Source organism: Lagenorhynchus albirostris, chromosome 9, assembly GCF_949774975.1.
Source record: "Lagenorhynchus albirostris chromosome 9, mLagAlb1.1, whole genome shotgun sequence".
In the NCBI taxonomy this organism is placed as follows: Eukaryota; Metazoa; Chordata; class Mammalia; order Artiodactyla; family Delphinidae; genus Lagenorhynchus; species Lagenorhynchus albirostris.
The window spans coordinates 80,790,391-80,934,569 of NC_083103.1; the positions used below are offsets into that span (position 1 = coordinate 80,790,391).

Below are 144,179 nucleotides of genomic sequence, written 5' to 3' on the forward strand. Positions count from 1 at the left end.
TGTATTCCTTTGTGTGTGTGTTTGTGTGTATGTGTGTGTGTGTGTGTGTGTGTGTGTATCTTTCACACATTTTTGGGTTTTGGTTACTTTGAGGTTTACATATAGCAATCTATGTACATACTTGATTGTTTTAAGTTGCTTATTTCCTAATTTCAAATACATTTTAACCATCCTTTACTCATACTTTCTTCCTCTCACAAATACAGTTTTTGATGTCATATTTTACATCTAATTGGTTTCACATCTGCTTATTGTGAATATAGCTGATTTTAGTACTTATTCTGGTTTTTTTAAACATCTTTATTGGAGTATAATTTCTTTACAATGGTGTGTTAGTTTATACTTTATAACAAAGTGAATCAGTTATACATATACATATGTTCCCAAAACTCTTCCCTCTTGCATCTTCCTCCCTCCCACCCTCCCTTTTGCACAACTCTAGGTGGTAACAAAGCATCGAGCTGATCTTCATGTGCCATGCGGCTGCTTCCCACGAGCTATCTATTTTATGTTTGGTAGTGTATACATGTCCATGCCACTCTCTTACTTTGTCACAGCTTACAACTCCCACTCCCCATATCCTCAAGTCCATTCTCTAGTAGGTCTGTGTCTTTATTCCCATCTTACCCCTAGGTTCTTCATGAACTTTTTTTTTCCCCTTAGATTCCATATATTTGTGTTAGCATATGGTATTTGTCTTTCTCTTTCTGACATACTTAACCCTGTATGACATACTCTAGGTCCATCCACCTCACTAAAAATAACTCAATTTCATTTCTAAAATGGCTAGGTAATATTCCATTGTATATATGTGCCACATCGTTTTTATCCATTCATCCGATGATGGACACTTAGGTTGCTTCCATCTCCTGGCTATTGAAAATAGAGCTGCAATGAACATTTTGGTATATGACTCTTTTTGAATTATGGTATTCTCAAGGTATAGGGCCAGTAGTGGGATTCGTGGGTCTTACGGTAGTTCTATTTGTAGTTTTTAAAGGAAACTCCATACTGCTTTCCGTAGTGGCTATATCAATTTACATTCCCACCAACAGTGCAAGAGTGTTCCCTTTTCTCCACACCCTCTCCAGGATTTATTGTGTCTAGATATTTTGATGATGGCCATTGTGAACAGTCTGAGATGATATCTCATTGTAGTTTTGATTTGCATTTCTCTAATGATTAATGATGTTGAACATTCTTTCATGTGTTTGTTGGTAATCTGTATATCTTCTTTGGAGAAATGTCTACTTAGGTCTTCTGCCTATTGTTGGATTGTTTTGCTTGTTTTTTTGTTATTGAGCTGCATGAGCTGCTTGTAAATTTTGGAGATTAATCCTTTGTCAGTTGCTTCATTTGAAAATATTTTCTCCCATTCTGAGGGTTGTCTTTTGGTCTTGTCTATGGTTTCCTTTGCTGTGCTAAAGCTTTGAAGTTTCATTAGGTCCCACTTGCTTATTTTTGTTTTTATTTCCATTTCTCTAGGAGGTGGGTCAAAAAGGACGTTGCTGTGATTTATGTCATAGAGTGTTCTGCCTATGTTTTCCTCTAAGAGTTTGATAGTTTCTGGCCTTACATTTCGATCTTTAATCCATTTTGAGTTTTTTTTTTGTGTGTGTGTATGGTGTTAGGCAGTGTTCTAATCTCATACTTTTACATGTAGCTGTCCAGTTTTCCAAGCACCACTTACTGAAGAGGCTGTCTTTTCTCCACTGTATATTCTTGCCTCCTTTATCAAAGATAAGGTGACCATATGTGTGTGGGCTTATCTCTGGGCTTTCTATCCTCTTCCACTGATCTATATTTCTGTTTTTGTGCCAGTACCATACTCTCTTGATTACTGTTGATTTGGAGTATAGTCTGAAATCGGGGGCCTGATTCCTCCAGCTCCATTTTTCTTTCTCAAGATTGCTTTGACTATTTGGGGGTCTTTTGTGTTTCCATACAAATTGTGAAAATTTTTGTTTTAGTTCTGTGAAAAATGCCAGTGGTAGTTTCATAAGAATTGCATTGAATCTGTAAATGGCTTTGCGTAGTAGAGTCATTTTCAAAATGTTGATACTAGCAATCCAAGAACATGGTATATCTCTCCAACGATTTGTATCATATTTAATTTCTTTCATCAGTGTCTTATAATTTTCTGGATACAGGTCTTTTTTCTCCTTAGGTAGGTTTATTCCTAGATATTTTATTCTTTTTGTTGCAATGGTAAATGTGAGTGTTTTCTTAATTTGATTTTCAGATTTTTCATCATTAGGGTATAGGAATGCCAGAGATATCTGTGCATTAATTTTGTATCCTGGTACTTTACCAAATTCATTGATTAGCTCTAGTAGTTTTCTGGTAGCATCTTTGGGATCCTCTATGTATAGTATCATGCTATCTGCAAACACTGACAGATTTACTTCTTTTCTGATTTCGATTCTTTTTATTTCTTTTTCTTCTCTGGTTGCTGTGGCTAAAACTTTCAAAACTATGCTGAATAACAGTGGTGAGAATGGGCAACCTTGTCTTGTTCCCGACCTTAGTGGAAATGGTTTCATTTGTTCACCATTGAGAACAATGTTGGCTGTGGGTTTGTCACATATGGCCTTTCTTACGTTGAGGAAAGTTACCTCTATGCCTACTTCAGCAAGTTTTTTATGATAAATGGGTGTTGAATTTTATCAAAAGATTTCTCTGCATCTATTGAGATGATCATATGTTTTTTCTCCTTCAAGTTGTTAATATGGTGTATCACGTTGATTGATTTTCGTATATTGAAGAATCCTTGCATTCTTGGAATAAACCCCACTTGATCATGGTGTATCATCCTTTTAATGTGCTGTTAGATTCTGTTTGTTAGTATTTTGTTGAGGATTTTTGCATCTATGTTCATCAGTGATATTGGCCTGTAGTTTTCTTTCTTTGTGACATCTTTGTCTGGTTTTGGTATCAGAGTGATGGTGGCCTTGTAGAATAAGTTTGGGAGTGTTCCTCCCTCTGCTATATTTTGGAAGAGTTTGAGAAGGATAGGTGTTAGCTCTTCTGTAAATGTTTCATAGAATTTGCCTGAGAAGCCATCTAGTCCTGGGCTTTTGTTTGTTGGAAGATTTTAAATCACAGTCTCAATGTCAGTGGTTGTGATTAGTCACTTCATATTTTCTATTTCTTCCTGGTTCCGTCTTGACAGGTTGGGCATTTCTAAGAGTTTGTCCATTTCTTCGAGGTTGTTTATTTTATTGCCATAGAGTTACTTGTAGTAATCTCTCACGATCCTTTGTATTTCTGCAGTGTCAGCTGTTACTTCTCTTTTTTCATTTCTAATTCTATTGATTTAAGTCTTCTCCCTTTTTTTATTGATGAGTCTGCCTAATGGTTTATCAATTTTATTTATCCTGTCAAAGAACCAGCTTTTAGTTTTATTGATCTTTGCTATCATTTCCTTCATTTCTTTTTCATTTATTTCTGATCTGATCTTTATGATTTCTTTCCTTCTGCTAACTTTGGATTTTTTTTGTTCTTCTTTCTGTAATTGCTTTAGGTGCAAGGTTAGATTGTTTATTTGAGATGTTTCCTCTTTCTTAAGATAGGTTTGTATTGCTATAAAATTCCCTCTTAGAACTGCTTTTACTGCATCCCATAGGTTTTGGGCTGTCATGTCTCCATTGTCATTTGTTTCTAGGTATTTTTTGATTTCCTCTTTGATTTCTTCAGTGATCACTTCATTATTAAGTAGTGTATTGTTTTGCTTCCCTGTGTTTGTATTTTTTACAGATCTTTTCCTGTAATTGCTATCTAGTCTCATAACGTTGTGGTTGGAAAATACACTTGATACAATTTCAATTTTCTAAAATTTACCAATGCTTGATTCGTAACCCAATATATGATCTATCCTGGAGAATGTCCCATGAGCACTGGAGAAAAATGTGTATTCTGTGGTTTTTGGATGGAATGTCCTAAAAATATCAATTAAGTCCATCTTGTTTAATGTATCATTTAAAGCTTGTGTTCCCTTATTTATTTTCATTTTGGATGATCTGTCCATTGGTGAAAGTGGGGTGTTAAAGTCCCCTATTATGAATGTGTTACTGTTGATTTCCCCTTTTATGGCTGTTAATATTTGCCTTATGTATTGAGGTGCTCCTATGTTGGGTGCATAAATATTTACAATTGTTAAATCTTCTTCTTGGATCAATCCCTAGATCATTATGTAGTATCCTTCTTTGTCTCTTGTAATAGTCTTTATTTTAAAGTCTATTTTGTCTGATATGAGAATTGCTACTCCAGCTTTCTTTAGATTTCCATTTGCATGGAATATCTTTTTCTATCCCCTCACTTTGAGACTCTATGTGTCCCTAGGTCTGAATTGGTCTCTTGTAGACAGCATATATATGGGTCTTGTTTTTGTAACCATTCAGCCAGTCTGTGTCTTTTGGTGGGAGCATTTAATCCATTTACATTTGATGTAATTATTGATATGTATGTTCCTATTCCCATTTTCTTAATTGTTTTGGGTTTATTATTGTAGGTCTTTTCCTTCTCTTGTGTTTATTGCCTAGAGAATTTCCTTTAGCATTTGTTGTAAAGCTGGTTTGGTGGTGCTGAACTCTCTCAGCTTTTGCTTGTCTGTAAAGGTTTTAATTTCTCCATCAAATCTGAATGAGATCCTTGCTGGGTAGAGTAATCTTGGTTGTAGGTTTTTCTCCTTCATCACTTTAAATATGTCCTATCAGTATCTTCTGGCTTGCAGAGTTTCTGCTGAAAGATCATCTGTTAACCTTATGGGGATTCCCTTGTGTGTTATTTTTTGTTTTTGCCTTGCTGTTTTTAATATATTTTCTTTGTATTTAATTTTTGACAGTTTGATTAATAGGTGTCTTGGCGTGTTTCTCCTTGGATTTAACCTGTATGGAACTCTCTGTGCTTTCCGGACTTGATTAACTATTTCCTTTCCCATATTAGGGAAGTTTTCAACTGTAATCTCTTCAAATATTTTCTCAGTCCCTTACTTTTTCTGTTCTTCTTCTGGAACCCCTATACTTCGAATGTTGGTTCACTTAGTTTTGTCCCTGAAGTCTCTGAGACTGTTCTCAGTTCTTTTCCTTCTTTTTTCTTTATTCTGCTCTGCAGTAGTTATTTCCACTATTTTATCTTCCAGATATTGTCCCAGAGGTGTCTTAAACTGTCCTCATTTTGTTTCATTCTCCTTTGTTTTCTTTCTGCTCACTTATCCATTCTTCTGCCTCAGTTATTCTATTATTGATCCCTTTTAGATTATTTTTAATTTCATTTTTTGTGTTGTTCATTGTTTCTTGCTTCCTCTTTAGTTCTTTTAGGTCCTTGTTAAATGTTTCTTGCATTTTGTCTATTCTATTTCCAAGATTTTGGATCATCTTTGCTATCATTATTCTGAATTCTTTTTCAAGTAGACTGCCTATTTACCCTTTATTTGTTAGGTCTGGTGGGTTTTTTTCTTGCTCTCCCATCTGCTGTGTGTTTTTCTGTCTTCTCATTTTGCTTATCTTACTGTGTTTGGGGTCTCCTTTCTGGAGGCTGCAGGTTCGTAGTTCGCGTTGTTTTTGGTGTCTGTCCCCAGTGGCTAAAGTTGGTTCAGTGTGTTGTGTAGGCTTCCTGGTGGAGGGGACTAGTGCCTGTGTTGTGGTGGATGAGGCTCGATCTTGTCTTTCTGGTGGGCAGGTCTACGTCTGGCAGTGTGTTTTGGGGTGTCAGTGACCTTTTTATGATTTTTCAGCAGCCTCTCTGCTAATGTGTGGTGTTGTGTTCCTGTCTTGCTAGTTGTTTGGCATAGGGTCTCCAGCACTGTAGCTTGTTGGTCATTGAGTGAAGCTGGGTGCTGGTGTTGAGATGGAGATCTCTGGGAGATTTTCGCCATTTGATATTATGTGGAGGTGGGAGGTCTCTTGTGGACCAGTGTTCTGTAGTTGGGTCTCCCACCTCAGAGGCACAGCAGTGACCCCTGGCTACAGCACCAGGAGCCTTTCATCCACACGGCTCAGAATAAAAGGGAGAAAAAGTAGAAAGAAAGACAGAATGACAATAAAATAAAATAAAATAATTAAAATAAAAAATAATTATTAAGAAAGAAAATTTTAATAAAAAACTCAAAAAAAACCCAACAAAAAATAGACGGAAATAACCCTAGGACACATGGTGAAAGCAAAGCTATACAGACAAAATCTCACACAGAAGCATACACATACACACTCACTAAAAGAGGAAAAGGGGAAAAAATAATATATCTTGCTCTCAAAGTCCACCTCCTCAATTTGGGATGATTCGTTGTCTATTCAGGTATTCCACTGATGCAGGCTACATCAAGTTGATTGTGGAGATTTTATCTGCTGCTCCTGAGGCTGCTGGGAGAAATTTCCCTTTCTCTTCTTTGTCTGCACAGCTTCCAGGCTTCAGGTTTGGATTTTGGCCCTGCCTCTGCGTGTAGGTCACTGCAGGGTGTCTGTTCTTCACTGAGACAGGACATGATTAAAGTAGCAGCTGATTCGGGGACTCTGGCTCACTCAAGCCAGGTGGAGGGTGGGGCTTGGAGTGCCTGGTAAGCCTGCGGTGGCAGAGGCCAGCGTGATGTTGTACCAGCCTGTGGCACGCTGTGTGTTCTCCTGGAGAAATTGTCCCTGGGTCACGGGACCCTGGCAGTGGTGGGCTGCACAGGCTCCCAGGCGGGGAAGTGGGGATAGTGCCCTGTGTTTGCACACAGGCTTCTTGGTGTCTTAGCATCTCATGCCCGTCATGCCCGTCTCTGGGGTCCACGCTGATAGCCGCAGCTTGCACCCATCTCTGGAGTTCCTTTAAGCAGCACTCTTAATCCCCTCTCCTTGTTCACCAGGAAACAAAGAGGGAAGAAAAAGTCTCTTGCCTCTTCGGCAGTTCCAGACTTTTTCCCGGACTCCCTCCCTGCTAGCCATGGTGCACTAACCCCTTCAGGCTGTGTTTATGCCACCAGTCCTCTCCCTGCAATCCAACCGAAGCCCAAGCCTCAGCTCCCAGCCCCCGGCCGCCCCAGCGGGTGAGCAGACAAGCCTCTCAGGCTGGTGAGTGATGGTCGGCACCCATCTTCTGTTTGGGAATCTCTCCACTTTGCCCTCCACACCCCTGTTGCTCTGCTTTCCTCCGTGGCTCCAAAGTTTACCCCCTCTGCCACCCGCAGTCTCCACCCACGAAGGGGCTTCCCAGTGTGTGGAAACCTTTCCTCCTTCACAGCTCCCTCCCACTGGTGCAGGCCCTGTCCCTATTCTTTTGTCTCTGTTTATTCTTTTTTCTTTTGCCCTACCCAGGTACATGGGGAGTTTCTTTCCTTTTGGGAGGTCTGAGGTCTTCTGCCAGCATTCAGTGGGTGTTCTGTAGGAGTTTTTCCACGTGTAGATGTATCTCTGATGTATCTGTGGGGAGGAAGGTGATCTCAGCGTCTTACTCTTCCACCATCTTCCCCCTCTCTGATTTTAATACTTTTGTCTTTATCCTTCCTACTAGCTTGTGTAGCATTTGGATGATTTTCTCCCTTCACTGTATATTAGTCTTTAGTGATGAGCTTTTTTCATTTGTAATTTTTATGTTTTTAGTTGTGGCCTTTTCTTTTTTGCTTAGAAGAAATCCCTCTAACATTTCTTAATGGTTCTGAACTCCTTTAACTTTTGTTTGTCTTTAAAGCTTTTGATATTTTCATCAACTGTGAAGGACAGCCTTGCCAGATAGAATATTTTTGGTTGTAGGTTTTTCTCTTTCATAATTTTAAACATATCACTCCACTCTTTTCTGTCCTGCAGACTTTCTGCTGAAAATTCACTGATAGCCTTAAGGGTGTTCCCTAGTATATTATGTGTTGCTTCTCCCTTGCTGCTTTTAATAATCTCTCCTTATCTTTAATTTTTGCTTTTTAAAATGCAATGTATCTTGGTGTGTTCCTCTTTGGGTTAATCCTGTATGGGAATCTCTATGCTTCCTGGACTTTGATGTTTGTTTCCTTTCCCAAATTAGAGAAGTTTTCAGCACTTATGTCTTCAAATATGTTCTTAAGCCTTTCCTTTTCTCTTCTCCTTCTGGGACTCTATAATGTGAACATTAGTGTGCTTGGTGTTGTCCGAAAGGTGTCTTAAACTGTCCTCATTTTTTTCATTATCCTTTCTTTTTTTGCTGCTCAGAGTCAGTTACATACACTACTCTTTCTTACAGCTCATTGATCCCTTCCTCTGTACCATTTAGTCTACTGTTGTGTCCTTCTAGTGTATTTTTCATTTCACTTATTGTATTGTTCATCTCTGATTAGTTGTTCTTTATATTTTCTGACTCTTTTTAAAAAAAATTTCTAAATTTTTGCCCTGTGCATCCATTCTTCTCCCATGTTCTTTGATAACCTTTATGATCACTACCCTGAACTATTTCTTGGGAGACTGCCTATCACCACTTCACTTAGTTCTTCTTCTGGAGTTTTATTTTGTTCCTTAGTTTGGAATATGTTCCTCTGTCCCCTCATTTTGCCTAAGTTTTTATTTCTATGTAAATGATAGGTGGGTTACATTTCCCAATTTTGGAAAAGTGGTCTTTTGTAGGGGACATCCTATGTGTCCCATCAGCATATTCCCCTCTCCTCACCAAATCTATATGTTCTAGGCTTGCCTCCTGTGGGCCATGTGGTTTGTTTTATTGTAGTGGACTGAGTACTATGGACAGTCTGTTATGCTTGGTTGGTCCCTGGCCTGATTGGTTGTCAGTCTCTGTCTTCTGTAGAAGCTGCCAGCTGCTGGTTGGTGGGGTTGGGTCATGGGGCAGATGACTGGGGAATCTTGGGGGTATCTGTGGCTAGTGCTGGCCCATTGCTGGGCAGAATCTGGGTCCAGGGGACCCTGGGGCTCTGGCCCACACACTGGCTGGAAAAATTAGGTCCTGGGGATAGTGCCAGCCCACTCGTGGCCAGAGTCAGTTCTTGGGATATGGTTTCATGGCCCAGGGGTCTCAGAGTTGATGTTCGATCACTCATTGGTGGGGCTGGTTCCTGACACAGTTGGCTGTGGGGTCCCAAAGCTTGTGTTGGACTGCTAGTGAGTGAGGTCAGAAACTAGCTGTTACCAAGGTAGTATCTGACCTACCAGTGTGTGGGCAGTTTTCAACCTACAGAGCTGCTGTTATCTTGCAGGTGGTGTCTGCCTCTTAGTCAGTGAGGTTTCTCCTGAGGCTAGAGCAGGCTAACTGGTGGATGGAGCTGGGTCCCAGGGTATTTGACTGCAGGGTCTTCAGATTCCCAGGTTAGTGCCTAGACACTGCTGTGTGGAGCTGGATCCTCTGATGGGAAGCCTGGTTCCCCAGGCTTGTAACCATTCAGCCAGTCTGTGTCTTTTGGTGGGAGCATTTAATCCATTTACATTTGATGTAATTATTGATATGTATGTTCCTATTCTTAATAGTTCCTGTGGGCTCAGGAACTATTAAGGCTGCCTGTCTGTGTGTAGATGGGGCTGTGTCTCTGCCCAGATACTCACTTGGCCTGAGACACCCCAGCACTGACACCTATAGACTTTTATTTCAGGACAGGTCAGTGTCTTAAGGCTAATAAACCATAAGGAGGATTTTAAAATGGTTCTTGCTAGAATCAATTTCTACATGATAGATTGATCCCTCCAGAAATGGTTATCACTAGCGTCTTCATCCTCAGGTTGAAGTGTGGTTACTTCCTGTCTCCATAGGAGACACTCCAGCAGGTAGGTCTGACCCAGGACCCTTTCAAATTACTGCCTCTGAACATGTGAGCATGTGAGATATTTTGTGCACCCTCTAAGAGTAAAGTTTCTATTTTCTCCAGCCCTCTGAGACTCCTGAAAGTAAGTCTGACTGGCCTTCAAAGCCAAATGCTTGGAGACTACTGAACCAAGATGGTGGAGTAGAAGTACATGCTCTCACTCCCTCTTGTGAGAACACCAGAATCACAACTAGCTGCTGGACAATCATTGAAAGGAAGACACTGGAACTTACCAAAATAGATACCCCACATCCAAAGACAAAGGAGAAGGCACAATGAGATGGTAGGAGGGGTGCAATCACAGTAAAATCAAATGCCATAACTGCTGGGTGGGCGACTCACAGACTGGAGGACACTTATACCACAAAAGTGCATCCACTAGAGTGAAGGTTCTGAGTCCCATGTAAGGCTTCCCAACCTGGTGGTCTGGCTACAGAAGGAGGAAAACCTAGAGAATCAGACTTTGAAGGTTAGTGACATTTGATTGCAGGACTTCAACAGGACAGGGGGAAACAGAGACTCCACTCTTTGAGGGCACACACAAAGTAGTGTGTGCATCAGGACACAGGAGAAGGAGCAGTGACTCCAGGGGAGACTGAACCAGATCTACCGGCTAGTGTTGGATGGCCTACTGCAGAGGTGGAGCATGGCTGTGTCTCACCATGGGAACAAGGACACTGTCAGCAGAAGTTCTGGGAAGTACTCCTTGGCATGAGCCCACCAAGGGTCTGTCATTAGTCTCACCAAAGAGCCCAGGTAGGCTCGAGTGTTGGGTTACCTCAGGCCAAACAACCAACAGGGAGGGAACCCAGTCCCAGCCATCAGCATTCAAGTGGATTAAAGTTTTACTGAGCTCTGCCTACCAGAGCAACAGTCAGCTCTACCCACCACCAGACCCTCCCATCAGGAAGATTGCACAAGCCTCTTAGATAGCCACATCCACCAGAGGGCAAACAGCAGAAGCAAGAAGAACTACAATCCTGTAGCCTGTGGAACAAAAACCAAATTCACAGAAAGATAGACAAAATTAAAGGCAGAGGACTATGTATCAGATGAAGGAACAATATTAAACCCCAGAAAAACAACTAAATGAAGTGGAGATATGTAACCCTCCAGAAAAAGAATTCAGAATGATAGTGAAGGTGATCCATGACCTCGGAAAAATAATGGAGGTAAATATCAAGAAGATGCAAGAAATGTTTAACAAAGACCTAGAAGAATTAAAGAACAAATAAACAGAGATGAACAATATAAAAACTGAAAAGAAAAACCACACTAGAAGGAATCAATAGCAGAATAATTGAGGCAGAAGAACGGATAAGTGACCTGGAAGACAGAATGGTGGAATTCACTGCTGCAGCACAGAATAAAGAAAAAAGAATGAAAAGAAATGAAGACACCCTAAGAGATTTCTGGGGCAACATTAAATGTAACAACATTTGCATTATAAGGGTCTCAGAAGGAGGAGAGAGAAAGGATCCAAGAAAATATTTAAAGAGATTATAGTCATAAACTTCCCTAACATGGGAAAGGAAATAGCCACCCAAGTCCAGGAAGCACAGAGAGAACCTTACAGCATAAACCCAAGGAGAAACATGCTGAGACACATAGTAATCAAATTGGCAAAAATTAAAGACAAAGAAAAATTATTGAAAGCAGCAAGGGAAAAAAAACAAATAAGATATAAGGGAACTCCCATAAGGTTAACAGCGGATTTCTCAGCAGAAACTCTACAAGCCAGAAGAGAGTGGCACGATATACTTAAAGTGATGAAAAGGAACATACAACCAAGATTACTCTACCCAGCAAGGATCTCATTCAGATTCGATGGAGAAATCAAAAGCTTTTCAGACAAGCAAAAGCTAAGAGAATTCAGCAACACCAAACCAGCTCTACAACAAACGCTAAAGTAACTTCTTGAAGTGGGAAACACAAGAGAAGAAAAGAACCTACAAAAACAAATACAAAACAATTAAGAAAATGATCATAGGAACATACCTATTGATAATTACCTTAAACATGAATGGATTAAATGTTCCAACCAAAAGACACAGGCTTGCTGAATGGATACAAAAACAAGACCCATATATATGCTATCTACAAGATACCCACTTCAGACCTAGGGACACGTATGGACTGAAAGTGAGGGGATGGAAAAGATATTCCATGCAAATGGAAATCAAAAGAAAGCTGGAGTAGCAATACTCATATCAGATAAAACAGACTTTAAAATAAAGAATGTTACAAGAGACAAGGAACGACACTATACAATGATCAAGGGATCAATCCAAGAAGAAGATATAACAATTATAAATATATATGCTCCAAACATAGGAGCACCTCAATACATAAGGCAACTGCTAAAAGTTATAAAAGAGGAAATTGAAGGTAGCACAATAATAGTGAGGAAGCTTAACCCCTCACTTACACCAATGGACAGATCATACAAAATGAAAATAAATAAGGAAACAGAAGCTTTAAATGACAGAATAGACTAGATATATTTAATTGATATTTATAGGACATTCCATCCAAAAACAGCAGATTACACTTTCTTCTCAAGTGCTCATGGAATATTCTCCAAAATAGACCACGTCTTGGGTCACAAATCAAGCCTCAGTAAATTTAAGAAAATTGAAATCATATCAAGCATCTTTTCTAACCACAGTGCTATGAGATTAGAAATGAATTACAGGGAAAGAAACATAAAAAACACAAACACCTGGAGGCTAAACAATACGTTACTAAATAACCAAGAGATCACTGAATAAATCAAAGAGGAAATCAAAAAATACCTAGAGACAAATGACAATGAAAACATGATGATCCAAAACCTATGGGATGCAGCAAAAGCAGTTGTAAGAGGGAAGTTTATAGCTAAACAAGCCTACCTCAAGAAAGAAGAAAAATCTCAAATAAACAATCTATCCTTACACTTAAAGGAACTAGAGAAAGAAGAACAAACAAAACTCAAAGTTAGCAGAAGGAAAGAAATCATAAAGATCAGAGCAGACATAAATGAAATAGAAACAAAGGAAACAATAGCAAAGATCAATGATACTAAAAGCTCGTTCTTTGAGAAGATAAACAAAATTGATAAACCATTAGCCAGATTCATCAAGAAAAAGAGGGAGAGGACTCAAATCAATAAACTTAGAAATGCAAAAGGAGAAGTTACAACAGATACCAGAGAAATACAAAACATCCTAAGAGACTACTACAAGCAACTCTATGGCAATAAAATGGACAGCCTGGAAGAAATGGACAAATTCTTACAAAGGTATAACCTTCCAAGATGGAACCAGGAAGAAACAGAAAATATGAACAGACGAATCACAAGTAATGAAATTGAAACTGTGATTAAAAATCTTCCAACAAACAAAAGTCCAGGACCAGATGGCTTCACAGGTGACTTCTATCAAACGTTTAGAGAACTAACACCCATCCTTCTCAAACTCTTCCAAAAATTTACAGAGGAAGGAATACTCCCAAACTCATTCTATGAGGCCACCATCACCTTGATGCCAAAACCAGACAAAGATACTACAGTAAAAGAAAATTACAGACCAATATCACTGATGAATATAGATGTAAAAGTCCTCAGCAAAATACTAGCAAATATAATCCAACAACACATTAAAAAGATCATACAACACGATCAAGTGGGATTTATCCCAGGGATGCAAGGATATTTAAATATACACTAAGCAGTCAATGTGATACACCATATTAACAAATTGAAGAATAAAAACTATATGATTATCTTAATAGATGCAGAAAAAGCTTTTGACAAAATTCAACACCCATTTATGATAAAAACTCTCCAGAAAGTGGACTTAGAGGGAACCTACCTCAACATAATAAAGGCCATATATAACAAACCCAGAGCAAACATCATTCTCAATGGTGAAAAACTGAAAGAATTTCCTCTAAGATCAGGAGCAAGACAAGGATGTCCACTCTCACCACTATTATTCAACATAGTTTTGGAAGTCCTAGCCATGGCAATCAGAGAAGAAAAAGAAGTAAAAGGAATACAAATTGGAAAAGAAGAAGTAAAACTGTCACTGTTTGCAGATGACATGATGCTATACATAGAGAATGCTAAAGATGTTACCAGAAAACTGCTAGAGCTAATCAATGAATTTGGTAAAGTTGCAGGATACAAAATTAATGCACAGAAATCTCTTGCATTCCTATACACTAATGATGAAAAATATGAAAGAGAAATTAAGGAAACACTCCCATTTACCATTTCAACAAAAATAATAAAATACCTAGGAATAAATCTACCTAGGTAGACAGAAGACCTGTATGCAGAAAACTATAAGACATTGGTGAAAGGAAATAAAGGTGAAACAAACAGACGGAGCGATATATCATGTTCTTGGATTGGAAGAATCAACATTGTGAAAATGACTATACTATCCAAAACAATCTACAGATTCAATGCAATCCTTATCAAAATACCAATGGCATTTTTTACATAACTAGAACAAAATAACTTAAAATTTGTATGGAGACACAAGAGACCCCAAATAGCCAAAGCGGTCTTGAGGGGAAAAAAATGGAGCTGGAGGAATCAGGCTCCTGGACTTCAGACTATACTACAAAGATACAGCAATTAAGACTATATGGTACTGACCCAAACACAGAAATATAGATGATGCAACAGCAAAGAAAGCCTAGAGATAAACCCACACACGTATGGTTAACTTATCTATGAAAAAGGAGGCAAGGATAAGCAATGGAGAAAATACAGTCTCTTCAATAAGTGGTGCTGGGAGAACTGGACTGCTACATGTAAAAGAATGAAATTAGAACACTCCCTAACACCATACACAAAAATAAACTCAAAATGGATTAGAGACCTAAATGTAATACCAGACACTATAAAACTCTTAAAGGAAAACATAGGAAGAACACTCTTTGACATAAATCACAGCAAGACCTTTCTTGATCCATCTGCTGGAGTAATGGAAATAAAAACAAAAATAAACATATGGGACCTAATGAAACTTAAAATCTTTTGCACAGCAAAGGAAACCAGAAACAAGATGAAAAGACAATACTTAGAATGAGAGAAAATATTTGCAAACAAATCAACAGCCAAAACATTAATCTCCAAAAAATATAAACAGCTCATGCAGCCCAATATTAAAAAAACAAACAAACAAACAACCCAATTCAAAACGGGACAGAAGACCTAAATGGACATTTCTCCAAAGAAGACATACAGATGGCCAAGAAGCACATGAAAAGCTGCTCAACATCACTAATTATTAGAGAAATGCAAATCAAAACCACAATGAGGTATCATCTCACACCAGTTAGAAAGGGTATCATCAGAAAATCTACAAACAACAAATGCTGGAGAGGGTGTGGAGAAAAGGGAATCCTCTTGCACTGTTGGTGGGAATGTAAATTGATACAGCCACTATGGAGAACAGTATGGAGGTTCCTTAGAAAGCTAAAAATAGAATTACCATATGATCCAGCAATCCCATTCCTGGGCATATACTCAGAGAAAACCATAATTCAAAAAGACACATGCACCCCAATGTTCATTGCAGCACTATTTACAATAGCCAGGTCATGGAAGCAACCTAAATACCCATTGACAGATGAATGGGTAAAGAAGATGTGGCACATATATACAATGGAATATTACTCAGCCATAAAAATGAACGAAATTGTGTAATTTGTTGAGACGTGGATGGATCTAGAGAGTGTCATACAGAGTGAAGTAAGTCAGAAAGAGAAAAACAAATATTGTATATTAACAGATGTATGTGGAACCTAGAAAAATGGTACAGATGAACCGGTTTGCAGGGCAGAAGTTGAGAAATAGATGTAGAGAAAAAAGGTATGGACACCAAGGGGCGAAAGCTGTGGGGTTGTGGGGATGGTGGTGTGATGAATTGGGCGATTGGGATTAAAATGTATACATTGATATGTATAAAATTGATGACTAATAAGAACCTGCTGTATAAAAAAATAAAGAAAATAAAATTCACACACACAAAAAAAACCAAATGCTCTGAGAACTCATCTTCCAGGTGTGGGACCCCTTAGCTGGGGAGCCTTTCAAGGGGCTCAGTCCCCTCATTACTTTGAGTGAAACTCTGCAATTGTAATCATTCTCCTATTTATGGATCATCTTCCCAGGGATATGGGACCTGACTATATTGTGACTCTGTCCTTCCTACCCATCATATTCTGGTTACTTCTTTGTATCTTTAGTTGTAAAAGATTTTTTTAGAGGGTATGTTTTGGTCTTTTTCATTGATAGTTGTTCTGTAAATAGTTGTAATTTTGGTGTGCCCATGAGAGGAGGTGAGCTCAGGGTCTTTCTACCCTGCCATCTTTGCCTGTATCTCTGTTACTTGCTTTACCAAGCAAACCAGAAGCGATGATGTGTGTGTGTTTTGTGTGTGTGTTTGTGTCTAAGGGGTTAGAGGTGTCTGCCAGATTAAAGTGTGATCATTTCTCTGGGAATGATTCTGTGAGGAGAGTTATTCATTGTTAATTGCTATATCCATTTATCCCCTGTTCCTTGGGCTGGCAGCATGCAAAGTCTGTGATTCTTCTCTCCTTCTATTGTGCCATTCCTGGAGAGGAAACCACTAAAAAGAGGAAGTGTTGGGGTTTGTTTGGGCCACTTAAATAGAGCTAACTGAATACAAAATCATTAATCATTTTTATTTCTTCATATAATAGAGAGTTTGAATTCAAGGAAATTATCCTAGGTAACAGTGTGACTACTGACAAAACCTTTACAATACTACACAACAATTTATCACCATATGTTGGGATAATATTGTGGCATTCATAACCAAAAATCTCTCCTCCTTAGTCTTTTGTGTTGAGGGACAATGCTATTATATTCAAATATTTAATTTTGTCTGTTTCTCTTAGTCTGAGCTGTATCATGAATAAATGTATTTTAGCAAGAATATTGCATATTCCACTTGCACTATATAGAAGTCATGGGCCTACTGCTGAGCAATGTGTTTATGTCTGAGATAAAATAATCATTGCTTTCTCACAAGCAACAAAATTACTTTGCTTACATGGGGAGACGGAGAAAAACAAAACTAACAAAGAATGCTTGGTGGAGATTAAAAGACTGTTTAAACCAAAGAGCATGTGCATTTCAATTTCTATAGTGAGAGAGTAGGGAAGAATTATTGCTAGGAGAAAAATAGCACACTTGTAGAGAATATGAGCAATGTTCTGTGCATGAGCATAAATATGGAGTGGTGGGGTTAGGACTTAATTGGTCAAAAGCACCTTGCAAATTTAGCAAGGAGGAAGTGCTCATTATTCAATGAGCTTTGACATAACTAAAGTAACTTACACAATTTACAAAGTCATATGATTTTAATTATAAAAGACCTTGAGATGCTCAGAGATGTATAGAGATGACAGACTGGTGACATTCTCATGCAGCCTAATATTCCAGGAAATCATTAAAGCTATCTTCCATTAAACAAATATGAATAAAGGGTATGCCTTGCCACAGTCCTGCCAATTGAAATTAACCATCTAATTAGCTTATGATGCTGGATTGTAACTAAAGCAGGGAGAACTGATGAATGATACATGCTGTTACTCCTAGAAAAAAAATGGACCACATCTTGGGTCAATCAAGCCTACACAGCTGCATTTTTCCCTCTAAATGTCCTTCTCTTTGTATTTACCTTCAAATACCCATTATTATTCCATTTGCCTCAATTGGGAGATTAATTAGAATTACATAAACTGGTAATGATTTTTCCTAAGTATTAAACACACTATTGATAAATTTTAAAAATGATATAAATTATACACATAAGGAAATAAAAACCTGAATCTGTGAAATAAAATATTAGCAATAGACAACATTCAAGTTGCTGATAATTAAATATTTTAAGCGCAAAATACATTTCCTTACTAGCAAAGAACATACTTTCAATATCATTTTTCTTTTATGGTATGAAGGTCATATTATATTTTTATATTATCAAGAGCATTTATTTTTGGCAGTACATAAGCAACCTATAAAGACTCTGAGTCAATATGGCCTATTATAATCATAATTATCACTCAAAACTGGCAGAAATTTAAGCCCAAAATGAAGCGGTTTAGAAACCTAATCACGTATAAATAACACCCTATTACTCTTTTAAGCTCTCTTTTCCTTAGGTAATAATTGTTGAAGTCATTACTATTGATAATGTCAGTATACATGATTACTTTCTTCTGAATATGCAAACACATATTAAGTACTGTAGAAGATCTGTAAATACAGTACATTCCCAAATAATAACAGGCTGAAAAGGGATGAGTAATACAGAACAGAGTGTAAAAGACAAATAAAGAGGATTCTGAGAAGATACAAAGTATAAAGCATGGAGATCTGACTCCTCACTTACAATTGAACCAGCAGAATCTGTCTGATATAACAATTTTGTAACTCTAGAAACTGTGGAAGGCTTGCAACTTCAAAGGGGGAAGATGTGACAGTAAATTGTGCTTAACCTTGGTCAATTTAAACTTTTGGCATAGAAACAACTACCCATCTCCCACTCCCAGTCCTATGGCAGTGTGTACATGTATTCTGGAGCAGCTTGCACACAGCTTGTGAGGGACAGTGTGGACAAAAGTGACCCTGTTCTCCAAATATCAGACAGCTGCATCCTGCTCACTAATTGCTGCTTCTGATTCTCAGAGGTACAAAGAGGCTGGCAGCAATCATTGTTACACTTTCTCCCATTGTCACAATATCCCACCTCTTCAGCTGAAGTAACTTCTAGAAGCTTTACAACTCTGATATCCTTATTTCCTTCCCCTTCGGTTTTCCCTTTTGGGAGTCAGACATTAAAGACTAAGACATTCAAAATCAACTACATATATATGGGAAATTAGAAAGTTACCATGCTTGCCCAAAGAAAGGAAAAGCTCAAAAAATACCTGTTAAGACCTTAATTTTACATCTTAGACTTATCCTTGGCCCAGAGATAGACTGCAACAGTCAAAAAGGCAAAAACAATACAAAGGAAACAAACAAAACACCCTGGAAGGAAGAGAATCTGATTTCCAGAGTTACCACATTATTAGATTCAAATATCCAATTTTTAACAACAACAACAAGAACAGCAAAGCCCCAAAGCAGAAAGGAGACAGGAAAGTATGGCCAATTGAAAGGAAAATAAATCAATAGAAATATTCCCTTAAAAAGACTTGATGATGGAGCTACCTCACAAAAACTTTAAAATGACTGTCTTACAGATGCTTAAAGATTTAGAGAAAGGTGTGGAGAAAGTCATGAAAACAATGTATGAACAAAATAAAAATATTAATAAATAAATAGAAAACCTAAAAGGAAACCAAAAAGAAATTCTGGGACTCAAAAGTATAACAAATGAAATGAAAAATTCACTGGAAGTGTACAAAAGCAGATTTGAGCAGGAAGAAGAATTAGCGAACTAGAATACAAGGCTAAAAATGATCAAATCTGAGGAACAGAAAGAAAAGAGATTAAAGAAAAGTGACTAGAGATTAAGGGTCTTGTGAAAAAACATCAAAAATATCAACAGATGCATTGCAGGAGTCCCAGAAGAGAGAGAGAAAGGGGCACAAAAATATTTAATGAAATAATGGGTGAAAACTTTCCAAATTTAATGAAAGATGTGAATTAGATATCTGCAAAGCTCAATAAATTCCAAGTATCATGAACTCAAGGAGACCGACACTAAAACAGAGTATAATAAAACTTTCAAAAGACAAATACAAAAGGAGACTCCTGAAAACAACAGAGAAGTGACTCTTCACAAACAAGGATGAAAAAAGATATTTCATGGAAATAATAACAAAAGAGAGCAAGCATTGCAATACCAATGTTAGACAAGAGTCTATAAATGAAAAAAAAAGTTATAAAAGACAAAGAAATACATAATATATTAATAAAAGTTTCAATATAGCAAGAAGATATTACAATCAAAGCATTTACACACCTAATAACAGATCATTAAATTATATGAATCAAAAATTGACAGAATTGAAGGGAGAAATAGATAGTTCTACAAAAATAGTAAAAGACTTCAATACCCAGCTCTAAATAATGAGTAGAACAACCAGACAGAAGATAAGTAAGGAAATAGAAAACTTAATATAATAAACCAACCATATTTAACAAACATGTACAGAACCCTCTATGCAACAACTATAGAATATACACATTTTTCTCAAGTGGATATTGTACATTTTCCAGGATCAACCATATGTTAAGGTACAATTTAGTTTTCAATAAAATTAAAGACATTATATCTTATAAAGTATCTTCTCCAATCACTATGTGAAGTTAGAAATCAATATCAGAACCAAAAAGTCACAAATTTGTGAAAAAAAAAATACACTCTTAAACAATAAATGGATCAAGGAAGAAATCACAAGGGAAATTAGAAAATACTTAGAGATGCATGAAAATGAAAACAGCATACCAAAACTTATGGAATACAGAAAAAGCAGTGCTAATGAGGAAATTTATAGCTATAAAGGCTTAAGTTAAAAAATAAGAAGGATCTGAAACAGCCTAATTTTAAAATGTAAGTAACTAGAAAAAAAAAAAAACTAAACCAAAAACTATTAGTGAAAAGAAATAATACAGATTAGAGCAGAGATAAATGAAATAGAAATAGAAAAAATACAGAGAAAATTAATGAAACCTAAAGTTGATTTTTTGAAAAGGTCAAAATAATTGATAAACCTTTAACCAGATGGATTAAGAAAGAAGAGAGAACACTCAAATTACTAAAATTATAAATAAAAGTGGGGACATTACTACTGATTCTACAGAAATAAAAAGGATTATAAGAGAGGACTATGAATGATTGTATGCCAACAAATTGCATAAGAAAGATGAAATGACCAAATTCATAGAAACACAAAACAGACTAAGATTAAATCAAGAAGAAATAAAAAATCTGAATTTATCTATAACTAGTAAGGACATTGAAGAATTATGTTTTGTGCAAGTCTCATCCTATTAATAAACAGTGTTGTTGTTGACCCTTGTGGTTCTTATGATGATTGGAAAATGACCTATAGCAATAACCATCTGGAATCTTTGAAAAAATAGAGAGTTATTACTTATAAGACCTAGAAATTACACAGTACATCTGGGTCACACAGTGAGGTTGTAAGTAGAGAGAGAGAAAAAAACATAGGCTGGGGGTTCTACATTTGTTAGGGTCAAGGGTGGAGCCTAGGGATTCAGGTGCTCACTAATTATTGGGGAATTTACCACTTAAGAGTGGGAATTTAAAGCATGAAAAGAGGAAAAAACAAAACAAAACAAAAACATAAAAGAAACAAGCAGCCCAAATGTTTAGATGTTGAAATGAACCAAGATCGCTAAAACAAAGGAGCCTTAGTGAGAGGAAGTGGCGTGGCTCTTTATCTAGTCCTGTGACTGGCAATGTGTTTATCTGAGGTAGCCATCTTTGAAGCAAATGCCTCTAAAATGAAAGGTTAAATCAGGCACTTGCTTTACAAAATAGGAAAAAAAAAAATTAAAAACTGTCAGGACTCACACTACACAGTAATAAAACACTCTCCCAAAAGAAAAACACATGAGCCTGATGGCTTTAGTTATGAATTCTAACAAACATTTAAAGAAGAAATAACATAATCCTTCTTAAACTATTTTTTTTCCAAAAAATTAAAGAGAACACTTCCTAACTCATTCTTTGAAGACATTTTCTTGATACTAAAGCCAGCCAAAGACACTAGAAGGAAAAAAACAAAATAAAACAAAACAAAAACTACAGACCAATATCCTTGGTAAACATTGATGCAAGAGTCCTCAACAAAATTCTACCAAACTGAATTCAGTGGATATTAAAGCGATTTTAAACTATGACCAAGTGGGATTTATTCCTGAAATGCAAAGATGGTTCAACATACCAAAATCAATCAACATAATACACCACATTGCGAAATGAAGAAAACAGACATATGATCAACTCAATTGATGCACAAAAATCATTTGGCAAAATTCAACACATTTTCATGATGAAAACACTCAATGAACTAAAAATAAAAGAAAACTATGTCAACATAATAAAAACCATACATGAAAAACCCACAGCTAACATCATACTCAATGGTGAAAGACTAAAATCTTTTCCTCTAAGATCAGGAAAAAGGCAAGGATGTCTGCTTCTGCTACAAATTGGGAGGGAAAAAATAATATTATCTCTTTGCAGATGATATCTTATTTGTAGAAAAAAAATTCCACAAAGAAATTGTTAAGACTAATAAAGGAATTCAGCAATTTAGCAGGATTTAAGTCAACACATAAAAATTAGATTCATTGTGGAGAGTGATGTCATCAAGATGGCAGTACAGTTATTTCCTGACTTCAGTTTCCTTCATAAGATCATCTAGCAACTATGCATAGACAAGACACCACTGTGATAATCCCAGGATCTGGGACAACAGAGACTGAGAAGGACTGCATTCATAGGGTAAGAGAAGCAGTTCCACTATTACAACACTGCCCCTCCCTCTGGCCAGCCCAGGACCAAATTGAGAGAACCCTCTTTGTTTTATGGCTAATTCGGTGGGAAAAATAGAAATCAAGGTGGATATCCAGCTTCCCCAGCCCTTCAGGCTCTCACTAGGAGGTTCACTAGCGTCTCACTTCAGATAGCTCACTAGGAACTTTGTGGAGCTCAAATATTGGGGATATTCTACAAGCTGTCCAGCCCAGTACCCCAGACTGAGCTGACTGATGAAGGTCTTTCTCTGTCAAAATGAACTGTTAAGTCTGTTAGGAAGATAAAATTCAGTAAATTTGTAGAATACAAAATCAACAACAAATGCTAACACTATATGGTAACAACAAACTATCTGAAAAAGAAATAAAGAAAACAATCCAACTCCCAGTAGATACAAAAAAACATAAAATATTTAGGAATAAATTTAACCAAGGAGGTGAAAGATCTATAGACTAGGCCTTTTTTTTTTTGCTTTTTTTTTTTTTACAGAAATAGACAAAACAATCTCTAAATTCTTATGGAAACACAAAAGAACCCAAATAGCAGAAGTAATCCTGAGAAAGAAGAACAAAGCTAGAGACATCACACTTCTTCACTTCAAAATATATTACACAGCTACAGTAATCAAAACTGTATGGTACTGGCATAAAAATAGACACATAGTCAAAAAGAATAGAATTGAGATCCCAGAAATGAATCCATGCAGATACAGTCAAATAATATATAACAAGATAGCCAACAGTACCCGATGGGAAAGATAGTCTCTTCAATAAATGGGACTGGAAAAATGGATATGCACATGCAAAAGAAAGAAGGTGAACTCCAAACACTACACCATTCAAAACAATTAACTTGAAATGGATTAAAGACAAAAATAATACCTAAAACTGTAAAACTCCTAGACAAAAATATAGGGACAACTTTTGCTCTTTGACATTGGTCTTGGCAAGGAGAATTTGAAATGATACCAAAAGCACAAGCAACACAAACAAAAATTATTAAGTGGGACTACTACATCAAACTAAAAGCTTCTGCAGAGCAAAAGAAAATAATCAACAAAATGGGAAGGTAGCCTACAGAATGAGAGAAGATATTTGCAAATCATATAGCTGATAAGGAGTTATGATCCAAAATGTATAAGGAACCCATACAATATCACAAAACAAATAACCCAATTATAAAATGGGCAAAGGACCTGAATAGACATTTATCCTGAGAAAATATACAAACAACCAACCTCACTAATCATCAGGGAAATGCAAATCAAGATTACAGTAGATACTGAGCTGCATGAGCTGTTTGTATATTTAGAAGTTTAATCCTTTGTCAGTTGCTTCATTTGCAAATAGCTGATTCACTTCATTGTAGGGCAGAAATTAACACAACATTGTAAAGCAGCTATACCCCAATTTAAAAAGAAAGACATAATTGAGGAACTCAAAATAAAAAAAAGGACTACTATAGATATGGCCTCAAATCTGTTAGAATGGCTATTGTCAAAATAACTAGAAATTACAAGTGCTGATGAGGATGTGGAAAAAAGGGAACCCTTGTGTACTGTTGGTAGAAATGTAAATTTGTACAGTCACTATGGAAAATAATATGAAAATTCCTCAAAAAATTAAAAGTAGAACTACCATATGATCTGGCAATCCCATTTCTGGTTATAAATTGAAGGAAATAAAATAATTGTTTCAAGGAGATATCTGTACTCTCATGTTCATTGCAACATTATTTATAATAGCCAAGATATGGAAACAATCAACATCCATTGACAGATGGATGTATAAAGATAATATTCTACTATGAAGGAGGTAATTCTGCCCTTTGCAGCAAACGGATGGAACTATGGAACTTGAGCTCATTATGTAAGTGAAATAAATAACAGAGAAAGACAAATTCTGTATGATCTAACTTATATTTGGTATATTAATAAAACTGAACTCATAGAAACAGAGAGTAGACTAGTGTTTGCCAGTGGCTTGGGTATAGGGGAAATGGGTGGAGATGTTTAAAATGTACAAAATTTCAATTATAAGAAGAATAAGTTCTGGAGAACTAATGCACAGCAGGGTGACTATAGTTAACAATACTGTATTGTATAATTGAAAGTTCCTAAGATAATAGATCTTTAAAGTTTGCACCACAGACACACACACACACACAGTGGTAGCTATGTGGGGTGATGGATGTAACTAATTTTATTATTTCACAATGTATACATAGGTCAAATCACATTGAACTCCTTAAACTTACAAAATGTATATGTCAATTATTATCTCAATAAAGGTGCAAAAATGTTGCATTTCTATACACTAATGATGGACAATACAAAAAGGAAATTATATAAATGATTCCGTTTATAATAGCATCAAAAATATTTAGGAAAAAACATAGAGACAGAAAGTATAATAGTGGTTCCCAGGGGCTGAGATCAGAAGGAAATGGAGAGTTATTATTTAATGGATATAGAATTTCAGTTTTATAAGATGAGAAATGTTTTAGAGATGGCTGATGGTAATGGTATCACAATATTATGAATATATTTAATACTACAGACTGAGCACTTAAAGGTGATTAAAATTATATGTTTATGTATATTTTACCATAATTTTAAAAATTGAGAAGAAAATGACAAGTACAACTTGCTTCCACTAATTATGTACAATTGGAATCCCAGAAGGAAAATATAAAGAAAGATAATGGATCAAAAGTAATATTTGAAGAGATATAACACAATTTTTAAACTGATAGAAGATATTAAAATAGTTTCCAGAAGTTCATCAAATTGCTTACAAAACAAATACAAAAAAAAAACTTACACAAAGGCACATCATGGGAAAACTGCTGAAAAGCAAAAACAAAGGAATAAGTCTAATAGCAGCCTGAGGGAAAAAGACACATTACATTTTAAGGGCAAGAGTGAGAGTGACATATGACTTAATAGAAACTCTCAAAGTGAGAAGGGAAAGGATTGGTATCTCTATAAAGCTGGAAGAACAAAACTAAACAACTAGTAAAGAAGAATATTGAGCACTGTGGAAATTTTTCCTAAAAATATTGTGAAATAAAAATTTTTTTTAAACAAAGCTGAAGGAATTTGTCCCTAGAAGACTTCCACCAAAAAAACAACAATCAAAGGATTTATTTATTTTTCTTATTTTATTTTATCTTAACTTTTTTAGGGGTATAGTTGTTTTACAATGTTGTGTTATTTTCTACTGTACAGTGAAGTGGCGTTCCCTGTGCTATATAGTAGGTTCTCATTAGTTATCTATTTTATACATATTAGTGTACATATGTCAATCCCCATCTCCCAATTCATCCCACCCCCTTTCCCCTCTTGGTGTCCTTAAATTTGTTCTCTACATCTGTGTCTCTATTTCTGCCTTGCAAAGAGGTTCATCTGTACCATTTTTTCTAGATTCCACATATATGCATCAGTATACGATATTTGTTTTTCTCTTTCTGACTTACTTCACTCTGTATGACAGTCTCTAGGTCCATCCCATCCATGTCACTACAAATGACCCCATTTCATTCCTTCTAATGGCTGAGTAATATTCCATTGTATATGTGTACCACATCTTCTTTTCAGGCAGGAAGAAAGTTACCCAAAACAAAACATGGAAACACAAGTAAAAAAGAGTAAAATCTAGTTGACGTTAAATTGTGTGTAGGATTAAAATGGAGGACAATAACCAAAAGAGGTGAGTGGTAGTAAATGCAGATTAAAATGTATATTGTAGGGCTTCCCTGGTGGCGCAGTGGTTGAGAGTCCGCCTGCCAATGCAGGGGACACAGGTTCGTGCCCCAGTCCGGGAAGGTCCCACATGCCATGGAGCAGCTAGGCCCGTGAGCCATGGTCACTGAGCCTGCACATTTGGAGCCTGTGCTCCACAACGGGAGAGGCCACAACAGTGAGAGACCCACGTAACACACACACACACACACAAAAGTATATTGCAACAGTATCAGGAAGTAGTATACTACAAAAGCACATTAGACAGTAGTGAGATGCATATTATAATCTCTATGTAACAACTGAAGAATAGTTAAAATATGTATTTCTAACAAGTTACTTGTAGGGTGGAAATGAATGACATAAATTTATTCACCCAAAAGAAAGCAGCACTGATAGAAAATGGAACAGAATACAGATAGACCAATACAAAAAGAATAATATGATGGTAGATGTACCTACTGATACCTATTTAATTATAGCAATTATAAATGGACTAAACACTACAAGTAAAAGATTAAGCTTTCAGAATGCACTTAAAAATGTCATGCTTCATAAAAGAGACAAATATTGAATATAAGAAAGTATAATGTTTGAAAGAAGAAGGATGAAAATTATATACTATGTAAACACAAACCAAAAGTTGGGATAACAATACTAAAATCATGTACAAAATTTGTGTAAAAATATGTACATTCTGACATCAGAAAAAGATGTGAAAATTAGAAATACTGTTAGAGATAGAGATGAGACATATCCTAATGATAATAACAATAATCCAAAAGGAATATATCAGAATCTTATGACTGCAATCTCTGATAACAATTTCCAAAATTATAAAGCAAAAATGGACAGAACTAAGTAATGAGAAACAGATAATTATCATAAAAGACTCATAAATTATTAATATGCCCATTCTTCAAGACAATCATCTTCAAATCTCTCTCTGCTCCATCTTCACATTGACTTCTCTATGCATAAAAAATAAATCTCACTCCATCTTATAGGGGTATAAGTAATTGCATTTAGGACCCAACCAGATAATCCAGGATAATCTTGTTATCATCAATCTTGAAATTAATCACATCTACAAAGACTGCTCCCCCACCGCCTGCTGTTTTCACCATGTGATGTAACAGTCAAAGATTCTAAGGATAAGGGTGTGGACATCTTCTGTGGGACCATTTTTCAGCATACCACAAGTGTCCATGGAGATATCCTTCCTTATCAGAGTCCAACTTTACTGTTGGAGACTTGCTGAGACAACAAATCCAGCTTTCTCTGAAGTGCTGGTCCTCTTATCAGATTCTGGGCCTGGTCTTCAGCATAGTCAGCCCTTCAGCTGTAAGAAATGAGTTTCTCTTTGTTTTTTGTTTAATTATATTTTATTTATTTATTTTTGGCTGCATTGGGTCTTCATTGCTGTGAGCAGGCTTTCTCTAGTTGTAGTGAGCTGGGGCTGCTCTTCGTTGCAGTGCACGTGCTTCTAATTATGGTGGCTTCTCTCGTTGCAGAGCACAGGCTCTAGGCAGGTGGGCTTCAGTACTTGTGGTACGAGAGCTCAGTAGTTGTGGCTCACAGGCTCTAGAGCACAGGCTCTGTAGTTGTGGTGCATGGGCTTAGTTGCTGTAGCATGTGGGATCTTCCCAGACCAGGGATCAAACCCATGTCCCCTGCATTGGCAGGTGGATTCTTAACCACTGCACCACCAGGGAAGTCCTGAGTTTCTCTTTGAATACCACCATGGAGTCATGTCTTGAGTTGGTATTTGGATGACATGGAGCTTTCATTTTTCTCTTCCATGCATCAGTTATACTCAGTAACAACGTATAATTCTGACAATACTTTAAATTACAACATCCATCTCTTTCCAGTGCAGGCAATATTGAATATACCTGTGTATCTCCTTCCACTTGGATCCATCCCAGTTCACAATGAATGAAAATCTTAATAATCTCAGTGCTCCAGCATGGCATAGTGCATATACACTTCACTTACCATGAGTAATGGGATCCTTAATACCATCTGGTCATTGGGGAATCCAACTCCAGGTTTATATCCTTAGAATCTTCTGATTAACCTGTTCAGGTTACTGAGATCTATCTATTTGTCTCAGATTGGGTTCCTCAAAAACACACCCTGAAATGATTCATGTGCAAAATATTTATTAAGAAAATGCTCTGGGGGAAAAAATGGTACTGGAATAAAGGAAGTAGGGGAAGAAACCAAGCAAGGTGGCAATTTCAAGCAAAGCCCTGTGGGAGGGCAGCTTTAACTTTTTTCTGCAAGGAAACTCTAGAGTGGAAATTGCTTTTCAGAGTTGGTCTATGTTTAAGGCATGGGAACTAGTTTTCATTATTCTGTGCCCGTCAGTCACTGACTTCATTGAGAAGACATAATTCCTGGGCACTAGTAGCTTTCTATGTGTGGAGAAAGGGACCCCAGGAGCTAAAGAAGAGATATTCAGGGATGAGTTTCAAAAGCCAGCACATCAAAGCCTGGGAGAGACATGTAGGAATGGTTTAAAAAAAAAAGGATCTGAGCATATCTGAGCATAGTACTGACAGTGACTGCAAGGATGACATAGAAGATGATTAACTGTGCACCACCACCTCCTCCTCACTGCCTTCACCACCAAAATCCCTCTGTCCTGATCTCTTACCACTCTTTCTCTAGCTTGCAGTACTCCACACATATTTGTTTTCCCATTCCTTTTCAAATACATTGTCCTCAGGTACGTTTGCCTTTGCTATTACCTCTGTTTAGGACACTTATCTCTTAGATATCAGCATAATTCCCTCTCTGCTCAAAATCTTCCTCACAGGAAAGGTTTTCCCTCACCACCATTTTTAAAATTATACACCACCACCCACTGTGACCACCTTTTATTTAGATTCTGTTTCTTCATGACTCTTATTACTTACAATATCTAGAGTCTATATCACCTGGCTTCAAATTTCCAGTGTTCTTACTTACTAGCTGTATAAATTATTCACCTGCATTTTTCCTCAGTTAATTTATATTTCCCATTCCAGGGCTTTTGTGGGTGTTAGATACGGTTATGCATGTAAACTTCTTAGAAAAATACCCAGCCATACATTAAATGTCCAATAGCTGCAAGTTAATGTTTGTGTACAGCCTTTTTCACCTAGCAGAATAAGAGTTCCACTAGGACCTAAGTTTTAATCTATTTTAGTGGTTTGCTCTCAGAAAATAGACCATTGCCTGGCACATAGTAGGTATTACAAAATAATGTTTAATTAATTAATTTAATCACATGTTGTCTTTTTAACAAAAAGCCTTTTCAATTTATTATAGTTTCTTTCAGCTTTCTTCAAAATCAGTAGTGATGTTTACGGCTGAATTGATCTCTAAAGCAACTGAAGTCAACAGATCAGCCAGGCCACAAAAACTCAATTTTCAAAAGAATGCATTGCCCCTGTCCTTTGCCACCTACATGGAAGACAGAGATAAAATCAAACCAAATGCAACAGATGGCATGAGTGTCTACACATGGCAATTACCGATGTTTTTGGACAATTGGACACAATTATTATTTTGGCAACCATTTTTATACTTTCACACTGTTTCCTTACTGATAAATTGTTTCAATCTCCAGGTTTCACAAATTGGCATCTATAATTCATGCTAGTGAATGCATATGTGACTCTAACATGTCCTTCCTTCTGTCATCATCTCGTACTCATTAAGTTGGTAATTTGTTTTAGGAGAAGTTAATTCTTTCACATTTATTCCTTTAAAAAATCATAGTGATGGCAAAAGTTCCACCCACAAGTATAATTTATCATCCATGAAACACAAATCATTAAAGTCATATCTTTTGGTCCCCCAGTATTTCTAAATCATCCTTAGATATCTTTGCCACAAATTTGATCCCCAGTTATATATTGGCCTTAGTGTGAACCAAATTCTTTTCTATTTCCCTCCAAAATAGTTTTAAATCTTTCTCTTCCACTTATCATAATTGCAAATATCTGGAGCTCTGCACAAACGTGTATGTCCTTTAAAAGCAAAGCACTCAAACAAACAAACAAACTACAACAACAAAACAGAATGAGAAAATAAATTTTAAAAATCTTTCCCAGAAATCATCAACCTTAATTTTCTTGGGTGCTCTAACTGTTTGAGCCTGTATACTAAGAGATTCAGATAAAGTAAATAAGGAAACTCTCTGGCCAATTATGATTATAGTTCCTGGTTATGGTGCTTTGCAATTGACTGCACTTCATTTTTTTTTTTTTTTAATTTTTGGTACTGCCAAGGGGAAAGAATGATAAAGCAAATGCGAAACAAAAAATTGAAATTTTTGTTGGCCAAAAAGTTCCTTTGGTTTTTAAGCAAAAATAAAAGATACATTTTTCGTTTTCACCATGAACTTTATTGAACAACATATTTACTGTTTTGTTCCACTACCTTCTGCCATTTTCAGGCAACTTCACAATTCCATCTTTCCAAAACTTTTTACATTTTTGAGCAAAGGACTGTTCCAGGTGCCTTTTACAGTCTTCCAGGGAACTGATTTTTTTTTTCCATTAAGATAATTCTGTAAATACCTAAATAAATGGAAAATCTGAAGGTGCAATGTCTGGTGGATACAGTGGAACCAGAACTTCCCAGCCAAGTTGTAACAGTTTTTACCTGGTTGTCAGAGAAACATGAAGTCTTGCCTTATCCTGATGGAAGATTATGTGTTTTCTGTTGACTAATGCCAGTTGCTTTTCATTGAAGGCTGCTTTCAGTTGACCTAATTGGGAGCAGTACATGTTGGAATTAATCCTTTCTTTTTCCGGAAGGAGCTCATAATAGAGGACTCCCTTCGAATCCCACCATATACACAACATCAACTTCTTTGGATAAAGACCGGCCTTTGGTGTGGTTGGTGGTGGTTCATTTCGCTTGCCCCCATGATCTCTTCCATTCCACATTAGTGTACAGTATCCACTCTACATCACTCATCACAATTTGTTTTAAAACTGGAACGTTTATATTACATTTCAGTAGAGAATCACATGTGGAAATACTGTCAATGTGTTTTCCACTTAAATTTATGGAACCTAAATATCAAAGCAATTAACATAACCAAGCTGGTGCAAATGATTTTCAAAGCTTGACTTGGATCTTTTGAGTATGTGGGTTATCTCCCGCGTGGTATAATGTTGATTGTTCTCGATTGATGTCTGAATTTGATAACTATCAACTTCAACTTGTCTACCTCACTGTGGAGCATTGTCCAGCGAGAAATCTCCAGCACAAAACTTCGCAAACCACTTTTGACATGTTTGATCAGTCACAGTACCTTCTCCATGAACTGAAAAAATCTTTTTTGTGTGTTTCAGTTACATTTTTACCTTTCTTGAAATAATAAAACATAATATGCCAAAAATGTTGCTTTCTATCTTCCATCTTCAATATTAAAATGGTTACACAAAAATTCATCAATTTTGATTTTTTTAAATGCACACTGATATGACAGCTGTCACTATACAATCTAACAAAATTGTTTTGAATGAAGTTAAAGACAACTAAGTGCTACTAGAGCAATCTGATGGAAAAAAATGAATGAACTTTTTGGCCAACCATATATTAAGGAGACACTGTTGAAAGATTTGCTTCCACTCTGAGAGGCAGAATTAAAAACTCCAGAATCTGAATTTTGCTTGTTATACTTACAACCTTCTTCTAAGAACTGAACATCTGTTTAAAAGTTTCTGATGGAAACTTTTTTCTAAAGAAACTTTTTCTAAAGTTTTCTTCTAGTTTATTACAAGCATATATCATCAGTTGAAAAAAATTAGAAGCTAACCACATTACACAAAATAAAATATTAATATGCCAGAAGACTAATCTTGTCAATTTAGCCCTTTATTCTCTGATGAAAATAATTAATACTTTTAACTTTTGTTTTATATATCCTCATCAATCCTAGATATGATTTTCTGGATTCCCTTTTTCAGAATCTTCTACATCTTTACTATTTTCATAGCCTTTATTGTCCAGCCCAAATTTTCGTTCTTTAAGATTATCCTTTTCCAGATTTTCTTACATACTCTTGGTTATATGCACTAGCAAAATGTTTCACAACCCATTTCCAACTTTGTGACATGCATGAAGCTTGATTTTCACGTGTGACCCATTCTCCTGGGAAGGCTTATGGTTATGTGAAATTCCTGAATCACACACTGTAAATCTATCCCTATCTTTCAGTTAAACAAACAAACAAAACCAAAAACAAAAGACAGGACAACAACATTGTGAAGATATTAGTTTATTCTAAATCAATTAATAAATGTAATGTAAGTCAAATTGAAGCACCAACAACCTCTTTTTTTCCCTGAAAACAGATTGACGTTCATATGAAAAATTAACATGCAAGAATAGCTAAGAATTCCTGAAAAAGAACTATGTAGGTATACTATACCAACCAGGGATTTAAACATGCTATCATTCCTCTAATTAAGCATTATGTTACCAGCACATGACTAGGTAGATAGACTAGTGAAATATAATTTTTTTTAATCTAGAAATAGACTCAAGAACATATGAAAATTTTAGTTCATGATGAAAATGGCATCACCAATTTTTGAAACAAAGATAGACTTTTAAATTAAATTGTGCTAAAATATCTGATAGCCATTGAGAAAAAGATAAAAGTATTTCTCTCTCACACATACAGAAGAATAAACTCCAAGTGAATAATAAATCTAGTATAAAAAATAATACATGCACAAGTAGAAAATTTAATAAATTCTTCCTTGTAAGGAAAGGCTTTCTAATTATGACTCAAATCCAGATATAGTAAAAAAAAATAGTAATGAATTGGACTACATAGTGTTTGGAAACCTACTTTTTCATGAAAACGAAAAACATTTATCAAAGTTAAAATATGTATAACACATGTAAATGGAAAGGAAGTTTGGGAGGTGAATAAAAAATGACTGCCAATGAGGTGTGGAGTTTCTTTCTGGGATGAAAATTAACGTGTTTTAGAATATGAAAATGTTCTAAAATTGATTGTGGTGGTGACTGTGCAACTCTGTGAATATACTAAAAACTATTAAACTGTATACACTGAATTGGCTGGGTGACTTGTAGGTGAATTATATCTCAATAAAGCTGTTATTTTAAAAAGGGGGGAAGTATTAATTTTCCAGGGGAGAAAATTGTTATGCCCCTATTTAATCAAGTGATCAAAGTTAATATCACTGACTATGAGTCAAAATGTCACCCTGTGGCTTTAGATATGCTCATCTAAAAACAACATAATATCACTTATGTAGCATTGTTGCCGAAAATGCAAAACCTAAACCTGATTCTAAGGAAACAGTTAGACAAAGCCAAATTGAGAGACAGTTTAAAAAACTACCATTAAAAAAATCAGGGTCATAAAAGACAAAGACTGACTCAGGAACTATCCTGGTTAAAGGAGACTAAAGTGATAATAATGAAACAGATTTCACAGGCTTGGAATGAATCACAGATCACAGAAGAAATAAATCTATAAAAGACTTTGGGATATCTGGCAAAATTGAAATTTATGTTAGATAATAATGGATAAATATTAAATTATCTGAAATTGAAACTGCAGGAATGTGCCGCGTTGGGCTCCGAGGAGCTCCGGTTCTTTATGTCTCAGCACAGAAAGAATTCAGTGAGAGACAAAGTGATAGATAAGAAGTGATTTATTAGAGTAGGATGCTTGTGAGGCTTATAAGAGGGCAGGTGAGAAGGTGCCATGCCTCGAGAACATAGTGGGCTACAGTTTCATAATCAAAGGAAAAGTGGGGGGGGGCAGAAGACCACCTTTTTCCACATTCTTGAGTAGGCATCAAACTTCTATCATCAGTTTCTCCTCCTCATCAGTTGGGGGGAGTTTTCTTGTCCCTACGTGGTCAAACCAGGACTATCATGGCACTATCTAAATTAGTAGTAGCGGTAACATATGCTAAATTTGGTAAATCATCTCAGGTTTCAGTATAATGCCACCTTTTCTTTATATTTTTGTCTTTAGTGTGCACAGAGGAGTGTGTCATGTGAATCATAAACTTACTGAGCTTACTGGGCAGGGTACGGGGCTCATTCCACCATTGTTTTATTGTTTTGGGGCATGTCTCACGCTTCCGTTGCATGGTTTTCTTGCTAAGCAAGCCTGTTTTGTTTTGTGGCTAAGCAAACCTGCTTTCTTGAGTGATCATTAACTTACAGGGGCCTCCCATAATTTTTTCTTTACTTATAATCCCCTAGTGGGATTAATTATTTAATCTTCTACTTTGTCCATTTATTCTGTCCCTATCACAGTTGAAATTGTGGTCTTGTAAGGAAATCTCCTTATTTTAAGAGACATACATTAAAGTATTTCTGTGTAAAGCATCAAGAGTCAAGTTTTGCTTTATTCTCAAATGGTTCATCCAAAATACTATTAAAATATACATATTATATATAACACAAAATACATGTAATACATACACACATATACGTGTTCTATATATATATATATATATATATATATATATATATATATGAATGAGGGAGAAGACACACAGAAAGTCAGAGACAGAGACAAAGAAGAGAAAGAGAGAGAAAGCAAATGTGACAATATATAAACAAATCATGAATCCAGGTAGAGTTCATTATGTACTGTGTATAATTTTTTGTAAGTTTAAATTTAAAGTTTTTTTTTAATTAAAAGTTTAAAATGTTATTGTGATCTAAGTAAGTGAGAGTACAATTATTAAGAATAACAGGGCTTTCCTGGTGGTACAGTGGTTGAGAGTTTGCCTGCCGATGCAGGGGACATGTGTTCGTGCCCCGGTCTGGGGAGATCCCACATGCCTCAGAGCGGCTGGGCCCATGAGCCATGGCCGCTGAGCCTGTGCATCCGGAGCCTGTGCTCCGCAACAGGAGAGGCCACAACAGTGAGAGGCCCAGGTACCGCAAATAAAATAAAATAAAATAAAAATAACATTAAGTTTTATTACTGTTTTATTCAGAAAAAACCTTGTTTGGAAACTTTGGTTTTTCAGTGTTGTTCTTAAATTACTTATATTGCATGTCTCATTTTTTAAATTAACTTTTATTGGAGTATGGTTGCTTTGGTGCATGTCTCCTTGATCAAGACACAGAAGAGGATCAAAACACGATGTTAGAAAATCTCTGGTTTAGGAAAAAAAATTGGCAAACAATTAACATTTCCTTTTGGGGGACTATTTATGATATAGATAAAACAGCTGCAAATATTGCTTCTTAATTGTTTTAAATATTGAATGATTCTAGAAATTGGATTTCTAAATATTGATTAATGAATACAAGTATTTAGGATGAAAAAAGGAAGGGGTGTGACAAATTTAATGGATTTGGTAGAATGTTAGGTACCACTTCTGAAGAAAATAAAAAATATTTTATACTTTTTTCTTTTAAAGCACATTTAAATTTTTAATAAGTTCTAATTAATAATTTCCTAAAATTGAAACTTGACTGATAAAATTATTTCTTGGAGCAAATCCATTTTTTATTCAATGAGGTGATATTTAACTAAAGCATTAATTAGTCACTAAGAAAAACACCCAAGTGTTTTGTACATTTAAGTTCACCCTTAGATCTCCATGCTTAGCAGTGCTCTCCCCTCTTTTAGAAGTGCATGGATCACACATCACATACATACATATCAAAAGTTGTTAAGAGCTGTAATATGCAGCTCAGACAGAGATACTTCTTATTTGCTTATCTTTGTTTAGAAAAGTAACAGAGTCCTTCAATGCACCTTTTTTACATCTGAAATTTCAGTATAATGAGATAGATGCGTTGACACCACAGATTCTGTTAAGAGTCAAATTGTAGCTCAGGGAGAGCTTGTCAGATGCTGTGTTTCTCACACTTTAATATGCATGTGAATCATTCAAGTTTTGTTAAAAATACAGTCAATTGAAAATGCAGATTTGGGTTCAGTCAATGAAAAAAGAGCCTGTGAATCTGCATTTCTAACTAGCTCCCAGGTAATGTCTATGCTGCTGCTGCATAGACCATACTCTGTGTAGCAAAGTGTTAGAGAGAAGACTGTAATTCTCTGAAAGCCTTCCTTGGCCACCACCCTTTTTGAAAAATCTCTGCACCAAATTTTAAACGTTTTCTTCCACCCCCAAGGGTCATTGCAGCTTAGATCAGTGGTGGGCTTCTCATGTAAAGACTGTTATGTATAGATCTGCCAATAGCTTATGATGTGGCCTGGCATGAGAGTACTGCCCACAGTACTGATACAGTACTGCTGTATCAAATGGAAATGGCTTACTAGTGATGGCTTCTGAGGGATTTGGGGAGGGGTGTGTGTGTGTGTGTGTGTGTGTGTGTGTGTGTGTGTGTGAAAGAGAGAGAGAGAATGAGAAAGAGAGAGAAATGAAAGAACCAGCAGAAGAGAGGTAAGAGAGCACTTAACAAATATTGTCTCAGGTCTTATAAGATACAAAAGATGCCTTTAAGTGTTACTACTGCATCACTAGAATCTTTGATAGATAATAGAGGTGAGTCCTGTTCTGTATTCAGATCTTTCTGAGACCTGATAAGTGGTTGTTGAGGCTTCTACAAGTCACTTGCTTATGTTTATTTGTATATGCAAACTCTTCACATGTGAGATAACTGGTAGCTTGAAACACTGTCTCAGATGAATGCTAAATTGCTCCAGTATTAAGACATTTCAAATATCTATTTCTGTACTTTGAAGATTTATGATGAAACTTTTCCAAATTCCAGAATAGGGAGTGGATAGATTAGATAGGTAAGTAGGATAAATAGATTAGGTAGGTAAATGATAGATAGATGATAGATAGATAGATACATAGGTACATAGATACATAGATACATAGATAGATGATTTTTTAATGATAGTTATGCACAAGTAAGAATATGATCCAGACAATTTCGTCAACCTTAGGGCATTCTTGATAATATGCATGGGGAAGAAGCAAAAGGACATTCTTCTCACTATTACCAGTCGTAACTCTGATACTCAGCTTATCAGTCTACAGCAGATACAAAAGAGGGGCAAAAATTCCACCCTTATTCCAAGATGATAGTTAAAGTCTTAAATAAAAGACAATTTCAGTTCAATCTGCAAAGAAACATCAATAAAACTTCACTGAAATTTTAAATGTTAGGAAGTAGTGAGTTATAAGAAAATACTAACTAGTGTGGTTAAGGTAAAAACATCATCAGATTCTTACCTTAAATATAGAAAAATAATTGTGACACTGACACCACATATTAAATTACCATCTCTCCACTCCTGGGATGCTTTACTACTACAAATGGAGAGTTATTTTAGCAATGTGAAGTACATCCTTTGGATGCTCTGGAACGAGTTCTTACCAATAGACTATATTTTTTATCCCATACTGAAGGACCTCAAGTTAGGTGTCTGGTATTAGGGAGAGAAAAGACATCTTGAAGAATTCACATAATTAGAGGTGAACAAAGGTTATTAAGGTAAAGGAATTTGTCTGTCTGAGATGGATATGCTAAAATCTTCAGTTTCCCCAAACTGGCACTTATCTGACTATAATCATAAATTAAAAACAAAACAAAACATAACACTTTGATATTATAGTTTAAGCACTAAATTCATACAAATATACAGACATTTGTATGTACATCTCATATATAAGTGCATAAATGAATACATGTACAGATTGAGAACAAATTGTCCAGATAAGTGTAACTAAGGAAAATGAATTTGTCTATTATCTTAAAAAATATTTCCCAAGAGGAGTTGCCTCTTAGAACCCTGTGCCACACATAGAGTAATAGGGTACGTTTGTCAGAGAGAATAATATGAGGTTGCCGCAGAAGCTTAAGCAATCTCTAGCACTGGTGAGTGAGCAGTTCCAGGGATTCCATTTTTCTCCATTAGTGAATAAAAGAAAATATTTAAATATTTTGATATTCTAGAATGAAAAGAACACTTCCTAGTTTTGTTCGGACTGTTTCAAAGATTTGGGAGAATGCCATTGCAGCTTCCCCTGCACTCCTCCCTGATAAATCTATCTTCATTTCCATCAATGTTGCTTTCATCTAAGTAATATCATCTGCCACTGATTTGGAGTAATTTAACTTCATGTCATACTGGAGAGCAAATCAAAATTTGGAAATCAATTCTGGAACTTCATACTTGCACTATTTTTAGGATATTTGATGAATTTCAAAGCCCTTTAGTTTTCTTTTTTTTTCTTTGAACTGCCATAAATAAGTTCAAGGTAGTGTTGAGTTTAATTGTATTTTTTATTGTTTCTCTTTTGTAGATTATATGAAATAACCTACATATATTTATCTATAAAACCTTCTTAAAAACCATGTATTCTTATGAACACACCACATTACTAGTACCTTACTTGTCATATTCCTTAGTGCTATGCTCTGGGTAGTCTTTACATGAACAAATGAGAAAAAGAGTTTATGTTAAGCACCCTAAATCACTTGCTGTTGTGTATTCTTCTACTCTAGATGAGACTTAAAAAAGACCTTATTCAAGTGAGTCACTGTGATCTTCAAGAAAAGCATTTTAAAAAATAATAGTCATGTTTAAATTTCCTTACTGTATTAATATTATTTTCAAAGCAAGGATTAAAATTATAATTACTAATGATTGATGATATAATCAGACACTGTATATTTAAAATTTGGTTTCAATAAAGACTTCTTTTTGACAAAACTCTATAATTTTTGGAATAGAATTTTTAAGTTTTAACATGAAAGTCTCACAAACAGTATTAAGTGAAATTTTGTACACTATACCAAAGCAACTTTAAGGACTCGAAAAATGAAAAAAAGGGATATAAATTTTGTTTACAATAAAATTGTTAATAATTGTTCCAGTGCTATAGTAATAAACATAAAACAGAGACTTACTTTGACCGTATGGAACATTTAATGAGCCTGTTCTACTAATGTTAGTTTATATCTCAATGATAAGTGAAAAAAATCAACTGAAATACTTTCTCCATTAATGCCTCTATGTTTTGGGCATTTAAGCTGTAAGTTTAATAATGCCATTTTATACATATTATATATTTTGCTTAATAACTAATTATAAAAAATATTTTTAATTTCAATAATCATTATAGTCTTTCCCAAGTTATGGATTCTCAAAAATACTTAGCTTATTTGTTGCTTATTAAGAAAAACATCAATGAATGGCTCCATCTGAGGATATTTATAGCTTATGTGCCAGGTCATGACATATCAAAACTCTGTCAAATGGACAAACATAAGAAAGGTTAATTTTATCCATTTTGAGTTTATTTTTGTGTATGGTATTAGAGAACATTCTAATTTTATTCTTTTATATGTAGCTGTCCAGTTTTCCCAGCACCACTTATTGAAGAGACTGACTTTTCTCCATTGTATATTCTTGTCTCCATTGTCATAGATTAATTGACCATAGGTGTATGGGTTTATTTCTGGGCTTTCTATCCTGTTCCTTTGATCTATATTTCTGTATTAGTATTGTAAGGCCAACTGGCCTGAGGCAGGGGAACACAATCAGATTCACAGGTTGCATCAGACCGAAATTCTCCGGACCACCCAGTTCCAGAAACTGCCCTGGAGACATCCCGGACCACCCAGTTCCAGGAACTGACCTGGGGACTTTGAATGCAGCCCAGTCTTCCCGCCTTTCGAGGGGCGGGACTAACGGTCCCCCAGGATACCTGAAAAGACCACCAAATAAGGAATACCCTGCGCCCTCCCAGATTCACCACACCCCTTTCCCTTCTTCCCCTATAAAGTCTTGCCCAACCCTCACCCGGGTGCGACTTCTCTGGCCCCTTTCTCTCGGACCAGTGAACCTCGCCCGGGAGCGCTCCCTAATAAAGCTCACTTGAAGCTTTCCTGTGTTTCGCGGTTTGTTAAGATCCGACCTTACAAGTATATTTTCTATTAACCCTATGTGCCATTGCAAAAAACTGAATTTCTCTCTTTCAAGTGAGGCAGTTTATAGTAGTTTCAATATTAAACTAACAAAAGATGTGTGATAGCAGCTGGACTATCACATTGAGAATGCATTGGGAAAATCATGGACTTTTACACATATTTTATGTCAGAAAGGAAACTTCAAGACCTTTGACACAAAACTTCTCCTCTTATGTAAGCCCTGGAGTGGTCAGCTGGTTATTTCACATCACAGAGTGAGCTACTGTTAGATTTCTGTCTAAACCTCTAGTTTTCTGGCTTCTAGTTCTGGGCATTTTCTACTACACTGATAAATGCTGTAGCTCATTTTCTTTTTAATTTTACTGTTCAAACTATTTCACCTCCCTATGTCTTATTTTGTTGACACAGTATGTCTATGAGACCACTTAACTAGACTGGCTTTTAAAAATATGAATTTGAACTCCAAAATATATCTATTTTTTGTTTTAGGGCCATCCTGGGATGAAATTAAGTGCAGTAACAAAGAAGAATAGCAGTCCATTTCTAATTTAAATTTTAATTCCTAAAATTTACCCTTTCAATTAAAATGCTTACTTTTTAAATTTAAAACCATAATATAAACTATTTTATATGCCTAAATTTAGTGGCATTTCAGAAGCTCAGCTGATTTCTCTGGCTTGAACTTGTTAATGACATTAAAAATAAACAACGTCTTTAAAATAAGTGAAAGAAAAACAATTTCCTCATATTCAAATAATAAATTTATGAAAAATTACCATTTAAAGTCTTACTTATTTGCAATGAAAATAATTGAAAACACTTATTTTTCATCTAAACTGATTCCAATCTCATTAAAATTTCACAGTAAATTAAAGAGGCAATGTAGAACTAAAGAGTTATATCACAGATTATTAAGCCATGCTTCCCATATGAAGCAAGTGCCCAGTCTTTCTAGGTCTTTCTAGGTGAGGGTCCTACTTTTTTTTTTTTTTTCTGGTACGTGGGTCTCTCACTGTTGTGGCCTCTCCCGTTGCGGAGCACAGGCTCCGGACGTGCAGTCTCAGCAGCCATGACTCACGGACCCAGCCACTCCGAGGCATGTGGGATCTTCCCAGACCAGGGCACGAACCCGTGTCCCCTGCATCGGCAGGCAGACTCTCAAACACTGCGCCACCAGGGAAGCCCAGGGTCCTACTTTTTAACACTGTTTCAATAACCCTTTTCACCATGATTTAACTTGAGTAGCCATAACAGTATTTTAAGTTGATGCCCAATGTAACAGATGACGTGCATCACTTCACAAACCAGTGAATTATGCTAGAATGGAGCTGGTCACTGCATTCTTCCCACACTACTACAAGTACCTCAGAGATAGGTAATTTGGGTCTTAAGATGCTGCCAAGTCATCAAATCATTTCAGAAAGCATCCTTATCTACCACTACCGATACCTCATTACATTTATTTAATAATCTAATAATCTAACATGAACCATACATATATATGTCAACATGAAAAGGGAATAATGGAGCATCAGTTTTGTCACAGTGAACTATTAAGGCATTGCTATGATGCATAAGGTCATCTTGTGAGTTCTTAGGCAACCTACTTTGTGAAACAGAGATAGTAGAAATTACCACACAAAGGTGGGATTTGGATAGAAAATGGGGTGGAAAGAGATTCTTACAGGACTCAAAAAGTATGAAAAGTGATGTTTGTGGCACAAAAGGAGAATTTGAAGGCACAAGAATTAGTCAACTTGGCTAATGTCAGGAAAAGTAATTACAATTGCAAATCCCCTAATGATAGGGGAAAACTTGTGGTGATTAAAGTAGAGGATAGACAGAAAGTAGTTACTACACAACCTGTAGCTCTTCAGAATTCCATTTATAGTGATTGAAGGCAGGATCAGGTCTAGTGGAGAAGAAAGAATAGTTACTTTTGGAGCTGAGCAGAAGAAGTTTTCCTCAATTTCTCCTAGATTCAACCAATGTTGTGTAACCATGAATGGACTGAGAAAAGTGCATGCGATTCTGGTTAAAGGGATCTGGAAATCTTTACAACTATTTCTATATGACAAGGTTAATACTTATACCCAAAGCAACCAAGTATATCACAAAATAAGAAAAATATCCTCTAATCTAAATGACCAATAAATAGAGAGTCCTGAAGGAGAGCCATGCATGAGTATTCATGTATTTTATGACTAAATGTAGCAGTTTAAATCCATGGGGAAAAATTGAAAAATGACTTGGAGATAATTGGTGATGCATTGGAAAAAAATTAAAAACAGATGCCTACCTCACATCATATAAAAAGGTGCATGCCAGAAGAAGTTAGGAAAAAATTCCAGAAAAAATATAAATTATAATACAGTATAGGAGAATATTTTTACATTTTTTGTGACATAGGCCTTTCTAAGCTTGACAAATATTAAGAACTATAAGTAATTTGTATGAGTAATTTGCATTCATAAAATTGAAAAAATTTCATATAGAATGATTGTACAGAGTTAAAAAATCTCAACTGGCTAAAAATATTAACAAATTACATAATTAACAAATAATAGATACTTTTCATATAAATAAAACCTTTGTAGATAAATATTTAATGATTATTGAAAACAGAGAAGAAGACATGAAATATATCTATATAATAATATATATTGAGCATTTAACATCTTGGGCAGTATGTCAGGTACTTTACATACATCATGTGTGTGTGTGTGTGTGTGTGTGTGTGTGTGTGTGTGTGTGTGTTATTTAACATTTATTATTTACTATGTGCCAGGCTCTATGCTTAGTGCTTGTTACTTATATCACTTAATCCTCACAGTATTCCTGTGAGGTAGGCATTCATCTCATTTTAATAGATTAAGAAAATGCACCTCAGTATAGTTAAATACTTTGCTCAAGTGTCCATACTAGTTAAACAGCAGAGTAATCAGACCACAGCTCCTAAGTTTTTAACCTGTATATTATTTGAAATTGTAAACCTTTGTATCAGGTGTTGACTCAATTATGAAGCACCCATAATTTGGAAGACTAGGTAGTGACTAAACAAAATGAAGTAGGACTAAGTGTATTAACATGGAAAACTATTTCAGAACATGTTACTAAGTGGGGAAAATGTTACAGAACACAATGATGTGTTTAAAAACCCTATGCCTACATAAGTGCATATCTACCTCAAAAGTATGGAAAAGGTATTGGGAGGATACATACCATTTGTGAATATGGTTTTTCTTGAGGTCTGGAGTGGGATAAAAAGGAAAGGAGATCAATAAGACCTTCCCAAAAGTTGTTCTAAGAGTTTCTTAACATTTGAATCTTTACAAAGAAATGTAAGCTTATATTACAATTTTTTTAAAAAAAATTAAAAACACACTGGGCAGTCAAAGTTATGAACAGATTCTTTAGAGTGAGATTTCCTAGGAATTGTAGGTCTGTGTGCAGTGTACATGCATAATGTTTGGTACAGATAATATGCCATTGCTAAAGGAACAAATTCAAATGGGGCATGTCAAAATACTCTGTGAAATAGAACCTGCTATAACAGTGTTAGTTTTGATTAGTGTACAATATACTTATGGTTGTTTAGTTAAGAATTAATTATGGAATCTTTGGGACATTTTTATGACTAATTAATCTAATGATAAATAATTATCTTATGCACCAGCATCTTAATGTATTTAAGAATGTTTTATCAAAATATGTTTTTAGATTCTGCAGATGTTTTACTTTGATGGGTCTAGAATGGGTTAAAATATGTCATCTAGAACAAGCTTAATTCCTTTCCCCCACACACATTATACTCTATTAATTTCCCTTAAAGTAGAAGTCTCCCTGAGATTTTTCTCTACAAGTCCACTTTTTGAACTTCAGATCAGTAAGTGAGGCTCATATTTCCTTTGCTGTAATTCTTTCATGCACCCAGTTTATCGTTTCCACCTTGAGATGCCATTATAAGTGAAGCTGAGTTATTATATACCAAATTGAAATGAACCAGGAAATGTGTTTCTCAGAATATTTCACAATTCCCGATGCCGGTACAGGCCCTAATAGAATCCCCAAAATTGCCATCAAAGTTCAGATTGAATATGAGCCATGGAATGCTTCTATTCACATTGGAAATATCTATCACTACCCTGCATTTGGCATGGGGTTAATTTAAACCTGAGGTCTTAATCAGTTGAGTTGCTATTTGGATATCTATAAATAATGTACATCTGAATTTATCTGTGATCAGTCTTTGTTGTCTTTCAGTATCACAATGACTTTTATTGCTCAATTGAAACACACGTGAAAAGGTAGAGGTTTTTCAACACTTCTTGGCTATTCTTGTTTTGTTTTGTTTTTGTTTTTCTTTTAACATCTTACTGAAGTACAGTAGCATATACATAGAAAAGGGTAAGTATCGTAGTATACAGTTCAATGATTTTCACAAACGCTTATGTAACCAACACATAGATAAAAAAATTGACCATACCGGAATCCCAACTTGGTGTTATCACTGTCCGCGAAGGAATTTCAGGGAAGCTGCCACAAAAGGTCTCAGTTGCTTCCATATCAAACTTGATGTTCCTTAAGAGGAAGCCTGAAAGTAGGCAAAACCTACTGCTTCTCTCTGCCAATCAATGGTCATGCATATGCTTGTATGTGCTTTCAGTACATGAGAATATGATTTTATGCTACAAGTAATATGATTTTTTTCTTCTCTTCAATCTATCACATTTTACTTGAGTGCCTCCTAATACAAAATTGAAATAGAAAAATGCTGGCAAGGGCATCTGGTAAATGGCATTGTTGGGCTCTATACCATTGTACTTGAATGACAGGCTTAGAAGAGCAGATGTGGTACTATCAACAAACACAACTGGTACAACTTGTAAGAGTCTTCTAAAATCTAAAGAAACCATCTTCATTGCACAAACATAATTTAATGTTTCATTGACACTCACAGGGAACCAAGAATTTGAAAGAAAGAAAATTGGGTGCTTGATATTAATTGCATGGAGTCAAAAAAGACTCATGAGTTCCTCATTTTATTTTATATTTAAAAAATCTATACTTGTAGGTTTTTTTAATTATAGAAATTCAGTATTTACAAATTTTGAAAGAATAGTATGATGAAACCCATTATTTAATCTCCCAATTTCAATCTTCTTTCATCTATGACCCTACCTCCATCTATCCTTTCCTCATGGATTGTTCAAACAAATCTAAAATATTACATACTTTTATTAAAGGATATTTATTATGTATACATAAAATATAACACTTTTAAAACATAACTGCAATATTTTTTTATTATGCCTAAAATATGCATGAAAACAATATCTCAATAACACCAAATATTTAGACAGAGTTCAAATAAATATATCCATTTCATAACTGTTAAAGGATTTTTAATAATGTTCTGATAAGTTCTACACATTGCAATTGGTTGGTAAGTTACTTAAGTTTCTTTTAATCTATAGATTTGATTTTCTCTCTCTCCCCGCGCCACCCTCTCACTGTCTCTAACTCTTGTTCTCACTTTTTCTCAATTTCTTACAATTTATTTATTGTTGACTCAGGTGGTTTTCCACAATATGGTTTTGGCTGTTTTCATCCCTGGGGTGTTATTTAACATGCTCTTCTGTCCCTTGTTATTGTTAGACTTAGAAGCTTGATCACATTCTGGAATGTGGTACTGTGTATTCCAGCAGGAAACACATATAGTCTAGCTTTCTCTCCTTTTTGTGGTTTTTAGCTGTTATTGGTAATCGTTTCCTGCGTCTCTGTTTCTCTTGGATTTAAAAATGGTGATGTTCTGACTCTACTATTTTTCATTTACAGTTTTTAGTACTTCCTTAAAGAGAAATTCTGGTACTCAATTATTTAGTTACACTTAAGTACAGTTCACATTGGAAAAGCTGGATACACACTTGTTTTTTTCTCTTTATGTATCAGTTTTCAAATAATTCCTCTAGATCCTCAAATGTGGCTAAAGTGCACTCAATTCTAGCTCTTCCACTTAAAAACTGTGTAACACTGAGAAAATCACTTTTCCTCCCTGTATATATGTGAATCTGGTAACGATTTGGGGCATTATACATGTAAAAAACTAATAAATAGGAACAGTTGAATAGAGTTGGGGCATGAGAGCCCAACATGAGGAAGAAAGAGTTTTTTTCTTTCCTGGCAAGGACTCACCAATCAAAAGCCATTGAGTCTTTGTTTACTATAGCCCTCCTCACTTTCTTTTTCTACCTATAAAAGCATCCTCCTCGGGGGGGACCTTGAAGATGGCGGAAAAGTAAGACGCGGAGATCACCTTCCTCCCCACAGATACACCAGAAATACATCTACACGTGGAACAACTCCTACAGAACACCTACTGAACGCTGGCAGAAGACCTCAGACCTCCCAAAAGGCAAGAAACTCCCCACGTACCTGGGTAGGACAAAAGAAAAAACAGAGACAAAAGAATAGGGACGGCACCTGCACCAGTGGGAGGGAGCTATGAAGGAGGAAAAGTTTCCACACACTAGGAAGCCCCTTGGCGGGCGGAGACTGCGGGGGGCGGAGGCGGGAGCTTCGGTGCCGCGGAGGAGTGCACAGCAACGGGTGCGGAGGGCAAAGCGGGGAGATTCCCGCACAGAGGATCGGTGCCGACCGGCACTCACCAGCCCGAGAGGCTTGTCTGCTCACCCGCCGGGGCGGGCGGGGCTGCGAGCTGAGGCTGGAGCGCAGGGAGAGGATTGGGGTTGGCGGCTTGAACATAGCCTGAAGGGGTTAGTGCACCACGGCTAGCTGGGAGGGAGTCCGGGGAAAAGTCTGCACCTGCCGAAGAGGCAAGAGACTTTTTCTTCCCTCTTTGTTTCCTGGTGCGTGAGGAGAGGGGTTTAAGAACGCTGCTTAAAGGAGCTCCAGAGACGGGCGCGAGCCGCGGCTAAAAGCACGAACCCCAGAGACGGGCGCGAGCCGCGGCTAAAAGCGCGGACCCCAGAGACGGGCGGGAGACGATAAGGCTGCTGCTGCCGCCACCGAGGGGCCTGTGTGCGAGCACAGGTCACTCTCCACACCCCTCTTCCGCGGAGCCTGTGTAGCCCACCACTGCCAGGTTCCCGGGATCCAGGGACAACTTCCCCGGGAGAACACACAGCGGGCCTCAGGCTGGTGCAAAGTCACCTTTGCCGCCGCAGGCCCGCCCCGCACTCCGTGCCCCTCCATCCCCGCTGGCCTGAGTGCGCCAGAGCCCCCGAATCAGCGGCTCCTTTAACCTCGTCCTGTCTGAGCAAAAAACAGACGCCCTCCAGCGACCTACACGCAGTGGCAGGGCCAAATCCAAAGCTGAGCCCCTGGGAGCTGTGAGAACAAAGAAGAGAAAGGGAAATCTCTCCCAGCAGCCTCAGAAGCAGCGGATTAAAGCTCCACAATCAACTTGATATACCCTACATCTGTGGAATACCTGAATAGACAACCAATCATCCCAAATTAAGGAAGTGGACTTTAGGAGCAAGATCTATGATTTTTTTTCCCTTTTCCTCTTTTTGTGAATGAGGAATGTATATGTGTATGCTTCGGTGTGAGATCTTGTCTGTATAGTCTTGCTTCCACCATTTGTCCTAGGGTTCTATCCGTCCATGGTTTTTTTTTTAAATTTTTTTTCTTAATAATCAATTTTAATAACATTATTATACTTTACCTTCTTTCTTTCTTTCTTTCTTTCTTTCCTTCCTTCCTTCCTTCCCTCCTTTGGACAACGAATCATCCCAAATTGAGGAGGTGGTCTCTGACAGCAAGATTTATGATTTTTCCCCCTTTACCTCTTTTAGTGAGGGTGTATGTGTATGCTTCTGTGTAAGATTTTGTCTGTATAGCTTTGCTTCCAACATTTGTCCTAAGGTTCTATCCGTCCCTTTTTTTTTTTCTAAATAAGAATTTTTTAATTCAATAATTTTATTATACTTTATTTTATTTTTACTGTATCTTCTTTCTTTCTGTCTTTTTCCTTCTTTCCCTCCTTCCTTCCTTCCTCCCTCCCTCCTTTCTTTCCTTCTTTCCTTCTTTGCTTCTTTCTTTCTTTCTTCCTTCCTTCCTTCCCTCCTTTCCTTCTTTCTTTCCTCATACTTCTACTAATTCCCTCTACTTTTTCCCCCTTTTATTCTGAGCCGTGTGGATGAAAAGCTCTTGGTGCTCCAGCCAGGAGGCAGGGCTCTGCTTCTGAGGTAGGAGAGCCAACTTCAGGACACTGGTCAACAAGAGACCTCCCAGCTCCACATAATATCAAACGGCGAAAATCTCCCAGAGACCTCCATCCTAACACCAGCACCCAGCTTCACTCAACGACCAGCAAGCTACAGTGCTGGACAACCTATGCCAAACAACTAGCAAGACAGGAACACAACCCCACCCATTAGCAGAGAGGCTGCCTAAAATAATAATAAGGCCACAGACACCCCAAACACACCACCAGACGTGAACCTGCCCACTAGAGAGACAAGATCCAGTCTCATCCACCACAACACAGGCACTAGTCCCCTCCACCAGGAAACCTACACAACCCACTGAACCAACCGTAGCCACTGGGGACAGACATCAAAAACAGCAGGAACTACGAACCTGCAGCCTGCAAAAAGGAGACCCCAAACACAGTAAGATAAGCAAAATGAGAAGACAGAAAAACATACAGCAGATAAAGGAGCAAGATAAAAATGCACCAGACCTAAAAAATGAAGAGGAAATAGGCAGCTTACCTGAAAAAGAATTCAGAATAATGATAGTAAGGATGATCCGAAATCTTGGAGATAGAATAGACAATAGAATGGACAAAATGCAAGAATCAGTTAACAAGGACCTAGAAGAACTAAAGATGAAACAAGCAATGATGAACAACACAATAAATGAAATTAAAAGTACTCTAGATGGGATCAATAGCAGAATAACTGAGGCAGAAGAACGGATAAGTGACCTGGAAGATAAAATAGTGGAAATAACTACTGCAGAGCAGAATAAAGAAAAAAGAATGAAAAGAACTGAGGACAGTCTCAGAGACCTCTGGGACAACATTAACGCACCAACATTTGAATTATAGGGGTTCCAGAAGAAGAAGAGAAAAAGAAAGGGACTGAGAAGATATTTGAAGAGATTATAGTTGAAAACTTCCCTAATATGGGAAAGGAAATAGTTAATCAAGTCCAGGAAGCACAGAGAGTCCCATACAGGATAAATACAAGGAGAAATATGCCAAGACACATATTAATCAAACTGTCAAAAATTAAATACAAAGAAAGCATATTAAAAGCAGCAAAGGAAAAACAACAAATAACACATAAGGGAATCCCCATAAGGTTAACAGCTGTTCTCTCAGCAGAAACCCTACAAGCCAGAAGGGAGTGGCAGGACATACTGAAAGTGATGAAGGAGAAAAACCTGCAGCCAAGACTACTCTACCCAGCAAGGATCTCATTCAGATTTGATGGAGAAATTAAAACCTTTACAGACAAGCAAAAGCTGAGAGAGTTCAGCACCACCAAACCAGCTTTACAACAAATGCTAAAAGATCTTCTCTAGGCAACAAACACGAGAGAAGGAAAGACCTATAATAACGAACCCAAAACAATTTAGAAAATGGGAATAGGAACATACATATCGATAATTACCTTAAATGTAAATGGACTAAATGCTCCCACCAAAAGACACAGATTAGCTGAATGGATACAAAAACAAGACCCTTATATATGCTGTGTACAGGAGACCCACTTCAGACCTAGAGACACATACAGACTGAAAGTAAGGGGATGGAAAAAGATATTCCATGCAAATGGAAACCAAAAGAAAGCTGGAGTAGCAATTCTCATATCAGACAAAATAGACTTTAAAATAAGGACTATTAAAAGAGACAAAGAAGGACACTACATAATGATCAAGGGATCGATCCAAGAAGAAGATATAACAATTGTAAATATTTATGCACCCAAAATAGGAGCACCTCAATACATAAGGCAAATACTAACAGCCATAAAAGGGGAAATCGACAGTAACACATTCATAGTAGGGGACTTAAATACTCCACTTTCACCCATGGACAGATCATCCAAAATGAAAATAAATAAGGAAACACAAGCTTTAAATGATACATTAAATAAGATGGACTTAATTGATATTTATAGGACACTCCATCCAAAAACAACAGAATACACATTTTTCTCAAGTGCTCATGGAACATTCTCCAGGATAGATCATATCTTGGGTCACAAATCAAGCCTTGGTAAATTTAAGAAAATTGAAATTGTATCAAGTATCTTTTCTGACCACAATGCCATGAGACTAGATATCAATTACAGGAAAAGATCTGTAAAAAATACAAACACATGGAGGCTAAACAATACACTACTTAATAATGAAGTGATCACTGAAGTAATCAAAGAGGAAATAAAAAAATACCTAGAAACAAATGACAATGGAGACACAACGACCCAAAACTTGTGGGATGCAGCAAAAGCAGTTCTAAGGGGGAAGTTTATAGCAATACAAGCCCACCTTAAGAAGCAGGAAACATCTAGAATAAACAACCTAACCTTGCACCTCAAGCAATTAGAGAAAGAAGAACAAAAAAACCCCAAAGCTAGCAGAAGGAAAGAAATCAGAAAGATCAGATCAGAAATAAATGAAAAAGAAATGAAGGAAACAATAGCAAAGATCAATAAAACTAAAAGCTGGTTCTTTGAGAAGATAAACAAAATAGATAAACCACTAGCCAGACTCATCAAGAAGAAAAGGGAGAAGACTCAAATCAATAGAATTAGAAATGAAAAAGGAGAGGTAACAACTGACACTGCAGAAATAAAAGAGATCATGAGAGATTACTACAAGCAACTCTATGCCAATAAAATGGACAATCTGGAAGAACTGGAAAAATTCTTAGAAATGCACAACCTGCCGAGACTGAATCAGGAAGAAATAGAAAATATGAACAGACCAATCACAAGCACTGAAATTGAAACTGTGATTAAAAATCTTCCAACAAACAAAAGCCCAGGACCAGATGGCTTCACAGGCAAATTCTATCAAACATTTAGAGAAGAGCTAACACCTATCCTTCTCAAACTCTTCCAAAATATAGCAGAGGGAGGAACACTCCCAAACTCCTTCTACGAGGCCACCATCACCTTGATACCAAAACCAGACAAGGATGTCACAAAGAAAGAAAACTACAGGCCAATATCACTGATGAACATAGATGCAAAAATCCTCAACAAAATACTAGCAAACAGAATCCAACAGCACATTAAAAGGATCATACACCATGAGCAAGTGGGGTTTATTCCAGGAATGCAAGGATTCTTCAATATACGCAAATCTATCAATGTGATAAACCATATTAACAAATTGAAGAAGAAAAAACATATGATCATCTCAATAGTTGCAGAGAAAGCTTTTGACAAAATTCAACACCCATTTATGATAAAAACCCTGCAGAAAGTAGGCATAGAGGGAACTTTCCTCAACACAATAAAGGCCATATATGACAAGCCCACAGCAAACATCATCCTCAATGGTGAAAAACTGAAAGCATTTCCACTAAGATCAGGAACAAGACAAGGTTGCCCACTCTCACCACTCTTATTCAACATAGTTTTGGAATTTTAGCCACAGCAATCAAAGAAAAGGAATCCAAATTGGAAAAGAAGAAGTAAAGCTGTCACTGTTTGCAGATGACATGATCCTATACATAGAGAATCCTAATGATGCTACCAGAAAACTACTAGAGCTAATCAATGAATTTGGTAAAGTGGCAGGATACAAAATTAATGCACAGAAATCTCTGGCATTCCTATATACTAATGATGAAAAATCTGAAAGTGAAATCAAGAAAACACTCCCATTTACCATTGCATCAAAAAGAATAAAATATCTAGGAATAAACCTACCTAAGGAGACAAAAGACCTGTATGCAGAAAATTATAAGACACTGATGAAAGAAATTAAAGATGATACAAATAGATGGAGAGATATACCATGTTCTTGGATTGGAAGAATCAACATTGTGAAAATGACTCTACTACCAAAAGCAATCTATAGATTCAATGCAATCCCTATCAAACTACCACTGGCATTTTTCACAGAACTAGAACAAAAAATTTCACAATTTGTATGGAAACACAAAAGACCCCGAATAGCCAAAGCAATCTTGAGAACGAAAAAAGGAACTGGAGGAATCAGGCTCCCTGACTTCAGACTATACTACAAAGCTACAGTTATCAAGACGGTATGGTACTGGCACAAAAACAGAAAGATAGATCAATGGAACAGGATAGAAAGCCCAGAGATAAACCCATGCACATATGGACACCTTATCTTTGATAAAGGTGGCAGGAATGTACAGTGGAGAAAGGACAGCCTCTTCAATAAGTGGTGCTGGGAAAACTGGACAGGTACATGTAAAAGTATGAGATTAGATCACTCCCTAACACCATACACAAAAATAAGCTAAAAATGGATTAAAGACCTAAATATAAGGCCAGAAACTATCAAACTCTTAGAGGAAAACATAGGCAGAACACTCTATGACATAAATCACAGCAAGATCCTTTCTGTCCCACCTCCTAGAGTAATGGAAATAAAAACAAAAATAAACAAATGGGACCTAATGAAACTTCAAAGCTTTTGCACAGCAAAGGAAACCATAAACAAGACCAAAAGACAACCCTCAGAATGGGAGAAAATATTTGCAAATGAAGTAACTGACAAAGGATTAATCTCCAAAATTTACAAGCAGCTCATGCAGCTCAATAACAAAAAAACAAACAACCCAATCCAAAAATGGGCAGAAGACCTAAATAGACATTTCTCCAAAGAAGATATACAGACTGCCAACAAACACATGAAAGAATGCTCAACATCATTAATCATTAGAGAAATGCAAATCAAAACTACAATGAGATATCCTCTTACACCAGTCAGAATGGCCATCATCAAAAAATCTAGAAACAATAAATGTTGGAGAGGGTGTGGAGAAAAGGGAACACTCTTGCACTGCTGGTGGGAATGTGAATTGGTTCAGCCACTATGGAGAACAGTATGGAGGTTCCTTAAAAAGCTACAAATAGAACTACCATATGACCCAGCAATCCCACTACTGGGCATATACCCTGAGAAAACCGAAATTCAAAAAGAGTCATGTACCAAAATGTTCATTGCAGCTCTATTTACAATAGCCCGGAGATGGAAACAACCTAAGTGCCCATCATCGGATGAATGGATAAAGAAGATGTGGCCCATATATACAATGGAATATTACTCAGCCATAAAAAGAAACGAAATTGAGCTATTTGTAATGAGGTGGATAGACCTAGAGTCTGTCATACAGAGTGAAGTAAGTCAGAAAGAAAAAGACAAATACCGTATGCTAACACATATATATGGAATTTAAGAAAAAAAAATGTCATGAAGAACCTAGGGGTAAGGCAGGAATAAAGACGCAGACCTCCTAGAGAACGGACTTGAGGTTATGGGGAGGTGGAAGGGTGAGCTGTGACAGGGCGAGAGAGAGTCATGGACATATACACACTAACAAACGTAGTAAGGTAGATAGCTAGTTGGAAGCAGCCGCATGGCACAGGGATATTGGCTTGGTGCTTTGTGACAGTCTGGAGGGGTGGGATAGGGAGGGTGGGAGGGAGGGAGACGCAAGAGGGAAGAGATATAGGAACATATGTATATGTATAACTGATTCACTTTGTTATAAAGCAGAAACTAACACACCTTTGTAAAGCAATTATACCCCAATAAAGATGTTAAAAAAAAAAAAAAAGCATCCTCCTTCTCTTGCTGTGAAGAAACTACCACATGGCTTGCCATAGTGACAGATCCCAAATTACAATTCTCTACTGATCCTATATAAGCTATCTTTGCTGGAAAAATATCTGGCAGTCTATTTTTTTCAGGTCAGCAGATGTAATGTGTATAAAGTGCACAGCAACCTTTCTTGCACACTAGAGGAACTCAGTCCATTATCATCATTACTTTTTGTTAAATCTACCAGATCCAATATTCACACATAAAGAACCCAGTTACATATTTTTTAGAAGTCATATGGACAGGTGAAGTAGGAGAAAACAGAGAATCTTGGTTTTTAAGGCAAATACAATTTTGGAAGTGTAGTCTTATTGAATTAATGCTTACCCAGCTGCCAAGTGGAGGAAAGTGGTCATTTTAGACTTATGGATGTCACTTTATGGATATCTTCACTATGAAAAGAAGAAGAACATGCATTAGTGACTCAGCACTTAAACAGAAATGGAAAAGTTTGTTCAGCTGTGGGAAGATATATAAAATTTGTTTGGAGTCAAAACATTGTGTAACTGATCTAGGAACTAATATATGGCAATTATATATATACATTCATATTTTACACAAACTCCAGAATTTCTGAGGAAAAAAAGGAGTGTTTTTGTTTTTGTTTTTACCATGGAGTATATGTCCTAGTACACTGGATTGTTTCCATTGAAATTTCCATACTTCAAGCCCCATCTGCCGTGTTTGCATGCCCTTTCCTGGGTGAATGGATCTTAAATTGCTAGTTTTTTGTGAGGTTCTATGGGATCAGAGAGGGGTGATAAGGAGTTTGAGATAGCAAAACAATAGAGCTAAGAAATAGAAACTTTGTGTCTTTTGATAAAATCTAGCTTCAGCCTGAAAAAAAACACCATTCTGTTTTCAATTGGAATTTTATATAATCTTGCAAGAAAAGGAGAATAATAGTGCTTATACAGATGGCTAACTCAGCAGGTGAGAACTTGACCAATGCAAGGTCAAGACCTCATGCCTCGTATGGACTCATTATTTTCATGTCCAGAGAGTATATATTTAACCCAGGTTAGTATTTTCATAAATGCTTGCTCGGATTCACTCATAAGGGTGAATTTTGGAATTTCTAACTCCATAACTAAAAGGAGGATTTAAAGTACTCCCATAAAATGCTGAATTGGTAGTTTCAACCTCAAGTTCAACAAACACTAATGGTATTATAAGCATTATTATCCCACTGATCTATTAATTTATCTTTAGGGTTGCTGATTTCCTTTTTACTGACAGGTCAATTCCTTCAACTCATTGAAACAATAGAAAATTCATAAGTCATGTAATCAATATGAGTTGATCTTTGGCTGTCCAGAATACGATCACTCTTCTCATATTTGACTTCTTCTTGCCCTCTGAGTATCAGTAGAGACAAAGCCTATTTTCTCTGAGAGAAGTATGATAGCTTCAGCCTCTCTTGCAGCTAGATTGACAGTATGTGACCTTGCTCCTTCAATCAGCTTGCACCATCTTGGACTTTGAATTGGGATTTAGTAAATTTAGGGTAGAGGCCAAGGAACATCAATTACAGCAATAGTAGCAACATTATCCAGGTTCCAGGGATAGAAGCAGCAACAGTGGAAGCAGCACAGTGTATACAGAGTATCGTGTTTGGTGGCAACAGTGGCAGGAGTACAAGCTGGTCTGTATGGTGTTCAACAGCTGCAGCAGCAGTAGGACTGTTATCACAGAGCTGATATTTGATGTGACACTTAGACTGTTGCTAGCAGCTACATAGTTTCGCCACTTCCTGGCCATTTTTCTGACCTGATTCTCTAGACTTCTTAATTTTTTGTGTACTACACGTTATCCTCTTCACAAATATTCTGCTTAAATTACCCAGTTTTGTTCTTCTGCATGAAACAAGGAATCTTAACTGGTATGGGGAATGATCACTTAATTAATTAAGTGATCAGTTAATTTTCTAGACAGGGCTGAAATGAAAAACTCAACTGGTATTTGGGGAAATAATTCTGTCTATGTTTAGCATGCAATGGAATAAACAAAAATATTACTTGATATTCTGAATTGTATTCATCTGAATATATGTTGGAATATCTTTCAAGTAAATCTAAACAATATTCACTATCTAAATTGAAAACTTGGTAGACAAACCTACATGTAGGTGTCAGTAAAAACATTTGAGTTACATGAGTATCAATGTGAAAAGATGTAGAATATGATGTAGTCTTATCTAAGCAATTTTTTCTATAGGTTTTTGTCTTATGCTTGCATTTTTAAAAATACATTGTGTATTTTTCCTATCATTTTACCCTAAGTAAATTTTAAAGGCATTCTAAGGAAGTATAAACACCTGTGAAGAAAGTAGGTGCACCTAAGAGGCAGGAAATAATCATACATTAGAAGAAAATTTAGAAGTAACAAAGTGTGACTACATAAAAGACATAACCATGACTATGTACATATTCTCATCTATTGCGCATGTGAGTTGCTTCTCTCCATGAGAAAATAAATAATAATTATAAAATGTGGTTGGTGCTGGAAATTTTCAACATGTTATTTATATATGGTATAATAATTTTGAAAAAAAATCAGAAAATTAACTTTTTTCAGTGCATTGTTAATCACAACAAGCATGTGGTACCACTAAGCACTATGTTGACACAGAAGAAAGTGTTGAATATATTGGAAGATCTGAATAAGGTCACAATGGAGGAGTAAGATGATTTAGTGAAGGAGCTGAGAAACAGAGAATTCAAGACAGATCATGGAGCTTCTGCTGATAATCAGGAGTCTTCTGCTCTGAACTGCAAAATTCTATTGTTGCTGACTTCAAACCTCTGGGGAAATGATGACACAAAGCAAAAAATCATGACTTAATATGTAAGCCCAATTTTACTGAGTCAAGGAGGGATCTGCTGATAAACTGTTATCAACACATAAGAAATTACTACTTGAAATTACTACTACTATTCTACTTGATTCTCATTGCTAGCCTGAGAAAAAAAGAAAAGAGAACACATGGATACTATATGCCATATCTTTAAAAGTATCTTTACATTATGCATACTAGTTAATTGCTGTTGAAAGCAAGCCAGACCATGACATGAGCACTTCAAACATTTCACTTTCCAAAGAGCAATTATAAATTTAGGTAACTGTATAATTGATCTCAAGCAGAGATAATGCAAACTGATGATCATTTTTAGTTTTTTTTTTTTATTCCAGCTATCCTAATTCTATAATTTCAGGTGTCATAAGAGAATCCAATCACTTGGATTTGATCTTGAACACTCTTCAGGTTATTTCAAACTCTCCTTTACCAGCACACAAAGCTCCAGAAAGCAGCAGCATAAACTCTGCATTCATCACAAAGTTTAACAAGGTTATCAAAGATTATTCATTGGTACAATAATTGAAGCTGCCTGGATCTTTTGTGATTGTTTGCTTAGTTAACTGAAACTAGATCCAATGGCACATTGATGGATATTCAGATGACAGAAGCATCTTCGTTTAAACTAAAGGGAGAAATCCACAGACTTGGGCAATAGACAGGTGGAGCACAATTTTCATGAATTGAAGAAAAGTTTTAGTCACTACAGCCACTTCAGTAAGTAAAGAATCCCAAAGAGATGAAAAACAAAGTCCATTGTTTTATTCCTTCTTTCATTTTCTTTCAGTTTCATTCCTCTTACTATTTTCTATAGGACATATTTGTGGTGAGAATTCTGTAGTTACCAAATATCAAGGCATGTCGAAGTCAGAAGAAAAGGAGTAGTATGCATTTCTCCAGAGATATTGGTGCTCTGTCTGGATGCAGTAATCGATAAAATGTTGAGTTCCTCTTCTTTGGAGGAAGGTGAAAATACATTTTATTTTCACGAAGGATGGTGTAGTACATTAAGGTGGAGTTGTTTCATTCTGTTTTTGTTTTTGAAGTATAACTACATGAACTGGACAACCAAAAGTAACAACCGCCTGTCAGAAAAATAGGTACACAGTGATGGGTATTTAGCATATTCTCTATGACAAACATTCAGTCCCCTTTTTATGGATGGACAATTCCTTACCTGGTGAGTATTAGTGGAAGCTGAAAATGCCAGATAGTTTTCTCAGGGCATGGGATGGAATATTGTTTCTGTCAATCCAACTCACCAACTCTGGACTTGGAATTGAGAGGAAAGGACAAAGAAAGAACCCATTATGCCAGTGTACATCATTAGTAGCAGGGGAAAACCCTCGAGGTCAGGAGGCAGCAAAGGACAGTGCCCAGTTTTCAGCATCAACAATGGAGGCACTGTATCCCAGGGTGCCTATTCTCTGTGGCAATTGCAACAGTTTTCTCACTGGACTAGTGTTTCTGATTTTGACCATATCCCTTGTTCCTCCTCAATTTTCCAGTCCCAGTTCTCTAGGCTTCCTGGAGTTTCAATGAGTTATGTAACACCCTTTGGATAAATTCATTTTTTTTCTGTTTAATTATGTCTATATCAATGTCTGTAGCAGCAACTAAGAACAATGACTGATCCTGGGTCCTGCAAAGTAGCCAGCAGACTATGAATAGACAGTAAATGTACACTGTCAGGAAATTATTTAAAATAGGAGCCTGATCTGTATTCACATGTTCTTTTCTTGAAGTTAACATTCTTTTCTCTGACCCAGAACCAAGAAAACAAGTCACTGTCCCACCAGGAATAAATGCCATACTTAGCTGACATTTTGAAGTAAGTTTAAATAAGGGACAATTTATAGTTGAACCAACAAGGGATGATGAGAAGCTACAGACCAGCAACGGTGAAAAGCTCTCTCAAGGTAAGTAGAAAAACTATTACCAGAGTCATGTAAGAACTGGCACTAGGAGTCTGAAAGGAGCTATAGTTACAAAAGGACAGAACCACAGCCACAACCATTGAACCAAGACAGGTAGAGGGGAGGGGATCAGGGAAGAAATATTCTGACCTTAGAACCACAGGCGTCCAATCGGTTGTTGGGTTCTCCCATGGCTAAACACAGAAGTCAAATGAAAGCTGGTGAGCAACAGAGTACACCTTGAATAATAATCAATTTACTTTTTGAAATGAATTATGAGAACTTTGCAATACACTCATTAAATTACCACATTTAAATTTTTTCCCAAGAAACTACGTACTAATCAGAAAAATGTCTATATTATCCAGGGGCAAGTTAATAAAAATAATTGTTTTTTTAAAGCAATTTTGAAGGATTTGGTATTATAACATATGATTTTTATTTAAAATTACATTGTTTAGGAAAAGACAATTGCAGAATGATAGCATGAAGAGGATCACAAACCCACTCCTCAGCAAAAACCAAATTATAAAGTAAACAGCTATTTAAAATCTCTGGAATTTACTGTAATAGCATACAGAAAATTGAGAAATATTTAATGAAGAAAATCCATTAAATTTTGGTAAAAACCGGGATAAACTCTAAATTTGGGGAGGCATAACTCACTCTTGGCCCATCTGTAGCTCAGCATGTTAGAAGCCCCACTATAGGCAGAAAATAAGAAAGAAAAGAGAATGGGACTCCCTGTTCCCTCAGTTTCCAGTAAGGGACTATAGATTCTTCCTTCAAGAAGGTCAGAATCCCAGTATTTCTCATTCCTCTCAGTTTTGTATTGGAGAAGCTCTACTCTAAGCAAGAGTGACTGAGAGATCTGGGCATTTTTTTTCTATCCAGCTACAAACTCATAAGGAAAAAGCTCTATTCCAGGTGCACAATCCAAGAACACTGAGCCCTGATTACCTTCACCCCAGCTTGCTGAAATGGCAGAGGTTTTACACTGAGAAAGGCAATTCAAGAAGACCCGATTGGGAGAAAATATTTGCAAATGAAGAAACTGACAAAGGATTAATCTCCAAAATTTACAAGAAGCACATGCAGCTCAATATCAAAAAAACAAAAAACCCAATCCAAAAATGGCCAGAAGGCCTAAATAAACATTTCTCCAAAGAAGATATACAGATTGCCAACAAACACATGAAAGAATGCTCAACATCATTAATCATTAGAGAAATGCAAATCAAAACTACAATGAGATATCATCTCACACCGGTAAGAATGGCCATCAGCAAAAAAATATACAAACAATAAATGCTGGAGAGGGTGTGCAGAAAGGGAACCCGCTTGCACTGTTGGTGGGAATGTAAATTGATACAACCACTATGGAGAACAATATGGAGATTCCTTAAAAAACTACAAATAGAACTACCATATGACCCAGGAATGCCACTACTGGGCATATACCCTGAGAAAACCATAATTCAAAGAGTCATGTACCAAAATGTTCATTGCAGCTCTATTTACAATAGCCAGGATATGGAAGCAACCTAAGTGTCTAGTAACAGATGAATGGATAAAGAAGATTTGACACATATATACAATGGAATATTACTCAGCCATAAAAAGAAATGAAACTGAGTTATTTGTAGTGAGGTGGATGGACCTAGAATCTGTCATACAAAGTGAAGTAAGTCAGAAAGAGAAAAACAAATACCATATGCTAACACATATATATGGAATCAAAAAAAAAAAAAGGTCATGAAGAACCTAGGGACAAGACAGGAATGAAGACACAGACCTACTAGAGAATGGACTTGTGGTTATGGGGAGGGGGAAGGGTAAGCTGGGATAAAGTGAGAGAGTGGCATGGACATATATACACTACCAAAGGTAAAATAGATAGCTAGTCGGAAGAAGCCACATAGCACAGGGAGATCAGCTTGGTGTTTTGTGACCACCTATGGGGTGGGATAGGAAGGGTGGGAGGGAGGCAGATGCAAGAGGGAAGAGATATGGGAACATATGTATTTGTATAACTGATTCACTTTGTTATAAAGCAGACACTAACACACCATTGTAAAGCAATTATACTCCAATAAAGATGTTAAAAAAACCCTCAATAAATGTATGCTGACCACACATCCCCACCCCACCTCCAAAATAAAAGAAGACCACAACTACTGCTATTGCCTGATAGTCACTCATAGAGCAGGTAGTCAATCTAAGAGCAGAAGACAATATTCCCCCTTTCCAGGTTCAGAACATTAGTGCACTATTTAGGCCCAGCAGAGATTCAAGCCTTAAGAGTAACTAGCTCTACAAGGAGACTGACTTTATTTGGAACTGAGAATGAAGAATTTCAAGTCTAAGGGCACTTCCAGAAACAATGGACATTTTAGCAGTGTACAATTAATACTATTAGCTCCATGAAAGCAACAAGATACACCAGCCAGAAGTTTAGCATACAAACTAGAGGTAAAGGCAGCTAAAAAGAGTCCTTCTGGAGTCAGAGCAAGCCTCAAACACTAAAGTCAAAAACCACCTAGAAAAGGAGCTCCAATTTAATTCTATGATCGTCTAACAATTTATGCACTGGAGCATCATTAATAACAAGACAAATCAGCTAGCAATTAGAGGAGGTGAACAGCTGGGTGCAATACCAATAAATGCAGATCAGTTAGTATTCCATAAAAGTGAAAATGAAAAGACAGCAGAGGTAGCTATATGTACATAAAATAAAGTAGACTTTAAGCCAAAAATGGTAATAAGAGACAAAGAAGTTCATTATATGATGACCCCCTTATAATGATAATGGGGTCAATTCATCAAGAAGATATAACACTCTTAAATTGATATGCAACCAATATTGAAGCACATATTTATATTAAGAAAATACTAAGATATCTGAAGGGCAAAATAGATAGCAATATTATGACAGTAGTGGACTTCAATGCCCTACTTTAAATAATGACAGAAATCAACAAGAAAATATTTGTCTTGCACCATATTTTAGACCAAATATATCTAACAGACATGTACAGAACATTCCATCCAATGGCAGAAGAATAGGCATTTTTCTCAAGCTCACATGAACATTCCCCAGGACAGAGCATATGAGAGGTCACCAAACAAGTCTTTGCATTTAAGAAGATTAAAATCATACCAAGTATTTTTTTCCAAACACGATGGTAGGGACTAGAAATCAATAACAGGAGGAAAGGTAAATAATTCACAATTATGTGGAAATTAAACAACATATTCCTGAACAAACAATTTCAAAGAAGAAATCCAAAGGGAAAACAAAAAATATCTTGTAACAACTGACAATGGAAAAACAATATCTCAAAACCTCTGTGATCTTGCAAAAGCAGTTCTAAGAGAGAAGTTTATAGGAATAAATGCCTACATTAAGAAAAAAAGATATCAAATAAACCATCTAACTTTATACCACAAGGAACTAGAAAAATAGGAACAAACTAAGTCCAAGTAAACAGAAGAAAGGTAATGACAAAAATCAGAACAGAAATAAAAGAAATAGAGAATAGGAAAAGAAAATGAAAATATTAATAAAATGAAGAGATAATTTTTTGAAAATATAAACAAAATCAGCATAAGTTAAGCTAGACTAAGAAAAAAGAGAAGAGAAATAAAATCAGAAGAGAAAGAGGAGACCTTACAACTGTAACTACAAAAATCAAAGGGATTATTATGAGACTACTATAAACAACTATACACCAACAAATTGGATAACTTAAAAGAAATTGGTAAATTCCTAGGCACATACCATCTACCAAGGTTGAATCATGAAGAAATAGAAAATCTGAAAAGATCAATTATGACTAAAGATATTGAGTCAGTAATCAAAACTCCCCAACACAGAAAATCTCAGGACTAGATGGTTTCATTGGTGAATTCTACTAACATTTAAAGAAGAATTAACACCAATCCTAAATTTGTCCAAAAATTAAAGAGAAGGGAACACTCCCAAATCCATTTTATGAAACCTGATGCCAAAGCCATATAAGGACACCACAAAAAAGTACACTATTATTTCCTTTTGATAATAGAAATGCAAAAATTCTCAGCAAAATATTAACAAATTGAATTAGAAGCGTATTAAAAGGATCATACCACACAGTCAGGTAGGATTTACCCCTGGGATACAGAGATGTTTCAATATACACAAGTCAGTTAATGTTATGGACACATTTATAGAATGAAATAAAAACCATAGGATCATCTGAGTAGATGCAGAATAAAAATTTTGACAAAATACAACATCAATTATAATAAAACCCCTCAGCAAACAGCATATTTAGTGGTGAAGGTTAAAAGATTTTCCTCTATGAATAGGAAAAAGACAAGAGTACTCACTCTCACCACTTCTATTCAACATAATAGAGGAAGATCTAGCTAGAAGAATTAGGCTAGAAAAAATAAAAAAATAGGAGGAATCCAAATTAGAAAGGAAAAAGTAAAATTATCTTTGTTTGCAAATATAGGATCCCATATGTAGAAAACTGTAAGAACCATCAAAAACTCCTAGAACTATAAATAAATTCATAAAGATGCAGGATACAAAATCAACATACAGAAATCAGTTGCATTTTCATACAATAACAACAAACCACACAAAAAAATAAATGAAAACACTCCTATTCACAATATCAAAAACAATAAAATCTTAGAAATGTAATGAAGAGAGTGAAATATCTGTACAATGAAAACTACATGACAGTGATGGATTGAAGAAGACATGAACAAATGAAAAGATATCTTATGTTCATGGATGGGAACAATTAATACTGCTTAAATGCCCATACTACCCAAAGTGATCTACAGATTCAATATAATTTCTGTCAAAATTCCGGTGGCATTTTTCACAGAAAAAGAAAAAATAATCTTGAAATTTGTATGGTATCATAAAAGACCCCAGGTAGTCAAAGCAATACTGAGAAAGAAGAACAAAGCTGGAGGCATCACACATCCTGATTTCAAACAATACTACAAAGCTACAGTATTCAAAAGAGTACAGTACTGTCATAAAAATAGAAACTTAGACCAATGGAACAAAAGAGAGAGTCCAGAAATAGATCCTTGCATATGTAGTCAACTAATATTTGACAAGGAAGCCAAGAATACTCAAAGGAAAAAAGATAATCTCTTCTATAAATGGTCTTGGGAAAATTGAATAACCATGTGCAGAAGAAAGAAATTGGACCCTTATATTACACTTCTCACAAAAATAACTAGAAATGCATTAAATGCTTAAATATAAGAACTGAAAACATAAAACTCCTGGAAAAAAACATAGGGAAACATTGGTCTTGGCAATGACTTTTTGGATATGACACAAAAAGCACAAGCAGCAAAAGCAAAAATAGACAAGTGGGATTACATCAAACTAAAAAGTTTCTTCACAGCAAGAGAAATCATCAACAAATGAAAAAATAGCCTATGAAATGGGAGAAAATGTTTGAAAATCTTGTAAGGGTTAAATATTGAAACTGTATTAAAAACTTTTTCAACTCAATAGCAACAAAACAAAGTACAAGATTAAAAAATGGGAAGAGTAACTGCATAGGTGGTTTTTCAAAGAAGACATACAAGTGACCAACAGGTACATGAAAAGGTGGTCGACATTACTAATCATCAGGGCAATGCAAATCAAAACCACAGTGAGATATCACCTTACACCCATTAGAGAACCTATTATCAAAAAAGACAAGAAATAAAAAATGCTTGCAGGCATGTGGAGAAAAAAGAACCCATGTGCACAATTGGTGGGAATGTAAATTGCTGCAGTTACTGTGTCAAATAGTATGGTGTTTTCTCCAAAAATTAAAATTGAACTACCCATGTTCCAGAAGAGGCTTTGGTTCGGTGGGGGGAGAGGGGGGGCTAAAGTCCAGGAAAGCTAACACTCATCCTTCTCAAACTCTTCCAAAAATGCAGACAAAGGAACACTCCCAAGTTCATTCTATGAGACCACCATCACCCTGATACCAATATCAGACAATGATATAACAAAAAAAGAAAATTACAGGCCAATATCTCTGATGAACATAGACACAAAAATACTCAACAAAATACTAGCAAACGGAATCCAACAACACATTAAAAGTATCATAAACCGTGATCAAGTGGGATTTATCCCAGGGATGAAAGGATTATTCACTATATGCAACTCAATCAATGCAGTACACCATATTAGCAATTAAAGAATAAAAGCCATATGATAATCTCAATAGATGCAGAAAAAGCTTTTGACAAAATTCAATACCTAATTATGATAAAAAAAAAAAAACTCTCCCGGAAGTTGGCATAGAGGGAACCTAACTCAACAAAATAACGGCCATATATCACAAACCCATAGCAAACTTCATTCTTAATGGTGAAAAACTGAAAGCATTTCTTCTAAGATCAGGAACAAGGCAAGGATATCCACACTTGCCACTATTATTCAACTTAGTTTTGGAAGTCCTAGCCACTGCAATCAGAGAAGAAAAAGAAATAAAAGGAATCCAAATTGAAAGAGAAGAAGTAAAACTGTCACTGTTTTCAGATGACATGATACTATACATAGAAAATGCTAAAGATGCCATCAGAAAAATACTAGAGGTAATAAATGAATTTGGTAAAGTTGCAGGATACAAAATTAATGCACAGAAATCTCTTGCATTCCTATATACTAACAACAAAATATCAGAAAGGGAAATTTAGGAAACAATCTCATTTACCATTGCAAAGAAAAGAATAAAATCCCTAAGTATAAACCTACATAAGGAGGTAAAAGACCTATACTTAGAAAACTATGAGACACTGATGAAAGAAATCAAAGATGACACAAACAGATGAAGAGATATACTATGTTCTTGGATTGGAAGCATAAATATTGTGAAAATGACTATACTATCCAAAGCAATCTAAAGATTCGATGCAATCTCTATCAAATTACCAATGGTGTTCTTCACAGAATTAGAACAAAAATTTTTAGAATTTGTGTGGAAACACAAAAGACCCTGAATAGCCAAGGCAGTCTTGAGAAAGAAATACAGAACAAGAGGAATCATGTTTTCTGACTTCAGACAATATTACAAAGCTACAAGACAATATGGTACTGGCACAAAAGCAAAAATATAGATCAATGGAACAGGATCCAAAGCCCAGCCATAAACCCACAAACCTATGGTCACCTAACCTATGACAAAAGAGGCAAGAATATACAATGGAGAAGAGACAGTCTCTTTAGTAAGTGGTCACGTGAAAACTGGACAGCTATATGTAATAAAAAAAATGAAATTAGAACACTCATTAACACCATACACAAAAATAAACTCAAAATGGATTAAAGACCCAAATGTAAGACCAGACACTATAAACCTCTTAGAGGAAGACATAGGAAGAAAGCACTTTGACATAAATCTCAGCAAAATCTTTTTTGACCCACCTCCTAGCGTAGTGAAAATAAAAACAAAAATAAAAAATTGGGACCTAATTAAACAACACATTTTGCACAGCAAAGAAAACCATACAATCCTCAGAATGGGAGAAAATATTTGCAAACAAAGAAACTGACAAGGGATTCATCCTCAAAATATACAAACAGCTCATGTAGCTCAATATTAAAAGAAAAAAAAAACAATAAAAAAATGGGTGGAAGTCCTAAATAGACATTTCTCCAAGAAGATATACAGATGGCTAAGGAGCACATGAAAAAATCCTCAATATCACTAAATATTAGAGACATGAAAATCAAAACTACAATGAGTTATTTCCTCACACTGTTCAGAATGGCCATCATCAAGAAATCTACCAAAAATAAATGCTGGAGAGGGTGTGGAGAAAAGGGAACCCTCTTGCACTGTTGGTGGGAATGTAAAATGATACAGCCACTATGGAGAACAGTATGGAGGTTGCTTAGAAAGCTAAAAATAGAACTACCATATAACCCAGCAATCCCACTACTGAGTATATACCCTGAGAAAACCATACTTCAAAACAACACATGCACCCCAATATTCATAGCAGCACTATTTACAATAGCTAGGACATAGAAGCAACCTAAATGTCCATTGACAGATGAATGGATAAAGAAAATGTGATACATATATACAACAGACTATTACTCAACCATTAAATGGAATGGAACTGGGTCATTTGTATAGACGTGGGTTGACCTAGAGTCTGTCATACAGAGTGAAGTAAGTCAGAAAGAGAAAAACAAATATTGTACATTAACACATATATGTGGAATGTAGAAAAATGGTACATCTGAACCTATTTGCAGGGCAGGAATAGAGATACAGACATAGAGAACATACATGTTGACATGGGGGGGTGAAGGCAGATGGAATGAACTGGGAGATTGTGACTGATATATATATATACTACTGTGTGTAAAACAGATTGCTAGTGGGAACATGCAATGTAGTGCAGGAAGCTCAACTCAGTACTCTGTGAGCACCTAGATGGGTGGAATAGGTGCGTGTGGGAGGGAGGTCCAAGTGGGAGGGGATATATTTATACATAAAGCTGGCTCTCTGCATTGTACAGCAGAAACTGACACAACATTGTAGAGCAACTATATCCCAATCAAAAAAAAATGAACTACCATATGATACAGTAATCCCACTTTATAAATAAATAAATATATGCATATATATATATATACCCAAAGCAAATGAAAGCAGGATCTTGAAGAGATATCTGCAATCTCATATCTGTTGCAGCATTATTCACAATAGCTATGGTCTGGAAATGACCTAAATGTCTGTCAATAGATAAATGGATGACATATATGTATATGTGTGTGTATATATATATATATATATATATACACACACACACACACACATATACATATACATATATATATAATATACATATATTCATATATGTAATAGAATATTATTCAGCCCTGAGGAAGAGGGTTATCCTGCCATTTGGCAAAACATTGATGAATCTTTTTCTTTAATTGGGGTATAGTCTTTTTACAATGTTGTGTTAGTGTCTACTGTACAGTGAAGTGGAGTTCCCTGTGCTATACAGCAAGTTCTCATTAGTTATCTATTTTATACATATTAGTGTATATATGTCAATCCCAATCTCCCAATTCATCCCACCCTCCCACCCTCCTTGGTGTCCATATGTTTGTTCTCTACATCTGAGTCTCTATTTCTGCCTTGCAAAATGGTTCATCTGTTCCATTTTTCTAGATTCCACATATAAGTGTTAATATACGATATTTGTTTTTCTTTCTGACTTACTTCACTCTGTATGACAGTCTCTAAGTCCACCGATATCTCTACAAATGACCCTGTTTCATTCCTTTTTATGGTTGAGTAATATTCCATTGTATATATGTACCACAACTTCTTTATCCATTCATTGGTCGATGGGCATTCAGGTTGCTTCCATGACCTGACTATTGAAAATAGTGCTGCAATGAACATTGGGGTGCATGTGTCTTTTTGAAGTATGGCTTTCTCTGGGTATATGCCCAGTAGTAGGATTGCTGTGTTATATGGTAATTCTATTTTTAGTGTTTAAGGAGCCTCCATACTCTTCTCCATAGTGACTCTAACAATTTACATTCCCACCAACAGTATAAGAGGGTTATCGGCAATCTCATACTTGTTGCAGCATTATTCACAATAGCCATGATATGAAAACAACCTAAATGTCTGTGAATAGATAAATGGATGATATATATGTGTATGTATATATAATATATATATATATATATATATATACACATATATGTAATGGAATATTATTCAGCCATGAGAAAGAGAGAAATCCTGTCATTTGGGAAAATGTTGATGAATCTTGAAGGTATTATATTAAGTAAAATATGTAAGATAAAGACAAATATTCTATGTTATCACATACATGGAATCTAAAAAACCTAACCTCATAGCAATAGAGTGTAGAATGGTGGTAGAATCATGGTTACCAGGGGCTGAGGGGTGGGGGAAATGGGGAGATGCTGGTCAAAGCCTACAAATTTCTATGCTATGATGAATAAGTTCTGGGCATCTAATGTATAGTATGGTGATTATTGTTACTAGCACTTTATGATATACTTGAAAGTTGCTGAGAGAGTAAATCTTAAGTGTTCTTACCGCAAAAAAGAAATGTAATTATGTGAAGTATTGGAGTTGTTAGCTAACACTATGGTGGTCATCATTTTGCAGTATGTAAGTGTGTCAAACCAACACTTTGTTCCCCTTTACCTTACACTCTGTTATATGTCAACAATATCTAAATAAAGCTGGAAAAAAGGCAGATCAGTTAGCAATGTATTAGAGACATCAAAGAAAAAAACATCCAAAGTCCAGCTAAAACAGCTAACATCCTTGGAAAGGGAAGGGAAAAGGTGTCTGAATACATGCCCAAGGTTAAAACTTCTGAGGAACAACATCAAAGGCTGCACACTGTGGGGTAAATACATTCCACTAAAATAGTCCAGCAAAGTATCAAGGCAAATAAACAAGAAAACAAGCTGGCTATAAACCACAAAAACAACCCCTGTGGATTGGATATATAGTGGTGGTGGTTATTAATATTCAGAGTTGCTACAAATTAGTATCTAAAATATCTTACAGAATTATGACACATACAATGAAACATAAAAGCATGACCCATATACAACAATAAAGGCAGGCAACACACATGGCCTTTGACAGAAACCAGATATTAGATTTAGTGGGAAAAAATTCAAATCATCTATTATAAATATTATCAAATAATGAAAGGAAACTATGATTACAGATGTAAAGGAGGTATGATATCCATATCTCATTAAGTTAAAAATAGTATTAAAGAAATAGAAATTATTAAAAAATGGAAACATTGGAGTTTTAAAAGACAGTAAAAAATATTCAGAGAGGCCCAACAGTAAATTTGTGTTGGCAGAAGAGTGCATTAGCAAACTTGAAGACAAATGATTATCTGAATCTAAATCTAAAGAACAAAGAGAAAAAAGAAGAAAACTGAAAGGGCCTCAGCGAAATATGAGATATCATTAAGCAACATACCCTTAATGGAAGTGCCAGAAAGAAAGGAGAAACATGAAAAAAATACTTGAAAAAATAATGGCAAAACTTCTCATATTTGATGAAAAAATATTAAACTATACAGCCCAGAAATTCAAAGAACTCCAACTAGGATGAATTCAAAGTGATACACAAACAACACATCACAGTAACAATGCTGAAAGAAAAATAAATATTAATAGCATCAAGGTAGGGGGAAAACACTTATATACAAGAAAAACCCAATAATAATAACAGCTAGCTTCCTATCAGAAACAGTGGAAACCATAAGGCAGTAGGATGACATATTCAAAGAGATAGAAAAAAACGATAGGCCAAATAAGGTGTGTATTTTCCTGGAAAATACATAGTAAGAAATATTAAATGAAGTTCTGATTGAAATCAATTGACATCAGAGAGTAGTTTAACTTCACACAAAAAATAAAGTTAATTATGTAGGGACATATAAAAAACAGTATAATTGCATATTTCATCTCCTTTATTGTCTTTATTTAATAAGCAATTACATAAGACAACATATATTTAATTACATTAATGGTTCTGTATCATATAGGAATGTAATACATTTAACAATAACTTGATAAAGAAGGTAAGTGAGGGCAAAAATATATTGGAAGAAGGAAATAACGTCAAATAGTTTTGAGATTCCACAGGAAACAATGAAGACAACAAAAATGATAAATAAAAAGGTGAATATAACAAAATCCATAAATACATATTTGTTCTCCTTTTGCATTCCAGATTTCTAAAAACTTAAGATGAACTAAATTAATTATTACAACAATGTATTGTTGAGTTTATAATGTATGTAGATATAACAGGTATAACAACAATAGTGAATAAAAAAAGAGGAAGAGAGAATTACATAAGGGTTGCAGTAGACAGAATAATAACCCCCAATGATGTCTAAGTCCTAATCCCCAGAACTTGAAAATATGTTATCTTAAATGGCAAACAGACTTTGAGATATGAGTAAATTAAAGACCTTAAAACGGAAAGATTATCCTGTATTATCTGGGTGTTCTCAATGTAATCTGAAAGGTCCTTATAAAAGGAATGCAGGAGGGTTAGAGTGAGAGAAGGTGTGTGATGGCAGAAGCAAAAGTTGGAGTGATAGATTCTGAAGTTAGTGGAAGGGGCCATTGGACATAGAATTCAGACAGCACCTAGAACCTGGAGAAAGCAAGGAACCTGATTTTTCTCTAGAGGTTTAAGAAGGAACACAGTCTGTGATATCCATTTCAGACTTTTGACCTCTAGAGCTATAACATAGGAGATTGAATCAGTAATCTAAATACTTCCTACAGCATAGCGAATGTGGTTAATGGCATTGCAATAACTTTGTATGGTGACAGATGGTAACTAGGCTTAGTAAGATGATCTTTTTTATTATTGAATTATAGTTACTTTACAATGTTGTGTTAGTTTCTGCTGTGCAATGAAGTGAATCAGCTATGCATATACATATATCCCCTTCCTCTTGGACCTCCCTCCCACCCTGCCATCCCACCCATCTAGGTTATCACAGAACACCAAGCTGAGCTACCTGTGCTATACAGCAGGTTCCCACTAGCTATCTATTTTACACATGGTAGTATATATATGTCAATCCTAATCTCTTAATTTGCCCCACCTTCCCCTTTTAATGTATAAAAATATCTAATCACTATTGGTACATCTGAAACTAACACAATATTGTAAGTCAATTGTACTTCAATTAAACAAACAAATAAAAACTTCCTACAAAGAAAATTCCAGGCACAGATGGCTCTACTGGTGAATTATAGCAAACATTCAAAAAATAATTAATACCAATCCTTCACAAACTCTTCCAAAAATTGAGATAACACTTTCCATTCAATGAGGCTAAGAATACACTTTTTATTAAAACCACAGAAAAGTATCACAACAAAACTATAGACTAGTATCTTTTTTTTAAAATAAAGACACAAAAATCTTAACAAAATACTAGCATTGTGTGCCCAGCAATACACACACACACACACACACACATGTACATATATATATATAATTATATAAAATAACCAAGTATGATTTATCCCAGGAATACCAGATTGTTTTAGCATATGAAATTCAATTAATGTAATGCAGCATAATAATAGATTATAGTACAAAAAACACTTGATTGTGTCAGTAGATACAGAAGATGTATTTGTCACATCTAAAACTCTTTTATGATAAAAACACTCAATAAGCTAGGAATAGAAGGGAACTCCTTCAATCTGATAAAGGATTTAATTGAAAAATCAAAGCTACTGTCTCACTTAATGTTGAAATACTGAATGTTTTCTCTATAAGACAAGGAAAAAAATAAGGATCTTTGCTCTTTCCACTTCTATTTAACACTGTACTGAAAGTTCTAGTCAGGGCAAATAGGCAAGAAAAACAAATAAAAGGCATCCACTTTAGAAAAACGAAGAAATAAAACTATTTTTTTTGGAAATACACATATCTTATATATTTAGAAAAACTTGAGGGCTCCAACAAAAATCTATTAGAAATAACAAATGAGTTTAGCAAAATTAAAAAATTCAAGATCAATATACAAAAATTCAATTATATTTCTATACACTAGCAATGACCATTCTGAAAAAGAAACTAACAATTCTACTTACAATAGCATAAAATAGAACAAAATAATTTGGTAAGAATTTAAGGAAAAATAGCACAAGACTACATATACACTGAAAACTACATAATATTATTGGAAGAAATGAAAGAATATCTAAATAAATAAAAAGACATCTAAAGATTATTGATCAGAAGACTTAATATTGTTAGATTCCCTATCAAACCTCCAGCTGACAGTTCTTTTCAGGAATGGGCAAGGTGATCTTAACTTAATATGCAAATTTAAGGGTTCTGAAATAGTCAAAACGATCTTGAAGAAAACAAAGTTGGAGAGCACACACTTCCTGATTTTTAAACTTATAACTAAAATAAACAATACTGGGTGGTACTGGCATAAAGATAGATATGTAGATTGATGGAATAGAATTATGAATCCGGAAGTAAACCTTTACATTTATGATCAATAATCCTCATTTCAATAAGGATCCCAGAGAGTTCAATGCAGAAAAATAGTCTTTAATAAATGGTAGCAGAACAACTGGATGTCTACATGTAAAAGAAGGAGGTTGGACCTCTATCTCACACCATACCCCAAAATTAACTCACATTGAATTACAGACTTAAATGTAGGAGCTGAAATTATAAAACACTTAAAGAAAAGCATAGGAGTAAATCTTTGTGAACTTGGGTTAGGCACCAACGATACTAAAAGCACAAGTGATGGTAGAAAAAATAGAAAATCTGTATTACATTAAAATTAAAACTTCTGTGCTAGAAATGATACCTTCAAGAAAGTGAAAAGACAACTTAAAGAATGCAATAAAATATTTAAAAAATCATACGTCTGGTAAGGGAGTTTATCTAGAATATATAAAGAACACTTACAACTCAAAACCAAAAATATAAATGATTCAATTAAAAAGTATGCAAAAGATCTGAATAGATTTTTCTCCACAGAAGACTTACAAATGGTCAATAAGCACATTAATAGATGCTCAACATCATTAGCCATAAGAGAAATTTTAAAACAAAACCACAATGAGATAGCACTTCAGGCCTGCAGGGGTAGCTATAATCTAATAGATAGTAAAAAGAAATGGTGAGAATTTGCTAAATTTGAGACAATCCTGTATTTCTGGTAGTAATGTAAAATGGTTCAGCCACTTTGGAAAACATGTTGCCACTTCCTTAAAAAGTTAAATATAAACATAAAGTTTCCATATGACTCAGAATTCTTTAGAAAGATATATACCCAACATAAATGAAAGTGAAATGAAAATACATCACACAAAAATTTGCACGAGAATGATGTTTACTGTGGGTTAGTCATATATGGCCTTTATGATGTTGAGGTATGTTCCCTCTATGCCCACTTTCTGGTTTTTAACATAAATGGGTGTTGAATTTTGTCAAAAACATTTTCTGCATCTATTGGGATAATCAGATGGTTTTTATTCTTCAGTTCATGTGGTGTTTCACACTGATTGATTTGTGTATATTGAAAAATTCTTGCATCCCTGGGATAATTTCCATTTGATCATGGTGTATGATCCTTTTAATGTGTTGTTGAATTCAGTTTCTACTATTTTGTTGATTTTTGCATCTATGTACATGACCTGTAATTTTCTTTTTTTGTTATACCTTTGTCTGGGTTTGGTATCAGGGTGATGGTGGCCTCATAGAATGAGCTTGGGAGTGTTTCTTCCTCTGAAATTTTTTGAAGAGCTTGAGGAGGGTAGGTGTTAACTCTTCTCTGCATGTTTAATAGAATTCAACTGTAAAGCCATCTAATCTTGGAAGATTTTTTAAAATTTTGCTATTTTTTATGTATGTATTTATTTATTTGCTTGTTTGTATATTTATTTATTTATTTCCCACAAGGCATTTGGGATCTTAGTTCCCTGCCCAGGGTTTGAACCCGTGTCCTGTGAACTGAAAGCACGGCATCTTAACCACTGGACTGCCAGGGAAGTCCCCCTGGAAGATTTTTAATCACAGTTTCATTTCAGTATCTGTGATGGGTCAGTTCATATTATTTATTTCTTCCTGGTTCAATCTTGGAAGGTTGTACTTTTCTAAGAATTTGTCCATTTCTTCTAGGTGTCCATTTTATTGGCGTAGTAGTGTCTTATGATCTTTTATTTCTGTGGTGTCCATTGTAACTTCTCCTATTTCATGTCTAATTTTCTTGATTTGAGCCATCTCCCTTTTTTCTTGATGAGTCAGACTAAAGGTTTATCCATTTTGTTTACCTTCTCAAAGAACCAGCTTTTAGTTTCATTGATCTTTGCTATTGATTTCATTGTCTCTATTTCATTTATTTCTGATCTGATCTTTATTATTTCTTACCTACTTCTAACATTGGGCTTTGTTTGTTCTTTTCGCTGTAACTGCTTTAGGTATAAGGCTACGTTGTTTGAGATTTTTCTTCTTTTTTGAGGTAAGTTTGTATTTTTATAAACTTCCCTCTTAGTACTGTTTTTGCTTCATCCTATATGTTTTAGATCATCGTGTATTCATTGTCATTTTTCTCTAGGTATTTTTTGCTGTCCTCTTTGATGTCTTCAGAGAACCACTGGTTATTTAGTAACATATTGCTTAGCATCCATGTGTTTCTGTTTTTTTTTTTTTTTAACATCTTTATTGGAGTATAATTGCTTTCCAATGGTGTGTTAGTTTCTGCTTGATGACAAAGTGAATCAGTTATACATATACATATGTTCCCATATCTCTTCCCTCTTCTGACTCCCTCCCTTCCATGCTCCCTATCCCACCCTTCTAAGTGGTCAAAAACCACCTAGCTGATCTCCCTGTGCTATGCGGCTACTTCCCACTAGCTATCTATTTTACGTTTGGTAGTGTCTATATGTCCATGCCACTCTCTCGCTTTGTCACAGCTTACCCTTCCCAGTCCCCATATCCTCAAGTCCATTCTCTAGTAGGTCTGTGTCTTTATTACCATCTTGCCCCTAGGGTTTTCATGACCCCTTTTTTTTTCTTAGATTCCATATATATGTGTTAGCATATGGTATTTGTTTTTCTCTTTCTGGCTTACTTCACTCTGTATGACAGACTCTAGGTCCATCCACCTCACTACAAATAACTCAATTTCATTTCTTTTTATGGATGAGTAATATTCCATTGTACATATGGGCCGCATCTTCTTTATCCATTCATCTGTTGCTGGACACTTAGGTTGTTTCCATGTCCTGGCTATTGTAAATAGTGCTTCAACGAACATTGTTGTACATGTCTCTTTTTGAATTATGGTTTTCTCAGGGTATATGTCAAGTAGTGGGATGGCTGGGTCATATGGTAGTTTTATTTTTAGTTTTTTAAGGAACTTCCATGCTGTTCTTATAGTGGCTGTATCAATTTACATTCCTACCAGCAGTGCAAGAGTATTCCCTTTTCTCCATACGCTCTCCAGGATTTATTGTTTATAGATTTTTTGAGGATGGCCATTCTCACTGGTGTGAGATGATAGCTCATGGTAGTTTTGACTTGCATTTCTCTAATGATTATTGATGTTGAGCGTCCTTTCATGTGTTTGTTGGAAGTCTGTATGTCTTCTTTGGAGAAATGTCTATTTAGGTCTTCTGCCATTTTTGGATTGGGTTGTTTGTTTCTTCAATATTCAGCTGCATGAGTGCCTTATCAATTTTGGAGATTAATCCTTTGTCAGTGGCTTCATTTGCAAATATTTTCTCCCATTCTGAGGGTTGTCTTTTGGTCTTGTTTATGGTATCCTTTGCTGTGCAAAGGCTTTTAAGTTTCATTAGGTTCCATTTGTTTATTTTTGTTTTTATTTCCATTTCTCTAGGAGGTGGGTCAAAAAGGATCTTGCTGTGATTTATGTCATAGAGTGTCCTGCCTTTTTTTCCTCTAAGAGTTTGATAGTGTCAGGCCGTATGTTTAGGTCCTTAATCCATTTTGAGTTTATTTTTGTGTATGGTGTTAAGGAGTGTTCTAATTTCATACTTTTACATGTACCTGTCCAGTTTTCCAAGCACCACTTATTGAAGTGGCAGTCTTTTCTCTACTGTATATTCTTGCCTCCTTTATCAAAGATAAGGTGACCATATGTGTGAGGGTTTATCTTTGGGCTTTCTATCCTGTTCCATTGATCTATATTTCAGTTTTTGTGCCTGTACCTTACTGTCTTGATTACTGTAGCTTTGTAGTACAGTTTGAAGTCAGGGAGCCTGATTCCTTCAGATCCGTTTTTCATTCTCAATATTGCTGTGGCTATTCGGGGTCTTTTGTGTTTCCATTCAAATTGTGAAATTTTTTGTTCTAGTTCTGTGAAAAATGCCAGTGGTAGTTTGATAGGGATTGCATTGAATCTGTAGATTGCTTTGGGTAGTAGAGTCATTTTCACAATGTTGATTCTTCCAATCCAAGAACATGGTATATCTCTCCATCAGTTGTACCATCTTAATTTTTTTTCATCAGTGTCTTATAATTTTCTACATACAGGCCTTTTTTCTCCTTACATATGTTTATTTCTAGATATTTTATTCCTTTTGTTGCAGTGGTAAATGGGAGTCTTTTCTTAATTTCACATTCAGATTTTTCATCATTAGTGTACAGGAATGCCAGAGATTTCTGTGCATTAATTTTGTATCCTGCTACTTTACCAAATTCATTGATTTGCTCTAGTAGTTTTCTGGTAGCATCTTTAGGATTCTCTATGTATAGTATCATGTCATCTGCAAACAGTGACAGCTTTACTTCTTTTCTGATTTGGATTCCTTTTATTTCTTTTTCTTCTTTGATTGCTGTGGCTTAAACTTCCAAAACTATGTTGAATAAGAGTGGTGAGAGTGGGCAACCTTGTCTTGTTCATGATCTTAGGGGAAATGGTTTCAATTCTTCACCATTGAGAATGATATTGGCTGTAATTTTGTCATATATGGCCTTTATTATGTTGGGGAAAGTTCCCTATATGCCTACTTTCTGCAGGGTTTTTATCATAAATGGGTGTTGAATTTTGTCAAAAGCTTTTTCTGCATTCATTGAGATTAGCATATGATTTTTCTCCTTCAATATGGTGTATCACATTGATTGATTTGCGTATATTGAAGAATCCTTGCATTCCTGGGATAAACCCTACTTGATCATGGTGTATGTTCCTTTTATGTGCTGTTGAATTCTGTTTGCTAGTATTTTGTTGAGGATTTTTGCATCTATGTTCATCAGTGATATTGGCCTGTAGTTTTCTTTCTTTGTGACATCTCTGTCTGGTTTTGGTATCAGGGTGATGGTGACCTCGTAGAATGAGTTTGGGAGTGTTCTTCACTCTGCTATATTTTGGAAGAGTTTGAGAAGGATAGGTGTTAGCTCTTCTCTAAATGTTTGATAGAATTCGCCTGTGAAGCCATCTGGTCCTGGGCTTTTGTTTGTTGGAAGATTTTTAATCACAGTTTCAATTTCAGTGCTTGTGATTGGTCTGTTCATATTTTCTATTTCTTCCTGGTTCAGTCTCAGAAGGTTGTACATTTCTAAGAATTTGTCCATTTCTTCCAGGTTTTCCATTTTAATGGCATAGAGTTGCTTGTAGTAATCTCTCATGATCCTTTGTATTTCTGCAGTGTCGGTTGTTACCTCTCCTTTTACATTTCTAATTGTATTGATTTGAGTCTTCTCCCATATTTTCTTGACGAGTCTGGGTAATAGTTTATCAATTTTGTTTATCTTCTTAAAGAACCAGCTTTTAGTTTTATTGATCTTTGCCATTGTTTCCTTCATTTCTTTTTCACTTATTTCTGATCTGACCTTTATGGTTTCTTTCCTTCTGCAAACTTTGGGGGTTTTTTTGTTCTTCTTTCTCTAATTGCTTCAGGTGTAAGGTTAGGTTGTTTACTTGAGATGTTTCTTGTTTCTTAAGGTAAGATTGTATTGGTATAAGATTCCCTCTTAGAACTGCTTTTGCTGCAACCCATAGGTTTTTGTTGTTGTTGTTGTTGTTGTTGTTTTTTGGTATGCAGGCCTCTCACTTTGTGGCCTCTCCCGTTGTGGAGCACAGGTTCCGGACACACAGGCTCATTGGCCATGGCTCACAGGCCTAGCCACTCCACGGCATGTGGGATCTTCCCGGACTGGGGAACGAACCTATGTCCCCCGCATCAGCAGGCGGTCTCTCAACCACTGCCCCAGCAGGGAAGACCTCCCATAGGTTTTGGGTCATTGTTTATTCATTGTCATTTATTTCTAGGTATTTTTTGATTTCCCCTTTGATTTCTTCAGTGATCTCTTCGTTATTAAGTAGTGTATTGTTTAGCCTCCATGTGTTTGTATTTTTTATAGATTTTTTCCTGTAATTGATATCTAGTCTCATAGCATGGTGGTCGGAAAAGATACTTTATATGATTTCAATTTTCTTAAATTTACCAAGGCTTGATTTGTGACCCAAGATATGATCTATCATGGAGAATGTTCCATGAGCACTTGAGAAGAAAGTGTTTTCTGTTGTTTTTGGATGGAATGTCTTATAAATATCAATTAAGTCCATCTTGTTTAATGTATCATTTAAAGCTTGTGTTTCCTTATTTATTTTCATTTTGGATGATCTGTCCATTGGTGAAAGTGGGGTGTTAAATTCCCCTGCTATGATTGTGTTACTGTTGATTTCTCCTTTTATGGCTGTTAGTATTTGCCTTATGTATTGAGGTGCTTCTATGTTGGGTGCATAAATATTTACAATTTTTATATCTTCTTCTTGCATCAATCCCTTGATCATTATCTAGTGTCCTACTTTGTCTCTTGTAATAGTCTTTATTTTTAAGTCTATTTTGTCTGATATGAGAATTGATCCTCCAGCTTTCTTTTGATTTCCATTTGCATGGAATATCTTTTTCCATCCCCTCACTTTCAGTCTGTATGTGTCCCTAAGTCTGAAGTGGGTCTCTTGTAGACAGCATATATATGGGTCCTGTTTCTGTATCAATTTATCCAGTCTAAGTCTTTTGGTTGGAATATTTAATCCACTTACATTTAAGGTAATTATCGATATGTATGTTCCTATTCCCATTTTCTTAATTGTTTTGGGTTTGTTATTGTAGGTGTTTCCCTCTCTTGTGTTTACTGCCTAGAGAAATTCCTTTAGCATTTGTTGTAAAGCTGGTTTGGTGGTGCTGAATTCTCTTAGCTTTTGCTTGTCTGTAAAGCCTTTAATTTCTCCATCAAATCTGAATGAGATCCTTGGTGGGTAGAGTAATCTTGGGTGTAGGTTTTTCTCCTTCATCATTTTAAATATGTCCTGCCACCCCCTTCTAGCTTGCAGAGTTTATGCTGAAAGATCAGCTGTTAACCTTATGGGAATTCCTTTGTGTTTTATTTGTTGTTTTTCCTTTGCTGTTTTTAATATGTTTTCTTTGTATTCAATTTTTGATAGTTTGATTACTATGTTTCTTGGCATGTTTATCCTTGGATTTATCCTGTATGGGACCCTCTGTGCTTCCTGGACTTGATTAACTATTTCCTTTCCCATGTTAGGGAAGTTCTCAACTATAATCTTTTCAAATATTTTCTCAGTCCCTTTCTTTTCCTCTTCTTCTTCTAGGAACCCTATAATTCGAATGTTGATGCATTTAATGTTGTCCCAGTTGTCTCTAAGAGTGTCCGCAGTTCTTTTCATTCTTTTTCCTTTATTATGCCCTGCAGTATTTATTTCCACTATTTTATCTTCCAGGTCACTTATCTGTTCTTCTGCCTCAGTTATTCTGCTATTGATCCCCTCTAGAGAATTTTTAATTTCATTTATTTTGTTGTTCATCATTTTTTGTTTGCTGTTTCATTATTCTAAGTCCTTGCTAAACATTTCGTATATTTTCTCTATTCTAGTTCCAAGATTTTGGATCATCTTTACTATCATTATTCTGAATTCTTTTTCAGGTAGACTGCCTATTTCCTCTTCATTTGTTAGGTCTCATGGGTTTTTACCTTGCTCCTTAATCTGCTGTGTGTTTTTCTGTCTTCTCATTTTGCTTAACTTACTGTGTTTTGGGTCTCCTTTTTGCAGGCTGCAAGTTCGTAGTTCCTGTTGTTTTTGATGTCTGTCCCCAGTGGCTAAGGTTGGTTTAGTGGGTTGTGTAGGTTTCCTGGTAGAGGGGACTAGTGCCTGTGTTATGGGGGATGGGGCTGGATCTTGTCTTTCTGGTGGGCAGGTCCACGTCTGGTGGTGTGTTTTGGTATGTCTGTGGCCTTATTATGATTTTCAGGAAGCCTCTCTGCTAACAGATGTGTTTGTGCTCCTGTCTTGCTAGTTTTTTGGCCAGTGTGTATAGCAGTGTAGCTTGCTGGTCATTGAGTGAGGTGGGTCTTGGCGTTGAGCTGGAGATCTCTTAGTGATTTTTGCCATTTGTTATTACATGGAGCTGGGAGGTCTCTTGTGGAGCAGTGTCCTGAAGTTGTCTCTCGCACCTCAGAGGCACAGCACTGACCCCTGGCTGGAGCACCAAGAGTCTTTCATCCACACAGCTCAGAATAAAAGGGAGAAAAAATAGAAAGTAAGAAAAAAAGAGGATAGAACAAAATAAAGTAAAATAAAATAAAGTTTTTAAAGTAAAAATAATTATTAAGAAAAAAAATTTTAATTAAAAAAAAGGGCAGACAGAACTCTAGGACGAATGGTAAAAGGCAAAATCACACAGAGAAGCATACATATACACACTCAGAAAAAGAGGAAAACAGGAGAAAAAGAACTATACATTTGCTCCCAAAGTCCACCGCCTCAATTTGGGATGATTTGTTGTCTATTCAGGTATTCCACAGATGCAGGGTACATCAAGTTGATTGTGGAGCTTTAATCCATTGCTCCTGAGGTTGCTGGGAGAGTTATCCCCTTCTCTTCTTTGTTTTCACAGTTCTTGGGGTTCAGCTTTGGTTTTGGACCTGCTTCTGCATGTATGTTGCCTGAGGGTGTCTGTTCTTCGTTCAGACAGGACTGGGCTAAAGGAGCAGCTGATTCGGGGGGCTCTGGTTCACTCAGGCAAGGCGGAGGGTGTGGTACAGATGTGGGGCGAGCCTGCAGTGTCAGAGGCCAACGTGATGTTGCAACAGCCTGAGGCGCACCATGAGATCTCCTGGGGAAGTTGTCCCTGTATCAGGGGACTCTGGCAGTGGCGGGCTGCACAGGCTATCAGGAGGCGTGGTGTGGATAGTGACCTGTGTTTGCTCACAGGCTTCTTGTTGGTGGCAGGAGCAGCCTTAGCGTGCCATGCTTGTGTCTGGTGTCCTTTCTGATAGCCACGGCTCACGGCCCTCTCTGGAGTTCTTTTAAGCTGTGCTGTTAATCCCCTCTCCTTGCGCACCAGGAAACAAAGGGGGAAGAAAAAGTCTCTTGCCTTTTAGGCAGCTCCAGACATTTTCTTGGACTCCTTACTGGCTAGCTGTGTGTACTAGCCCCCTTCAGGCTGTGTTCACGCCATCAAACCCAGTCCTCTCCCTGGGATCCAAGGGAAGCCCGAGCCTCAGCTCCCAGCCCCCACCAGTCCTGCCGGGTGAGCAGACAAGCCTCTCGGGCTGGTGAGTGCTGGTCGGCACCGATCCTCTGTGCGGGAATCTCTCCACTTTGACCTCTGCACCCCTGCTGCTGCGTTCTCCTCCATGGCTCCGAAGCTTCCCCCCTCCACCACCCAGAGTCTCCATCCACGAAGGGGCTTCCTAGTGTGTGGAAAACTTTCCTCCTTCACAGCTCCCTCCCACTGGTGCAGGTCCCATCCTTATTCCTTTATCTCTGTTTTTTCTTTTGCTCTACCCAAGTACGTGGGGAGTTTCTTGCCTTTGGGGAGGCCTGAGGTCTTTTGCCAGCATTCAGTAGGTGTTCTATAGGAGCAGTTCCACATGTAGATGTATTTCCGATGTATTTGTGGGGAGGAAGGTGATCTCCACATCTTACTCTTCCACCATCTTTAAGCTCTCGTGTTTGTGTTTTTAAATGTTTTTTTTTTCCCTGTAATTGATTTCTAATATCATAGTGTTGTGGTTGGAAAAGATGCTTGATATGATTCCAACTTTCTTAAATTTACTGAGGTTTGATTTGTGACCCAAGATGTGATCTATCCTGGAGAATGTTCCATATGCACCTGAGGAGAAAGTGTATTTTGCTGCTTTCAGACTAAAAACATTTCCTCTAAGATCAGGAACAAGACAAGGCTATCCACTTTTGTCACTATTATTCAACACAGTTTGGAAATCCTAGCCACAGAAATCAGAGAAGAAAAAGAAATAAAAGGAATCCAACTTGGATAAAAAGTAAAACTGTCACTATTTGCAGATGACATGATACTATACATAGAAAATCCTAAAGATGTTACCAGAAAACTACTAGAGCTCATCAAAGAATTTGGTAAAGTTGCAGGATACAAAATTAATACACAGGGCTTCCCTGGTGGCGCAGTGGTTGAGAGTCCGCCTGCCGATGCAGGGGACATGGGTTCGTGCCCCAGTCCGGGAAGATCCCACATGCCGTGGAGTGGCTGGGCCTGTGAGCCATGGCTGCTGAGTCTGCCCATCTGGAGCCTGTGCTCCGCAGTGGGAGAGGGCATAGCAGTGAGAGGCCCGCGTACCGCAAAAAAACACACACACACACAAAAAAAACAAAAAAACAAAATTAATACACAGAAATCTCTTGCATTCGTACACACTAACAATGAAATATCAGAAAGAGAAATTAAGGAGACAATCCCATTTACCATTGCAACAAAAGCAATAAAATACCTAAGAATAAACCTACCTAAGGAGGCAAAAGATCTATACTCAGTAAACTATAAGATACTGATGAAAGAAATAAAAATGACACAAACAAATGATGAAGACATATACTAGGTCCATGGATTGGAACAATCAATATTGTCACAATGACTGTATTACCCAAAATAATCTACAGATTCAATGCAATTCTTATCAAATTACCAATGGCATTTTTCACAGAATTAGAGAAAATTTTACAATTTGTATGGAAACACAAAAGACCCCGAATAGTCGATGCAATCTTGAGAAAGTAAAATGGATTTGGAGGAATCAGGCTCCCTGACTTCGGACTATACTACAAAGAAACAGTCATCAAAATAGTATAGTACTGGCACAAAAGCAGAAATATAGATCAATGGAACTTGATAGAAAGTCCAGAGATAAACCCATGCACCTATGGTCAGCTAATCTATGGCAAAGGAGATAAGAATGTACAATGGAGAAACAAGAGTCTCTTCAATAAGTGGTGCTGGGAAAACTGGACAGCTACATGTAAAAAAATGAAATTAGAATACTCCCTAACACCATTCACAAAAGTAAACTCAAAATGGATTAAAGACCTAAATATAAGGCCAGATACTATAAAACTCTTAGAGGATAAAATAGGCAGAACACTCTGACATAAATTACAGCAAGATCTTTTTTGATCCACCTCCTAGAGTAATGAAAAGAAAAAGAAAAAGAAACAAATGGGACCTAATGAAATGTAAAAGCTTCAGTACAGTAAAGAAAACCATAAACAAAACAAAAAGACAACCCTCAGAATTGGAGAAAATATTTTCAAATGAAGTAACAAAAAAGGGATTAATCTCCTAAATATACAAACAGCTCAAGTGGCTCAATATCAAAAAATCAAACAACCCAATCAAAAAATGGGCAGAAGATCTAAATAGACATTTCTCCAAAGAAGACATATAGATGGTCAAGAGGTACAGAAAAGATACTCTACATTACTAATTATTAGGGAAATGCAAATCAAGACTAAATGATATATCACCTCACACCTCTCAGAATGGCCATCACCAAACAATCTACAAACAATAAATGCTAGAGTAGGTGTGGAGAAAGGGAACCCTCATGCACTATTGGTGAGAATGTAAATTGGTATAGCCACTATGGAGAACAGTATGGAGTTTCCTTAAAAACTAAAAATGGAGCTACCATAGGATCCAACAATCCCACTCCTGTGCATATATCGAAAGAAAATCATAATTCAAAAAGATACATTCACCTTATGCTCATTGAAGCACTATTTTCAATAGCCAGAACATGGGAGCAACATAAACATCCATCAACAGAAGAAAGGATAATGAAAAGGTGGTACGTATATACAACTGAATATTACTCAGCCATAAAAAAGAATTAAAGAATGCCTTTTGCAGCAACATGGATGGACCTAGAGATTGTTATACTGAATCAAATAAGTTGGATAAAGAAAGACAAATATCATACAATATGCTTATATGTGGAATCTAAAGAAAAACATAGAAATGAACTTATCTACAAAACAGAAATAGAGTAATCATAATAAATTATGGTTACCAGGGCATAAAAGGAGGAGAGGGATTAATGGGGAGATTGGGATTGACATATACACACTACTATATATAAAATAGACAACTAATAAGGACTTACAGTATAGCACAGGGAACTCTACTCAGTACTCTGCAATGGCCTATATGGGAAAAGAATCTAAAAAAGAGTGGATATATGTATATGTATAACTGATTCACTTTGCTGTACACTGGAAACTAACACAACATTGTAAATCAACTATACTCCACTAAAAGTTTTGGAAAAAAATTACATAAATGTTCATAGCAGCATTTCTAACAATGGCCAAAAAGTTGAACCAATGCATTAACTAATTTACAGATAAACAACATGTAGTATATACATACAAATGACTATCATTTGGCCATAAAAGAAATAAAGTAGTGATATATGCCAAAACATGGATAAACCTTTAAAACATTATACTAGGTGAAATAAGCCAGTCACTAAAGACCACGTATTCTATGTCATTTGTATGAAATGTCCAGAATAAGCAAATGTATAAAGAGAACATGTATTAGTAGTTGCCTGTGCCTGGAGGATTTGGGCAAGAAATGGGGAGAGAAAGCTAATGGCTATCAGGTTTCTTTTTAATGTTTATTAAAATTTCCTAAAATTGGTTAGGATGCTGCTTGCAGAACTCTGAACATACTAAAAAACATTGAATTATATACTTGAAATGAGTTAATTTTATGTCATATAAATTATATCTCAATAAAGTTTTTTTTAAAAAATGACATTGGTCCAGCAACCTCAATTTCTTCTATTTTCCCAGTAAAATACACATGAACACAGAGAAAAGTATAAAAACAATAAATGAAGGCCAAACAGTTGCCAAAAATTAAGGAACAATAGCTAGTAATTGAAATTGGAGAGGTATTATATTTAAAAAAAATACACAGTTGCTCAGCCAAGTATAAAATAGCAGAAGTGGCTCACCACTGCCTTCCCTCCCATAAATAGGTAGACATACCCTTCATCTTTTTTCAATTATTTGAACAACTGGTTGAAAATGTAATTTTGGGTAAGCTTTGAAACTGAGTAACTATCCTGCCCTATAGATATTTGATTTACTAATCATTTTTTAGTCTTTCATCAATATTTTTCTTTTTACTTTCATTAGGAGACAGAGACTGAGAAAACAAGCCAGGATGGATTTAGAGAGGAAGTTTTGGTGGATAATTATAACTTGGGAGCTGTAAAAATCATCCTTAAGAGCAGGAGGTTTGGGTTTCCCTGGTGGCACAGCGGTTGAGAGTCCGCCTGCCAATGCAGGGGACACGGGTTTGTACCCCAGTCCGGGAGGATCCCACATGCTGCAGAGCGGCTGGGCCCGTGGGCCATAGCCACTGGGCCTGCGTGTCTGGAGCCTGTGCTCCACAACGGGAGAGGCCACAGCAGTGAGAGGCCCACGTACCACAAAAAAAAAAAAAAAAAAAAAAGAGTAGGAGGTTAGAGTCTCATTATTTCTCATGAGTTGCATCTATTTAGGATAAAAGAAGTTCAGAAAATGAGACTAGAAAGTGTAAAATCTCAGATCACATGGATTAAATTTTGCTAGATATGAAAATTGGACTAGGAGCTTTGCAAATGAAACTGCCATCCTGCTGTGAATATGAAAAAATAATTCAGACAGCATCCACATTGCCAAAGAGTGGAGTCAAAATCTATGCTTTAGTCAAATGGACAAATTCAATTTCTTATTAACAAAGAAAACTCTAGGGTCATCTCAGTTCTCACAGTTAAATGTTACACTCTTGTGAGATTAAAAAATAGATATAAATACTAGAACAGACTATCTCAGAGAGCCTCTGTTCCGTTTAATAACATTTAAAGAAAATAATAACCAGTTTACAAGAAACAGAAGAATATAAGTTTAAACTTTGCTCCCCAGTGGTTTATCTCCTCCAATTCTTTTCTTTTTAAGTAGCATTCAGCAATATACTAATTTAAAGACCACATTAGTTAATATAAGGGACAATAATGTCATATATTCTTAAATTATTGTTTTTAGTCACTTTTGATTGGAAAAATCAGTAAAGTTATGTATTACTATAACTGGAAGTAATTTTAGTGTTTTTGTGGCTAAAGTACCCATTGACAGAAAATTAACTGTGTAAATTATACTTAGTAATGTCAAGTATACAAAAAATACTTGTATAAATGTCAAATAACACAGGCTAAGAAAGATGGTTTAAATCCCAATACAGTATTTTTCTACATCTACTCTCACTTAAATTAAGATTGGGTAAGATTGGTACTTGGCCCATAGTAGTGCTCAATAAATACATGTTGATGATTGAAAACATTTGAAATGTTCTAGGGGATATTGCTTATTTTAAGAATTATTTGGTAAATCTCTTTAAGTAAAAATTAGTGGTAACACTCTAATGCTTTTTCCTTATAAATTCAACAATATCATTTGAGTTTTCTTTCAATGTGGTACACATTGTAGTACATGTTGTTTATTCTCTACATGTTGAATGTAAACAGAAAACAAAACAAAACAAAATCCATATGCATGCTACTTCACTCATGTGTTCGAGAATCATTTACCAGAGACATGTTCTCTTTCTAACATAACTAGTTACACAAGCAGTAGTAGTACAGACAGCCATTCCTTAGGACTTATGCAGTCCTATTGGGGCACTGCCTTAGCTTAGTCAGGTGCAGATTCTTCTGTTGTCGTATAGAAAGCTTAGCCTGATGTCTGTATGTTTCTGGGCAATAAAAGTGCTCATTTAAATATGTGGCCAGTAGACAGCTCTAGAAACAGAGGAGACTAAATCCAGCTCTAGGCTCAGAGCCCACTCTGAAAATCAGATAACCAGTGAATGTGTCCTGGCAGTCCTTTCAATAACTTTAGCTGCTCCTTCAGGATAAGGATAATATTTTTCAAACATATGTTTACTGGCTTTCAAGGGCAGTTCCCTCTACATTTCCAAGAAATATCATGCTTTCACTTGAGCTAAAGAAAAGCCTATATACTGTGGCTAAAACTTATGCAACATTTCTAATATTCTGGACATTGTTCTAAGCAATTTTTAAATATTAGCTCAGTTAATTTTCACAACACTGTGAGGTAAGTGCTATTATTAATGTTACTCTCATCTTAGGGATGAAAAAAAGCAGAGCATAGAGAGGCATAACTTTTTGCATTTGAATCCAGAACTTCTGGGTTGCAGCCTCCATGTGATAAACTACCTTGTTTTCCTGTTGTAGCCTTACCTGTCTACCAATCTTGCATGCAAAGTGGTGGTGGAAGTGCACTGAAGTGCCGATAGACGGCAAGCCAGATTGAAGTTCAACAAGTATCCTTCTGCAACAGTTTGACCTGGCACACCAAAAATAAATTGTGGGAGGATGTGCATTTTAGCCAGTTCTTTTTGACTTTTCCTAGTTGCAGAAACAAAAAGCAATATTGCTTTTTTTTTTCTATAAGTTGAGAAAACAAGGGGAAAATCTATATCTCATATCTCATTTTGGCACGCTTTTTAATATTTTCTACTTACTCCAAAATTAAAAATACATAAAAATGTAGAAGTCATTTGTCAGGTGATTATAGTAATGCAGCTTTTCCTTTATTTTTATTCTTCTCTTGTTTGTCTTCAAAATCTAATTTTTTATGACGTTGACAACCCCCCAACTCTCTTTCTTACTCCAAAATGAAGATTTTCTAGCACTTTCAAGTGTCTTTTGTATAGATATTTTAAATATTTTCAAAATAATATTTTGAATTATATATTTTAAAAGTCTGGAACTCAATGAAAAAACTCTTTAGAGCTCACATTTGTAGTTTATGTGTGAGAGAAATGTGTAAACATATTTAGTATACAAGTTTAATTATGTGAATAATTCTGACCCACTATTTCGGGTGCCTGAAATAAATAATGCTGAAGTCCCAATATAAATAAGAAAACTAAAAATATTGGAGTTAAATATGTTTAAAACATCAGATTTATTTCCTATACCTGATCTATCCTGATAATATATAACTAGAATATGTGATAAAGAAGTACATAGTTTGGATTTAGGTTGAATCTTAATCTCCTTTGTTTCTGATATATCTTGTCTTACCAGGATATAACGGTAAACTTGATTCCAAGAAGTGGCAAAAGTATGAGAAATTTAAAAATTCATTATATTTTTTTTAGTATGCAAATGATTAACCAAATATCCTAGTAGCCACCATCAGACCAATACATAAGAACCAACGATTTTCGTTACCATTTAGGGAGACCCATCTCAAATAGCATTTCCAAACTCAGAATCTTAGAGTAGAGAAGCAACCCTAAAGTTCTATGAAACAATCTTACCTCAAAGACTAGGCAAGGGATGTATTCTCTATAGTGTTGAAGAGTTCGTCTTAAGCATACCTGATCCTGCAGAGATAATTGGAGTATTCTAGAAACCTGTTGGTAAAGGTTGAGGGAATCCCATAGCTCTACAGACTCCTTTAGCATTTCCAGGACCTCATTTCCTCCCATGATTTATGAGAACAATATCCTTTTGAAAAGCAGAAGTCCTGGCTGTATACTCTGGAATGCAATGTCATTTCAGGTTTCAATGCTATTGTCTAGAAAATGCATGGAAGCAACTGAAACTCTTTTCCTAAATAGTTTGTTACATGCTGCATGTAGTTATAGATAATTATTTGTCTCTGACCAGAAAATAGTAAATAGAATCTAATAAAGAAGTGTGGTCAAAATTTCCAATATTATATAGAAAGGGATAAAGTTTGATATAAGTAAGGTACCAGGTGATTTCCATTATATAGAAGCAAAAAGTAAAAAACAAAACTAATTTTTTTTAAGTCAAGGTGATCTTTATTAGCTATGCTACTTAACACTTCTGGTTCTTAGCCCCTTCATTTGTTAAATGGGGATATAATGCTTATCATATGGGATATGTGGGAACAGAACAAAAAAAATCTGTACAACATCTGTCAAATAGTATAGTCCAATAAAAATAATTTCCAATATTGTTATATCATCTGGTTATTATATCTACTGCTCTGTGAAGTTAGTACAACAGATTTTTTGAATGTAATATTTAAGCATAACATACATAATTTTCACACACTAAACAATTTACCCAGGATAAGAAACAGAACAGTTCTATCATCCTGGAAATGTCCCCCACCCATGTCCTCTTCTAATCATAAATTACATCCTCCACAAGGGTACCCCCATCATGATTTCTAATATAGTGGTGAGTTTTGCCTGTTTTTGAACTTGATAACTACTTTCTAAATCCTTAAATCTGTCAGTATGTTACATCACCAATTGGACTTTACACATGTGTCTAATTTAAGAACTTTAAGATGGATGGAGTTAGTGAGCTAGGTTATTCAGATGGGCCCAATTGATCACATGGGTCTTTAAAAGCAGAGAAACTTTTCTGGCTACAATGGGTGAAAGAAAGAGAGAAGGAGAAAGAGACAGACAGAGAGAAAGAAAATCAGAGAGATAGAGATAAGGAGAGACAGAGACAAAGAGGGACAGAGATACAGGCAAAGAGAGGCAGAGAGATGACAGAAAGGCACAAAGAGAGAGAGACAGGCCAAGAGAGAAAGAGAGAGAGAGAGAGAGAGAGAGAGAGATAGAGAGAGAGAAATAATGAAGGAAGAAGGGTGAGAGAATCCAACATTCCTGGTGTTAATAATGGAGGGCTTGGCCATGACTCGAGGAATGCAGGACTCTTCTAGAAGTTGGGAATGGCTTCAGAACGGACTCTAACCTAGAAAGTGCTGAAAGGAACATAAGACACCTCTATTTTAGCTCACTGAGACCTGATGAGGCTTTTTATTTAAAGAATTGTAAGATAACAAATTTGTGTTGTTTTAAGACACTAAGTTTAAGGTAGTTTATTACAGCAGCAATAGGATACAATACAGGTATATTCCTAGGACTGGAATTGCTGAGACATACGGTAAACTTACACTCGATTGGAAACTGTCAAACATCTTCCTATGTTGTTTTATCAGTTTATACTTCTACTAAGAGTACATGAGAATTCTAGTTCCTCCACATCTTCCTCAACATTTGGAATTTTCTTTTGTCATTTCCACTCTTCTAGTAAAATTATATGTACTGTGATTCTATTTTTCATTTCTCCAATAATAAGTGAAGTCAAATACTTTTCATGTTTATGGGGCAAGTGGACATCCTATCTTGTGATGTGACTGGCAAGTCTCTCACCTATTTTTAAATGTCTTTGCCTTACCTAATTCTGAGAGATTTTAAAAAATATTTAAGGTATGAGTCATTTTCCAGACATAGTATCACCAATATCTTCACATGTTCTTCTAGTTTGTCCATCCATCTTCCACTGTATTACTGGTTGATGAAGACAAAACAAAAGATTTATATGTTCTTAACCTCTTTATGTACTGTTTAAGGGAGGTTTTCCTATTCCAAGATCATAAAGATTTTCTCCTACGATTTTTTTGTAAATCCTTTAGTTTTTGCCTTTTATATTTAGACATGCAATCTGTCCTTAAGACAAAAGCTTTAAATCTCCTGTTACAAATGAGAAAGGCCAAGTGACGTATGGAGATTTAAACATCAAATAGAAAATGAAAGAAGAGATTAAATTTTGGTTTTCTGCAATGCTTATCTACAAACATTGCTTTAACTACTGACTTTGTGAAGTCTTTCCTGATACTCCAAAATCAAATTGATCTTTCCCTTTCATAGCCCCAGCATTTCTCAACACCACTCATGAAATGCACTTTTAACAATTGTAGTTATTGTATACATCTGTACTTTTTGCTTTCCTTTCTGGATTGTTAGACCCTGTGATCAACGGCTGCTTCATTATTCATCTTTCTGCATATCACAGAGTTAGACCTGCATAAAACTGGTGGTGCTTATTACATGGTTGTTAAAAGAAAGGAAGAATAACCATTAATTTCTCTGTTTTACACCTATAGCTTGCATGGCAACAATACTTGCTATATGACTCAAAAAACTATATGACATGAAAAAACATTAAAAACAACAGTCTTCTGGCATAAAAAAAATCTGAGAAAACAAAAAATTTTTTTTTCATAGAAAGACATTTTATTTTAAATATAGCTGTGTGTACATGTTAGTCCTGAATTCCCAGTCTATCCTTTCTCCCTGCCCTTTCCCCTGGTAATTATAAGTTCATTCTCTAAAAGTATTGACCATAACAGAGCTGCATTTCAGAGATCCTATAAAAAAGACAAGCAAGGAAAAGGAATCCCAATAACCAATAGAGTTATTATACAGTTGGCTTCTTGAAGCTCTAAGCTGATCAGATCAAGTCAGAGTGGTGCAAGTATCTAGCCCACTCTGTCTCACATACGTAAAGTTGTTCAAGATGGTATGTATCTCAGACTATCACTTGGGTCCCAGATCTTGTCATACATGACAAGACAGTATATAGATCATGAGGATAGTAACTACTTAAATGCCAAAGCAATACTTTATGTACCACTAATTTTTGACTATTGAATACCTGATCAGTAATACATAATTGCATTCCAGTTAGTGGTAGCTAAGAAAGCTCGCACCCTAACCTAACGTAACCAAAATTTAGAATTCACCTCATGTAAACACAGCTTTGCTCTGCTTTTTGACTTCATACTTCCAGATGGTCTTACTTCTAGCCAGTGGTCAAGCAGATCTGTGTCCTTGGAATTTTGGGTAGGAACATATGGATAATTAAAAAATTCATTCCCATTCTCTAAGAATAAAATTCTATCACATGTTCTTCTTTAACTGGGTCAGGAGGAATTTTTTAGTACTCAAAAAAAGTTGTGTTAGTAAGATAAAGTGTGATTGTAATACATTTGATTAAATCAAAAGAGCATATGTACAATATCCTAGGAGAAAATAATAGAAGTGGTTGCAACCACAAAGAGCTACATTATTGTTTCTTAAATGCATGTTAGAAGACTGCATTACAATGCAAGATCAAGTTTGATTTTTATCTAATGAAGCTGAGCTTTCTGCCAGTATGAGTCATATCAGCAGCACACCTGAATGAACAATGTATGACCACATCAGTTTCTGATAGATTAGTAAGCAATGGGGATACTCAGGCTTGATTAAGCTGGGTGATTGCAAATTCATGTTCTTGATATCTTAAACTCTATTTCTTATAGGAAAATCACTGTACTTAAGAAAAGAATGAGATAGTATTTTAATTAAGTGCTCAAAACAGCTAATTTACAGCTAAAGCTTAATATATTCCATGGAGATTTTTGCTTATATATATTTACTTCTCAATAATACCCCCAAAGCAATGTGTTTCAAAGTGGTTACTTAGTGCAGGTAAAGCACAGTAATTCATATCTTAAAAAGTAAAAGCATAATACTGTTCAAGATCTATTTTAGCCTAAAGACGTGGTGAACCTTTAGATATTTATCCTAGTCTGGACAACTATTTTGATTTTTCACTATGATTTTTGTTGAGATTTTTCAGTTGTTGTAACCACAGAACACTGATAATTCTTTGAAACCTAAATCCAGGAGAGAACCAGAGCATGAGTGGCCCTGATAACCAAGGCAGTGGAAGAGGAGGATTTGATCCTGGAAGCATGAACACAGGTGGATGGGGAAGAGGACATGGTGGAATGGGCACTGAAGAGCCAGGTGGCTTCAATAAGCCTGATGGACCCATAGATGAAGGACCAGACCTTGATTTAGGCCCACCTTCAGATCCAGATGAAGACTCTGACAACAGTGCAATTTATGTGCAGGAATTAAATGACAGTGTGACTCTAGATGATCTGGCAGACTTCTTTAAGGAGTGTGGAGTTGTTAAGGTGAACAAGAGGACTGGACAACCCATGATTCATATATACTTGGACAAGGAAACAGGAAAGGCCAAAGGTGATGCTACAGTGTCTTATGAAGACCCACCAACTGCCAATACTGCTGTCGAGTGGTTTGATGGGAAGGATTTTTCAAGGGAGCAAACTTAAAATTTCTCTGGCTTGGAAGAAGCCTCCAATGAACAGCATGCAGGGAGGAATGCAGCCACCCCGTGAGGGCAGAGGGATGGCGCCACATCTCCGAGGAGGTCCAAGGGACCCGGGAGGTCCTAGAGGACCCATGGGTTACATGGGAGGCTGAGGAGGAGACAGAGGAGGCTTCCCACCAAGAGGGCCCTGCAGTTCCCAAGGGAACCTGTCTGGAGGAAGAAAGGTCCAGCACCAAGCTGGAGACTGGCAGTGCCCCAATCAGGGGTGTGTAAAGCAGAACTTCACCTGTAGAACAGAGTGCAACCAGTGTAAGGCCCCAAAACCTGAAGGCTTTCTCCCACCACCTTTCCCACCCCCGGGCAGTGACCATGGCAGAGGTGGCCCTGGTAGCATGCTGAGAGCACGAGGTGGCCTCATGGACCATAGTGGTTCCAGTGGAATGTTCAGAGGTGGCTGTGGTGGAGACAGAGGTGGCTTCTGTGATGGCCAGGGCATGGACAAAGGGTGGCTTTTGTGGAGGAAGACAAGGTGGCCTAGGGGACACCCTGGACCTTTGAAGGAACAGATGGGAGGAATAAGAGGCAGGAGTGAAGAACATGGGAAAATGGATAAAAGTGAGCATCATCAGGAATGCAGAGACTGACCCTACTAGATGCAGAGACCCCACGGAGCTGCATTGACTACCAGATTTATTTACTTTTTATACTTTCTTTCTTTCTTTCTTTATTGGAGTATAGTTGCTTTACAATGTTGTATTAGTTTCTGTTGTACAACAAAGTGAATCAGCTATATATATACATATATCCCCTACCTCTTGGACGTCCCTAATGCCCCCCTATCCCATCCATCTAGGTCACCACAGAGCACCAAGATGAGCTCCCTGCACAAATGTTTAAATTTATAATTCCATATTTATAATGTTGGTCACACATTATGATTATTCCTTGTCTGTTCTTTAGTATTTTCACCATTTGTGAAGAAACAAACAACGTAAATGGTAGTGTGCCAAGTTTTTTTTTTCCTTCTTTGAAAGGTGGTTGTTTAAGACCAAACAATGGGAACCCCTTACAAATGTGCTCAGTGTCATTGTAGAGAACAAAGAAGGCCTCTAACTGTAACAATGTTCATGGTTGTAATTATTTTAAATAAAATTTCAAATGTTTATAAAAAAACAGAAACAAAACAAAACAAGAAATTTGTAGTTGTGCTCAATCATAGTTTCATAGAGGCCTGGAGCTCAAGCTCAGAAACTCTGATTCAATCTTGGGTAAAGCCTGGGTACCATTGTTTTTAAAAAGACACCCAGGTGATTCTAATGTGCAGTAGGCATGAAAATCATTACTGTCTAAGGGCAGTGCTTCTCAAGTTGTCAAGCACATGCAAGTCATCTAGATCTCTCCTTAAAATGCAAATTTGAACTTAGGCTGTCTAGAGGAGGGCCTGACACTTTTTATTTACAACAAAATTTCAAGTAATACTGCTGCTGAGGGTAGCCAATCATTCTGGTTTATCTAGCATATGGGGCTTTAAATATCAAACTAAGATTATCCTGATAAACTGGGATAGTTGGTATGATTAGTTGTATTGGATTGGTCAAAAAATTTCTTTTGGGTTTTTCTGTAAGATGGCTCTAGTAGCACTTAGTTGTCTTTAACTTCATTTGAAATAATTTTGTTAGAATTTATGTGACAGCTGTCATATCAGCGAGCATTTAAAAAAAAGGCTTATCAAGGTTGGTGAATTTTTGTGTAGCCATTTTAATACTGAAGATGGAAGAAAAAGCAACATTTTTGGCATATTATGCTTTATTATTTCAAGAAAGGTAAAAACACAACCAAAACACAAAAATAGATTTGTGCAGTGTATGGAGAAGGTGCTGTGACTGATCAAACATTTCAAAAGCAATTTGTGAAGTTTCCTGCTGAAGATTTCTCGCTAACAATGCTCCACCATCAGGTAGACCAGTTGAAGTTGATAGCGATCAAATTGAGACATTAATTGAGAACAATCAGTGTTATACCACGTGGGATATAGCCCACATACTCAGAAGATCCAAATGAAGCATTGAAAATCATTTACTCTACCTTGGTTATGTTCCTCACTTTGATGTTTGGGTTCCACATAAGCTAAGTGAAAAAAGCCTTCTTGACCGTGTTTCCACATGTGATTCTCTATTTAAACGTAATGAAAACGTCCAATTTTTAAAGCAAATTGTGAGAGGCAGTAAAAAGTGGATATTGTACAGTAATGTGGGATGGAAGAGATTGTGGAGCAAGCAAAATGAACCACCAGTAACCACACCAAAGGCCGGTCTTTATCCAAAGAAGGTGATGTTGTGCATATGGTGGGACTGGAAGGGAGTCCCCTATTATGAGCTCCTTCTGGAAGACTAAACGATTAATTCCAACAAATACTGCTCCCAGTTAGACCAACTAAAAGCAGCACTCGACAGAAAGCATCCGGAATTAGTCAATAGAAAACGCGTCTTCCACCAGGATAACACAAGACCGAATGTTTATTTGATGACTGGGCAAAAACTGTTACAGCTTGGCTGGGAAGTTCTGATTCATCTGCTGTATTCACCAGACATTTCACCCTTGGATTTCCATTTATTTAGGTCTTTACAAAATTCTCTTAATGGAAAAAATTTCAATTCCCTGGAAAACTGTAAAGGGCACCTGGAACAGTTCTTTGCTCAAAAAGATAAAAAGTTTTAGGAAGGTGGAATTATGAAGTTGCCTGAAAAATGGCAGAGGGTAGTGGAACAAAAGGGTGAATACGTTGTTCAATAAAGTTCTTGGTGAAAATGAAAAATGTGTCTTTTACTTTTACTTAAAAACAGAAGGCACTTTTTGCTCAACCCAATAGGTCCATTAACTACCTTGTATAAAGTAAGACCCTAAAGCAAAGTTTTTCAAACTATAGTGTGCTTCAGAATCACCTGAAAGTCTTATTAAAACTCAGATTGCTGCTACCTACACCCAAAACTGTTCCTTCTGTAGGTCTGGGGGTAGGTTCTGAGATTTTTATATTTAATAAAAGTACCTAGATGATGCCAATACTTCTAGTCTGAGGACCACATGAAACAGTCATAATTTCAATTTGCCTACAAATTAAAATAGCCTGGAGAGTCTTAAAACTACTGATGCCCGGGCCTTGTCCCCAGACAGTGTTTTGGGGACCAGGCTTGGATTTTAAAAAAACACCCTAAGTGATTTTAATGTTCAGTCAAGACTGAGATTCATGGTGAATACATATATAACAATTATCTGAAATTCAGATATAAATTTATTTTTGTGTATTTGCTGTTAATGTTTATTCATGTCACACTCTGTTCTATGAACACAATATCATGAATGATTGAGCAAAGACAAAACTCTGAATACATATCAGGTTGTTTATTTTCCGGGATGTTCTTATTTAAGGAAAAAAAAGATGTGAATAAGATTCATAACTTTCCCTCTTGCGAGTAGGTTGTACCCCTGTCATACTTTTAGTCACAAATCTTTGAAGGCAAGTAGGACCAGGACTGCGCTCTTGGAACAAAGCTTACCCTATCTCTTTGGTTCACTTTTCCTTGCTTCTCCCCTTTTCTTCTCTCCCCTTTTCTTCTTTACCTCTCTCTCTCTCCTTCTTTCTCTCTTTTGTAGACTGGGCTTGTCACAGCTACAACCACCACCACCTCTACATCAAAACAGCAGGCATATAAAACCCATTTCCCTAATCTGGTTTCTTTTTCCCTGAGAGAAAATCTATTAACATTGTTTAACTTTGTCTTGTGATATTTACTGTCATATTTCTCAGTAATAACTCATACTGCTATTTGAGAATTGGCACAATTTATTGAATTTTTATATGGTTGATAAGAATTTAATTTTTTACATGCTACCCACAAAGGAATCATTACCTTCCTTAGCATCCTTTCAGTTTATTTATGTAAAACTTTTTTGATTAAACCAATATTTAATATATGTTGTTATGAGTATATAATTATTCACAGTTGAACCGTAATTCATATCTACTCATATTTCTGTAAAATTTTTCTCTGGTGTTCATAATTGTGTCTTTTTGTTTTTTTGCTTGCTTATTTTTCTACATAGCCATAACTATCTCATCACCAAACACTCCTATGTAAGTGTAAATATCCACTCATCATATTTGTACAGAGCAGCTATCTTAAAAGTTTCACTTTTCTTGTTTTCTTCACTTTCTTTTCATGAATGCTTCTTTTAATGATACTTTGTCCTTTGTTCCAATCTCAACTGAGTCCTGTCAGCCTTCAGCCCTTGTTTTGTTGAAGCATATACTTGAGTAGCTTTCTGGGAAAATGTGTGAGATATAAATTTCTTTTGGATGTTGTTTGTGTGAAAAAGTTTAAGTTTACTTGATTATAGGGAATAAGATTCTAGGTTGAAAATAACTTTCATATTTTTGAAGGAAAATTCTAAATTTTACTAAATTCTGACCATCAACATTGCTTTTGAAAAATGTACTGCTGTGCTATGCCTTAAGCTTTGTGTAAGATTTTTTTTTTGTGATACTTTAAAAAATACTTTTAATCTAGTGTTTTGAAATTTCCTCATGAGGTACTTTGGTGTTACTCATTTTACCTATAATATGCTAGGCACTCTGTGGAGGCTTTCAATCAGGAAACATAAGCCCCTCATTTGTGAGAAGTTTTCTTATCCTTACTTTTTTTTGTTTATTTATTTATTTTTGCTGAACTGTTGGCCCCTGTGGTCTGAGTCTACTGAGTCTCTTTCTTATATTTTTACTCAGTTTTTTTCAATTAATTCTATTTTACTTTCATGGAGAGTAACTCAAATTTATGTTCTATTCCTTATGGTAAAATTCCTATTTCTACTATCATATTTTCAAGAGATTATTTTTCAAATTCTTTGAATAGTCCTTCTTATAATCTCCTGTCCTTCTCTATAAATACAATATTTTTTCATATCTCTTTTAAGAAATTAATTATAGTTTCTTGTCATTTTTCTCATAATCTCTATGACATCATAGTTTATAGTTTCTAACTTCCTATTATTTTTAATTTTGTCTGTTTCACTTTTAAGGTCTTTCTGTCCAAATGTCTGATTATTCTCTTGGAAGTGGGGCTTCAAAAATTTTATTGGAAGCCTTTTGTGAATTGTGAAGGGAGATGGATAAAAATGTTGACTGTTGGGATTCCTTGTAGGGTAATTAGACCTAGCTATTTTGTTGGAAGACTTCCAAATCAGGGTTAGTGGGTATTATGTATTAGGCTAATACATGTGCTCCAGAGAGGAATCATCTAGTCTCTTGGTCTAGGGGGAACTTTTAGCTGCCAAATTTATGTGAATCACACAGGCCAAATGAATATAAGTTTCCCAATTCATTGTACAAATATTTTTACTTTATCTCATTTCTCAGGTATATTACTACTACTCTCAGTTGTGCCTAGTATCTCTGAGTACAGAGCACCTCTAATTCAACCTCTCCAAAGTTTAAACTACAATCTTCTGCTGGGTTTAAGGAAAGTCTGAGGACTGAAAAATCTTTATACAACAAACAAATAAGTAAAGAAAAAAAAAATTCAGCCAGTCCTCATTTATCTTGCCTAAATCCATACCTTTCTCTACTGAGATATTCACTGGCTCGCCTTTCTAAGCTTTTCTAAAACTGTGAAACATGAATCAGTTAGCTTCTTCTTGGCTTCTTCTCAGTCAGTTTAAAGTTTCACTTTCCTTTGTCAACTTGGGTGTCACTTCCTATTTAATTTTCACCTTCCAAAATTGTATGTATAGACATCTTTTGCTCTGCTATATTTCACATTCTCTTTATTCCTTTGATTTTTGTTATTTTAAAAGTATTATCATGTTAGTGTAGTTTTTGGAAAGGAGTTGAGGTACAATATGTCTCAATCTGCCACATTTAATAAGATAAACGGCACTTCTCTAATTTTTCCCTTGCACAGGGTGGTGGTAAGACAGGACTTACCATCTTTTCCTGCTTGGAAAAAGTTGCCTCATTGACCATCCTCCCTTAGTAAGAAAAGGTGAGACAAGAATGAGGTTTAACTAACCTGAGCAAAAGATGTCCTTCCTGGTACACACATTTCTAATTTAGCATGCTTCCACATTAAAGTTCCAACTAGTAATCAAATATTTGCCCTCTGGGTTATATAATTTCCCTGGAATATGAGAAATAGGTAAAATAATTGTTAACAACATTGGGCATTCCTCAGTTCCCTGTCCAAATATTATATTTACTCTCTCTCTTTATATATATATATATATATATATATATATATATATATATATAAAAATATACATATATATCTATCTATATGTATATATATCAACATATGTAAATGTGTATAAATATATTGTATCTATGTATATTGTACACACAAATAAAATTTTTAAAATATATCTTTCAAGAAGAATATACTATCAAGTATTAATAGTGCATGACTAGATTATAGGAATTTGGATGTATTCTTTGTTTATATTTTTCAAGTCATCTGCCAAAGAATATGTATCACATATTTAATAAGGAAAAAAGTTATAAAGAAATTATAACCCAGAATTTCCAACTTTAGTGATTATAATAATTAGTTATTTCCTGAGAAATTAACAGAAATTAAGAGAAGATGACCATGAGTGAAGCAGGAACTGAGAATAAAGTTCCCACCAGGCTTTAAGATCAATTACTAACTTCCAAACTGGTGCCTGGGAAAACCTGGTTTAAATCATCCTGCTGATAAACTTGGAGTTTCCCTGAACTTTTCTTTTCTTCCAGAAAACTTGAGGAGATATTAGGGACAGAAAACTTTGTGGCAATGTTGATTTCCAATATGGATGGCCTCTTGCTCTGATCTCATGCAACCACTCGACCTTAACTTGCCTTTGTGTTTTAACACAAAAGAAACATCTTCTTCTGAGGATCTTGTGTAGATTTTTCCCAATGTATCTCATTAGTCTGGGCAGGAAAATGTAGACTAGAGGGGATTGTCATGTACATTGTTCATTATACTTGCTCTGTCAAATTGTTTTTTTAATATTCCACTCAGCCCAGAAATGAGTTTAACGGTTTTCTGTAGCACAGTAATTTCCAGAATGCGTGTGTGAGATCACTGAGCTGTTGTGTTTCTCATCATAGTAAAAGGAATTTTATTAATCTTTTCATTGTCTCTCCTTGCAAACAGCAGAATGACTGATTGTTTGGCATATGCTCAAGTACCACATGGTGCTGAACAGATGGAGACTGTTCAGACAGAAGCTGAGTCAGGCAAAGATGTTCTCCCAAATTTTGTGTTTGTGAAGAGAAACAAAGAGATGGGGCTACTTTTTCTTCCTCTTTTCATATATGGATTCTGAATAGGAAGGGGGGAATCATCCTGAATTAATTGTTGTCTCTTCTATTTATCTGGATTCTATTGAATGAGAACACATTTGCAATTAATCTAACCCACTAAATAAATCAGTTAATGCTGAAAAATTACAAAATATATTTAAACACTTTATTATTTTATTTCAGAAATAGAAAATTATTAATGTCATTGTAATTCTAGGTTTCTTCCCCTTAGTTTACTGCCTGCAACCCTGGTCCATTCATTTATTTAAGAAAGTATTTATAACATACTCACTATTCCAGGCACTTCTCTAAGGACTAGAGATACTGTGAGAAATAAAATGTATAATCTCAGATCCTCATGTCACTTACATTCTAGGGTAGATAAATAAAACTAGTAATAATAAAAATAAAGGAAAATAATATTCCAGATAGTAAGTGCTGTGGAGAATAATAACACAGGTTAAGAGGAAAAAGACTACCAATGGAGCAGGAGGTTTATTGTTTATATAAGAAAATCAAGGAAGATATCTCCAATGAAGTTTGTTTGTAAACGATTAAGTAAGACCTGTGCATAGATAAAGAAAAAGAATGTAAAAGTCCTGAGGTAGAATCACACAAGTCTACATAGCATGGTTGAGAAATAACAAAGGGCCAGTGCAGCTGAAGTAAGGTGAGAAAACAATAAGTACTGAGAAAGCAGAAAGGAAGCTAAGTGTCAGATCATGTAAGGATTTTTAGGCATTTTAAGATCTTAAATTCTACTCTAAGTGAGACAGGAAAAAGGGTATTTTAAGCAGGGAAAGGACATGGTGATGTACATTTCAAAGGAGTCACTCTAGCTTCTTATTTGGGTTCTTTAGGGACATAATAGCTGACTCAGAACTTTTGAAAGAATATATTACTAATCAAGATGAGATATGATAGTGGCTTAGCCCAAGATGATTGCACAGAATCATGATAAGCAGTTACATTCTGCATATTTGTTGGAAAAATGCTAACAAGATTTGGTTATACATTGATTGTGGGAGGAAGAAAAAAAATTAGTTTAAAAGAATACTCTAAAATCGTAGTAGAGGCTGGCACTTCCTGAGTGAAGGAATACAGCCTTCTGAAAATTCTCTCTTACATAGAGGCAATGGGTGTACTGACAAAAATTGTCAGAATAAAATGTTTTAGAACTCTGGAAATTAACCAAAGGATTGCAGCAGTCCTATAAGTATTTTTTAATAGCTAAATCTTGGTAAAAACTGTAAGTTTTGTGGTGTTTTACTTTTCCTTCTTTTCATGTTCCCTTTTCAGTTTCATGGTAGACTTGAAAACCAGTAACAGACTGCTATAATGGTGATAACAAGAAGGATGGTAGTCACCTGAGACAGAAGATCAAGGTTGGAGCTATTTCAAAGCCGCATTCTCAGAGAGCTGTCATGAATTGACTTTTCTAATGATTTCTTGGAAGACCTCAATTACAAGGCAGTATGAATATGAACTGATTCATGACTTCCCAATGCAAAAAAAAAAAAAAAAAAAAAAGAGCCTTTTCACTGGAGATATTTGTGTAAAACAGCAAGAAAAAATTGACTAATTTTGCAGCTGCCTAGGCTATGGATAACAGTACAGGCAAAGAACAGGCTAGCCAAAAACTTAAAAGAAAAAGCTAGAAAATAAGAAACCCATAGAATCTGTAAAGGTGTACATATGCTCAGGGAACACAAGAGAAAGTCTTAAGCTATAACCTTTCATTGACTTTGAGGTTCTACAAAAGCCAAAAGTGAAGTTAAGGAAGAGTTGTTAACTGTCTGGCTGATGCTGAATGAGTGTCCCAACATACACACAGATTCCTTCAACAAAGACTGCGAGAATTAATCGTTCTACCCATTTAAGAATTCCAAGAATAAGCTGACCACTAAACTACAGAAAAGAGACCACACGCAACAAAGTGTGTGTGTGGCCACACACAACAAAGAATACAGATTTTGTAGAATTAGACCAAAGAAATCACTAAAAAAAAGGAATAACAACAATAACCAGAAAAATCACCAAAAATTTGGGGAGTTGGAAGACTGATTTCTAGAGTTGCTATATTATATAATATAATATGTCCAATTTTTGTAAAATTTTATATAATTTTTCAACAAAAACTTAGAAGAAGAAAAATTAAACTAAGGGAGGAAAACAAGTAAGAAGCAAAAACAAAAACTCCACAGGGAGGAAAAAATAGCTGTCCCTGAAGAAATACAGCTGTCCCTGAAGAAATATCTGTCCCTGAAGAAATTCCCAATAAATGGATTTATTGGGAAAAGACTTAAAGTCAGCTATTATAAATACATTCAAAGAATGACAAAAACCAGACCTAAAGAAACAAAATAGTATGAAAATAATATTCCACCAATAGAGAATATCAGTAAAATGATAGAAATTATGAAGAACCAAATTGAATTTCTGGAGTAGAAAAGTACAATAACTTAAATAATAAATTCAGTAGAGAGGCTCAGCAGAGGCATTGGGTGGCAGAAAGAAAAAAATTAATAAACTTTAAAAGCGGTCAATTGAGATTTTGTAGTCTAAGGAACAAAAAAGAAAAAGAATGAAAAAAAGTAAACCAATCTTCAGGAAAATTAGGGACGTTATAAATATACTCATGATAGGAGTTCCAGAAGTAGAGAAGAGAAAAAGACAGAAAGAATATTTGAATAAATCATGGTCAAAAAACTTCCCAAATTAGATGGTATCAAACAAAAACAAACTACAAGTTCATGATGATCAACACATTTCAAACAGGATGAACTTAAAGACATCCACACAGAAATACATTATAGGCTAACTTTTGAAAGCTAAAAACAAACTGAATATTGAAAACAGCAAGAGAGAAGATACTCAACACATACAAGAGGTTTTCAATAAGATTAATAGCTAACCTCTCATTAGAAATCATGGAGGCCAAAGGCAATGGGATGATATATTTAAAATTCTGAATGTAAATGAATGTCAACCCAAAATGTTATACCCTGAAAAATTACCCTTCAAAAATGAAGGAGAGGGTTTCCCTGGTGGCACAGTGGTTGAGAGTCCACCTGCTGATGCAGAGGACGTGGGTTCGTGCCCCGGTCTGGGATGATCCCACATGCTTTGGAGCGGCTAAGCCTGTGAGCCATGGCCGCTAAGCCAGCACGTCTGGATCCTGTGCTCCACAACGGGAGAGGCCACAACAGTGAGAGCCCTGCGTACCACAAAAAAAAAAAAAAAAAAAAAAAAAAAAAAGAAGGAGAAATCAATTATTAAATTACCCCTATGTAACCCCTCACCCTCTTCATTAACCTGGCAATTACCAAAGGAAAGAAACACTTGTTGGGGGACAGCTGTTTGTAGTGACCAAACTGCCTTACTCAGATGTGTAGAACAGGAAGAGTTGAGAGTTGAAAAATCAGAAATCTTTTTTCGTTTCCTTTCAGACATCCATTCCACCTCATATCGACTCCAGTAACCTGAGGATAATAAGGTGTCCATTGAATACCATGACAATTGATCTATTAAGTGGTCTTTAAGACAGAATGCACACCACTGTCAGAACACAGATGATCTGAAAAGCTGAAAACATGACACAATTTTTGTTTCAAGGGCAAATATGATACCAGAGTCAGCTGGTCAGACTGGAATAGCAGTGAAGCATTGACAGTTGCCCCAAGATAGGCCTAAAAATTCTACATGGTCAATTTGCCAGAATCAGTCGGGGACTCACCTCATACAATATGGCCTTTGTCACCCTGAGATAAATGGGATCATTGTTGGCAGAAGTCACAAGTTTGACATGCAGTTGTAGTTTTTGCATTAGAATCATATATAATCTTAACTGTGTTCCCAGCCCATGATGGTGGATGTGCTACCATGTCTGGTTTGATGATGGATTCAATTAGACATAGAAGTGACTGGGTAGGGCTGGCTTCATCAGCAACTTGATTATAGTCAGTTTCCTCAGAGAACAGGCTTTACTTACTGTGGGAATCTACCTGAGTGCCCAGACTGTCCAGTTGGCAGCAGTGATTTATTTCTGCATATTGTGTCCCCTCTCCTTTCAGTGATCATTGTCCTGTACTGCTGGTTACTGAATGTGTGAAACTGGCATTTCCTACATTTTGTCTAGTTTTGTAGTTTTTCTGAATAGAAGGGTAAATCCATCCATTTTTACTCCATCATGTCCAAAAGTGGAAGCTCCCTATTCTCTTTCTTAGTTGGAGCAGTAAGAAGAGGACATTTCTTAGAAGATCCTTCCTCTAGAAGAAAAATAATGGCCAAGGTGGTAGGAGGATGAAGAAAAAGACAACATAGGATATCCAGAAATAAAAATCATTCAAGGGCTTGGTATGTTCTTTTGTTCTATTTTTAGAAGAATCTTAACCACCATGTGAGAATTTAGGCTGCCACGTCTCAGCCCTAATTCTTAAACTGATAAACCAAAGAGAAGTGTCCAAGATTTTTCAGGGGGTGCAGAACCTCATCAATGGCATTACAGAATGCTTCTGTGATTATGAGTTTATTGACCTTCTCATCATCCTGTTTTGCATATGCTATTCTTGGCAAAGTATCCTCTTTGCAGCAAGGTTGATGAATTACATTCTGAGCAGGGAGCAGTCTCAGCATCCCAGCACCAGTTTGATGGGCCATAGGCTGAAGATAAATGACTAGTGAATATATCTAATTTATTAATTGGATTTCCCATATAACTTCCAGCCAAATCCTTCACAAGGCAAAGGGAAAACCAAAATAGACACCGGTAACTCACTAACATTTTCCTCACAACTACTAGCTCTTCCCTTTGAAATATGTATGTTTTGAAATAGCCACACATCTAAATGCAGATCTCATCTCTGCCTATGTTTTAAAGTTTATCTGTTCAACATATTTCATTTTTGGAACTGTTGCCAATAATTAGTCCTGAAACAAATGTTTCACTATAATTTTAAATAGTGAGACACTTCAGCTAGTTGTTGTTGTTTTATTCATTTCCTACATTTCACTCGTCTTTTGAACAGTTTCATTTCTCAGAACTATAATGGAAGTCTGTGAGGGACTATTTGTTTTTTTGTTTTGTTTTGTTTTAAGCTCTAAGTCTGTGAGCTGGGAAGAGAAACAAGAAAGCTAACTAGTAGCTATTGAGAGCCTTTTTACTCTATGGCAGACTCTCTACTTGGGATTGTGTATAGAGTGTCTCATTCAATAGCCTTGTGATGTAGCTGTTATTGTTCTGAATTAACAGATGAATAAATATAGGCCAAGAAAGACAAAGACCTGTGCATAGACTTTTTCAGTTTTCCAAATTCAAAACTCTTTCACTTATATTCTTCTCTTTTACAAATTATGTAAAATCAGGCAGAGATTGTACTGTTTTATTTTATATACTTTTATTTAAACACTACTAGGATTCCATTCTTATATAATAGTTGTAAGCAATTCAAAAAATAAAAAAGTGGTAATTTTAAAAATATAAATGTCATTATCTCTAAACTTCATCTTTCTTTGCTGAGTAACCAATATTAATAATTTTGAGTTTTGTACTACATAGAAATATATTCAAATAAACAAATTTACAATTTGTTAACTTTTATATGACATAGTATTATTATATTCTTCAACTTATTTTTATAATTTAAAACTAAATCTTTCATTTTTTTCCTCCATCAAACATAATATACTGACATTTTAAACTGCTGTATGGGGCTTCCCTGGTGGCACACTGGTTGAGAGTCAGCCTGCCGATGCAGGTGACACAGGTTTGTACCCCGGGCCGGGAAGATACCACATGTGGCGGAGCAGCTAGGCCCGTGAGCCACGGCCACTGAGCCTGTGCGTCTGGAGCCTGTGCTCCACAACAGGAGAGGCCACAACAGTGAGAGGCCCATGTACCACAAAAAAAAACAAAAACAAAAAAACAAATAAAACTGCTGCATGGTATCCCATTGTATGGTACCACTTAATTTTTAATAATTTACTGTTCAGAGGAGGGGAAGATGGCAGAAGAGTAAGATGCAGAGATCACTTTCCTCCCCACAGATACACCAGAAATACAACTACACGTGGAACAACTCCTACAGAACACCTAGTGAATGCTGGCAGAAGACCTCAGACCTCCCAAAAGGCAAGAAGCTCCCCCACGTACCTGGGTAGGGCAAAAGAAAAAACAGAGACAAAAAAATAGGGATGGCACCTGTACCAGTGGGAGGGAGCTGTGAAGGAGAAAAGGTTTCCACACACTAGGAAGCCCCTTCGCGGGCAGACACTGCAGGTGGCAGAGGGGGGCAGCTTCGGAGCCACGGAGGAGAGCACAGAAACAGGGGTGCAGAGGGCAAAGTGGAGAGATTCCTGTACAGAGGATCGGTGCCAACCGGCACTCACCAGCCTGAGAGGCTTGTCTGCTCACCCGCCGGGGCAGGCAGGGCTGCGAGCTGAGGCTCGGGCTTTGGTTGGAGCGCAGGGAGAGGACTGGGGTTGGTGATGTGAACACAGTCTGAAGGGGTTAGTGCACCATGGCTAGCCAGGAGGGAGTCTGGGAAAAGCTCTGGAGCTGCAGAAGAGGCAAGAGACTTTTTCTTCCCTCTTTTGTTTCCTGGTGTGCGAGGAGAAGGGATTGAGAGCACTGTTTAAAGGAACTCCAGAGATGGGGGCGAGCAGCGGCTAAAATCGCGGACCTCAGAGACGGGCGGGAGATTCTAAGGCTGTTGCTGCTGCCACCAAGGGACCTGTGTGCGAGCACAGGTCACTATCCACACCCCTCTTCCGGGGAGCCTGTGCAGCCCAGCACTGCGAGGTTCCCAGGATCCAGGGACAACTTCCCCGGGAGAACGCACAGTGGGCCTCAGGCTGGTGCAACGTCACGCCGGCCTCTGCCGCCGCAGGCTCGCCCAACACTCTGTGCCCCTCCCTCCCCCCAACCTGAGTGAGCCAGAGTCCCCGAATCAGCGGCTCCTTTAACCCCGTACTGTCTGAGCGAAAAAAGACGCCCTTTAGCAACCTACACGCAGAGGCAGGGCCAAATCCAAAGCTGAGCCCCTGGGAGCTGTGAGAACAAAAAAGAGAAAGGGAAATCTCTCCCAGCAGCCTCAGAATCAGCAGGTTAAAGCTCCACAACCAACTTGATGTACGCTGCATCTGTGGAATACATGAATAGACAATGAATCTTCCCAAATTGAGGAGGTGGACTTTGAGAACAAGATTTATGAATTTTTTTCCCTTTTCCACTTTTTCTGAGCCGTGTGGATGAAAGGCTCTTGGTGCTGCAGACAGGAGTCAGTGCTGTGCCTCTGCGGTGGGACAGTCAACTTCAGGACACTGGTCCACAAGAGACCTCCCAGCTCCACATAATATCAAATGGCAAAAATCTCCCAGAGATCTCCATCTCAACACCAGCACCCAACTTCACTCAACGACTAGCAAGCTACAGTGCTGGACATCCTATGCCAAACAACTAGCAAAACAAGAACACAACCCCACCCATTAGCAGAGAGGCTGTCTAAAATCATAATAAGTCCACAGACACCCCAAAACACACCACCAGATGTGGAAATGCCCACCAGAGAGACAAGATCCAGCCTCAAACACCAGAACACAGGCACTAGTCCCCTCCACCAGGAAGCCTACACAACACACTGAACCAACCTTAGCCACTGGGGACAGACATCAAAAAAAACGGGAACTACGAACCTGCAGCCTGCAAAAAGGAGACCCCAAACACAGTAAGATAAGCAAAATGAGAAGACAGAAAAACACACAGCAGATGAAGGAGCAAGATAAAAATGCAACAGACCTAACAAATGAAGAGGAAATAGGCAGTCTACCTGAAAAAGAATTCAGAATAATGATAGTAAAGATGATCCAAAATCTTGGAAATAGAATAGAGAAAATGCAAGAAAAATTTAACAAGGACTTAGAAGAACTAAAGATGATACAAACAATGATAAACAACACAATAAATGAAATGAAAAATACTCTAGATGGGATCAATAGCAGAATAACTAAGGCAGAAGAACAGATAAGTGACCTGGAAGATAAAATAGTGGAAATAACTACTGCAGAGCAGAATAAAGAAAAAAGAATGAAAAGAACTGAGGACAGTCTCAGAGACCTCTGGGACAACATTAAATGCACAAACATTCGAATTATAGGGGATCCAGAAGAAGAATACAAAAAGAAGGGGACTGAGAAAATATTTGAAGAGATTATAGTTGAAAACTTCCCTAATAAGGGAAAGGAAATAGATAATCAAGTCCAGGAAGCACAGAGAGTCCCATACAGGATAAATCCAAGTAGAAATATGCCAAGATACATATTAATCAAACTGTCAAAAATTAAATACAAAGAAAGCATATTAAATGCAGCAAAGGAAAAACAACAAATAACACACAAGGGAATCCCCATAAGGTTAACAGCTGATCTCTCAGCAGAAACTCTGCAAGCCAGAAGGGACTGACAGGACATATTGAAAGTGATGAAGGAGAAAAACCTGCAACCAAGATTACACTACCCAGCAAGGATTTGATGGAGAAATTAAAACCTTTACAGACAAGGAAAAGATGAGAGAGTTCAGCACCACCAAACCAGCTTTACAACAAATGCTAAAGGAACTTCTCTAGGCAAGAAACACAAGAGCAAGAAGAGACCTACAATAACGAACCCAAAACAATTTAGAAGATGGGAATAGGAACATACATGTCGATAATTACCTTAAATGTAAATGGACTAAATGCTCCCACCAAAAGACACAGATTGGCTGAATGGATACAAAAACAAGACCCATATATATGCTGTCTACAACAGATCCACTTCAGACCTAGAGACACATACAAACTAAAACTAAGGGAATGGAAAAAGATATTCCATGCACATGGAAACGAAAAGAAAGCTGGAGTAGCAATTCTCATATCAGACAAAATAGATTTTAAAAAAAAGTCTATTAGAAGAGACAAAGAAGGACACTACATAATCATCAAGGGATTGATCCAAGAAGAAGATATAACCATTGTAAATATTTATGCACCCAACATAGGAGCACCTCAATACATAAGGCAAATACTAACAGCCGTAAAAGGGGAAATTGACAGTAACACATTCATAGTAGGGGACTTTAACACCCCACTCTCACCAATGGACAGATCATCCAAAATGAAAATAAATAAGGAAACACAAGCTTTAAATGATACATTAACAAAGATGGACTTAATTGATATTTACAGTACATTCCATCCAAAAACAGCAGAATACACATTTTTCTCAAGTGCTCATGGAACACTCTCCAGGATATATCATATCTTGGGTCACAAATCAAGCCTCACTAAATTTAAGAAAGTTGAAATCATATCAAGTATCTTTTCTGACCACAACACCTTGAGACTAGATATCAATTACATGTAAAGATCTGTAAAAAATACAAACATATGGAGGCTAAATAATACACTACTTAATAACGAAGGGACAGTGAAGAAATCAAAGAGAAAATTAAAAAATACCTAGAAACAAATGACAATGGAGACACGATGACCCAAAACCCATGGGATGCAGCCGAAGCAGTTCTAAGAGGGAAGTTTATAGCAATACAAGCCCACCTTAAGAAACAAGAAGCATGTCGAATAAACAATCTAACCTTGCACCTAAAGCAATTAGAGAAAGAAGAACAAAAAAATCCCAAAGTTAGCAGAAGGAAAGAAATCATAAAAATCAGATTAGAAATAAATGAAAAAGAAATGAAGGAAACAATAGCAAAGATCAATAAAAATAAAAGCTGGTTCTTTGAGAAGATAAACAAAATAGATAAACCACTAGCCAGACTCATCAAGAAAAAAAGGGAGAAGACGCAAATCAATAGAATTAGAAATGAAAAAGGAGAAGTAACAACTGACACAGCAGAAATACAAAAGATCATGAGAGACTACTACAAGCAACTCTATGCCAATAAAATGGACAACGTGGAAGAAACAGACAAATTCTTAGAAATGCACAACCTGCCAAGACTGAATCAGGAAGAAATAGAAAATTTGAACAGACCAATCACAATCACTGAAATAGAAACTGTGATTAAAAATCTTCCAACAAACAACAGCCCAGGACCAGATGTCTTCACAGGCGAATTCTATCAAACATTTAGAGAAGAGCTAACACCTATCCTTCTCAAACTCTTCCAAAATATAGCAGAGGGAAGAACACTCCCAAATTCATTCTACGAGGCCACCATCACCTTGATAACAAAACCAGACAATGATGTAACAAAGAAAGAAAACTACAGGCCAATATCACTGATGAACATAGATGCAAAAACCCTCAACAAAATACTAGCAAACAGAATCCAACAGCACATTAAAAGGATCATACACCATGAGCAAGTGGGGTTTATTCCAGGAATGCAAGGATTCTTCAATATATGCAAATCAATCAATGTGATAAACCATATTAAAAAATTGAAGGAGAAAAACCATGTGATCATCTCAATAGATGCAGAGAAAGCTTTTGACAAAATTCAACACCGATTTATGATAAAAAACCTGCAGAAAGTAGGCATAGAGGGAAATTTCCTTGACATAATAAAGGCCATATATGACAAACCCACAGCAAACATCATCCTCAATGGTGAAAAACTGAAAACATTCCCACGAAGATCAGGAACAAGACAAGGTTGTCCATTCTCACCACTCTTATTCAATATAGTTTTGAAAGTTTTAGCCACAGCAATCAGAGAAGAAGTGGAAATAAAAGGAATCCAAATGGGAAAAGAAGAAGTAAAGCTGTCACTGTTTGCAGATGACATGAAAGTATACATAGAGAATCCTAAATATGCTACCAGAAAACTACTAGAGCTAATCAATGAATTTGGTAAAGTAGCAGGATACAAAATTAATGCACAGAAATCTCTGGCATTCCTATACACTAATGATGAAAAGTCTGAAAGTGAAATCAAAAAAACACTCCCATTTATCATTGCAACAAAAAGAATAAAATATCTAGGAATAAACCTACCTAAGGAGACAAAAGACCTGTATGCAGAAAATTATAAGACACTGATGAAAGAAATTAAAGATGATACAAATAGATGGAGAGATATACCATGTTCTTGGATTGTAAGAATCAACATTGTGAAAATGACTCTACTACCCAAAGCAATCTACAGATCCAATGCAATCCCTATCAAACTACCACTGGCATATTTCACAGAACTAGAACAAAAAATTTCACAATTTGTATGGTAACATAAAAGACCGCGAATAGCCAAAGCAATCTTGAGTACGAAAAATGGACCTCGAGGTATCAGGCTCCCTGACTTCAGACTATACTACAAAGCTTCAGTAATCAAGACAGTATGGTGGTGGCATGGAAACAGAAAGGTAGATCAATGGAACAGGATAGAAAGCCCAGAGATAAACCTACGCACATATGGTCACCTTATCTTTGATAAAGGAGTCAGGAATATACAGTGGAGAAAGGACAGCCTCTTCAATAAGTGGTGCTGGGAAAACTGGACAGGTACATGTAAAAGTATGAGATTAGATCACTCCCTAACACCATACAGAAAAATAAGCTCAAAGTGGATTAAAGACCTATATGTTAGTCCAGACACTATAAAACTCTTAGAGGAAAATATAGGCAGAACACTCTATGACATAAATCACAGCAAGATCCTTTTTGACCCACCTCCTAGAGAAATGGAAATAAAAACAAAAGTAAACAAATGGGACCTAATGAAACTTCAAAGCTTTTGCACAGCAAAGGAAACCATAAACAAGACCAAAAGACAACCCTCAGAATGGGAGAAAATATTTACAAATGAAGCAACTGACAAAGGATTAATCTCCAAAATTTACAAGCAGCTCATGCAGCTCAATAACAAAAAAACAAACAACCCAATCCAAAAATGGGCAGAAGACCTAAATAGACATTTCTCCAAAGAAGATATACAGACTGCCAACAAACATATGAAAGAATGCTCAAAATCATTAATCATTAGAGAAATGCAAATCAAAACTGCAATGAGATATCATCTCACACCAGTCAGAATGGCCATCATCAAAAAATCTAGAAACAATAAATGCTGGAGAGGTTGTGGAGAATAGGGAACACTCTTGCACTGCTGGTGGGAATGTGAATTGGTACAGCCACTATGCAGAACAGTATGGAGGTTCCTTAAAAAACTACAAATAGAACTACCATATGACCCAGCAATCCCACTACTGGGCATATACCCTGAGAAAACCATAATTCAAAAAGAGTCATGTACCAAAATGTTCATTGCAGCTCTATTTACAATGGCCCAGAGATGGAAACAACCTAAGTGCCCATCATCGGATGAATGGATTAAGAAGATATGGCACATATAAACAATGGAATATTACTCAGCCATAAAAAGAAACGAAATTGAGCTATTTGTAATGCGGTGGATAGACCTAGAGTCTGTCATGCAGAGTGATGTAAGTCAGAAAGAGAAAGACTAATACCATATGCTAGCACATATATATGGAATTTAAGAAAGAAAAATGTCATGAAGAACCTAGGAGTAAGACAGTAATAAAACCACAGACCTACTGGAGAACGGACTTGAGGATATGGGGAGGGGGAAGGGTGAGCTGTGACAAAGCGAGAGAGAGGCATGGACATATATACACTACCAAACGTAAGATAGATAGGTAGTGGGAAGCAGCCGCATAGCACAGAGATATCAGCCTGGTGCTTTGTGACGGCCTGGAGGGGTGGGATAGGGAGGGTGGGCGGGAGGGAGACGCAAGAGGGAAGAGATATGGGAACATATGTATATGTATAACTGATTCACTTTGTTATAAAGCAGAAATTAACACACCCTTGTAAAGCAATTATACCCCAATAAAGATGTTAAAAAAATTACTGTTCTATTGTTATAGATATAGAGTATCTATAACTTTTGATGTTATAAATAATATTACAACCAATATACATAGTTACATCTCTTGTTTTACACGTGCAAATGTGTTATTCATTTTCTCTCTCTATCCGGCCGTTTTCCCCTTTCAAGTTAAGAGACTGTAGTTTAATTAGCAAATGCACCATCCAGTAACATTGCCAGGTTTACCTCAGTCTTACTAGGGAGTGTAAATGATCCCTTCCTTACCAGCAGTTTTAGGCTGACTGATATTGGCAGCCAGATATCAAATTCCTTATTCACAGCCATTGAGGTCTTAAAATTATTGGAAGTTCCATTACTCACACTGTCAGAGCAGGTTCATAGAGTTATAGAAATATGAGAGATTGAAATGACCTCTTGGCTCAACTGTTCCATACACCTACCAGCACAAGATTGTTCCTTAAAATGTACATTATTAATGGGATGAACTGGAATATATTTCTTTAGAATCAGTCCTTCCACTCAAACAGAAAAAAGGAAGCAGTCTTCAATGAGAACAGGGATCCTCCCAAATGAGTGATTTCAGAGTCACGTAAAGGATAAGGCTATAGTTTTATTGCAATTTTAACAGAATTACGTTGAATGGTGTTATTTTGTTTAATTTAATATGCTCTAAAATCAGTAGAATTTCTACCATTTTCTCAGGACACTATGCCATTATTTAAGACTTTTTACCAACAGGAAAAAGAATTCATCTCCAAAGTAAATTTTCATACCTAGGAAAGTTTGATAGCTGAGGGAATAGGCCATATTCTGATTTCAAGAATTATCACTTGAAGTAGGAAAAGTGCTGCCAAAATCGAGATGTGAGTCTCCTCATACACAAATATACAATTTGATAATACATAGATTTTGTAAAAATTAGGCAAAAATGTTCAGTTCTTAGCATGGTGTCTGGTACATACTCAACAAATGCTGGTTTGTTTTTTTCATCCTATTTATTCACCTTCCTTACTACTTAAATTCATGTTCAAGTACTCCTCTTTTCTAATTCTTTCCATCTTAGATATTCATTCATTCATTAAAAATGTATTGAGTTCCAACTCTACTCCAAACATTATGGTAAATAATACTTGTATAGTAAATGGAGATGAAGAGTAAAGGGTAGTTGCCCTGTTCTTTTGGAGATTACAATCCAGTTGGGAAATCATTTACTAATCAAGGAATCATACAAATAAATTTTTAAAAATCAACTATTGTAGGTGAAAGAAACAGGTAGCATGAGAGTCCAGGGAGATTAGATCTAATCTGCATAGTCAGAGTAAGACTCCTGAATGATGAATCTAGATGGAAAAGGAAGGAGAAGAAAGACAAGAGTATTCCATGCAGAAAGAATATAATGAAATGAGCAAATGTTCAGTTTGGTAGGGAGCATGGCACATGCAGTCACTGACTGAAAGACAACTGAGTTGGTGATGAGGAAGTAAGGGAATAATGAAGCAGATGAGGCTGGGGAGATATCAGAACAAGCCATGAAAAAGAAATAAGTTGGACAAGGATGAGAATGGTGTAGGAAACCAGCTGTCATACTAGTGCAGTATTCTGGGTAAGATATCATGAATACTTGGATTAAAGGGCAGAAGTGGTAAAGTAATTCTACAGAAACTGGAATTTGCCACTCTTCAATCCAGAAAACATGATGTTCAAAACTACACTAGATCTTTTTAGCTTTGCTCCATGCTTCCTAAACCTAAAAACCTGATTTGAAATTTATAACAGAAAAATCCTAGAAATCTAATTTATAGTAAGACTCCATTAGTTCACAATAAACTGCTATTTATAAGTTTGTTAAAGAGCAGTGTAACAGGAGAAGTGACATTTTAAGATATCATCTCTTTTCCCAGTTTCCCTGAAATCTTTTAAGTTAGTTAACCTGTTAGCTTCAGCTAGCAATAGAGATTGATGGTAGAGGATGGAAAAGAAATGACTGACATAGCAAATGGCTGATCTTTAAGAGATGGGAGAAAATATTCAGTTATCTTTCCAATACCATGACTCTAATTACCCTCCCACTTCTATTCATTAAGAGTACTTGTGAAATGAAGGATTCTGGTGGATAATGTTATAATTTTGACTTGATATATGACAACAGAGAAATTTTGTTTTTGCATGACACAGAAGATTGGGGCTACAGAGCCTCATTCTTTGTTGCATTCTAGATGCAGATAAGTATATCATAAGTGATTATTTACATGAATGCCTTTCCCTATAGTCTTTAGCCTCTTTGGGGCAAGATCCTTATCTTATTCATATTTGTAATTTCAAGACAATATAATAGCTAGTAAACCACGGACAGCAAATAAATATTTGATGAATAAATGAAATACTGAACCGCAAAATTTTTGCTTCTATAATTTGAATCATTACTCTAATATCACCAGCACTAACTTATGGCATTTTATAAATCTAGAAGCAGCTTAATAGATCAATTGATATAATCCATCTTTCCTTTTACAGATAAGGGAATAGAAACCTGAAAAGATAATTTCTAAATCGGGCCTGACTCCTAATCAAATAATATATATTATGTGAAGTGCGAGAAAATTATTTAGGATGAAATGTTCATTGTAAAAATACAAGTATCAGTATGATATATCCATTTAATAATTCACTGATTTCAACAAAGCATGCATGGCCATCATTGTGTTATTGAAATGCATTCCAATGCTACTCATACTTAATCAGATGTTAGCACTTCATATACTACCTAGAAATGGTCAGTCTCATGGATCTCCTGTGTCTTTCTTCTTCATTTTATGAGATGTTCTATTATTTTTACCTGAAGTTTTATTCTCTGGTTTCATCACAAGATAGTGCCAGTGTGTCTCTGTCACGACAGAATAAGAATTAACAGGTAATCTTCATCTACTTGCATTAGAGGTTGGATCCAGATCTAGTGAATTCCTAGCATCTTGACATTTTTTTTCTTTTAAAATTCCAGCATCCCCAATTAAGCAGTTGGTAAATAGTTCTCTAGGAGCTGTATTCAAAGTTCAAATATTTCTATATCTAAGAGAATTCCATGCCCATACAAGACTCATATAAGACTTCTGATTTCAACGAGCTTCACTCGTCTATAAGAACACACATACATAGTATGCACACATTCAGGGTTATGGTCATTATTCTTGTTAAGGTCCATGTTCAGAATATTTTCTAAAAGTGACTTCTATGTATTGTATACAAATGTTCATAATTTCTCCAAGCAAGTGGAAAATTTAACTTCAATTATGCTTGTGGCTCTCCTCAAACTTCTATAATCTTACACCATATTAAACACTAGGGAAGAATGATTGGTCACTGATCATCTGTTTCCTTTGAGAATTCCATTACTTCAGTTGACAAGTCTAATTACCTGCTGCTTCAGTGGTTTCCTTAGAAGTGGGTATCACTATAGTGATCAGAAGCACTGGAGTCTTTAGTCTTCTCCATGTAACCTGGTGCCATTAATTCTGAAGTTCTGCCACATCCTCAGGAATACTGACAAATCCCTCTTCTCAAAGGGCAGAACGTACACACACATACAGGTGCACACCTCTCTTTTGGAGGCATCTTTTTTTTAATTTTAGAGATAAACCATGTCTCTTCAAATTATATTCTTTTCAATGTGTTTAGACATTTGGAAATGAAAGTCAAAAAACCCAAACACAAACCCCACCTGGAGAAAGAAAGCACAGTATGGCTACCTGTTTAAAGAAGGGAAAGAAAAGGCAGAAAATTGAAGAATAAAATAGAAGATGCAAAGGAAAAAAATCAGTGTCTCAGAAAATTATTCTGATAAATATGCATAGAAATTCTTTCAATAGCTATAGACACCATGCTTTTTTACCCACTGTATTGCTAGATGCAGGAAACTTTCACAGGTTTGCTAAAACAAAAACTTGACAAATGTCTACACATGGGAGAGCTCACCAACTAGCACATGTCTCTGAATCAATGAATCAGGTGATTACTTTATGATAAATAAATTAATATAATTTTTGTCCCAAAGTTTTAATTTTAACTTATAATGCAAATTATAAATTTATATTTATATAATAATATACTTATATAATATATAATTTATATAAGGATTTAATGCAGCCCGGAATTATTAAACTACAGTGGAATATGCACAGTTTTGCACTATTAATCTGACTTTTTAGTCAGTCCATGATGAGACTGTATCTTGAGTTAGGATACTGATAGAAGGGATTAGTTGCATGGAGAAACTATGATTCCTTGATATTACATACTTCAGTTTTTAAGCTTCTCACCTATGTATTTACTGTTTTAAACTGTCATTTGTTATTTTCCCCATAACTTATTAGTGTAATAGGCAATTTTCCAATGAAATATCTCCTGAATATTTCATGCAAAAGTGCTGCTTACAAGTAATCTTGATTAACTTGAGAAACAGTAGTTAATAAATCTTTTTAGGAAAGCTATTTTATTTTATAGACCCTACCAGTGCCTGCAAACCAAGCGTGTTTGTGTGTGAGTATGTACATGTTCACACACATGCAGGTTAATGGATTTGATCCAAAATAAAAACAAAGCAAAAAAAAAAAAGAAAGAAAAAATCTACCTTTTGCCAAAATAACTTAGGGTGCACTGACTTAAGCTTTAATCTGATATATTTGTAGATGTCAAAACCACAGCCACTGAATCATTTTGTCCTATAGAACATGCCAGACTAGAAGAAAAAGGTCATGTGTCATGCCCTGAATATGGACAGTGAAATATTTATAACATTACAGTCCCTGTAAATAAGCTATTTCTTGAGCAAAAAGAAATATATATATACATATATATATGTGTATATATGTATGTATATATATAACTTTTTTTTCTGTGCAGATTCTGGATGATGATCATATCAGCTTCAGAGATAGAGCTTTCTTCTTCCCTGTCTCTTACTCCTCAGCCTCTCAAAATTGGTGTATTCTTTTCTTTTATTATGGTTTCAAGTTTTTCAACAGGTTCTAGTTTCTCAAACTTATCTTATCTTAGTTTAAATAGTTTCTCCCTAATCTCTTTCTCTGCCCAAAAGCACTACATAATTCAATTTGTTTTACCAATATTTTCTCTCTCTTGCCACTGATTTCTATTTTAACTTTAATACTTATTTCATTAACTTCTATGCTCATTTTAAGAGGATTTTTAGTATTTTACAGAGCTGATGGTGGGGGGAAATGAGATGTCCTATCTTTTATTCAATCATTCATTTGTTCTTTTATTCATGAAACATTTATTTGATGGCAATTATGAACAAGACCTTGCAAATGAAGAAAGGCATGAGATTCATTCCCTGAAAATCAAGAACTGAGAGAAACTGAATAAATTAAATGTCAGATTTGGAAGGATATTAAAGTCATCTTGGTCACCAGCTCCATAGACAGAGCACATCAGAATCACTTCTAGTGTTTTAAATAATGCAGAATTATGGATTCCACACCACAAGATACTCAGTGAGTATTAAATGGGTTTGGAAATTTACATATTTATTACACATCTGAGACTTTGGAATTGCAGAATGAAAATGAAGAAAAATTTGGAGCCATGGATCTAATATAACCTCCAATCCATTTCTTGAATTTATATATATGTATGAAATATATATGTGTATATATATAATATATATGTACATATATGTTATATATATTGTGAAGTTATTAATTGTATATATATATATATATATATATATATAAAAAATACACACACACATTTATCACCTTTGGATTTAGGAAAAATAAATGTCAAAATTCCTGAGGTGGCTCTGGACAGCTCTGACTAGTATAAATTCTTCATGCCTTGAAAAAGAAATGGTCTGCTTATAATCCCACCAGTTGATATTTTCTTTCACTTGATTGTGAACTAGATTAAAACACTTGGGAACACCAGAGAGGGGGATCAAGATGGTGGAGTAAGAGGATGTGGAACTCACCTCTCCCCACAAACACATCAAAAATACATCTACATATGGAAAAATTCTTACTGAAAACTAACAGGAAATTGGCAAAAATACTCCTGTACAACTAAGGCTGTAAGCAAGATACACATAATTGGATATAAAGGAAAGAAAATTTATCAGGTCAGGATCTGTGTCCATGGGAGGAGACTCAGAGGTAAAAGGCAATTACATGGTGGATCCTCACCCTGGGGAGTAAGCAGGTTGAGCCACAGACTAGGTATCCCAGGTCTCGGGTCCTACATGGAGAGGATAACACCCCTTGGCAGGCTGGAGGAATGCTGAGTGCTGAGAGAATCCTGGACTTCACTTGTGAGGAGCGCATGCTGGCTAGCCCTTGAGACAAGGCAGAGAGAGGTGTGCTTTAGTGGCTGCCGGGTTTTCAACAACTACTTTACCATGCACCCCAGCTCAAGCCCAGCAAACGCTCTGGCCCTGTGAACTCCATGCCTCAGCATGGTACTGGATCTGGGGAAGTTAGGAAAATACTCAACCTTGGGATGCAGAGGTGACCTGGTCCCAGGGCAGAGCCCAGGTGGGGCAGTGGTGGCCATTGTTGGCACTTACACAAGTGGCATTCCAGCAGCTGCCTAGACTTCTGAGAGCAGTCACTCCACCACATCTCATCTCCCAAGTACATGCAGAGAAACCACACAAGCCCCACCTGCCCTGCAGAGTAGCTCCACAACAGAGTGGGGTGGGGATGGGAGGAGACAGGGCTATGTTAGGCTGTGAGGGACAAAGGGGACTTGTAGCCGAGGCTTCATCTGAGAGTATCCGCAGATGCCTACACAGCCAGTGTATCAGACTTCTGTCTGTTCATGGGCCCCACTTGCTTCAGCAGATCTTCAGCACTTGCTTCTTCAGATCTTTGCCCTATTTGGAGCAAAGATCTCAGTGTGGGGAGAGTTTAAAACACACTTAAAGGGAACAGAGCCAGTTCGAGCCTGACCACAAGGGCTTCTAACAGAGCAGTAATGGACAATGGGTACAGAGGAAGTCTCACCTCCACACCTGATGCCAGCTCTAGCCCCTCCATCTCCAGTCCCACCCACTACCAAGGTGATAGCTGCCAGAACTCTTAGGAAAGATGAGACTGATATCCACATCAAACCCCACCCTCCCATCAAAGGCACTGGGCTTACGCAATCTGTATAGGGATGCTCCTACATAAGAATACCCCTTCAAAACCACAATAAGTAACTCTTTCACCTAAATTCATAGAGTCAAAGAAAATGAAGCAAATGAAAAGGCAGAGGAGCTACTTTCAATTGAAAGAGCAAGAGAAAAAGCCCAGAAAAAATAAATAGAACAGAAATAAGTGATTTACCAGAAAATAATTCAAAACATTGGTAAGAGGGCTTCCCTGGTGTCACAGTGGTTGAGAGTCTGCCTGCCGATGCAGGGGATGTGGGTTCGTGCCCCAGTCTGGGAAGATCCCACATGCCGTGGAGCAGCTGGACCCGTGAGCCATGGCCACTGAGCCTGCGCGTCTGGAGCCTGTGCTCCGCAATGGGAGAGGCCACAACAGTGAGAGGCCAGCGTACTGAAAAAAAAAAAGAAATTGGTAATAAAAATGTTAACTGAATTAGAGAAAAGAATTGATCTAAACACTGATTATTCTAACAAGAAAATATGATTTTTTTTTTAAATCAGCAATGAAAGATTCAATAGCTAAAATGAAAAACATACTAGAAGGAATGAATAGGAGTCTAAGTGATACAGAAGAATGCATTAGTGATCTGGAAAATAGAATAATGGAAATCACTCAATCAGAACAGCAGAATGAAAAACACATTTAAAGAATGAAAGCAATTTAAGAGATCTCTGGAATAACATTAAGCATTCCAAAATTTGCATTATAGGGGTCCCAGAAGAAAAAAGAGAGAAAGGGATTGAAAATGTATTTGAGGAAATAAGACTGAAAACTTCCCAAACTTGAAGAAGAAAACAGACACTGAATACAGGGAGCACACAGGGTCTGAAACATGATAAACCCTAACAATGAAATGAACCCAAATAATGAAATTCTGCCAGTTACAGCAATGTGGATGGACCTAGGGATTATTATGCTTATTGAAATGTCAGACAGAGAAAGACAAATACTGTATGATATCTCTTACATGTAGAATCTAAAAAATAAGACAAACAAATGTATATGAAAAAGAAAAACAGACTCACAGATACAGAAAACAAACTAATGATTATCAAATGGGAGAGGGAGAGTGGAGGGGCAAATTAGGGGTATGGAATTAGGAGATACAAATACTATGTAAAAAACAGATAAGCAACAAGGATATATCATACAGCACAGGGGATTATATCTATTATCTTGTAATAACTTTTAATGGAGTATAATCTGTAAAAATACTGAATCACTATGGTGTGAAACTGAAACTAATATAATATTGTAAATCAACTATACTTCAGTAAAAGCTGGAGAAGGTGTAAAGGAAGGGGAACCCTCCTACACTGTTGGTGGGAATGTAAATTTGTACAGCCACTATGGAGAACAGTATGGAAGTTCTTTAAGAAACTAAAACTAGAGCTACTATGTGATCCAGTAATCCCACTCCTGGGAATACATCCAGAGAAAAACATGGTCCAAAAGGATACATGCGCCCCATTGTTCATTGCAGCACTGTTTACAATAGCCAACACATGGAAGCAACCTAAATGTCCATTGACAGATGAATGGATAAAGAAGATGTGGTATATATATATATACATACACACACACACACACACACACACACACACACTGGAATATTACTCAGCTATAAAAAGAATAAAATAATACCATTTGCAGAAACATGGATGGACATACAGATTATTATACTAAGTGAAGTAAGTCAGACAGAGAAAGGCAAATATCATATGATATTGCTTGTATGTGGAATCTAAAATATAATACAAATGAACTTATTTACAAAACAGAAACAGACTCACAGACATAAAAAACAAACTTATGATTACCAAAGGGGAAAGTGGGAGGGATAAATCAGGAGTTTGGGATTGGAAGATGCAAACTACTCTGTATAAAATTGATAGAACAACAGGTCCTACTGTATAGCACAGGGAACTATATTTAATTTCTTGTAATAAATTATAGTGGAAAATAATTTTAAAAATACAATATTACATTTAAAACATGGCACCCTATGCTTGGAGAAAGTAAATGGCTTTTCTATAAATTTTATGATTATTATTTTAAAAATACTTTTATTCAAGCTGAAGTTTTCTCATTTTTCATGACCCTGTTTTACTAGTAGATAAACTGCACACTTACTCTGCCTAGTGGATAATAGAGAAACTCTTGCCATCTATACCCAATCAATATAATAGTAGAAGTATCACCATTCCCCAGCAGCAGGCATTACATCTTTTATATTTTCACATCTTATCCACTCTCACATTATTTCTACTTTATACACATAATACAAGCTTTCTTACTCAAAACATATACTCCTCAAAATTTCATGCAACTGTCTTCTAAGAATAGTAATATTTTCTCATAATGTTTCAAATATTTCCTTCATAGAATTATAATATAAGTCACTGTCAGTGAATCATAAGATCTGCAGCAGAGAACAACCTAAGAGTCAGACTTGACCCCTCCTGGTCCTCCCTAGAAATATCCAATGAATCCTGTGCAGTGTTGTTCTGAGTCTTCCTGAATTCTCACATGTGGTGAGTCCATTGGAGTTCTGCAGTCATGTTCCACAACCACAAGTCATGACTGATAAGCAGTGAGCTGACAGTTGTAAAAACCCATGCTTTCTATTCAAACCATATCTTGCTTTGGACATACTAATAGTAATACTGCTCTAACAAACTCAAAGGACTAAGGATCCCTTTTGTGTGTATCTTTTCTAACTCACATTATTTTCCTGTATTAGCCACACATGATGAAAATGATAACACATACTTTCCTACAGCAGTTGCACCATTTTATTTTATTTTTATTTTATTTATTTATTTTTTAACATCTTTATTGGAGTATAATTGCTTTACATTGTTGTGTTAGTTGCTGCTGTATAACAAAGTGACTCAGCTATACGTATACATATATCCCCATATCTCCTCCCTCTTGCATCTCGCTGCCACTCTCCCTATCCCACCCCTCTAGGTGGACACAAAGCACAGAGCTAATCTCCCTGTGCTATGTGGCTGCTTCCCACTAGCTATCTATTTTACATTTGGTAGTGCATATATGTCCATGCCACTCTCTCACTTTGTCACAGCTTACCCTTCCCCCTCCCCATATTCTCAAGTCCATTCTCTAGTAGGTCTGTGTCTTTATTCCCATCTTGCCCCTAAGTTTTTCATGACCTTTTTTATTGTTTCTTAGATTCCATATATATATGTTAGCATACGATATTTGTTTTTCTTTTTCTGACTTACTTCACTCTGTATGACAGACTCTAGGTCCATCCACCTCACTACAAATAACTCAATTTCGTTTCTTTTTATGGCTGAGTAATATTCCATTGTATATATGGGCCACATCTTCTTTATCCATTCATCTGTTGATGGACACTTAGGTTGCTTCCATGTCCTGGCTATTGTAAATAGCGCTTCAATGAAAATTTTGGTACATGACTCTTTTTGAATTATGGTTTTCTCAGGGTATATGCCCAGTAGTGGGATTGCTGGGTCATATGGTAGTTCTATTTTTAGTTTTTTAAGGAACATCCAGACTGTTCTCCATAGTGACTGTATCAATTTACATTCCCACCAACAGTGCAAGAGGGTTCCCTTTTCTCCACACCCTCTCCAGCATTCATTGTTTCTAGATTTTTTGATGATGGCCATTCTGATCGGTGTGAGATGATATCTCATTGTAGTTTTGATTTGCATTTCTCTAATGATTAATGAGCATTCTTTCATGTGTTTGTTGGCAATCTGTATATCTTCTTTGGAGAAATGTCTATTTAGGTCTTCTGCCCATAATGAAACAATTTTGATTGTGAAATCTCAAGTAAGAATGTTGGTACAAATCAAAGCAAAGCCTTAAAATGTTCAATACTGAATCTATGTTTTTCCCCTGATATTTGACATTCAAAATCTCTGTGCATTTATTTAACAGCTAATGCTTCAGTCAAATGGCCTAGCTCATTGCCCTTGACCTTGTCACTGAAATTAAAATAAATTGTGCTCTTAGATAATTAGAAAAAAGTTATAAAATAATTAAACACTAATAGTATTTATAAATTACAATTAGATTGAGCACAGTTACAGATTTGATATTCAACAGTAAACAGAACCACATATCAGCACATATATTTTATCACTGATTAAATATTAGGATCCAGAAAAGATTTACCACAGGACAAGGGCTATAATGTAGGCTCTCTCTCCAGTCTCATATTCCACCTCTTCTTTTCACTCACACCCCGCCAGGGTTTTACCATTTCCCTACAGGCCAATAATTTCTATATCTCTTGACCTGCTCAGTCTGAATTTTATTCTGCTTACTTTTACAAAAGAGCTATCCTAGTTTACTTTAAATAGAATATTTGTATTATTTTCCTGATTTTATTCATAATAAATCCATTGTAGAGTGTCTGGAAAATAATTTTAAAAATAAGGAAGAAAGAAAAATAATGTCCATCAGTCTTTCCTTCCATACATGAATATTTTGTAATGATATTTTGTTTTTTAACATACTTTTAAAAACTGTGTATATTAAATTGTTCTATTTTAACTATTTTTAAAATCATGATTTTTAATGGTTACATGATATTTTACTCTATGGATTTATCATATTTTGTGTAAGAACTCCCCTATTATTGGACTTTTATACTGATTAAAATTCTTTAATAAGAAACAGGTATCCAGTTACATAAATATTTGTTACTTGGAGATTTTTACAGGATGTATTCAATAAAAGCAATTACTGAGCAAGACTATATATGATTTAGACCACATAATGCATTTTCCAAGCCCCTTATCCTAAGTTTAATTGTAGTGGATACTGCTATTATTTCTTTATGAGATTACCCAACTCACTACATCCTTTCCTATAAAAACTGGATATAAATTTAATTTTACTTGATGAATATGAAAAAGTACATACTACATACGTGTCATATTATTAATAATTTATATCTTTCCTGTGGTTTTTCTGTTTATATCTTGCAACCATATTTCAATTGGTGTTTTAATTAATTAATTAATTAATTAATGTCTTTATATAGTAATACCAATATCATGTGCTGGATTATCTACCACTAACTAAGTGTCATTTCCCCCTTCTATGTGCTCCTCTATATATTAGGGGTTGGAAATCTGGGAACTATATTTCCCAGAATGTCTGCTTGCTATTTAGTTAGATTATAGCAATGTGAAAAATTCACACATATTTGGAATCAGAAAGAAAAGTCATTGGTGCTTTTGCTGCAGTAGGCATGTGGTCTCCAATAGACTACCAGCATAAAATGTTACCAAAGGTTTCTGAACATTCATTTACAAAGTGCCCACTTTGGTTCCGTAGGCAACTGTTATTTTAAAGTGTGGCATCTGACACTTCCAGTACTTTCTGGTTTCCTAAACATTGCTAGTCCTGACTTTCAATCCTCCAACCCCTCAAATTTCTTATACTAAATCCTACCTTGCTTGTATTAAATCTTATGTTCATATTTTCTTATATGTCTCACTCTTATATTAATCATTTGCCTCAAATGATTCCTAGTTTACTTTTTATCTTTTAAATTTTTTTCATAATTTCAAGTTTTATTTTTTAAATATGTAAAAACCTAGCACATCTTTTTCATTAAAACTTCTTTAAGAAAATTCTTTAAAATTCAAAATTTTTGCACACAATGTACAGATGTAATTGTTTTGAGGTGAAGCTTTTGAGATACATTAGCTAAACTGTTGCCTTATTACAACTGAACATTTTGGAATATTTCCTTTAAACAAGGACGTTATCCTAACGTCCTTATACATAGTAAGACCATCAAAATCAGAAAATGAACATTGATACATTCTACGATGCTATGTAATTCTTAGATTTCATATAATTTTCATCAATTACCTCAACAATGCCCTTTACAGCAGAAGATTCCAGTCCAGAATCCTATGTTACGCTTATTTGATTTCCCTTTATTCTACTCAAATCTGGAATACTTTCTTAATCTCTCTTTGGCTGTCATGATTTTTATACTTTTAAATACTGGAAGAAATTTATTTTGTAGAATGTTCCTGAATTTGGGTATTTCTGATGGTTCCTTATGAATAGGTAACGTTATCCATATTTGCAAGGAATATCATAGAAATATTATTAATGTGTTCTTTATAAAATTATCCTTATATTGCATGTAAGATGACATATAATTTCTATTTGTGATATTGGTGATATTAACTTTGGTCACTTGATTAAGAGGTGTTGGCCAGGCTTCTCCAAAGTGTGTCTATGGCTTTATGAGCAATATCTTGTTGTTCTGCATAAGAAAATATTTGGGGTTTATCCTGTGTGTTTTCTCTGCCCTAGGACTGGAATCAGTAATTTCTCCAAGGAGTCCTGATTCATTGTAGCAATGACATTTAGAAAAAAATATGGAAACTATGTTTTCTCATTGCTATTAGGGTGTAGTAGCTCCAGATCTTGCCATATGATAGAACTAGGATATATCTATATGTCTATATCTGTACATATATCATTTATCCATCAAAAACCACAGTTTCACTGTATCTCCAATTCAATCACCACCATATGGCTCATTTCTAGTTTTTTTCCTTCTAGTTTTTATTGAGATATAATTGACATATAGCACTGCATAGGTTTAAAGTGCACAGCATAATGATTTGACTTATATACCTCATGAAATGATTACCATAGTAAGTTTAATGAACAGCAGTCATCTCATATAGATACAAATAAAAGAAAGAGAATAGAGAACTCTAAGGATTTACTCCACATTTTTCATATAACATAAAGTAGTGTTAATTATATTTATCATGTTGTACATTTCATCCTTAGGACTTATCCATTTTATAAGTGGAAATTTGTACCTTTGGCTAACTTCTTCCAATTCCTCCTCCCACCACACCCCCATCTCTGTAAATCTGATCTCTTTTTCTATGAGATTTTTTTGTTTGTTTGTTTATTTCTGAAGTATAATTGACCTACAGCACTATGTTAGTTCCTGATGCACAACATAGTGATTTGCTTTGTCTATATGTTTCAAAATTATCACCAGGATAAATCAAGTCACCATCTGTCACCATACAAAGATATTACATAATTATTGACTATATTCCCCACATGGTACATTTCATACCCATGATTAAGTTTGTACCTCTTAATTACCCTCATCTATTTATCTCATTCCCTTACCCCCATCACCTCTGGCAACCACCTGTTTGTTAACTGTATCTAAGACACTGTTTCTGTTTTGTTATTTCTGCTCATTTCTGCTCATTTTTTTAATATTCACATATAAATGAAATCATACGATATTTATATTTCTCTGACTTATTTCAGTTACCATAATACCTTCTAGGTCCATCCATGTTGTAATTGGCAAGATTTTATACTTTTTATGGCTGACTAAATATATATATATATATACACACACACACATACACACACACACCTCTTTGTCTTTATCTACTCATATATCAATGGGCACTTAAGTTAGTTCCATACTTTGGCTATTATAAATAACACTGGAATGAACATGGGAGGCCCATATATCTTTTTTGAATTTGTGCTTTTGTTTTCTTCAGATAAATACCTAGAAGTTGAATTGAGGGATCATATGGTAGTTCTATTTTTAATTTTTTGAGGAACTTCCATGTTGTTTTCAATAGTGACTGTACCAATATACATTCCTACCAATAGTACATGACATTCTCTTTTCTCCACATCCTTGCCAACACTCGTTATTTGTTGTCTTTTTGATAATAGCCATATGGACAGGTGTGGGGTAATATCTCATTGTAGTTTTGATTTGCATTTCCTTGAGGACTAGTGATATTGAACATCTTTTCATGTGTCTGTTGATCATCTGTGTATCTTCTTCTTTGGAGAAATGTCTATTCCTGTCCTCTGCCCAATTTTGAATTGGGTTGTTCATTTTTTTAATATTAAGCTGTATGATTTCTTGTATATTTTGGATATTACCCGTTGTAGGGTATATCATTCACAAATATCTTCTAGCATTCAGTGGTCTTTTCCTTTTTTGACAGTTTTCTTCAATGTGCAAAACCTTTTTACTTTGATGTAGTCACATCTATTTATTTTTGCTTTTGTTTCCACTGCCTGAGGACATTATATATATATATATATATATATATATATATATATATATATATATATATATATAAAGAATATTGCTAAGACCAATGTCAAAGAGCATGCTAACTATGATTTTTTGGTAGAAGCTTTATGGTTTCAGGTCTTACATTTAACTTTTTAATCCATTCTGTGTTTATGTTTGTGTATGTTTTGAGAAAGCAGTCTGGTTTGATTCTTTTGCCTGTAGTTATCCAATTTTCCCAACACCATTTATTGAAGAGGCTGTCTTTTCTCCATTGTATATTCTTGCATCCTTTGTCATAGATTAATTGACCATATAAACATGAGTTCATTTCTAGGCTCTCTATTCTGTTCTATTGATCTATGTGTCTGTATTTGGCCATTACCATACTGTTTTGATACTGTAGTATAGTTTGAAATCAGGGAATGTGATACCTTCAGCTTTTTCTTCTTACTCAAGATTCTTTTGGCTATTCTGGGTCTTTTGTGTTTACATACAAATTTTAAAATTATTCATTCTATTTCTGTGAAAAATGCCCTTGAGATTTTTTGAGAGGTTGCTTTGAATCTGTAGATTGTCTTGGGTAGCATGGCCATTTAAACAACATTAATTCTTCCAATCCAAAACACAGTATGTCTCTCCATTTGTAGTGTTGTCTTCAATTCACTTCAACAGTGTTTTATAGTTTTCTGAGTACAGGTTTTTACCTCCTTAGTTATATTTATTCCTAGGCATTGTATTCTTTTTGATAAAGTTGTAAATGGGATTGTTTTCTTAAATTCTCTTTCTGATAGTTTATTGTTAGTGTGTAGAAACAACATATTTCTTTATAATAATTTTGTATCCTGCAGCTTTAGTGAATTCATTGAAGTATTCTAATAGGTTTTTTTTTGAAATGAGTGTGCATTCTACTGCTTTTGGATGGAATGCTCTATATAGATCTCTTAAGTCCACCGGATCTAATGTGTCATTTAAGACCTGTGTCCTTATTGGTTCTTCTGTCTGGAAGATCTATTTATGTAAGTGAGATATTAAAATCCCCTACAGGGCTTCCCTGGTGGCACAGTGGTTGAGAGTCTGCCTGCCGATGCAGGGGACACGGGTTCGTGCCCTGGTCCGGGAAGATCCCACATGCTGTGGAATGGCTGGGCCCATGAGCCATGGCCCCTGAGCCTGCACGTCCTGAGCCTGTGCTCCGCAATGGGAGAGGCCACAATAGTGAGAGGCCTGCGTACCGCAAAAAAAAAAAAAAAAAAAAAAATCCCCTACATTATTGTGTTAATGTCAATTTCTCTGTTTATGTCTATTAATATTTCCTTTGTTTATTGAGGTGTTGCTATGTTGGTTTCATATATATTTACAATTGTTATATCTTCTTGTTGGATCAATCCCTTTATCATTAAATATTGTCCTTCTTTACCTCTTGTTACAGTCTTTGTTTTAAAGTTTATTTTTTTATGATATAAGTATTGCTCAACCAGTTTGTTTGTTTTTTTTTTTAATTTCTATTTTCATGGATTAACTTTTTCCACCCCCTCACTTTCGATCTCTGTGTGTCTTTAGATCTGATGTGAGGCTCTTTTATGTATTACATAGATAGCTCTTATTTGTTTTATTTCTTTGCTTTTGTTTTTTTCCCATTCAGCCACTCTGTGTCTTTTGATTGGACCACTTTGTTCATTTACACTTAAAGTAATTATTGAGAGGTATGTACTTTTTTGCCACTTTGTTTACTTTTTTGTTGTTTTTGTAATTCTTTTTTGTTCTCTGTTCTTCTCTCCTTTTCCTTTGTGATTTGATGATTATGTTCACTGTTATGTTTGGATTCCTTTCCCTTTTCTGCATGTGTATCTTTTATAGATTTTTGGTTTGTGATTACCATGAGGTAATATCTATAGCAATGTATCTATCTATCTACGTGATTATTGTAAGTTGATCTCTTAACTTCAAATACACTTTAACATCCCTGCATTTTTAATCTTCCCCTCATGTTTAATGTTTTTGACATCATATTTTACACCTTTTATTGTTCCTTATCTACTTATTGTGGATATATATGTGATTTTGCTACTTTTGTCACTTAACTTTCCTACTAGCTTTATAAGTGTTTAGTGTATATTTGTCATTATCAATGAGATTTCTCTTTTCATACTTTTCATATTTCTAGTTGTGGTCTCTTCTTTTTCACTTAGAGATGTCTCTTTAACATTTCTTGTACAGTCAGTTTAGTGGTGCTGAACTCATTTGACTTTTGCTTGTCTGTAAAACTCTTCATCTTTCATTGAAATATGAACAATAGCCCTTTTATTAGAGTATTCTTGTTTGTAATGATAGGTTTTTTTCTTTCATAGTTTTACAGATATAGTGCCACTCCCTCTGGTCTGCAAAATTTCCACTGAAAAGTCAGCTTATAGCCTTATGGGAGTTCCCTTGTACATAACCTGTTGCTTTTCCCTTGCTGTTTTTAATATTATCTTTATCTTTAATTTTTGCCATTTTTATTACAATGTGTCATTGTGGACTTCTTTGTGTTGATCTTGTTTGAGATCCTCTGTGATTCTTGCCTCTTGATGTCTGTTTCTGTTCACAGGTTAGGGAAGATTTCAGCTATCATGCCTTCAAATAAATTCTCTGTCCCTTTCTCTCTCTTCTCCTTCTGGGACTTCTATAATGTGAATGTCAGGACACTTGATGTTGCTTCAGAGGACTCTTAAACTGTCCTCATTTTTTAAATTCTTTTTTTCTTTTTTCTGTTCAGATTGAGTGATTTCCACTACTCTGTCTACCAGTTCACTGATCCATTCATCTGTATTATCTAATCTACTGTTGCTTCCTTCGAATGTATTTTTATTTAATTATTTTATTTTTCAGGTTTGTTTGTTTTTTCTTTATATTTCCTAATTCTGTTAAACTTCTCAAAATTTTCATTCATTCTTTTCCAAAGTTCATTGAACATCTTTATGATCTTTACCTTGAAATCTTTATTGGGCAGATTGCTTATCTTAGCTCTTCTTCTGGGATTTTATCTTGTTCCTTCTTGTAAAAACATTCCTTTGTTACCTTATTTTGCCTGAGGGCCTATTTTTATTCTTATTTATTAGGTAAAATGGATACATTTTCTTATCCTGGAGAAGTGGCCTTATATGGAAGATGTCCTCTGGGGTCCAGCAGCACATTTCCCTCTGTTAACCAGAAGTATATGCTCTAGGAGTACTCCCTATGTGAAATGCATGGGCCCTTCTGTTGTAGTGGGATCATCTACTGTGGGTACACTGGTAGGCATGAGTCATCCCTGGCCTGGTTGCTTGCCATGCCTTGCCTAGTGTGGAGGCTACTGGCTGATTGTGGGTAGTGCTAAGTCCTGGGTGTCTGGCTTTGGGTCAGGGGTCTTGGGGTTGTTGTCAGCTTGCTGGTGTGCAGGGCTGGGCCCTAGGGTGGCTGGTTGTGGAGCCCTGGGGGGGTTCTCAGGCTAGTGTTAGCCCACTGGTAGGTAGATCTTGGGCCCAGTGTGGCTGACTATTGGACCAAGGATCCCAGAGGTGGTGTCAGTGTGCTGGGGGGACCAGTGTCTGGGGCTAATGCTGGACCACTGGTGCATGAGGTTGGATCCTGGGGCTGCTGGTTGAGGGGCCAAGGTGTCTTGGAGCTGCTGTCAGCCCACTGGTGGATGGAGCTGGGTCTTGGGTCTCTGACTGTGGGTCTTGGATCTGGTGTTGGCTTGCTAGTGGTTTGAGCTGGGGTTTGACACAGCTAGATGTGGGCTCCTGTGAGTCCTTGGACTAGTGCCAGCCCACTGGTGAACAGGGCTGGGTCCTGGGTCCTCTGGTGGGTGGTTCTAGATCCAGGGCCCTCTGGTGGGCAGACCCTGGTCCTGGGGCTACTGGGAAGTTAAGGAGTACCTACAGCTGCTTCTGGCCTTCTTGTGGGTGAAGGTGTATTACTGTATAGCTGGCTGTTTGGCCTTGGGTGCCCCAGGGCTGATACTAACCAGCTGGTTGGTGAAGTTATGTTCTGGCACTACTAAGATAGAGAGGACTCCAAAATTTTGCTTACCAGCACCAGTGTCCCTATGGTAGAATGAGCTCCCTAGAATGGCTACTACCAATGTTTACGTCCTCAGAGTGAGTCTCCGTTGCCTTTGGTCTCTCTGAAAGGTCCTCCAAGATTAACATGTGGGTTTGACACAGGCTCCTTTCAAATTACTGCTTCATCCCTGGGTCTTGAAGTATGTGAGATTTTGTGTATGCCTTTAAGAATGGAGTCTCTGTTTCCTACAGTTCTCTGGCTTTGCTGAAAAGCAAGTCCCTCACACCTTCAAAGCTGCACATTCTGGTAGCTCATCTTCTAGAGCAGGACTCCCACACTGGGTAGCCCAATGAGAAATCTGCCTCCCATGAACCTAAATATATTTACTCAATTGATCAATTCATATGTTAGTAACTAATCCTGTTGTTGTACAGACAAAATCCTCACCCCACTCCAGCTAAGACACTTTACATGGGATGCCATAGCTCTACCCATTGATTGACTTTATCACCTTGCCTGAACTTTAACACCATATACTAAGCCAGTCACCATGTCCTCTTCACTGGACTTACCCTTGGCCTTGCTATGCCAGGGCACTACTGTCACTCATGCATGGAAATTTTACTCACTCTACTTAGACTCTAACATCCTTCACACAACTACCCTCCTGCACTTCTCTCCTCATCTTGGAGTTTGACCTCCCACAAACACTCACTCTACTCAGGTTCTGATATACCTTATTAAGTTGCCAAAGCTCAACAACTCTCACCACAGATACACCACTTACTTAGTAAGCACCAGCTGATTTTTGGTGTTAGACTGAATTGCCCAGGAAGAATAAGAATTTTTTTTTCCTACTTAAAAAGCCCTTACCCACTTTAGTATCAGTTAAACATTTACAACACCTTATAATTGAAAATTTTTGATTATTTACATTTAATATGATTATTGATATGGTTGAGTTTAAATATAGTGTCTTGCTATTTCTTTTCTGTATATCCTGTTCCTGAATTTATTTTTCCATTTTCTCCTCCTTTGGATTATTTGCTTATAATTTATATTATAACATATTTATATGTTTTCCTTTTATCAACTTTGTTGGTTTATTAGCAATAACTATCTGTGTTGTTACTGGAATTGTTGATTTAACATGTATACTAAACACCTCCACCTTATCAGCTTGCCTCCAATTTATAGTATACCATATCATGAATGGTATAAGAACATTTTATTTATAATGGTGTACTTTCATTTCTTTTCTCCTAGCCTCTGTATTACTGTTGTCAAACATGTATTTCTACATGTTATAAACCCAACAACATAGTGTTATTATTTTTCCTTAAACAGTCATTTATCTCTTAAAAATTTTAAGTAGAATGATGTCTTTTATTTTTATCAATGTAGTTACAATTACTGGTGTTTATTCATTTGTGTCATTATTTTCTCCTCTTTAACATTTCTTATTTGTAGATCTGCTGTTGATAAATGATTTCCCCTTCTATATGTGCAACTATTATTTCACCTGCATTTTTAAAGTTTTTTTCTTGATATAGATTTCTAGTTAGACAGCATTTTAAAATTTCAGTATATTGAACATATTCTTTCACTGTCTCTGGCTTACAATTTTCTGAAAAGAAGTCTGCTATCATTTTTATCTTTTTACCACCAGTGGTACTGTGCCTTTTTTTCTTGCTGATTTTAAGAATTTATCATCACTGGCTTTAAGCAAGTTGATTTTATGTTTCCTGATATATTTTCTTAATTTCCCTTGTGCTTGAAGTTCACTGAGGTTCTTGGATCTCTGTGTTTACAGTTTTAGCACGTTTGAAAAATAAACTGGACATTATATTTTGCAAGTATACTTTTTATTTCTCTCTCTGTTTCCTACTATTCAGGAACTTAAATTACATATATATTGGGTTTCTTGCAATTGTCCCACTGTTCACTGAATCTCTGTTAATGTTTTCCTTAGTCTTTCTTTTTCTATGTGTGCATAATTTTGGACAGTTTTTATCACTATATCTCCAATCCTTGCTTCTGCAATGTTTTAACTTCTCTCCATCCAGGTTATTATTATTTTTTTTATTGGAGTATAGTTGCTTTACTTTGTTGTGTTAGTTTCTGCTGTACAGCAAAGTGAATCAGTTATAGGTATACCTATGTCCACACTTTTTTTAGATTTCCTTCCCACTTAGGTCACCACAGATCATTAAGTAGAGTTCCCTCAGGTTATTTTTTCATCTCAGACGTTACTTCAACTCTAGAAGTTTGAATTAGGTCTTTTCAATATCTTTCACTTTTCTGCTTATCATGTTCAATTTAGCTTCATTAAATACATAATAAATTATATAACTATTGTGATGTCTTTATCTATATATTCTAACATCTGTAATTTTTTCAGGGCCGTTTTGACTGATTAATTTTCTCCTTATTATGTATTGTATTTTCTTGTTCCTTTTCTTGCTGGTAACTATGTATTGGATGCCAGCCACTGTTAATTTTGTCTTCTTGGGTGCTGAATATTTTTGTACTTCTACCTATATTCATGAGCAGTTAATTTATGTGAAAATTATTTGATCCTTTTGGTTTGGTTTTTAAGACTTTTTAGGGAGGAGGAGCTTTTAGTTTAAAGTTAATTTTACCCCATTTATGGAAAAAGTCCCTTCTTAGTGCTGTATCCACATACTCAACATGTCATGAGTGATGAGGGTTTCCATTCTTGCTGTTGCGAACAGTTGCTATTTCTGGCCCAGTGTTAGTTCCTCTGTTTCCTCTACTTCTTTTGGATGTTTTTTTCCCATGGTCTCTGGTTCCTCACATGAATGCACTTAGCTGAGACTTGAGGGAACTTCCTGCACATCTCAAAATCTCTCTCCCTTTCTCTCTCTCCGTCTCTCCCTTTCCCCCTCTCTCCTCTCTTTCTGCAGCTCTCTCTTCTCTGGTACTCTCCCCTCAAATTCAAGCCACCTTTTCCTCCCCATATGACGAACTTCTTCTCCTCAGCTCAGGGTAAACTCTAGACTCTGCCCAGATTTTTCCTTACTGCACTAAAAGCTGGAATCTCTCTCTAGGCAATAAGATGGGACAATCCCATCATCGAATGAGTGGATAAAGAAGATGTGGCACGTATATACAATGGGATATTACTCAGCCATAAAAAGAAACGAAATTGAGCTATTTGTAATGAGGTGGATAGACCTAGAGTCTGTCATACAGAGTGAAGTAAGTCAGAAAGAGAAAGACAAATACGGTATGCTAACACATATATATGGAATTTAAGAAAAAAAAATGTGATGAAGAACCTAGGGGTAAGACAGGAATAAAGACACAGACCTACTAGAGAATGGACTTGAGGATATGGGGAGGGGGAAGGGTAAGCTGTGACAAAGTGAGAGAGTGGCATGGACATATATACACTACCAAACGTAAAATAGATAGCTAGTGGGAAGCAGCTGTATAGCACAGGGAGATCAGCTCGTTGCTTTGTGACCACCTAGAGGGGTGGTAGAGGGAGGGTGGGAGGGAGGGAGATGCAAGAGGGAAGAGATATGGGAACATATGTATATGTATAACTGATTCACTTTGTTATAAAGCAGAAACTAACACACCATTGTAAAGCAATTATACTCCAATAAAGATGTAAAAAAAAAAAAAAGATGTGACAATCATAGGATTCACCTAGTTTGTGTCTCATCTCTCAGAGACAGCTGCCCTTCATTATCTGCTAAGCAATACCATGAAAATCATAGTTTTATACTTTTTCTGTGGTTTTTACTTTTGTTGGTTTTGAGCAGAAGGAAAAATCTAATTTCTCTTACTCGACAATGGCCATAATGAATCAGGAGCCAATCAAAACCCTTTTAAGGTATACTCAAATATACCACTTTTTAGAAATATAAGCCATTTGGAATTTTGTAATCTGAATTTGAAAATGAGAGATGGCAATTATGAGGCAAACTAGGAGTTTATCATAAATTCACAATTTAAAAAATTACATAATATAAATTTTAGGTTTACATATTTTTGAAACAATTCAATTGAAAAAATGGGAATGATAAAAATTGAAACATTTAAAAAACTTGTACAAATTACTCTGGCATGATAACTATCTTAATTTGAGTTTTTCTGAATGCAGAAACTTAGTCAAGGACTTATGTGGAACTAAATTTTTGGAAGTTGATTCATTCATCTTATTTCCTTATTTATTCTATTTCTCAGCAGTTGCCTTAATTTTCTCCTTATTTTGAAATACAAAACATCTTCGGAGTTTTAGAAGAAGAATCTATTAGGTTGCATATTTGAGTCTCATGCTCAAAGTTAGAATTCACTCTGCAGTCTAAGAGAGGTGGTGCTGATCCACTGTTTGTAGATGTTATATTTCACATTAATTTGAGAACCTGGTTTCAGTGAAGTATATGAAAGGATTTTTCTTTTTAGAGTCAGAATCATGAGTGTCCAAATCATAAATCTTGAAGTCATTCTGCCTAAATTCAAATTTAGACTCTTTTATACTAGCTATGTGCATTCAGACCTGGTATTTAACCCCTGTGTACTTCAACTTTCTTATCTATAAATTGGAGATAACAATACTACCCTATCTCATGGAATTGGTGTGAAGATTAAATGATTCAATAAATATAAAGCACTTAGAAAAGTACTTAGTAAGCACACAAAAACGTCTGGCTATTAGTATTTTGTAAGCTGCAGTTAATTTTTTCTAGACAATTCTAGTGCTTTAGTGCTACTGTGATTATTTCAGTTGGCTAACTATCTAATTACCCTAGATCTATATAGAGAAAAGTTATTACATGATTAACCATTCAACAGAAATCCCAAGAAGGTTTTGTGATTAACAGAGATGGAGCTTAGTTCTTTCCAATAATATACACTCATCTTTTATCACCTTAGGCAGTAATATCTATGGAATAATATTCACATAAGGTGTCACCTAATAATCATAAAAATCACTTAATTAAAGAAATTATAAAAGAAGAAATTACTTTGTTTTCTTCAATTTTTACAGTATATTTACTAAAAATAAAAAAAAAGATTGTATTTGAGTCCTTCTGCTTAGGGCTATGTGTTTCAAGGCCAAACTAAAATGCAAATATTTGAAGGTCTAGGTAGAACACTGTGACTCAGAAATGATGAAAGTCCAGTAATCTCTTGAGGTCTGTTGTAGCATTTTCTGAAATGTCTCTCAATAGTTGCTGATTCTATTACCAGTAACTTGAAAGAAACTTGTTTCCTATGTGTCCAATACACACAAAAGAAAGCAATTTAAAATATACCATGGATAACTTTGTTTTTTAGAACTGCTGTTCATTAAAGTAAAAATTAATCAACAAGAAAGAAATCACAAAGTAACTCTTTTTAATACATGTTCTTAGAGAAAGGAACTAGAATGTTAACCTAAAGAACACCCACTCAAAGTTTTATTAGCTATTTTAATGCTATACAGACATGTTGGGTATAAATTATTTTCAAATTATAAAGATTAAAGGTAATCACATCATCTTGGGTAGTTTAATGTAGAAGTATGAAACTTAAATATAGTTTTATTTTAATGTGCATTTTTCCTTAATATTTATAAATTTTGCACTGTGTCCTTTGGTATTTGGCCTAATCTCTATTAGCCTTTTCTATTCCAATGTTCTTGAATTTTTTCACTCGGTCGTTATTTGTGTCTTTTTTGATTAATACTTTGATCATTTTCACACACAACTGTATTATATAATTGAATATATTTGGGGACTTCTTTCAGAAATTCTGGTAGTAAATATGTAGATTCTAAGTCATTACATCTTGCTGGATCCTAGACTTCTTAGCACATAAAATCCTTTAATTAGAAGTTTTGGTTTGATGTTGTAACCAAGCAGGACCCTATGGGGCTTTCCCAGGACAAATCCCCCACCATGTCCTCTGTCTGCCTCTTGTTTGTAGAAATGCTTTAGTCTCCCTGGCCTCCCCTGAGTCACAAACGTCTGGCTAAAGAGTTAATGATTGAAAGAATGTGAACATGTAATAACAAAAAATAGCAGTTGTACCAGGAGAACTGATAACAATTTAAACCATAAATCAGCCAAATAGCAGTCACAGAATCTGTAGTTACTCCCTGAAGGACATAGATAATGGAGTCTAATGGACATTTTTGAGTTGTTTTATAGATACTAAAACCCCCACCAGATGGGGGAAATTAACTGCATGTTGACCATAAGCACATAGCCCCCAGACCAACCAGAGCCTGAGGATTAATGATGATAACCCCGTGACACTTCCCTGTAATAATCAAGAATCAGAGAATTGTGCATGAGCAGATCAGAGACCCTGTGACTCTCCCTCACCACGCCTTTAAAACTCCTTCCCTGAAAACCATCAGAAAGTTGTAGCTTTTGAGCATTAGCTGCCTATATTTCTTCTTTGGCACCTGCAATATATGCTGCACTTTCCTTCACCACAACATGGTGTCTGTAGATTGGCTTTACTGCATGCAGGTGACAGGACCCAAGTTCAGTTTGGTAACAATTTTAATATCCATTATTCAGGTGGCAAAAATTTTTAAGTGTATAGCAAAGGAATAATCAATAAAAAATTTCACTCTATATTGCTACAGAAAATCAAAAATTTCTGAATTTCAGAAAATACCATGTCATATTAAAAGAATAAAGACAAGTAGGAATAACATGATTGTACCAGATATGATATTGAAAAGGGTTATTACACTACAAACATGAAAAAAAAGCTTTTATAAATCAATAAAAAAGAAAATTCTCAATTTTAAAATATCTTAAAATTAGACACGAAATTCATACATAAATAAATCTTCAGTAAATGTACAGAGAAGTTCAAATTGATTTTAGAGTGGCAGTAACAACAAAATAAGTTCTACCATTTTTAAGTACTTAATATATGCCAGCTACCATGCTAAGTTATACAATTTAAACATCATAGCAGATGTAGGATGTAAGTATTATTGTAAAGTCTGCTTTATAGGTGATAAAACTGGGAGCAACTAAATTGTTCAATGTTATTTAGTGGTAGAGCTTGGTCACCAATCTAGGGCTGACTGTCTCCAATATACAATGTTCTTAACCATTCTGCTAGAGAAATACAATTTAGCAAAACAATGGCATGCCTTTAAAAATTTTGACCCACTGTTTGTAGATGTTATATGTCACCTTATAACTAGTGAATTAGCAAAGAATAGAGATGTGATAGTGTCCAAATATGGCAAAGATATATAGAAATATAACTACAGGTTAAACTGTAAAGTGGTAAAAACTTTCTGGAGATCAATCAGAAGAAAATATATCAAAAGTCTTAAAGAATGATTTTATTGATCAAATAACTCTGTATTATTTATACTCTAAGATTATAACCAGCAAATTGTCAAAGATTAAACTAGACTTGTATCCATTATAGCATTAAGTAAAAACATAAAAACCAAATAAATCTAATAATTAAGAATTCATTAGAATTAATACTGTTAATGTATAAATTTGGGTTTTAGAAATATATTTAACATCAGAGAAAGTTTCAATGTTTTTAAGGGAAAAATAAGTGTAAAATTGTAAACCCATACACACACAAACCATATATGATGAAAAAACTGGAAAGCTATATCCTCAAAGTTAATTGTGGTTATCCATAAATGATGTTATTATGAATGAATTTTACATTTTTCCTCTGTCCTTTTCTGTATCTGCCAAGTTTTTAAATATGATTTTAAAAATGCTAATTTTCAAATGCTTAAAGAACCTGTATCAAGTAAGATTTTAAATAGTTATACTACTATATGAATTAGAAGTTTGCATATACTCATTTATATCAATCATTTTTAACAATACCATACTATAAATATATAATGTGATAAATATTGCTACATGGGCAAGCAGATTACAACATATAAATATACCAGAGTAACAGGTTGTATGCATTAAACTTACCCAATGTTACAAGTAAAATTTATCCAAGAAAAAAAAAAAAAAAAGAAAATCGAATTTCACCAATGTCCTCAGTCAAACCTTTTACTTTTTGTTTGCAAATTGCAATTTTCTCCACTCCTCTTGATAGAACTGCTATATTTACTTTTCTCATTCTTTACCTGTTGGAATCTTGCCCATTCACCAAAGCCCATCTTGACACAATCATTTTTTTTTTAATATTGGAGCATAATTTATTTAAAATGTTGTGTAGGTTTCAGGTGTACAGCAAAGTAATTCAGTTATACCTATATATGTATCTATTCTTTCTCAAATTCTTTACCCATTTAGGTTATTACAAAATATCGAGCAGCCTTCCCTGTGTTATACAGTAGGTCCTTGTTGGTTATCTATTTTAGATATAGCAGTGTGTACATGTCAACCCCAAACTCCCAACTTCTCCCTCCCCCCACCCTTCCCCTGGTAGCTGTAATTTAGTTCTGTAAATCGGAGTCTGTTTCTGTTTTGTAAATAAGTTCATTTGTATCATTGTTTTAAGATTCTGCATATGTGTTAGCATATGTTATGTCTTTTTCTGTCTGAATTACTTCACTTAATATGATAATTTCCAGGTTCATCCATGTTTCTGCAAATGGCATTATTTCATTCTTTTTTATGGCTGAGTAATATTACATTGCGTGTATGTACCACATCTTCTTTATCCATTCATCTGTCGATAGACATTTAGGTTGTTTCCATGTCTTGGATATTGTAAACAGCACTGAAATTAATATTGGGGTCCATGTATCCTTTCAACCATGTTTTTCTCTGGATATGTTCCCAGGAATGGGATTTCTGGGTCATACGGTGTCTCTAGTTTTAGTTTCTTAAGGAAATCCCATACTGTTATCCATAATGACCGTATGAATTTATATTCCCACCATCAGGGTGGAGGGTTCTGTTTCTTTTACACCCTCTCCAGCATTTATAGTTTGTAGATTTTTGATGATGGCCATTCTGAATTGTGTGAGGTGACTACTTGCTGTAGTTTTGATTTGCATTTCTCTAATAATTAGAGATGTTGAGCATCTTTTCATGTGCCTCATGGCTATCTGTATGTCTTCTTTGGAGAAATGTCTATTTAGGTTTTCTGCCCATTTTTTGATTGGGTTGTTTGTTTTTTTGGTATTGAGACACATGAGCTGTTTTTAAATTTTGTAGACTAATCCCTTGTCACTCACATTGTGTGCAAATATTTTCTCCCATTGTGTGGGTTGTCTTTTTATTTTGTTTATGGTTTTCTTTGCTGAGCAAAAGCTCTTAAGTTTAATTAGGTCCCATTTGCTTATTTTTGGTTTTATTTCCATTACTCTAGTAGATGGTTCAAAAAAGATATTGTTGTGATTTATGTCAAAGAGTGTTCTGCCTATGTTTGCCAATAAGAGTTTTATAGTATCTGACCTTACATTTAGGTTTTTAATCAGTTTTGAGTTTATTTGCTGTATGATGTTACAGAATGGTCTAGTTCCTTTCTTTTATATGTAGCTGTCCAGTTTTCCCAGCACCATTTACTGAAGAGACTGTCTTTCCTCCTTTGCATACTATTGCCTCCTTTGTCATTGATTAATTGAACACAGGTGCACAGGTTGATTTCTGAGCTTTTTATCCTGTTCCATGACCTATATTTCTGATTTTGTGCTAGTACCATACTGTTTTGATTACTGTAGCTTTGTAGTATAGTCTAGAGTCAGGGAGCCTGATTCCTCCAGCTCCTTTTCTTTTTTCTCAAGATTCCATTGGCTATTCAGGCTATTTTGTGTCTACATACAAATTTTAAGATTTTTTGATCTAGTTCTGTGAAAAATGCAATTGGTAATTTGATAAGGAAAGCATGGAATCTGTAGATTGCTTTGGGTAGTATACTCATTTTCACAATATTGATTCTTCCAATCCAAGAACATGGTATATCTCTCCATCTGTTTTTGTCATCTTTTATTTCTTTCATCAGTATATTATAGTTTTCTGAGTACAGGTCTTTTGCCTCTTTATGTAGATTTATTCATAGGTATTTTATTCTTTTGTTACAATGTTAAATGTGATTGCTTCTTTAATTTTTCTTTCTTATCTTTTGTTGTTAGTGTATATGAATGCAAGAGATTTATGTTTATTAATTTCATATCCTACAATTTACCAAATTCATTGATTAGCTCTAGTACTTTTCTGGTAGCACCCTTAGAATTTTCTATGTATAGTATCATGTGATCTGCAAGCAGTGACAGTTTTACTTCTTCTTTTCCAATTTGGATTCCTTTTATTTCTATTTCTTTTCTGACTTCCATGGCTAGGACTTCCAAAACTATGTTGAATAGTAGTGGTGAGAGTGGACATCTCTGTCTTGTTCCTAATCTTAGAGAAATGCATTCAGCTTTTCACCATTTAAAATGTTGTTAGCTGTAGGTTTGGCCTTTATTAATAATTAATATGGCCTTTATTATGTTGAGTTAGGTTCCCTCTATGCCTACTTTCTGGAGAATTTTTATCATAAATGAGTGTCAAATTTTGTCAAAAGCTTTTTCTGCATCTATTGAGATGATCATGTGTTTTTTATTCTTCAATTTGTTGATGTGGTGTATCACACTGATTGATTTGTGGATATCGAAAACTCCTTGCATCCCTGGGGTAAATCTCACTTGATTATGGTATAGGACTCTTTTAATGTATTGCTGAATTCTGATTGCTAGTATTATTGTGTCTATGTTCATTAATTATATTGGCCTGTAATTTTCTTTTTTTGTGGTATCTTTGTCTGGTTTTTGTACCAGGGTGATGGTGGCCTCATACAATGTGGTCAGGAGTATTTCTTTCTCTGCAAATTTTTGGAATAGTTTCAGAAAGATAGGTGTTAACTCTTCTTTAATTGTTTGATGGAATTTGCCTGTGAAGCTCTCTGATCCTGGACTTTTGCTTATTGGGAGTTTTTAAATCAAAGTTTCCATTTCAGTACACGTGACTGGTCTGTTCATGTTTTCTATTTCTTCCTGGTCCAGTCATGGGAGATTGCTCCTTTCTGAGAGTTTGTCCATTTTTTCCATGTTGTCCATTTTATTGGCATATAGTTGCTTGTAGTAGTCTCTTATAATCCTTTGTATTTCTGTGGTGTCCTTTGTAACTTTTCCTTTCCCATTTCTAATTTTATTGATTTGATCCCTCTCCTTTTTCTTTTTCTTGATGAGTCTGGCTAAATGTTTATAAATTTTGATTATCTTTTCAA

At 35.9% G+C, this 144,179-nt stretch overlaps 1 pseudogene; it reads left to right on the top strand.

Annotated features, from left to right (window-relative positions):
- The first annotated feature begins 9,208 nt into the window (after positions 1-9,208).
- Positions 9,209-94,154, top strand: LOC132526534 (RNA-binding protein EWS-like; annotated as a pseudogene).
- The last annotated feature ends 50,025 nt before the right edge of the window (positions 94,155-144,179 follow it).